This window comes from Oratosquilla oratoria, chromosome 42, assembly GCF_046742065.1.
Source record: "Oratosquilla oratoria isolate Oo_2021 chromosome 42, ASM4674206v1, whole genome shotgun sequence".
Lineage (NCBI taxonomy): Eukaryota > Metazoa > Arthropoda > Malacostraca > Stomatopoda > Squillidae > Oratosquilla > Oratosquilla oratoria.
Window position 1 is genome coordinate 5,579,676 of NC_134818.1, and position 144,179 is coordinate 5,723,854.

Genomic DNA, 144,179 nt, shown 5'->3' on the forward strand with positions numbered 1-144,179 from the left:
ATAGATCCACGTCACATACGTTTTTCTAAGCGGAAATCAATAACAGAAAAGGTTGCTACACTTACATGCGTAGCCTCTGGGGCTGCTTGCGACGCCATCTTTGTTTTGATAGATGCGGTGGTTGAAGAAATGAAAGTATGATAAATTCGTCTATTCTAACCTAACCTAACCTACCATGCATATAGTATTGCGATACCTGTAATTCTATTGGTCATCAGGATCGCCGTTGCCGTCGTCGTTGTCGTCAGGGATGTTGACGGCCGGTTTTGGTATCCGGTCGGACTGCGAGATATTCAGAACTTCAACTTGCACAGCTTTAAGAAATGCATGAATTTCAGCTCAGGAACACTGTTTTAAAATTATATACCGTGCGAGGTACTGACCGAAGCACTGAGGGCGTATTCCAGATCCTATAGTCACAGCTTCGTTCGGTAGTGTATTTGTTTGTAGTGGGACTGGAAATACATGGTGTCTCGTTCTTATGGTCGCAGCTTCGTTCGATACTGTATTTGCTTTTAGTATTTTTGTTGATTTCCTCCAAGATAAACGTATATTACCTTAATGTATTTACAAAATCAATATTCAATTTTCTAATGCTATTTCGCCTAGATATGCACTTCCAAAAAAAGACCACACTTTGTACATCCTGTTTATATATGCATAAGCTAAACACAAACGTTAATTGTATTATTTAATTTTCTCAATTATTTCATTCCAAAGATATCTAAAATTTTACTTAGGTTATAAGAATATTTGAAAACATTTTGTATACAGTAGAACAAACAAGAGGTGACGGCACGCTAGTCATTTCTCGCTAGCATGCTACTCGCGTTTGGTACTTGCTTTGCTAGCAAACTCTTGTGTATCTGTCACACAGGGAATGCTTAGTTGATGACTTTTTGGCTAGCGGCTAACGAAAACAAAAACAAAGCTTCCCGCCAAGTATTCTCCTGCTAATGATTAAAAACGAGTCTTCTACTACCGTACTACGGTAGTCAAATAAAAAAATAATCTCCGATTTCATATTAAAGTATACAGTGACAATTAAAGATAGTGAATAAAAAACTCACGGGATCAATTGAAGATTCCCCCCCCACACACACACACATATAAATTATACGACTCGTTGGCGCAGTTAGTAGTGGTCCGGGTTCGAATTCCGCCTAGGGCTGAAATAATATCAGTATCTGCGATGCGAGCCGTTACTCTAACTCATGGGAGGGGAGCTGTGTGTGTGTGTGCGTGTAAAGTCACAGCATTAGCCAGATCGGTCATATAGAAGCTCTGAGCTCTCTTCTGGAAGGGAAATAGCTGTCGATCACGAGTCCAACACGTGATCCAAGACAATGGTGAATTACACCGATCAACGACGGTCCGAAGCGCTTCGCCGTCGCTCCGCGCCGTCACTCAGGTCATGGTAACGTTTCTTATTACTCACTATACAATTTGGGAGCATTAATGGTTACGATACGTTACGGTAAGTTAGGTTAGGTTAGGTTAGGTTAAGTAATAAAAAAAACCGTTACCATGACCTGAGCGACAGCGTATGACTGAGTGACGGTGGAGCACACCAGACCCCTGCCGATCAGTGCAAGTGGGGAGGGGTAATTCTACAATTAAATTGATCCAACTCACGTAAAAAAAATAACATGCATGTCCAGTTCTACGTGTATGTTATATGAAAAAATGAATGGTGGCTCATTTGAGCACTGAAGTGAGTAGCAACACTTGCCATTGGATCTTTCCAGCAAGTTGTCCACTTTTCCCAGTAGAAAAAGTGAGTAGCATGCTACTCACTTTAAATGGTAAAAATCAAAGTGAGTAGCAAAAGCAAGTAGCATGCATCGCATACAGGGCGAGGCTCAATGAGTAATGATGGTTGAGTCCCCTGCGGGGTCAACAGGTTGACCGAACAGGATGTAGGAATCTCCTCGCTGTGGTCAGGTACGATACCATAGATCAAGTGTACGCCTGGGGACCGCATAAGATCTACTTTGTCCACAGTAGTTGTTCCATACAAGAAACGTCCGGTGAAAGCCGCTCCTGTTAATAGTTTAATATTATCCACTAGATCAGAGTGTATATCCTTATCTAACAGTTGAATGCCCAATTGCTCTGATTCATTGGCAGTTGCCAGTAATGCCGGAGTGGTTATCTATTTGCGCATCTCCTACCCCACTACAGCCGTTGTGGCTTTCTTCTTGCATCAGTGCTAAGACAATACCGAGTTTCCCCATTTCATAGTTCTTCTGTCTTCTTTGCTTATCAAAGCTATAAAGTCATGCCCATGCTGGTGACAGATTTCAGCTCGAAATGATTAGCCCAATTTCTGAGTATAAAGGATCTTTGAGAACCTTGGTAATGAAAAAAAAAAAATTCGTGTTCATTCTACCTTTCCACCTCTTGAACACACTTTTGGCATCTATTCATTTCCTTGAGTTTATCCACTCTGGCTGGTAGTGTGTTGTATCTTGTACAATCATAATTTCTATGATCTTGCTTACAAAAGAAACATGACCTCCAGCCTACTGTGGTTGAATAAGTTCATATTGATGCTGCTGGGTTATTGCATTTTGGAACTTGGTTATTACCATCAGGATGTGCGACTTTCTTTAGGCTTACTTCCTGATGAGTTGTTCTTAGAGTTATGTCTGCACACACATAATTCACCAACATACTTAAGTCTGTTTTTAATCTGGCTTACAATGTAGTACATTCACTTGTAAAATTCGAAGAACCACCTACTTCATTCACCTGGAAATTTCAATAGCAGTAATTCCTCAGTCAACCAGCTGCCACCAGGTATGTCTACATATGGATTATGTTCCAGCTGCATTAGGGTATTTTCTATTCCCAACTGGAAGTGCAGCATATCTTGTTTGTTACAATTTGGGTTTTCAAGCTATACAAGCTACTTTATCAGGGTTTTAGTAACTTTCCTCTCATCCCCATATTGTTGCTTAAGGGATGTGACCGTGCTTTGATAATCAGAGGCTTGTCCTTTAAATCCTAAGAGATATTTCCTAGCTGAACCCCTTGTACATTGTGAATTTGGTGATATCATCAATGTTGGACCTTTCGTGTACCATCAAATTGAACAGGTTCCAAAATTGGGTCCCTTCCAAATGATTTCCATGGAATTTTGCCAATTTGATATCCAGGAGTTTTACTCCAATACCTAGATGGTTGGGATTTGTGGGTGAAGAGTGATTTGGTGGTGCCCTCTGGCATGTAACAGGCGAATTGTGTTGGAGTGAAGGGGGAACTGAGCAAGAGTAGAATGTCTGTTGGGGAATGGAGAAGGCAGGACATAGGGAGGGGAGAGTGGCTGCATATAAATGATACAATTATGCAAGGGAGTGGTGGAGGATGGGGGTGCTTATACGTGAACCACATTTTGATGCAGAACAAAAAGATTTCTCCCAGTCTCCTCTCTTTCTGCATGAGGTGACCGAGAGGGTGGGGGGGTCACTGATTAAGTGAAGTGGCCTTGCTGTGGATGTACAGTTTAGCTACATCACTTGACCCAGGGAAGTGGGCAAGATACAGGAATGACATGACATCCATGAGGAGCTAAGATGAGAGGAAAGGTTGGTGGATGGGGGTGAAATGTGTGGGAGCAGGTATGCACCTTTTACTTGGCTATCTCTCTTACGGAATGGAAGTGGAGACAAAATTCATACTCTTAACATGTTTTCTTTTTTATTAAAATAACAGTAAATTATAACTATGTCATACTATTAATGGGAAAAACATACATTCTTTACCATGTGATGCAGTTAAGTGGTGTAGGACAGCTGTCGTAATAAAGCATCTTTCCACCAGTTGAATTTTTACTTTAACATATATAAACGATATGTGGCTTTAATCAACCTGAGCATCCCAAAAAGTCCCTGAAGTATTGGCTGCATGTTACCTTGCACTCAACAACCCCATTACCAAGTACGAGAAACAAATTTTGTATATATCATGTACTGTTCTGTTACTGACCCAGGGCAGTGGACAAGGTGCAGGGATAACCCGTCATCCAGGAGGTGCTCAGATAAGAGGGAGGGTGGAGGGGTATGGAGTGTATTCAGGGATGGAATGGGTGGAAATGATTTTATGCCTTTCCCTTTTTGGCTACCTCCCTTGTAAGGGGGAAAAAGCCTTGGTATATGTATGTATGTACTGTTACTTTGTGGAATTGGAAACAAAATTCATCATCTAATTGCCTTTATTAAAACAATAGTAAATCATAATTTTATATAGGACTATTCTATTAATGGAAAAAATATACAATACATTTTTTACCATATGATGCAATTAAAGTCAAGTTAATTACAGTCATGGGTATACATTTTCAGATTAAAAAGTGTACAGTAACTACTGTTGTAATTTATTTTATACAAGTAAACTTCAACATCAAAGTAACAAAGGGTTTACAGATAAATCCCATTTTCTAAACAAACTAGTGCTTTCAGTGAATCAAGGCCAAACTTATTACCTTCTGCAAATGCAATAATCTACATGTAACATTGAAGATCTTTGTATGTAGCATTACCCTCAATTAACCAACAGTAACTCAAAATATATCACCTGAAGACAACTGAAAAAGGTTTTATGAATTCTTTTTTAGAGATTTAAGGGCTAAAACATTAGAATGACCCTTAAAGAGAATAAAAATTTCCCTCAAAGAATGGCAGGAATGAGTTTTCCAAGATTTTTTTTTTTTCTAATAGACCTTCCAGAAAGTGCTCACTTTTCAATTCTCAGAAAATTTAACTGAAGTACTGCCTCAAGAAACAAGAACAGTATTTAAATGGAAGACTGCAAATACCTCTTTACTTTTACAGCCTTACCCAAGAGCCCAAATGTTTACAGTACTCATCTCATATGCCCACCTTCATGTTGTACCCTATACCTTAACAGATAGTCTTCATGAAGTCTATCTTGTATACATAAATCAGATGTCACTGCACCAACACAAAAATAACGACATAAAAAAAATATATCTATATATATCCACTCTTGATTTCAGACAAACTCTGAAAACTATTTCTACATCCCTCCCCCATCCCAAATTACCAACTTCGTTGCTGGCAATTGCGAATTTAAATACTACATGACTCTGGGAAATTGAAAAAGGAGAAAACTTTAAATCAGGAGCAACAGATTCTTTACATCACACATTAACTCTTGATAACCTTTAATATAGCGGTTCTTAGTTCACAGTCAAATCCCTAATTCATACTGCTAAATGCTTAACAGGGGCAAAGTTGGTGTTGTTGCCTAGACTCTGGCCAAGCAGTCCCATCTGGGGCTTAGGTGCGGTGGCATGGGAGATGCATCTCATTTATTCTGGTTCTTGCTTCTTGGTCTTGTGTTCCTCCACAAGTTGTAACAAGCCTTCTGGTAATTTCCCTTCATCAAACTCCTTGCTCCACTGACGCAACTGAAAATATACAATAATAACTTGATCACATATCTAAAGCATTTTAGATTACTAGAACTGTTAAAGATCTGCAATACAATAAACAAATATGGTATGGGAGTGGCTAAAGCAATTTGTGGGTAAAATTGCATGGAGTTTAAATTTAATGGAAAAACAAACAGCCTTACTGGGGCTGGTAATGGTTATCAGGTCCTCCCACAGATGTCTCTCATAAGAAACTTTGGACAGTCTGTGTTATATTACCCCATCTGGGGTATTGGTCCCTGTCTGGGGCATTAGCCGTGTGTAAAGTAAAAGCTACTCAGTAGCATGCAGCTGATACTTTAGGGTCTATATGGGGCACCCCTACATATCAGAATCACACAATTTTGTCTGTGATAGAGAAATTATCTACTCAAGAGAAATTATACAACTTTATTGTACTGTGTCTGTTCCTCCATCATGCTGTCCCCCCATTCTTAACCACTTCCATACAGTTATGCCTACGTAGGCGGCATGAGGAGCAAGTGGGTACGCGATGATGCCGACGTAGGCATCTTGAATATATTTATTGTAGTTGTACCTACGTAACCTCCGTTCTCTCTAAACTGGCTTCATCATATTTTCTATGGTTATCAAAAGTCACAGGTGAAAGAGAACGAACGATTGAGCACTGACTTTATTTTTTATAATGCGATTACTATGACGCAACATCGCACGTCGGGCAGCTAATGCTGCCAGCTGCCAGACATGTGATATGCCCTGGAGTGAAGAGGTTAATACTGTCCTGTACCACTTCTCTGAATACATATTTCCATTTTTTGCCTACCCCCTTGTGGTGGTGGTGGTGGGGGGGGGGGGGAAGAATACTACCACCGAGTTTTCCCTCACAGGTTGTAAAAGGCAGCTAAAATGGGATGGAGTGATGGAAATAGGCATCCTGCTCTCTGTGACCCTAATGGGTACATTCCTACAAAAATCAAGGCATATGAGGGCCTGAGAGGAAATTTCCAAACAGAGTCCTAAAGTTTGGGTCTTTTAATGTGCGTGGGTGTGGTATAGGTGACAGTACAAGGGAAGAGATAGGCACTATTTTTGTGAGAAGGAAGATGGATATGTTGGCATTAACCCTTAGCATACAATGACACTGACATTGGCACCCTGAGGTGTGAGTAGTTACACAAGGATGGCCGTGTCAGCATCCTTATTATATTTTGTAGTTGTAGCTGAGTGAACCTTCAGTGATGAGGTACAGTGGACAGTACATGTAACAGTAGAGTACTTTGAAATGAAAGGATTTCTTTTTTGTGAATTCAACATGTGTAACAATATGTAAAAGAACATATATTGCTTAAAACTTTAAAGTACATTGAAATGGCATAGCACACGTTTGAATATATGAAGTATATGTATTCTTATGAACTAGATTTGAAGTAGACTACTTTTGTAACACCTCGGGGATTAGTGAAATATTCAGGAAGCTGTGGTACAATTCTGGAGGTCATAACGATGTTCAACAATGGATGTGGGAGGAGACTGGGAAGCAGAGGAAGACCGGGTCTTGAAAGGGGGAGGAGGGTCACCTGGCGAAACACCATTTAGGTCGAGACAACAGGGGACTTTCTTTATGTGATCAAGGTGCAATACAGTTTTCTGGAAGTCATGCAGATTTCATGTTCTGACTTTATTTCCCGATTCTTTTTTAATCATTCCGTAAGGACCAAGATACTTAGGAGAAAGTTTGGAAGTTGAAGTGTGGTTGAGTGAATAAACAATGTCTCCTATCTCGAAAAACAATCTCTCACAGATTTGTGCTGAAGCAGTGCCATGTTTTCCTTTGAGATAGAAGGTGAATCATGAATTCTCTTGAAGTTACAATTCTGACATTTTGACTTTAACATAGTCATCGAAATTGTAAACAGATCCTACATCTCAAGTAAGAATGTCATGTGGGAGCCTTTTGTCCGAGCCAGAAAGGGTTGATTGCTAATTAAGTAACCTGGCCTTGCTGTGGCCTGCTACATTGCTTCTGACCCAGGGCAGTGGGCAGGATACGGGGATGACCCGTCATCCATGAGGAGCTAAGATGAGAGGGGAAAAGGGTGGTGGATGGGAGTGGAGTGGAGTGGGTGAGAATGAAATAGGTGGGAGTGGGTACAAGCCTTCCGAGTTGGCTACCTCCTCCCTGGTAAGGGGACGAAAAAAACCTTGGTATTTAGATGGATAGTTCCAGCCAAATTTGCAATACCAAGTTTCCCATTCAGGAAGTGATGATTAAATAGCTGAAAGAATATTGGAACCAGCAACTTTTCCATAGAAATTTATATTATTCAAGAGTAGAATTTTTGAGGGGCAGTAATGGGGAGGGGTTGTTGTTGACATGTAGTTGGCAGTCCTTCCCTGTGCTTGTAGCGTGGCGTCGCGACCAACTGCGATTGGCCCCTTGCCCAACTGACCGTCACAGAGGTTGACCCTCACACTAACCAGAATAAAACCAACAAACCAAGCAGAACTTCATTCCCACTCCCTTGGCACCATAGGCCCACAGCAACACACTGCTTTGTTTTGCTGCCCACCTTTCAAAGCTTATAATTTGTTCTATCCCCCTTTTTTTTCCCATTTGATTTGGCTCCACAATTATTTTTCTTCAATTCATCCAGATGTCCTATTTTTCTGTTGTAGGACTGTCACTGGTCTTGTAGTAGTAGGAGGGGGACTGGGGGTGGGAGAAATGAAGGGAATACAATTGAAGCTAAGTGAGGGAGAGAGGGAGGGGGGTAAATGGAAGTGGAGTATTGGTATATGTAAGTGATCACTGGTCCCTAAAGGCTTGAGGATTTTAGTGGGGCTCAAAATGAGGGGTCTATGCAAGTACACACCCATTTCAATAATAAATTACCATTTTCCATTTTCTTTACCACCACTCCTTAAAAAAAAAAAATATATATATATATATATATATATATAATAATAATAATAAATATACATATATATACATGCATATATATATATTACATATATATATATATATATATATATATATATATATATATATATACACTGTATATATATATTATGTATATATATATATATATATATATATATATATATATATATATATATATATATATATATATATATATATATATATATGTGTGTGTATATATATATATATTAACTCACCTGCTCAAGTTCCCGGTGTAGGGAATAGACTGCTTTTTCTCTATTAGCTACCAATTCCTCTAGGTATTGATAACGCAATTTCTTACGAGCTCTGCATTCTCGAGCACTTTGTCGACTGCGTTCTGGAAACAAAGAGATAATTAGTCTCATCATATTATTCTGGCAAAACAGAATGCTCTCATGAATGGGTTTTTGCCCAGCAAAAGGTACAAATGCTATTCACTCCTTACACATTTCACGAATTTTTACCTACCCATGTGCAAAAATATGGTTCAACTTATAAAAAATAAATAAATAGAATAAGTAAATGAATAAATACATAAATAAAATAAATAAAATACATAAATACATACAGAGATCAATCAAAGGAACAATGGAAATCAAAGATATAGATTAAGTTGGAACTGTAAATGAATTTGTGGCTAGGTATGTATGCGAGAAAATTAAAGGATAGGAGACGAGACCCAATGAGCATTGCCCCTTTCCTGTATACTACAATTAGGTAAATATCTTGCCTCAATCAGGAGGTGGCGTCCACAGGGGCTGACACTTTGTTTCTATACTGGCCCCAAGATCTCCATCAACTGTATTTCTCAACACTTTTTCACACTTGGATGGCTGCCAACCAGCAACTCCTTCCTTCCTCCTATTACTTTCAGTCACTGACATAACCAGTCTCACACCAATACAATATGGAGAGGGACCTATGACAAGTAATCTGAATATGGTGGGCCTGCAAGATGGAGAGCAAAGCTGCTTCCCATTTTCAAAACCTGTCAATCCCCTCACCTCCATCAGGAGGTGCAGCCCTGAGTGGCTGGCACTTGGTCTTAAGGCTGGGCCCACAAAGTTTTCTCAACTTCAGCTATATTTATATTTTTTCACACTTGAAGATCAGAAAATGGTTCTCCACTTCCTACAACCTTCAGCCTGTGACACAGAAACAGTCTTACTTATTGGTATTAGTTAGCCTACATACAGTGGTGTATGTAGATACCAGTCACGGTGATGACGTGGTGGTGATATAACCACGATTTTTGGTTTTGGATGCATCACAAACTGACATACCGGGGTCATATTGTTGGAAAGGTTAGGTCATGCAAGGAGACACCGCCTAGTGACAGTTGTTTACATTCAGGTACATGGCTCAGACCTCTGTTGTTTTTTTGTATACTTAACAATGGTAGCAGAGCATAGTTTGGTGATGATGGATTGCTCGACAAAGTGGCCACCAAAGCTAGAGCATGAAGAACAATGAAAATTGGAAAAAAGATATACAGACCTCAGCCAACAAGTGTTAGATTCCTTAGCCCATCATGCAGGACAAAATTCATGTTGGGAAAATAACAGGTCTTATGGATTATATGATTTGACAGTGAAAGATGATTAGTGACGTCTGATGTTACTGAAGTAACTTACAACATGAAAGCTGCTTTGTCATATTTTTGGTGATAATATGAGCAGGCCTGATTTGACTATAATTAGTGTTCCAATTTCCACACAAGTCAACTGTGAGGTCATCAATAGCCTTCCCTAGGTTGAGGTACACAGTCCACCCACCCATTTCTCTATTCCAGCACATCAATTGTTCTCCAGTAAAAGCTAAAAGGTTTGACAAACATGACCTTCCAGATCTGAAACTAAACTGACTATCTACCAGAATGTTCACCTCTTCAAGATATTTGGTCCATCTATCTTTCACAATCCCATCACAAATTTCACTATTGTGCTAGTCACTAAGTCACACTAAGATTCGGGAAAGCCGTAGGCAGCAGGACAGCACAACAAGACGTCTTGTGTTGCCAACCGGCGACGTTGCCACCAACCTGACACGTCTTTTAAGAACCACCAACTTGGAAATAGTGTGCCAGACAAGCAGAACAATAAAAGACATCACGAAGACAGAAACACACAACAACCAGACACCGGGCACCAAAGCCGGTGTTTATCGTATTCCGTGTTCAGGATGTGATAAAGTTTACATCGGAGAAACATCACGCGACCTGAATACACGAATACGTGAACACCGTTACGACGTCAGGCATGATGTCACCACCAATGCATGTGTGACACATAGAAACAGGGAAAACCATCTTATGGACTGGAAGAATGCAGAGCTGCTGATACAGGAACCAGACAAAATCCGCAGGAAGTGTTTAGAAGCAGCAATCATTCAAGGAACGAACACTATTGAACAAAACAGGGGCATGTTTAACATATCTCCTCACATTATTCCCCTAATACCCATGGCCAGCAAAATATTAAATATTTAAACCACCCTTTGTGGACATTTCGCCCACGGACGTTTGGGCCAGCATTCTCATCCTTTCCCAGTGTCCAATCCCCCCCCCCTTCTCCTCCTCCTCTTCCTTCCCCCCCTTTTCTCTCCCCGTTCCCTCCTTTCCCCTTATTTAATCTCAAGCATTTGTATCTCAACTTGTACTTGAAAAAGCTGTAATAAGCGAAACGTCGTACAAATAAAGGCTCTGTCCTCATATGGTGTTTATCTCGTCAATCTATATATATACCCACACCCCCAGAAATACATATCTCTTTCTTCCACATATAACATTACAATTACATGCACATATCATAATGCAGACAGATTAGTCATCAACAAGTTAGTAATGGGTAGTGAAGTCATTGAGGAGGCCTCAGGTCGGGCAGGAATAATGAATGAAAGTTTCCAATAGGGTTTCATGACAGAGCAATTTTTTTCTGGAAAGTGAGAAGAATAAAAATTCTGGTTTAGAAGATATAAATGTACAAGTGAGAGAAGTGATCAATCTTTTGGGACTACTGGATGTGAGAAAAGCTTCAACCTGACGGGATCTCCAAATGGATACTCAAAGAATGTAGGGAACAACTAGCAGACAAGATTCCAAGTCTTATGTTCACTCAAAGATAGTATAATGCCAATCACAAAGGTAGTAAGGAGACACCAGTTAATGGTTAGTATCACTGGACAGCAGACAAGAGAAATTTTGTGAAAGGATTGTGAAAGCTCAATGGACTAAATACCTTGAAGAAATGAACATAGTTTGGGTTCAGATCTGGAAGATCGTGTGTCAAACCTTTTAAGCTTTTACTCAAGAATGATTGATGTGCTGCAAGAGAGAAGGGCGAGTGGACTGCGTGTACCTTGGCCTGGAGAAGGCTTTTAATGAAGTACCTCACAGTCAACTTATGTGAAATTGGAAGACTGAGAGGCAAACTACTTGAATGAATGAAAGATTCTTTGAAGGAAAGATACATGAGGACAGTAGTAAAAGATAAGATGTCAAGATGGAGTGCAGTAACAATTGGAGTTCCACAATGTTTAATGCTTGTACCAATATTGTTCCTTGTCTATGTCAATGCCATGTTGGATGGTACAACAAAATATGCTAACATGTTTGCAGATGAACCAAAAGCCATGAGAATAATGAAAAACAAGGAGGACTGTAAATTATTTAAAAAAGATCTAGACACTATTTTTGAATGGAGCAAAGACTGGGAAATCAATTTCAATACCAAAAAATGTTAAGTACAGTGATCCCTGGTATTTGCAAGTGTTAGGGACCAAGACCCCTCACAAATAGCAAAAAACCACATGTAATGGACACAACCCTTAAAAATTTCTTTGAATACCTTTTAATCATTCACCGATTTGTGGAACTTCCTGGATTAGAATAGCCATATCAAAAATATAAATCTATAAAGCCAAGTTTGACTGATGCAGACACTGTGACAGGACTGCCAAGGCATAGTTCTATTCCTGAATATTAGAATTAGGTAAATATATACATAAATGACCTCATCACTTACCAAGTTTGGCCTTCATGTCGGATTTGCTGGCCTTCCTTCCTGGCTTCCTACCCCGCTTGTTGGCCTCCCGCTTTCCACCCTGGAACAAAAACATCCATTTATTACTTCAAATGGTAGAAAATGGTAAATTACATTGATGTTAAACCAAAATTAATTAATTTTTTCCTCCAGCATCACATGTGAGGGGAGGGTCCCCATGTAAGGGAAGAAGTGGCCCCTCCCTCCTGTGGAAGTACAGTCAACTCTCAATTAACACATTTTCGATTTAACATGAGTTAATTTTTAAGAAAAATTGTTTAAATAACAGGACAATTTCGATTTAACACGATCTGAATTTGGTGATAAGAGCACTGAGAGAGAGGGCCTCTGTGCAGTCAGTCTCTCATGCTCTGTTTTGATCTCAGTCTGAAGCTAGCCCACACTGTGAGTGGAAGTGTCTGTGTACAAGTTACAGAGAAATGAATAATTTGGTTAGAGACTGTAAACTCTCGTTTTCTGTTCTACACCAAAACAAAAAAGAAAATGATGTCACCAACCCACATTTAATGAGAAACTAATTTTTAAATGTATGGAAAGCGATTATAAGTCATAAAAGCCTGAAATATTGTTACAGAGAAATAAATATTTTAGAGATTGTAAACTCTCATTTTCTGTTCTACACCAAAACAAAAAAGACAAATGTGTCACCAACCCACAATTAATGGTAAACTAATTTTTAAATGTATGACTGTGATTATAAGTCATAAAAGCTTGAAAATTGTTACAGAGAAATGAATGATTTAGTTAGAGATTGTAAACTCTCGTTTTCTGTTCTACAAGTGCCTGGGAGTCGGAGGAAGAGGCGAGTGAGGCGGAGAGTGGCTGGTGATGAGTGCACACATAGAATAAATAACTGTGTACTACAAATGAATACAAAGAATGTGTGTTTTTGTTGTTTCTGTAACCTACAAATGTATTAATAATGTGTAACAAAATCCCAATATAGACAAGACTTTCCCAGTGTCCAGATACCTAATCCCCCCCCTATTACCATTATTTCCTATGGGAAAAATATATTTAACTAATGCAGTTTTGATTAACACAACATCTCCAGGAACGTAACCCTCATGTTAATTGAGAGTTAACTGTACTTTACTTTGTTGCATTGCCTCTGACTGAGGGCAGTGGGCAGGAGACAGGGATGTCCCTTCATCCACAAGGAGCCAAGTTGAGAGGGAGGTAAGGTTGGAGTGTAATGGTGGGAGTAGGTGTGTGCCTAGAATGTCTACCTCCTTTATATGAGGAAAGAAGCCCTTGTACAGATTAACCCTTGGCACATATTTGTCAACTTGTAGTTACATTTGAACATTTTTTTCTTTTCTTCTTAGCTCTGTTAGCATTTATGAATTCCTCCAATGTTTCTTAAAAAAAAAAAAAAAAAATATCTGCCTTCTCAGTGCGAGTCATTTCTGGACTATCTTCTGTGCACTGGAATTCAAGTTCTATGTCATAACTATTTCCTATGGGGCACGTGTACTTCAAAGATTCAATAATGTCCTCCTCCTCTCCCTCTCTCACTTATTTTTCCCTTCTTTTCTTTGAAATATACGTGTCCCATATGATTTTTTTTTTTTTTTTTAATAACGTGTGTCCAGCCTGCAAAAGGCTGCACTGTTGGATTCTTTCAAGCATCAAGAAGCAGATATCCATATCATGAAGGGCCCTTGTGCACAGAAGATGTCAAGAGGTGTCCACAAGTGGACATGATCACCCCCAACCCTCCCAAGGGCTGCAGCCACGAAGGACACCTGGTCTCCAGACCAGGCCAGAGAAATCGCTTTTACACTCTCCCTTCCATTTCTCCTATTAGCCAGCAACATAGAAACTTACCCAGGCCACTAGACATGCCCCATCTGCACTAAGCACATTAACTACACACACACACACATCCATCAAGTGCAACATATGCCAAAAATGGTTACATTTAAAATACACAACTTACAAATAAAACACAAAAATCTGGAGCTGTAGCCAGCACAAGACAACCTTCTCATCCTCAAATACATCAAAATATAAACACACCCTGCACAGATAAGCATAAATGGACTTGCAAACTAAATAGAAAGGATAGAATCCAACACTCAGTGTTGCTCAATCATCCAGGTATTGCTGGGACATACTAGAATTAAGTCTACTTTACATGTGCAGCAGTTTTCCGATAAAAAAAAAAAAGAGAACCGTAAACACCAGACTCAAAGTGAGAGGTTTTATACCAAGGGCTTTTCCCTCCTTACAAGGGAGTAGCCAAGTCAAGGGGCATGTACCTATTCCCACCCATTTCATTCCCATCCACTCCTCCCATGTCAGCTCCTCATGGATGATGGGTCATCCCTGCATCCACCAACTGCCCTGGTTCAAACATAAAGCAGCAAGACACAGTGCATTCATAGTAAGGCCACTTCATTTAATTGGTGATCCTCCCTTTCCATATCTTCATACAGAAAAAGAGAAGACAAAGAAATTCCTTCAGGCCGCTTCAAAATATCCTTCACACATGAGCAACCCTTACCTCCCATCCCTCCCTTGCTTGCATAACAGTATTATCCATACACAGTCATTCTCCACTCATCCCTATCTCCTGCCTTCTCCCTTCCTTGCTCAACAGACATTCCCCTATTGCTCAGTGTCCCCTTCACCCCATCCATCCATCTCATCCTCAGTTGTCCCTCAAGTTCACTTCCTCCACCTTTGCCTTCCACACCTCTTTTACCAATGTTCCATCACTCATTCTTTCCACATGTCCAAACCATCCAAATAATCTTTCACCACCTCACTCTGTCATCTTTTCCACTCCCACTCTCCTCCTCTTTTCTCACTTTATCCAACCTAGTAACTCCTACCATACTTCTGACATTTCATCTCAAACATATTTAAACTTTTCCTCTCTGCCTCTCAAATTCCAAGTCTCTGCCCCATACAATCACCCCTTCATACAATCTCTTCTCTGCATCCATTCCAGTTGCCTAGTTCTCATAAAAGATTTCAATCCCTCAAAGCATTTACTTGCTTCTCTCAATCTACAATTTACCTCCACCTCTAACCCTCCCTTTCCTGCCACATGTGACCCCAATACCTAAAGCTATCCACTTCCTCCAGCCTCTCTCCTTTGAGACTTTTCCAACTCACTGCCACTCTGTATATATTATATATCTTTTTACTTTGCTTAAAGGACACCGAGCTTACACTATAGACAACACAAGACATCTTCCTTGAGTGAACTATGGGCTCACCTGGTGGCCATTGCTAGTTACCTGTGAGATGTGGGTCTCCTGCAAGAGAGACCAGGGGCAATGGATTAATTGGGAGCTGTGGGTCTCCTAGAAAAGAGATCTGGTGCACTGGGTATCGATTGATTTCGAGTTTTTGGAAGTTGTGTGTAGATGTGTGTTAACTGCAGTTTCAATCTTTCATGGAGTGGTTGTGTTCACAATATTGGTACATGTGGAGATTGGTATATTATAACACATTTATAAAAGTTCACTGTAAACCCACTATCGGAGAAATAATAACAGAAATAAAGAGAAACTGTATATTTCGACTACTATCTGTAGTCCTCTTCAGCAGAATGCTTACAAAAAGTTAAGATACTAGTTTATATAGGGTGGTGAGGTGGTACATAAAGGGGGGATGGGGCAAAGTGGGGGGACTCAGGTTACATGCCCTTGAAATGGCCGGGTCACGGAAGGACATTTAGGGCTCTTTTGTCCAACCGCTTTTGACAATAATTTGTTTACCGCTATCTTCGTAATACAATCTGGGGGCCACTGTCCTTTAATACCTCAAAAGGACAGTGGCCTCCAGATTGTATTACGAAGATAGCGGTAAACAAATTATTGTCAAAAGCGGTCGGACAAAATAGCCCTAAATGTCCTTCCGTGACCCGGCCATTTCAAGGGCATGTAACCTGAGTCCCCCACTTTGCCCCATCCCCCCCTTTTATGTACCACCTCACCACCCTATATAAACTTGTATCTTAACTTTCTGTAAGCATTCTGCTGAAGAGGACTACAGATAGTAGTCGAAATACACAGTTTCTCTTTATTTCCGTTATTATTTCTCCGATAGTGGGTTTACAGTGAATTGGTACATGTGATATAAACCCATGTGCAGTATGTGTTCCTCGGGTAGATATGTGTGATTAATCTATGGGTTCTGTGTATGTACAACATGTGTATAGGCCTTTGATGATTTTGATGTCTTAGTCAACAAGGTATGGGAGGGCTAGTGCCAATGACCCCCTTGTGTGGAGAAACAAATGAAAGAAGATGGGTTGGAAGGAAATGTGAAAGAGAAATGAGCGAGTACCTGGACCTGATCCAGAGACCAGGTACTGGTACTCCACCTGTAAGTAGAGGTGGGGAATTTGCAATGTCTTATGTGGGCTATCCTATGGTGAAAATTCTTCATGTGAGCCATCTTGGGTTAACGATTCTTCAGTTGTAGAGTTGATGACAACAAGCCTAACCCTCATTCAACCTAACCTAATCTTAATTCCACTGTTGATATTTGGCATACTGGGGTGACAATTCTTCTGGTGTGATCTTATGGGGTGACAATCCTTCAAGTGGGCATTCTGGGGTGACAATTCTTCATGCGATCCTGTCATCTGGGAGAGATCTCAGTACTCACTGGAAGTTTTGGGTCATCCAGTGGTTTGGTCTTCTGGATGGCAGTACTGCCTCTTGCTGGCATCAAAACTGCACATTACAACACGTATCCACTTAGAAATCAAAATTTTCTTCAGGGAGCAGTGTAGTGACACTGATGTCATATGTAAATCATTATGTTTAATCTATAATTACATAAATTTATTTTTGGTTTGTTTGGTTTCTTTAATGTATAACATTTACACATTTTGTTCCCTGGACAGTTTATGTTGGTAAACCTATAGGTAGGTTTCAGTATCAAAGGGGTCATTTAGATGTGTGAAGTCAATGTCAAGAAGAAAAAGGAGTAAAGAAGGGAAGAGATGTGACAAAGAAAATAGAGAAAAGGAAGAATGGAAGAAATTGAAGAGAAGAAAAAAAGATAAAGGTGCAGGGGTCATGCAAAAGAGGGGTAGGCAATGAAATTTGGGGTCATGCAAAAGAGGGGTAGGCAATGAAATTTGAAAAGTGAAGATGTAATGATGGAGGAGGAGGAGGAGGAGGAGGAGGAAGGAGGAGGGAAGAGAAAGGAAGGAGAAAGGAGGAGGGAAGAGAAAGGAAGGAGGAAGGTGGGAGGGAAGAGGTGGCGGCGTCGTTAAAGAGAGCCAGAGGAAGAGGCGAGGTGGCGGAGGAGGAAGGGAGGCCGAGGTAATTGAAGGGCGAAAAAGATGAGACGAAGGAGGTGGCGGTGGCCGCTTCGCCACCACCCGTTGCGTCTCCTAGCAGGAGGAAGGCATCGCCAGGCACGCGGCAACTGTCAGGTCTTGTTACTGTCAATGACAGTTTTGTGCCCACGTTGGTCATATCCCTATCATTGTAGATGAAAACGTTAACCACGTTCATGTACGAGATGTCACAAACTACATCATGTATGAAATGTTTGCTACTAAAATTATGTCCGATTTTCTTGGGCTGCCTTCCCTACTACACCGTCCTGTACATATCTTTCATCCTATCAACTACCTAACGACCTGACTTTTCGCGAAATACATTCTTTCACTCATCTCAGCCAACTTCCTTCTCTCCTCCTGTACCCCCATCTCCTCCCTCTCCCTCTCAACAAGATGCAAGCAATGTAACTATGGGTACCAGGCGTCACTTCGCCTACATGGAGACACCGTCTGTTCTTGGCCTCGGAATGGGTTATACGTGATGAGGTATGCGTCGTAACAGGTTGTGTTTTCACAAGTATCCTGTTTGGCACCAAATTCACACCTCTGCTATCACTACGCACATACACATGCCTACATCTGCACTCGATTCTACGGCACCGGCTTCAATATATTTGAACAAGGACAAACAATACATTCCATGGCGATAAATCACACCTTGGCAGCACCAACAAGGCAAGATGATGAACAAAACATGTTAAATTTCACAATTACCACACAATAAGTAAAGCAACCTAGGAGAGCGGTCGAAACACCTTACCTCTCCCACGGCTACGTGCCGACAGACGAGGTGCTGGGCTACTACGCACTACACCCGTCTCCCAGAGCCATGCAACATACGACCTTAAGACCATCCCGTACGTTCATTGTGTCGTTGCCTCCTTAAACACTTCCTATACTTAAAACGTTAACAGTTAAAACACTGTTTAATAACAGTGAATACACCCTGGGAATGACAAACATCATGCGAAAGTAAAGTCCTTGAGGAGCATTACATGAAGTAATAATAATAATAATATTAATAATTCCGTTCCGAGTAGCAAACTAACACGGTAAGATCGATAATAGCGTGCTCTCGCCGGCATCCTAGAGTTGTGCTTGGAGTCCACATGTGTCCGAAACATATGCTATGATTTTTTTTCCATAGAAACTTGACAGAACAAACCCCTAAACCTGCCACCATTTAGAAAACGCAACTCATGTTACTGTTTACAAAATTATAATGACATACCGACTCATAACGAATGATCTACAATAGTATTTAAAATTATTGAAATACGCACCGTACCCGAACAACTACACTGATGATACGCAGTTATCCTAGTCCTTCATCTACGCTTACTATACAACATAAAAAATATGCATTTTAAACTACATGGTTTAGTTGCACCAAACTCCTGTCAAGTGTAATCATATTCACTTTCCTGGCGAGGTTGATGCGTAAACTCCTAAATTAAACATTTAATTTATAGCCAATGCTAAACCCATCGCGAAATTCAAATTACGTAGACAACTGGAGAAAACTACACGATGAACGTAATTTCTTCCCTATATCAAGATTTGTCGAGAGCAATATGGTATAACCTGCACATGTATCTATACTGTAAGTACAATCTGTACCCATATGCAATAAACACGGTTTGATTCAATTTGAACGCTTCTCAAACGGATGTTTTCCATATAGACGCTTCCAAACCTATTCTAAGCCCTATTAATCAAAATTTGTGTTTTAGCATTTTTTTAAATCCAAATGGGAAACTTCCATCTGAGCCTACACGCAACAGAAGTTATGCTCTTGAGATATCGCCTCCGCTCACAATTATATTCTACACTGTTCCTTCTTATTTATTCCACAAATGCATCTTTACAGAAAACTATATATCTTATGTCTTTCAAACAACCCGTCTTCTTGAGTTTCTTGCTATATCATATTACTCCGCTGTCCCTGGTCAACGGCGGATCCAGGGGGAGGAGGGGGGGGTGGCTGAAGCCCACCAAATTTGTTCTTCCATGACCTCATTGTAGAGGTCGAGAAACCTTCCACGTGTACACCAATACATGGCAGAAAACAGTATTGCAGTGGCAGAAGTATACTCAACACATCACTGAGGGTAAATCTCTAAAATGTAAGTATTACTTTTGCGGCTTTTGCCCAATATTCTAAAAAAAAATCTAAAGTGAGAACACATACTTCAATTTAAATTCAAAACCATTGTATTCGTGCTACAGAGTACATCTCTTTAAAAGCGTCATCTATATTTATAAAATTCAAGTTAGCCCGCCCCCAAAGCGTCATTTACATTTTGATCCTGGATCCGCCACTGCCCTGGTCTCTCTTGCTGGAGACACGCGGCCTTCGGGTAACCGTCAGTAGTCTCCAGGCGGGTTACCAGGTTACATGGAATTACATGGAGGTCAAACGAACAGCAACAGAACTACTGGTCCTTACATGGCTGTTTCGATACCTAATCTTTCATTAATATTATTATTACAACTAGCAACACATCAAATCAAGGACCCTCACGACCCTTGAAATAGGGATACCGGTGTCTCTTCTACAGTTACGAAAAAAAAAATTGCGTGACCGTTAATGTTCCGAGCGCGTTCCAATGTTCTCCGATTTTTTGGTCCAACGAAGAAGCAAAGATACCACATTTCAACCCGCATAGCGCTCACGTCACAATGCTCGTGAACGCGCGAAACCCAAAGTTCGTGTGTGATTGTTAATGTTCAAAGTGCGCTCCTAATGATCTCCGATTTTTTTCCAACTAAGAACGAAGAAGAGTTTAGAAGAGACAAAACTCCCTGAAAATGTTTAGTTACTGTTGAGAAGCAATATTGCTGGAGAGAGGGTAGAGTACCGGAGGACTGGAGAAGTGCCTGTATAGTTCCTCTTTACAAGGGAAAAGGGGACAAGTGTGAATGTAGTAGTTTCAGAGGGATTAGCCTGTTAAGTGTAGTAGGGAAGGCTTATGGGAGGATCTTAATTGAGAGGATTAGGAGAGGAACAGAAGGAGTAATTGGTGAGGAACAGTGTGGATTTAGGACAGGTAGAGGTTGTGTAGATCAGATCTTTGTGGTAAGACAGATATGTGATAAAGCTATAGGAAAGGGGAAGGATGTTTTTTGGGCTTTTATGGATCTGGAAAAGGCTTATGATAGGGTAGACAGAAAGGCACTGTGGGAGGTTATGCAGATTTATGGGATAGGAGGAAAGCTTTTGGGAGCTGTCAAGAGTTTTTATGAGAGTAGTAGAGCTTGTGTCAGGATTAGAAATGGAGAGAGTGAGTGGTTTGAAGTAAAGGTGGGACTTCGTCAAGGATGCGTTATGTCGCCCTGGCTCTTCAACTTATACATGGATGGGGTGGTGCGAGAGGTGAATGCTAGGGTAGTGGGTCAGGGATTGGAGATGGTTAAAGAAAATGGAGAAAAGTGGGAGGTGAGCCAGCTGTTGTTTGCGGACAACACTGCGCTTGTGGCAGGGTCAGAGGAGGGATTGAGGAAGTTGGTGGCAGAGTTTGGGATAGTATGTGATAGAAGAAAGCTAAAGATAAATGTGGGTAAATGTAAGGTGATGAGATGTACAAGGGGTGAAAGTGGCAGTAGACTGGAAGTGAACATTAAGGGAGAGCGACTGGAGGAAGTGGATAGTTTTAGATACTTGGGTGCAAATGTGGCAGGAAAAGGTGGAGTGAAGGTGGAGGTAGAATGTAGATTGAGAGAAGCAAGTAAATGCCTTGGTGGATTAAAGAGTGTAATGAGGAATAGACATTTGGGAATGGATGCGAAGAGGAGACTGTATGAAGGAGTGATTGTGCCAACAGCACTGTATGGGGCAGAAACGTGGAACATAAGAGAAGAAGAGAGAAGGAGTTTGAATGTGTTTGAGATGAGGTGTCTGAGAAGTATGGTGGGGGTTACTAGGCTGGATAGAGTGAGAAATGAGGAGGTGAGGAGGAGAACAGGGGTGAAAAAGGATTTGGGAGATAGGGTTGATGAAAGAATATTAGGATGGTTTGGACACATGGAAAGAATGAGTGAAGAAAGACTAGTAAAAGAGGTATGGAAGGCAGATGTGGAGGGAGTGAACATGAGGGGACGTCCTAGGATGAGGTGGATGGATGGGGTGAAGGGGGCTTTGGGGAAGAGGGGAATGTCTGTTGAGGAAGGAAGGGAGAGGACGGAAGACAGAGGTGAGTGGAGAAGGGTTGTATATGGATGATGTTGTGATTGCATGAGGAGGAATGGGCGGGGGGGTGGGGGGTGGGGTAGTATGTGTGAGTAAATTTTGACGCAGCCCGAGGGGATTTCTCCCCGTCCTCTCCTTATATGCAAGGGGGGACGGAGAGGGGGGGTCGCCGATTAAATGAAGCGGCCTTGCTGTGGATGTGCTGTGTCTTGCGACACTGTTTCTGACCCAGGGCGGTGGGCAGGGTGCAGGGATGACCCGTCATCCAGGAGGTGCTCAGATGAGAGGGAGGGTGGGAGGGGTGTGGAGTGTATTTAGGGATGAAATGGGTGGGAGTGTTTTTATGCCTTTCCCTTTTTGGCTACCTCCCTTGGAAGGGGGAAAAAGCCTTGGTATATGTATGTATGTATGAGAAGCAATAGATACACCTCCAGGAGAAGAGGTGGAGAATATAATATGGGTGGATGAGGGGTAATGTTTGTTGTGAAAAGTGACATAAAGGTGGAAGAAGTAAATCTGAGTGAAGGCAAAGCTGAAGCAGTCCACTTGAAAATTAGAGCTAAGGGCAGAATAGAAGACTTCATGGTGGCAATATCCCCCCTATGACAAGAGCTTGGAATGAAACTGAATATCAAGACATCTTACTAGACACTAATCTTCTCCTAAAGAAAACTATTGAACAAAGTAGCAATTTAGTCCTTACTGGAGATTTTAATTACAGTGAGGTCAGCTGGAAAGCAAGCGGCAAGGTAGATTCCTGGGGAAATACCCTAATACATATAGCAATGGAGAACACGATGACTTGTACCAGAAGAGGCTGGATGATCCCATCACAGATAATTGTCCAGGATGTAACACTTCAACCAGTACTATGCAACACATGGAAAACTGCATTGTGCACAATCATGCATGCTAACAACACAATATACACACTATAAAGGATTTGTGGGAAAAACCCTGTTCCAGCTGTGGTCCTCAGGGGGGCAGGACTGCTCAGTCAAACAGTCTAAGGAACAACAACAACAGCAACACAATGACTCTCCTCCTGTAAGGTAAGAAGAAATTACATTCCTACAAGATTTGATCTCCTACTAACCAAAGAGCCAGACATCATCAGCTCATTGAGCTACCACAAAATACACATGCCCAACATGCTCTAAACCCAGTACTTCAAGCAGACAGACAAAGGGCTCAGTTCAGTGCAATATGTGCAAAAACTGGGCCCACCTCACTTGTACAACACTTGCTGACACAAACCAATACACAAACACTTGGACATGTTCTACCTGCCCTCCAGTAACCCCACTCCCACCTCCCCAACCACAGCCAGCACCCTTACCCATTCCCAATTTCCCTTTGCCCTTATCCCCAATCAGTACTCCCCTTCCGTTGTCCCCAATCTCTCCTTTCCCCCCCCTCTAACCCAGATCCTATACCTTCCCCATTAACACCCCAACCTCAATCCCAAATGGCAACATACAACACATACAGAACACACAACATCAACATATTACAACACAACATTGATGGTATTAACACAATAAAACATGAACTCGAACACTTTCTTAAACAACACAACATACACATTGCAATTAAACAAGAAACAAAACTAAGATACTCACACAAAACACCATCATTTCATAATTACACCACCATCAGACAAGACCGGACCAACGGCAATGGCGGTGGACTCATCACCCTGATCCACCACTCCATCTGTTTTGTGGACACAAGTGCCACAACCAAAATTCTCCTCCCTACCACAGATAACACTACAGAAATCCAATCCATTCGAATCTGCACAGGCAACAAATCAACACTGACAATAGTTAACATGTACATTCCCCCCAATCATCCCCCACAGTTCCAAACACCTTCAGGCCTCAATTTAGCCAACTAGCCTCAATCCCCAACCTGATCATGGGTGGTGACTTCAACGTTAAGTCGTCTGCCTGGTATGTCGACAACCCTGACACAGACAGAGGGCTTGATATACAGACTCAGTTTGACTCATTGACTATCATGAACAACACACATAATCATACACATATCCCACACCAAGCCCTCTACACTCCCTCCTCTCCTGATATCACCTTTTGCTCTCCCTGCCTAACCCCAACAACATCATGGAGAGTGGTCAGAACCCTTGGTTCTGACCACCTTCCAATCATCATCACCACCAAAACAAGATGCACCCCAGTTGGCCACAGACACACATACACCAATTACAAGAGAGCTAACTGGGAAGCTTTTACTGAAGAGACAGAACAACATTTTGAAACACTTAACAGTACACCAATCAAACATAAACAATGCTGTGCACACTTTTAATACAATCATACAAAATGCAGACAAGAGATACATCCCTAGAGGCAACAGAAAATCACACAACCCCAACTTCACACCAGAAATCCAAGGCCTCATCAGACGAGACACGCTTAAACACAATACCCCCACACCTATCCCTCAAAACATAGCAGACCAAATACAAACACTAAACACTGTGATTGCCAATAAAATACACGAACAAAAAACACAAAATTGGCAAAACTTTATCAATACACTTGATCACAAAACAAACACCAGCAAATTGTACAAAACACTCAACAGCATTACACTATCCAACAGTAACACAACACGCTCTCATGCAGCAATAATCACAACAACAAACAATCTACCCTCAAACAGACAACAAGCAAACACACTCATAAATCACTTTGCACAGACAAGCCATCTCACTTCTCACCCTGACGACCGACGCACTATTCAACGTAAGAAAGACTTTCCCACAGACTCAGACTATACACCCTTCATACAGTCAGACAAAACACATAATACATAATCTCAAGCATTCATCTGCCTGTGGCCCTCATAACATAAGTAACATCCACCTAAAACACATTGGACAAGGTATACATGCACTCACAAACATTGCAAACTATAGCTATTCACACAACACTATACCCGACATCTGGAAGCATGGTAAAATAATCACCATTCCAAAACCGAACAAAGACCCAACAATCCCAACATCGCACCGCCCAATCACACTTCTCTGCACCCCCTCTAAAGTCATTGAATGCCTAATACTTCAACTTGTCACACCACATATTCCCCTTGCTGACACGGTTTTAGGCCACTACACTCCACAAACACTCTTCTGATAAACCTCACACAAAGAATTTTAGATGGCATCAATTCAGATAGGCCCCACCACAGAACACTTCTTATAACATTAGACATTAGTAAAGCTTTTGATGCTATCCCCCACCACAACCTAACAAGTAAAATATATAACACAAACATGCACAATAACACCAAAAGATGGCTGGCCAATTATCTGGCAGGTAGGAATGCTTACATGTCATATAATGGCCAATCATCGCACATCAGAAACATTAAGAATAGAGTACCACAGGGCTCTGTTCTATCCCCCATGCTCTTTAATCTATACATGCATGACTTACCCACACCAGACACCTCAGAAATACAAATCTCTTCCTACGCAGACAACATAACAATCACATGCACACATCGTAACACAGACAAAGCTGCAGAAATAATCCAGTCATACCTTGATACACTCAACACATGGTTCATCACAAACAGACTCAAAATAGCTCCAACCAAATCTACAGCAACACTTCTCACCAATTGGACAAAAGAACACAAATACATACCTCATCTCTACATCAACAACACTCTAATACCACACACAAACACACCAAAAATTCTTGGTGTAACATACGATACATCCATGTCTTTCAAATAACACATCACAAACATAAAAAACAAATGCCAAATGCACACCTAGACTTAACGCACTTAAGTAAATCGCTGGAACAACATTTGGACAAAACAAAGAAACTAATACAACAATATACAAACAATGCATACGCTCAGTGATGAATTATGCGAGTCCTGCATGGGCTCCTAATCTCAGTGAGACACACCACAACACCCTTCAAATCATACAAAACAAAGCCCTAAAAACAATTACAGGCTGCACAAATACAACACCTACAGACCATTTACACCATGAAACAAAAGTCCTCAAAGTCAAGGACCACCTCAACATGAGAGGCACACAAACACTTGCTGCAGCCACCACAAACACATCACACCCGCTACACTACATAGCAGAACACCCACACACACCAAGAAACATCAAAACAACACCCAAAGACCTGTATCACACACAGATACTCTCTTCTCTTCCTCCACAACCACCAAATACCAGCCTCTGGAAACATATTCATAATCATATCACTCACCGCTCCATTAACACACTGAAAGACAACACACTGCTGCATGCCAGACCCCCTGATATCCACCTTCTGAATCCTCTCTCCCACGAAAGGACAGAGTCCACCTGGCCAGACTGCGGTGCGGCCACCACCCAGCACTTCTAAGCTACCAGAAGAGGCTGGATGACCGCATTGTGAACAGCTGCCCAGGATGTAACACTTCACCCCATACCATACAACACATAATGGAAGACTGCATTATACACAATCATGCATGCAAACAACACAACATACACTCTATAAAGGATTTGTGGGAAAACCCACAGTGAACAAACATGTGCCAAAGAGTGGAAGGAAGAAGCAGAAACAGGACTGGTTAAACAAAAAGTGCAAGATCACAAAAAAAAGGCCAGGGATGTGTGTGGGGAAAAGGTAGAAAGAGAACCAGCAGTCCAAAAGAAGCTTACAAACAAGCTAGAAATGACTACGCAAGACTTTGCAGGGAAGAAAGTAATTTTGAAAGAGGTGCAACAGATAAATGCAAAGATGAACCAAAACTGTTTTATACATACATATACCTAGGGCTTTTTTTTCCCTTATAAGGGAGGTACCCAGACAAAGGCATAAATCCACTCCCACCCATTTTATCTCCACATATTCCACTCCCATTCACCACCCCTCCTTCCCTCTTTTTGTGGCTCCTATTGGATGATGGATCATTCCTGCATCCCACCTACTGCCCTGGGTCAGAAGCAATGCAGCAAGACACAGCACATCCACAACAAGGCCACTTCATTTAATCAGTGATCCCCTCTCTTTCCCTTCATGCAGAAAAGGAGAAGACATGGAGAAATCCCTTTGGGCTGCGTCAAAATATCTTTCACACATACTCCCTCACCCCCCATCCCCCACCCACTCCCTTCCATGCATCACATCATCATCCATACACAACCATTCTCCATTCACCCATCTTCTGTCTTCTCCCTTCCTTCCCCAACAAAGATTCCCCTCTTTCCCAATGCCCCTTTTACCCCATCCATCCATCTCATCCTTGGTCGGCCTCTGCCTTCCACACCTCTTTTATTAATCTGTCTTTACTCATTCTTTTCATGTGTCCAAATCATCCCAATCCTCTTTCATCAACCCTATCTCCCAACTCCCTTTCCACCCCTGCTCTCCCCCTGACCTCCTCATTTCTTACTCTATCCAGCCTAGTAACCCCTACCATAATTTTGAGGCATTTCATCACTAATACATTTAAACATTTTCTCTCTTATGTTCCATGTTTCTGTCCCATATAGTGCTGTTGGCACAATCACTCCTTCATACCATCTCCTCAGCATCCATTCCCAAATGTCTATTTCTCAATACACCTTTTAATCCACCATTTACTTGCTTCTCTCATCTACATTCTACCTCCACTCCTCCCTTTCCTGCCACATTTCCCCACAAGTATCTAAAGCTATCCACTTCCTCCAGTCTCTCTCCCTTAATACTCATTTCCAATTTGTTGCCATCCTCTCCCCTTGTACATCTCATCACCTTACTTTTACCCACATTGATATTCAACTTCCTTCTTTTGCACACTTTCCCAAACTGTCATTAAATACCTGTTTTACAGATTTATGTATGACAAACTGAGACACAAGAAGTTAACCAACAAGTTAATAAAGGGTGGTGAGATCACTGTATGTAAGCTTTTACTCAGGAGTGATTGATGTGCTACAAGAGAGAGGTGGGTGGACCGTGTGTGCCTAGACCTAATGAAAGCTCATGACACAGTAATTCACAGTTGACATATGTAGAAATTGGAGCATATTGGAGGACTAAGAGTCAAACTACTTGCATGGATGAAAGACTTTTGAAGGAAAGATACATGAGGACAGTAGTAAAGGATAAGATGTTAATGACAATGAAGACCCTGAACAACTGTGGGACAGCTTTAAATGTAAAACTCTGCTGAGGAGTACATTGGACCATGTTCAAAGTTGAGGAGTGGTGAGGCATCATGGGGGACACTGGAGAGTACAGAGTTGGGATGTGCCACAGAATATCTGTGGACCTGGACCAATACAGGTCTTAGAAATGGCAGAGCACAATTCTCTGAATGAGGATGGGTAAGGAGAGATAAATCTGGGGAATAGCTGAGGATGCCAAGGACAATTTTAATGCAAATGATCTCTGGTCTTCTTACCAAGCCCTGCAGAAACTCTGCTCCAAATTTGTGACCCACAGGAGCACAGTCCAAACAGGTGATGGCAAGCTAGTATCAGGTATGGAGGGATGCAGCCCCTTTGCCAAGTATATTGAGTAGTTCCTCATGGGTGACCCTCCAAGAGGACAGCTTCCACATGATGGTGTTCAGGTGGGGATTGCCGATCCACCTAAAGATGAATTTCCGCCCTCTCTGACAGAGGTCGAAGAGGTTGCAAGTAAATTGAGGGTGGAAAGGGAGTTCACATCTGCAACATCATATTACCTCCAATTTTCTCCTATTGCATACCTTCCCAAACTCCATCACTAACTGCCTTAATCCCCCTCTGACCCTGCCACAAGTGCAGCATTGTCAGCAAACAACAATTAGCTCGCCTCTTACTTTTCTCCATTTTCTTTAACCATATCTAGTCCCTTGCCCATTACCCTCACATTTACCTCCCACACCACCCCATCCATATACACATTGAACAGCCAAGGTGACATGACATATTCTTGCAGCCCCATCTCTACCTAAAACCATTAGCTCTCTCCATTTCCAATTCTATTACAGGCTCTACTAATCTCATAAAAACTCTGGACTGCCCTTAACGGCTTCTCCCAATACCACATATCTGCAAAATCTCCCACAGTGCCTTCCTGTCTACCATGCCATAAGCATTTTCCAAATCCATAAAGGCCCAAAAAAAACATCCTTACCTTTTCCTAAAGCTTTCTCACATACCAGGAGGTGCCAAGATTGGAGGAAGGGAGGGAGGAGGGTGGAGGGGAGTGGAATATATGGGAAATGAAATGGGTGGGAGTGATTTCTATGCCTTTTTCTTTTTGGCTACCTCCCATGTAAGGGGGAGGAAGCCTTTGGTATATGTATGTATGTATGTTTCTCACATATCTGCCTTACCACAAAAATCTGATCCATGCAACCCCTACCCTAAACTCATATTGTTCCTCTCCTAATCCTCTCAATTAAACCCTTCCCAATTACACTCAAATTGATTCCTCTGAAACTACTACAATCACATTTGTCCACTTTTCCCCTTGTAAAGTGGAATTATACAGGCACTCCTCCAATCCTCCAGCACTCTACCCTCCCTTAGACACACACCAACTTCTTCAATATGAGTCAAATTTTTGTGCACAGCACTGACTACCTGATGTATGATGATTTGATGATGCATCATAATATGCATGTTATAAAGTATGAAGCTCAGCTATCTTATTCATTCTTTTTCACCCTGAATGTTGATAACCACAGAAAACACAATCAAGCCAGTTCACAGAATACAGGGGTCGCTCAGCTACAACTACAAAATGAATATAATCAAGATACCAATGCTGGCATCCTTGTATACCCACTTGTGCCTCATGATGTCAATGTCAGTGTCATCGTATGGAAGGGATTAAACAATGTCACTAGCCAATCCACTATTACTGTGCCTCCCTTCTTCAGACATGTCTGAGAAGTATGGCAGAGGTTACAAGGTTGGATAGAATTAGAAATGAAGAAGTGAGGAGGAGAGTGGGGGTGGAAAAAGGTGATGGCAGATAGGGCTGATGAAAGAGTATTGAGATGGTTTGGATACATAGAAAGAATGAGTGAAGAAAGAATAGCAAAAGAGGCTTGGATGGAGTGAACTTGAGGAGATGACCAAGGATGAGATGGATGGATGGGGTGAAAAGGGCTCTGAGCAAGAGGGGAATGTCTGTTCAACAGGGAAGGGAGAAGGCAGGAGATACGGGTGAGTGGAGTATGGCTGTGTATAGGTGATACTGGGATGCAAGGAAGGGACGGGGTGAGGAAGAGGGTGTAGGGACTGTTTGTGTGTGAATGATGTTTTGACGCAGCCCAAAGGAATTTCTCCCCATCTTCTCTATTTTCCTTATGTGGGGACAGAGGGGGGGGGGGGGTTGCCGGTTAAGTGAAGTGGCCTTGTTGTGAATGTATTGTGTATTGCTGCATTGCTTCTGACCCAGGGCAGTGGGCGGGATACAGGCATGACCCATCATCCATGAGAAGCTAAGATGAGAGGGAGGAAAGGGTGGTGGATGGGAGTGGAATGGATGGGAGTGGGTATATGCCTTTTGGGCTACCTCCCTTATAATGGGGAAAAAGCCCTTGGTATATAGATAGATAGATAGACCAATTTCATTCTGATAGCTGCTGTTAGAAGTAATTGCACAGAAGTTTGCTGTACTTCTGGCCATGAAAATTCAGTGTATGGCTGCTGTACCTCAAAAAAAAAAAAAAAAAAAATTAATTCATTCCCAGCACAACAATGATCAAGTACTTTCCTGAAAAGGGCTATAGCTATTAACCAAAATACAGAAGTTATACTTTCTTCTAAGTTTCCTTTTATTACAAATGTGGGTCTTTGTAATTATATTATATATATATATATATATATATATATATATATATATATATATATATATATATATTTACACATTAAAATTGTATTCTCTCAATCTTGCTTACATCCTTCACTCTGTGGGAGACCATACAACTGCCACATATTCCAGTCTTGGACAGATGAGGGTTTCAATGAGGTTTTTCATAATTTCTTCATCCTTATGGTGAAATACCATTTTAATCTTCTACAGTAGTCTTTGAGTCTCTCCCACAATCCTGCTGATATGTCTATATTTACCTAGTTGTAGCATTCAGGAAAGGAGCAACTCCTTGGGTCCTGTCTCCTATTCTCTCTTTTTTGTTTTATCCTACCTAGCCTCAGATTCATGAACAGTTCCAACTTTATCTATATCCTTGATTTCCAATTATATTTAGAGCTGAACTCATGTATTGCTTGAGCTCGTGCTAAAGCACTTCCTAAACTATTCCAAGTATTTATATCATTTCTATGGAAAACTGTATTTCTTCATATCCTTTATACCTGTGGTCTTTCTTAATTTGCTCCCATGACCTCTTAAAGCCCTCCCCTATCTTTAATCAGGAGATCTCTTCTGTCAATGCAATCTATCCCCTTTGGTGACCTAAATACTATAATCATATCTAACACAGTATTTAACACTGTGCGAAGACACTTGCCAGCCAGCTCGGCCCATCGCCAACTTGGCCCATCAGCTGCTTGGGATGCCATCTTTGTTTTGACAGATGTGGAGGTCTAAGCAATAATAGTATGATACATTCGTCTTCTCTAACCTAAACTACCTGACCTAACCGTGCACTTAAAAAAAAGGAGGGAAAAAAAAAAAAAAAAGTAGTTAGTCAAGGCAGGCTGACTTGGTCAAGTTGGCGATGATCTGAGTTGACCCTACACCATGAAAGCAGTCTGGTAAAATTTTAGAAATGCACACCTACACACTAAAGCAACAGAAAATTAATTAATAATTTTGTAAATTATAATACATCAATGTAATATACATTATTCTTGGTGGAAATCAATAATAGAAATAGCTGCTAAAAGCTATAAACACACAAACGTAGCTGCTTCGGTATTATTTACAAAATTAATAATTAATTTTCTAATTACAGGTACCACATTACTAAATGGTTAGGTTAAGTTGGACTAAGCAAATTTATCATACTTTGATTTCTTTGACCTCCACGTCTATCAAAACAAAGATGGTGTCTCAGGCACTCGCCATGGCTCCGTTTGTTAATGAATTGCATTTAGCAGTTTTTCCTGTTATTGATTTCTTCAGTATTATTTTAGTTGTGCAAACCTACACAATATAGCATTAAAAAATTATATATTAAATTTGGAAATTATAGTACATGAGCTCTTACAAAGACAATGGGACTTCCTTGACTTTATGAGAGAACATGGGGTTTTTCCGCCATCTGTTAATTACCCGAGGTACAACAATAATTAGGCCGTCAGCATCTGTGACGACAACAACCCAGATGGTCTTTAGAATTTGAGGCACTGAATTACTAAACATTAGTTAGGTAAAGTAGGTTAGTTAGGTTAGATAGGTCAGGTTAGGTTTGAATACACCAATTTATCATTCTTTCATTTCTTTGACCTCGGCATCTATCAAAATAAACATGGGGTATCATTCAACTGCCGCGATCTGTTTGTTAGAATATAGGTTTTAGCAACTTTTTTGTTATTGATTTCTGCCAAAAATATTGCATACTACATTGATCTATTACAATTTCCAAAATAATTAATTTTTTGTTGCTATATCATGTAGATGTGTACAACTAAAATTGTACCATTTCCTCCATGTAAAATGTATAGTAACAGTTAGTACATTGATGTATATTGTATAACTAAGTTACTATGATTTACAAAATGAATAATTAATTTTATAGTGCCACCAAATTGTGTGGGAAAGAAAATAAAATCCTAGAAATTTGTCCTTTAGTTAAGTAAATTCGTCCACTTATTTATCACTGATGAGTCATCTGGACTACTGACTGTCTATGACTGTCTGTATGTACAATAATACCTGACAGAGCTAAGAAACAAAACATTTACCGTGCATATGTAAAAATCAATCAATTCAACTTAACCTGATGATCATGAAGGCCCATTTCCGGATGTCAGTCTCGCTGAACTACCTAAGTACTTATGAACATTCTAATAAGGAGTGAATAGCTTATCTATACACTTCAATAACCACTACAGGAAAAGCCTTGAATTTTTGCCAGTCATGGTCAACCTTATTTCCCACGACAGGGAACCAACCCCTAACTTACTTCTTCTTCCAAGTCAGGCTCCTGCAACTGAAGGTCGTCGATTTCCATCATTATGAAGGCTTAATTTATTTTTACAGGACAAATTTACCCATAATCTTCGAAATTCTTTCAACGTGTGTATGTTTACAAACACTAGAGTATGGAACTGACGTCATAATGACGACAAATGAGAGTCAAATGTTGATTGGTCCAAAATCGTTCCCCGCAAATATAGACCAATCAGAGGAATAAGAGCTTTAGTATTGTAAGAAATCTTAGTATTGTTTTAAAGATATATAAATAAACAATATCAAGGTACATGATTTAGATATAAGAAAATAAAATATACTGTGTCTTGTTTTGTAATATTCTATACAGGAAAAATTATTCTTTTTGGTAAACATAAGTAATATTTTCAATCAATAATATTCAAGGAACAATCAGCTGAGATTGCATCACAAAAGCAAGAAGTGTTCTTATTGGCGTATGGAATGAACACGACGTCCAATCACGAGCATGGACGTGTGTACATATACAATACCCTTTAGTCGCTAGAGGGAGTTACAGGAGTAGCGTGGCAGGTGAATGTTTTGTCGACAAAAACAATGCTTGTGATGATGAGTATATATAAAGCTATAGTAATCTTCTCATTGATATCAGCGCCAGTTGTCCTTGGTAAGTTTGTTTATCAAATAGTTACTGTACCAGTTTGTTTGATATGGTTTTAAAATCTTATTTGAAGTACGTTAACTTTGAAAAAAGTTGATGTACTATTTACCGGGAATGTGGCCGAACATTGAACTAGGAAAGCTAAATATCATCAATTGCATACAAATATGACTTCAGGCAAACGTAATGGTAATTACTTATTTTTAAGGAAGCTTACATTTAAGTAAGTCCGGTGGAAACGTTCCACGTAAGAACGTCCTTGCATGGTCTGGACTCCACCGTATTGCTGTCAAAACGTCTACGCCTACGGGTCAGAACATTTGATTTGATTAAATTTTAGTATAAAATAATTGTACTAGCAATTCAAGTCATAACATATACAAATGAAGTAATCAAAAAATGTAAAGAATATAAACTGAGTTGCATGTAAGATTATGATATACAAGGGATAACCAATAACTGGTTAGAGGTACAGCAGCTGTACTCAGTTTCAGTACTCAGTTTGCATAGGAGCGAACTGAGTTCCACTTCCGCGGCTCCACCCACCTCAAGTTCAAAATTCATAATGGTTGAAGCTGATGAGCCACTCTAGGTGAATTTTGAAGTTAATTCCAAATATATTTTGATTAAAGAGATGCATAATGCAGTTCAAACAAGAACATTAAGCTGTATGGTAGGTTAGATTTGGTTAGGGAGTGTAGGTTAAGTTGGTTAGGTAAGGTAGTAGCCAATCATAATACCAAATACGGCACAGTTGATACAGTGCGGTATTTGCCATTATGTTATGATCAGCTATGAATATTAGTGACATAAGCTGTGAAGTTGCATTTATGCATGCTCAGAATAGTATTGTACTCCTAGCCATAAAAAATTGGAGTACAGCTGCTGTACCTATGTCCAGCAGAAAAAAAAATAGGGGCTTATTTCTATTGAGGTCCCACAGTAGTATTCTAATCAGGCTTTCAACTTCTACATGTTTATACTTTGTCATGAACACTATTAAGTGAAAACAAGTTAAGTTTTGTTATACAATTTGGTAAAATTGCACTTTCGTACAACATAATTCACAACCTCCAGAAATATTTTTTCCTGTTGATTTTCATGCATTTAAAAAAAAATTCAAACATTTGTTATTGCTAGAAATGCCTCATTTTTTATGTAGCTTTTATCTTTTAAAAAACAAAAAAAAATACACAAAAACGAGTATTTTCCAAAAACTAAGCAAATCAGAATTGTTGAAAATGTATAAAATCAACAAGAAAAAATATTTCTGGAAATCGTTTATTCTCGTGTCTACCAACCAGTTGATCACTGATGTTGCTACTTGCTGAAAGACTGCTATTTTAGATCAAGTGGTATTAACCTAACCTATTTTTGATAAAGCACCATTAACCTAACCTGACCACCTGCTGGAGTGGGTCCCTTCCAAATTTTCTTAATGGAATTAAATTCATTACCTTGTGTTTGGATTATATTATGTAACATTTCAAATAGATTGTAGTGATGGGCTCTGTCAGCTGATATAGTTGAAGATGTGCTATCACATTGTACAGACATGCAATTAAACACTATTTTGCATTTTTGTAATTTCAAGCTAATAATTTCCATAATGTGTCATGGTTTGAATGAAGTATCCGAATGGAATCTCACTTAACCATATTTTTTATGCTTTATTGACTAAGTGAATGAGACTAATGTAATTTTGGTAAATTTTTAGAGGTGCAGAGCTATGTAATATAACAATAGAAAATTAAATATTCATTTAGTAAATTACAATACATTAATGTAATATACATTTTTCTTGGTGGAAATCAACAGCAGAAAAAGTTGCTAAAAGTGGTATACAGACGCTCCTCAACTTACGTTTTAGTTACGTTCCGAACGGCCGAACGTAAGTTGAAAATGGACGTAAGTTGTTACTGTACTATACATCCGTAAATTCTATTACTGTATCTTATAAAACACCCCTAAATCATTAATTATACACATAACATTGTAAAATAATAACATTAATTTCAAATAAAATTCAAGCAACATAAATTGAGATGGTGGAGGAGGATGAGGCAAGGCACGTTCAGTCTGTCATTTGTACCATGTAAACAATAGATGCAGCGTCATGCGTAAGTATCATTTGAACTATGGAGAGCATGCTAAACTAAAAAATTCACTCAACAAATTTTTTTTTACAGTCAGTTCAAACGTAAAATCGAAAAAACAGAAAACGAATGAACGTAAGTAGAGGAGCGTCTGTACTAATGAATGGAGCTTTGAGGCACCATCATTATTTTGATAGATGCAGAGGTCAAAGAAATTAAAGTATGGTAAATTCATCTAACCATACCTACCTAACCTAAACAGCATTTAGTAATGTGGTACCTGTGATTCTAGAGGTCATCAGGGATGTTGACAGCTGGTTTTGGCATCTGATTGGAATGTGGGATGTTGAGGAATTTCAGTTTGAAGAAAATTATGAAACTTAGTTCCATAACTTAGAGTGGGGGAACACCCAGTATACAATGTTAGTGCCACTGTCAAACTGACATTGATGAGACAGGATAGAGGACAAAATGGTGTCTCAAACCTATTGTTGCAGTTCCATTTTTTCTCTCTCTCTCTCTCTCTCTCTCTCTCTCTCTCTCTCTCTCTCTCTCTCTCTCTCTCTCTCTCTCTCTCTCTCTCTCTCTCTCTCTCTCCTAACACCACAATTTCATCACAATTTTACTTAAAATGCAATGTAAGGATTGGCGGTGTTAATCCTACTATTATTTTGACCAGGATAATTTTCTCTCTGGTGTATATATTTAAGTTTTGGGTTAGGGACACTTGGCAACTTGTATGGGAAAGCATCTGGAAGTTCAAAAGTGGGGAGCACAAGTAATAACTAACCCGTATGGGAAAGTGTCCAGCTCAGAATGATGTTTTATGTCTCCACCAGCTCAAATTCTACCAGGCTCCCATTGCATTACTCCCCCTGACTACGGCTTCACCCATCTAATCCCCTGTACTTTGTCAGCCATTCCAATCGAGTTACTCACATTGAGCATTCCCAAACGTCCACATTTCCCGCATTATGGGACTACCCCATTCCTCCCAGTTGTTCAATCAAAAATAACCCTCAGATACACCCAGGAGGTCTCTTAGTCCAACACTTCCCAGCTGCCACTTGTGCAGACATTTGGGCCCAGGAGATAAGCCCACTTCCACTTCGGGAATTAGCCCTGGACATAAAACGGCACTAATTCCTGAAGTGAGTTTGGCCTCCTGTGCCCAAATGTCTGAACTGGTGGTGGTTGGCGAGTGTTGGATTAAGAGACCTCCTGCAGTGGCGATTCTAGTGGGGGGGAGAGTCTGGGAGGGCCATGCCCCCCCCCCCCAGTTTTTTTTGCATATCCTTTTATGCATGGGGGACGGAGAGGGGGGTCACCAATTTAATGAAGCGGCCTTGCTGTGGATGTGCTGTGTCTTGCGACACTGCTTCTGACCCAGGGCAGTGGACAAGGTGCAGGGATGACCCGTCATCCAGGAGGTGCTAAGATAAGAGGGAGGGTGGAGGGGTGTGGAGTGTATTCAGGGATGGAATGGGTGGGAATGATTTTATGCCTTTTCCTTTTTGGCTACCTCCCTTGTAAGGGGGAAAAAGCCTTGGTATATGTATGTGTACAAAGATTACAAAGGGGAGCATGCCGACAGGAGACCTTTTGATCCATATCTAGGTCGGATGCGAAAAAAAATCATATTAATAATAAATAAAAACTATAATAATGTAAATAACAAATAAAATACATAAATAAATGCATAGGTATAGTTAAATAATAAACAAACAAGTAAATAGTAAATAATAATAAATTGACATATACATACATACATATACCAAGGCTTTTTTTCCCCTTACCAGGGGGGTAGCCAAAAAGGACAAGGCACAAAAACATTTATAGTCACATCCTTCTGCAGTTACGCAAAATTGGCAATGATGCGATTGTTCATCGTGGAACATTTTAATTCAAATTGTGGGTTCGAGTCACACACTCTTCTCTGATTCCGCAGTGACTCTTACCAGCCCCAATAGTCCCATAAGCGAAATGGGCAAAAGTGACGGTTTGGACCGCAGCTACGCGCCTCCTGGCGTAGGCTCCTCACCTTCTTAGTACCTGGCGATTTCATTCAACCGATGAGCCTAGTAATTTTGTCCTCTCGATCCAGCCAAATTAGATAAAATCGTCTGGCACCATCCCGAATAAAAGTCTAAAATATAAAACACCTGGCTGAAAGGTTAGTGATGTTAAGTCATTGAAGTCAACTGATCTCTTATCTCGTTTGATTAAACCCTGATACGTGGAGGCGCACTCGAGGTTTTGTTCTGGTTAACGTTGGAAGACTACGTGTAGGCGTGAAGATACCTAACTCAGGGGGCGGGGTCTAAAAGAATCGAATCAAAACCTCTTTCGGGGGTGAGGTGAAGTGTTGTCTTCACTCCTTCCTGAGGATCAAAACCGCCTGATGTTTGCCATTTACCGATGTCACTGTTGTGAATGGACCGAAAACTTGATAAATACTACATTTTATATTCTAAATACCAACCATAAACAGCTCTCCGTCTCCCCCCCCCCTCTCTCTCTCTCTCTCTCTCTCTCTCTCTCTCTCTATATATATATACATATATACACATACATATATATATATGCTAATAAGAACACGGGTACATGTGTTCGCTTATGGAAAGCAGACCACCTGGAAAAAGAAACCAACGAAGCAGAACGCTTCCGCACACCACATCTATAGTGCAAAAAGTACTTCTTGCACTGAAGATGCAACACACGAAAGCGCTTGGTAAATACTACTGTGATACCGGCCGCGTCATGGCGTCACACGCAGTGGCGATTCTAGGGGGGAGCCTGGGAGGACCATGCACCCCCCAGTTTTTCAGCTGGCCCTCCCACTTTCGTAGTCCTAGAATTGCCACTGACCTCCTGGGTGTACAAGCCCCACCGAGAACTTTCCCACAACAGAATAGAACCACATTGTGTATGCATTTGGCAGTTGCTTACAAGTCTATCAAAAGAAATGCCATGTGAGGATGGAGCCACTATTAGTATAATATTTTGCTTGCTAGAGCATTATTAAGGCTCTGTCCTCTCATTGTATTTCATTTGAAGAACCACACTAGCACACCTGCACTCAGGACCATGCATCATTAAAACAGTACTAACACAGAATAGGCCAGGCCTCTGATTCAAACTGCCCCACACTAATAATCCCCCGACAACAACACAATAACTCTTGTTTAAGTGACGTATGGTCCCACCCATAGGCTGTTGTTGGTTTCCTGGAGGCCACAAGGCCTCTGTGAGAGAAAGAGACCAGGAGTGACTGATTTATTATTAGAGCACTTGTCTTGGAGAATTTACACCAGTCTTGTATGAATCTCCCAATGTGAAATCCCTCACATGCAATGGACCTACATCAATGAAGTCCCAATTTTATGAGTGAAATCAAAATCATAGTTATGCAGATTATGTGTGGTGGAACATGCAGCATGGCACACTTGTTTTTTATAAGTAAATGGCCGAACTCTTAGCTGAGTCAGCTGGGTTAGCCATCCAGTAAACAGCCACTACCCCCTCTGCTACTTAGTACAGGTCTTCAGTTGCGCTGCATTTATTCTTCTTATTTGTTTAATCTATATATATTCTTTTAACAGGGCGAGGAACACAGCATGTCTCCTGTGGGTCAGTGGTCAAGATGTATAACACATACTACAAGGTACGACTCCATTCCCATGATGTGAAATATGGATCTGGATCAGGTCAGCAGTCAGTCACAGGATCACAATCACAGGATGACCATAACTCCAACTGGATTATTAAAGGGACCAGTAAACAACTTTGCAAAAGGGGGTAAGTATCTGGGACATGATAATGGTTAGACCAACAAACTTGTTCAATGTGGTGAGCTTAGATTACTGTATAACCTTGTATAATGTCTTATGTAAAGGTTGATTAGTGGTTTAAAAATAATACTCATTTTTGTACAACTTTGAAAAATGCTTACCTTAGTTTTTCAGGCCTAGTGAAACTTGTGTGGTGTTGTAGTTATATCCTCTATTAGATACTTACCCTTGTTTTCTTTTACAAGCAGTTATAATGTACAAGCACAAACAGCTTCAAACTACAGTGTATTATTTCATTTTTCAGTTCTTGTCATTCCTTAGACTGTCTGGCTGAGCAGTCCCGTCTTTCTGAGGAACACCATGTAGTTGGCATGCGATAATATACAGTGCAGTCTTCCATAATGTGTAGTGTAGTGTGGGGTGAAGTGTTGCATCCTGACCAGTTGTCTGCAATGCAGTCATTCACATTTACATATATAGATTTTTTCAGGATCAACAAGTGGAGTACTAATGGTATTATTTTCTTCTGGAATCAATAATCATTTTGGTCACATTTTCTTCTTATAGTGATTTTTTTTTTTTTTTTTTTTTTTTTTTTTTTATCCTGACTGATATTCAGAGGAAGCATTCTGAGTGAAAGTGCCAAAATCTTAAGGTCACCACAGATATTCCATTGACATTCCTTATACTTAATTTTTTGCAACAGAAGCTTCATACTCTTGTAAGTTTCCTTGAGGGTAGCTGCATGAGCCAGAGGAACAGAAGGAAACATGTTTCCATTATGGAGTAGGACTGCTTTCAGTCTTACTTTGGAAGAGTCGGTAAACAAATGCCTCTCATTTGTGTTATATTTGTGACCAAGTTCCTCCATAGCAGGCTGAACATTGCAGAATAGCAGGCCATCCTCAAATGAGAAAAAAAAATCTCAAACATAATTGCAGTTGGCTCATTTCTGTAACAAACTGTACATAATGTCAAATAACAGGAGTGTACTGGAGCACAGAACCTATGGTTAATAAATTTTTTATTTATTTGTTGTTTATTTACCAGGGCAGTGGGCGAGATGTGGGGATGACCTGTTATCCAGGAGGAGCCAAGAAAAGAGGGAGGGAGGGGTAATGAATGGGAGTGGAGATGAAATGGGTGGGAGTGGATTTATGACTTTGGCTACTTCCCTTGTAAAGGGGGAAAAGTCCTTGGGATATGTATTCATTTGTTAATTTATTTTTTAGGATATTTTTGGATTTAGAATGCAAAAATACATAAAAACAAAACAATTCTTTGTTGACCATTGTCATTGGTTACACTAAAAGAACTCCACTAGGAAACCAAAACTTTCCTGTAAGCACATGAGAATAAGTACAGTTCTACACTTGAGAACCCTCCCACTCTTGATATATTGGCATAAAGAAAGCCCTAACAGTATTCCACATGAACACCTACAATAACCTGCCTCCACAACTTCACAATATAGGAGCCCATGCAGGGCTCCTATATTGTGAAGTTGTGGAGTGACACACCACAACACCCTTCAAATCATACAAAACAAAGCCCTAAAAACAATTACAGGCTGCACAAATACAACACCTACAGACCATTTACACCATGAAACAAAAGTCCTCAAAGTCAAGGACCACCTCGACATGAGAGGCACACAAACACTTGCCGCAGCCACCACAAACACATCACACCCGCTACACTACATAGCAGAACACCCACACGCACCCAGAAACATTAAAACAACACCCAAAGACCTGTATCACACACAGATACTCTCTTCTCTTCCTCCACAACCACCAAATACCAGCCTCCAGAAACATATTCATAATCATATCACTCACCGCTCCATTAACACACTGAAAGACAACACACTGCTGCATGCCAGACCCCCTGATATCCACCCTTCTGAATCCTCTCCCCCACGAAAGGACAGAGTCCACCTGGCCAGACTGCGGTGCGGCCACCACCCAGCACTTCTAAGCTACCAGAAGAGGCTGGATGACCGCATTGTGAACAGCTGCCCAGGATGTAACACTTCACCCCATACCATACAACACATAATGGAAGACTGCATTATACACAATCATGCACGCAAACAACACAACATACACTCTATAAAGGATTTGTGGGAAAACCCAGTTTTGGCTGTGGCATTCCTTGGGGAGACGGGACTGCTCAGACAGACAGTCTAGGGAACGACAACAACAACTTCACAATATATCCATACAAAAAGACACTCAAAACAGTCTACAACAGTGCCAAATTCAATACTTCAAACAAACCAAACCCAATCCCAAGAAATCAACCCAGTAGAGAAATCACTCTAAAACATGCCTCTGTTCAGGTCACCGCCTTACATTAAAGGATCAACACAAAACTGACCAGGCAACAGACTCCAGTTACCCCACATGTAATCACCATACAGAAGACACAATTCATCTCAGACTGCAATGCCCTACACTCACCCATGTTAGACAGCAAGATATAACCTCATCATTAAATTACTTAGGAAGGAGCTGAGCTGGTGGCCAGGATTGCTTTCCTGGGGACTGCAGGTCTCGTGCAAGAGATAAATGGAGCAGTGTATTGATTGATAAAGATTTTGTAATTGACTTGACAAAATTAGCCTCGTTATACATAGCTCTTCATGTTTCAGAGAGTCCATATCATGTGGACAAAACATTCGTCTGCAGCACTTAGCTACTTCAAGAAACCTCCACTCCCACCACTTCTCATCACCCCTGTCTGACCAGCAAGAAATATCTGCATTTGGAGAAGGAGGTGAAGGAGACTCGGGAGATAATTGGGTTGTGATTTGTGATGGTGACTACTGGGAGCGGGATGAAGCCATCATGTTACGCCACGTGGACACTGACGTGTATGTATAAGTTGTATTAGCAGTCCCGTGTATAAATCAATTTTCTGTATTTGGTAAGTATACACGTGAGAAAAAGAAGGTATTATATGTGGTTTATAGATCTAGAGAAGGTATATAGTAGGAGATGTAGGACAGGAGTACTGTCAAACGAAATCATAAAGACAGGCATCCACAACAATGACAGGAAATGGCTGACAATTTTTTTAGCAGGATGACAATGCAAAGTAACCCTATTCTATCTGTATACCAATAGGCTTCTTCCAACTTACAAGGGAATTAGCTTTTATCTTAGCTCCTGGAGGGTCATACCTGTCTTCTGTCCACTGTCTGGGTCAGAAGCATTGCAGCAAGACATCACATCCACAGCAGGGCCAGCAGCTTCAGTGACATGGCAACCCTTCCTCCTTCTCCTCGTATGCTAAAATAGAGAGGCTGAGGAGAAATCCCTTTAGGCCATGTCAATGTATATTTCATTTATGACCACTCTCCACTCACACCTATCTATTGCCTTCTCCCTTCTCTGCTCAACATAAATTTTTCTTTTACTCAAAGTCCCATTCGCCACATCCATCTCATTTTTGGTCTATCCCTCAGGTTCACTTCATCCACCTCTGCCTTCCACACTTTTTGCTAGTCTTTCCTCATTCTCTCTTACCATGTGCCCAAACCATCCTAGTATTCTTTCATCTGCCTTATCTGCCAGCTCCTCCCCTTTAGGACCACCTGGGAAGTGAGGCTAGAGGGGACTTCAGCCCCTGCTCCATGCCCTGCTTAGGGGGGTTGAGGGTTGCCCATGCTAGCAAGGTTGCCATTGAGGGACCAGACTAAAAGGCTCTCGGTGCTAGGCTAAAAAAATTTCATACTCTTCCCCCATTTTACATCTGCTCTTCTTTTTGCCTCCTTTATCTTTTGCTTCTTTTCTTTTTTCTTTGTACATACATATACCAAGGCTTTTTTCCCCCTTACTAGGTAGGTAGCCAAAAAGGAAAAGGCATAAAATCATTCCCACCCATTCCATCCCTGAAAACACTCCACACCCCTCCACCCTCCCTCCCATCTTAGCACCTCCTAGATGACGGGTCATCCCTGCACCCTGTCCACTGCCTTGGGTCAGAAGCAGTGTCGCAAGACACACCACATCCATAGCAAGGCCTTTTTTCTTTGTACCTGTCATATGTTTCTCATCCTACTTTGCAACCAAACCCTGAATCCTCGCTTCTCTTCTACTATCTTCTTTATTTTATCATCCCACCACTCACTATTCTTCTTTTTGTTACCTCCCATTCTCCCCAAGGAGTGACATTGCCTTCATCTAATGGAGGTGAGGTACCCTAGTCGGGCAGCTGTCAAACATTAGTCCCAGGAACTGTTTCCTCGGGAGACACAAGAGATTCTTCTTTCGTAGAAATATAGGTTTGGATTAGGGTGAACACCATGGGGGTGGCAAAAGTGTATGGCCAGTCTTTATCCCTGAGGTGTAGCCCACTGTGAGATCTTATTAGATGCTAACTTCATTTTCCTCTCGATTAATGGCATTCGCAACACATAAGCTACCATAAACTCCTTCTGGAAGCACACCGATGACACTATTTATGACCACATTGGAAAGCGTGACACTAAGTATACTTCCTTATGGCAGGCTGTCTTCAAGTGGACAAGCTTCAGACTGAATGCTCCCATTTTGCACGCTTCTTCAATGCTTTGCCAAAGTCCAGGTCATCATAATTGTTATCTGATGCTGTGTGGACACTAGTGTAAAAGGATAAAAGATTATACATGACTTACCCATGCTGTGAGTCATGAATCAGATTATGCCTCTGTATGTTCCTTGAGTTTGAAGTAGTTTGAATGTGTTTGAGATGAGGTGTCTGAGAAGTATGATGGGGGTTACTAGGCTGGATAGTGAGAAATGAAGAGGTAAAGAGGAGAACAGGTGGTAAGGGAGTTGGGAGATAGGGTTGATGAAAGAATATTAGGATGTATAGACACGGTAAAGGAAACATGGACTGGAGGTGAAGCTTTTATTCCTGACATTTCGTCTAACGACTTTCTCAAAGGAATGAGCATACTAGATACATACAGAGTTTATAAACACGTCATATGGCTCAAGGGGGTGTGCGAGCGTATAGCGCTGTGTTCTGATTGGCCCGCTGAGACAACCAATCAGAAAGCGCTATATTAGCTGAAGATTTGGCCCAGGTGAAGCTCCCAGCCTTATTGTTGATATTCGGACGAGTGGTGATGTACGCAGCTTCTATAGATTTTCTGGTCTTTTTATCCATACCTTCGTGTAGAATCTCGGCTCGGTTCCATTGTGGGAGGTGCCCAGATTCGTCAACATGCACCACCATTGCGTTGGTGAGTCTATGGTGACGGAGGTCGGCCTTATGCTCCCTGATTCTAGTGTCAAGGCCCCTCTTAGTCTCTCCATAGTATGCTTTATCGCATGATGTGCATGGGATCTTATATACAACGCTGTCTTTTCTCCCCCTCATCTTAGTCCCGCTTTTTATTATGTCACCAATCTTCGTTCCCGATGTTACGGCTGCTTTTACTTCCGTGCTCCTGAGCATTCTAAAATAAAAGCTTCACCTCCAGTCCATGTTTCCTTTACCGTGTCTATACAACTTGTTCACATGGATTTTCAGTATTAGGATGGTTTGGACACATGGAAAGAATGAGTGAAGAAAGACTAGTAAAAGAGGTATGGAAGGCAGATGTTGTAAAGGGGGGGGTCGCTGATTTAATGAAGCGGCCTTGCTGTGGATATGCTGTGTCTTGCGACACTACCTCTGACCCAGGGCAGTGGGCAAGGTACAGGGATGAACTGTCATCCAGGAAGTGCTAAGATAAGAGGGAGGGGTGTGGGGTGTGTTTAGGGATGGAATGGGTGGAAATGGTTTTATGCCTTTTCCTTTTTTGGCTACCTCCCTTGTACATACATATACCAAGGCTTTTTTCCCCCTTACCAGGGGGGTAGCCAAAAAGGACAAGGCACAAAAACATTCCCACCCATTTCATCCCCAAAAACACTCCACACCCCTCCACCCTCCCTCCCATCTTAGCACCTCCTAGATGACGGGTCATCCCTGCACCCTGTCCACTGCCCTGGGTCAGAAGCAGTGTCGCAGGACACAGCACATCCACAGCAAGGCCGCTTCATTAAATCGGTGACCCCCCCTCTCCGTCCCCCCATATAAAGGAGAGGATGGGGAGAAATCCCTTCGGGCTACGTCAAAAATTTTTGCTCACACACACTACCTCACCCCCATTCCCCTGTCCAATCCACCTCATGCATCACAACATTCTCCATTCACCCCTGTCTTCTGTCCTCTCCCGTCCTTCCTCAACCGACATTCCCCTCTTCCCCAAAGCCCCCTTCACCCCATCCATCCATCTCATTCTAGGACGTCCCCTCATGTTCACTCCCTACACATCTGCCTTCCATACCTCCTTTACTAGTCTTTCTTCACTCATTCTTTCCATGTGTCCAAACCATCCTAATACTCTTTCATCCACCCTATCTCCCAGCTCCCTTTCCACCCCTGTTCTCCTCCTCACTTCCTCATTTCTCACTCTATCTAGCCTAGTAACCCCCATCATACTTCTCAGACACTTCATCTCAAACACATTCAAGTTCCTTCTCTCTTCCTCTCTCATGTTCCATGTTTCTGCTCCATACAGTGCTGTTGGCACAATCACTCCTTCATACAGTCTCCTCTTAGCATCCATTCCCAGATTCCTATTCCTCATTACACTTTTTAAACCACCAAGGCATTTACTCGCTTCTCTCAATCTACATTCTACCTCCACCTTCACCCTTTCCTGCCACATTTGCACCCAAATATCTAAAACTATCCACATCCTCCAGTTGCTCTCCCTTAATGCTCACTTCCAGATTACTGCCACTTTCACCCCTTGTACATCTCATCACCTTACTTTTACCCACATTTATCTTCAGCTTTCTTCTATCACACACTCTCCCAAACTCTGTCACCAACTTCCTCAATCCCTCCTCCGATCCTGCCACAAGCGCAGTGTCGTCCGCAAACAACAGTTGGCTCACCTCCCACTTTTCTCCATTTTCCTTAACCATCTCCAATCCCTGACCCACTACCCTTGCATTCACCTCTCGCACCACCCCATCCATGTATAAGTTGAACAGCCAGGGTGACATAACGCATCCCTGACGAAGTCCCACCTTTACCTCAAACCACTCACTCTCTCCATTTCTAATCCTGACACAAGCTCTACTACTCTCATAAAAACTCTTGACAGCTCCCAGAAGCTTTCCTCCTATCCCGTATATCCGCATAACCTCCCACAGTGCCTTTCTGTCTACCCTGTCATAAGCCTTTTCCAGATCCATAAAGGCCCAGAAAACATCCTTCCCCTTACCTATAGCTTTCTCACATATCTGTCTTACCACAAAAATCTGATCTACACAACCTCTACCTGTCCTAAACCCACACTGTTCCTCACCAATTACTCCCTCTGTTCCTCTCCTAATCCTCTCAATCAAGATCCTCCCATAAGCCTTCCCAACTACACTTAACAAGCTAATCCCTCTGAAACTACTACATTCACACTTGTCCCCCTTTCCCTTGTAAAGTGGAACTATACACGCACTCCTCCAGTCCTCTGGCACTCTACCTTCTCTCCAGCAAACATTAAATAACCTCGCCAACCAGTCCACCATCACTATACCCCCTGTTTTAAGACATTCTGCATGGCATCCATCCAGACCAGGTGCCTTACCTGCTTTCATCATCTTAACTGCTGCCTTCACTTCATCCTTCCTTATTTCTCCTCCATTTTCCTCACTCATCACTCTCATTTTCTTAGCATTTCCCACTGCAGCTATCTTTCCCTCCCTATCCTCCTTCACATGAAGCAACTCCCTAAAATATTCTGCCCATCTTCCCCTTACTGCCTTCTCCTCCATTATCATCTCTCCATCTGCACCATTTACCTTTTCTTCTCTACTTGATTCGCCTCCTCTTCCTCTCTTAATTTCTTTCCAAAACATCTTTTTATTACTTTCAAAATTTTCTGTCATACTCTTACCCCATTTTACATCTGCTATCCTCTTTGCCTCCGTTACCTTTTTCTTTACTTCTCTTTTCTTTTCCCTGTACATCTCGTATGACTCCCTCGTCCTACTTTGTAACCAATCTGTGAAAGCTCGCTTCTTCTCTTCTACAACCTTCTTCATTTCCTCATCCCACCATTCACTACCCTTCCTTCTATTTCCTCCTGACCTTCTTGTTCCACACACCATCCTTGCACACTTTGTGACTCCCTCCTTGAACCATCCCCATTCCTCCCCCACACCTACCTCCACTCCCTCCCACTCCTCCTTCAGCTTCCTCTTCGTTTAGAGAGTTCACTCTAAGCACCTTCCTACCTTTTGTCCCTTTCCTCTTCCTCCATCTGTCCTCCACTCTCAACTTACCTTCCACCAGAAAATGATCTGATATTCCCCCACCCTCTCCCCTTAGCACATGTACATCCCTAACTCTTCCTATCATAATCCTATTTACCACTACATAGTCCATTAAAGCTCTATCTACCACCTTTCCCTCCACCACCCTCTCCCATGTGTACTTATGCTTGACTTTCTTCCAAAACACTGTATTTGCTATCATCAACTCTCTTGTAAGGGGGGAAAAGCCTTGGTATGTGTATATATATGTATGTTCCTTGATAATATTTGCTATTAATAATTCCAGGATTTTATCTATTGATGTCATACTGATTGGACTGTGCTTGTACATACATATACCAAGGCTTTTTCCCCCGTACAAGGGATGTAGCCAAAAAGAAAAAGGCATAAAATCATTCCCACCCATTCCATACTGAATACAGGAACAATGTTTGCCCGCCCCCAAGAAATAGGCAGAAATCCAGTGTCATACATACATACATATACCAGGGCTTTTTCCCCCTTACAAGGGAGGTAGCCAAAAAGGAAAAGGCATAAAATCATTCCCACCCATTCCATCCCTGAATACACTCCACACCCCTCCACCCTCCCTCTTATCTTAGCACCTCCTGGATGACGGGTCATCCCTGCACCTTGTTCACTGCCCTGGGTCAGAAGCAGTGTCACAAGACACAGCACATCCACAGCAAGGCCGCTTCATTAAATCGGCGACCCCCCCTCTCCATCTCCCCATTGCATAGAAGGAGAAGACGGGGAGAAATCCCTTCGTGCTGCGTCAAATTTTGCTCACACATACTACCTCACCCCCCCCCCCATTCCACCTCATGCATCACAACATCCTCCATATACAACCATTCTCCATTCACCCGTCTTCTGTCCTCTCCCGTCCTTCCTCAACAGACATTCCCCTCTTCCCTAAAGCCCCCTTCACCCCATCCATCCACCTCATCCTAGGACGTCCCCTCATGTTCACTCCCTCCACATCTGCCTTCCATACCTCCTTTACTAGTCTTTCTTCACTCATTCTTTCCATGTGTCCAAACCATCCTAATACTCTTTCATCAACCCTATCTCCCAACTCCCTTTCCAGCCCTGTTCTCCTCCTCACCTCCTCATTTCTCACTCTATCTAGCCTAGTAACCCCCATCATACTTCTCAGACACCTCATCTCAAACACATTCAAACTCCTTCTCTCTTACGTTCCATGTTTCTGCCCCAAACAGTGCTGTTGGCACAATCACTCCTTCATACAGTCTCCTCTTAGCATCCATTTCCAAATGTCTATTCCTCATTACACTCTTTAATCCACCAAGGCATTTACTCATTTCTCTCAATCTACATTCTACCTCCACTCCACCTTTTCCTGCCACATTTGCAACCAAGTATCTAAAACTATCCACTTCCTCCAGTCGCTCTCCCTTAATGCTCACTTCCAGTCTACTGCCACTTTCACCCCTTGTCCATCTCATCACCTTACTTTTACCCACATTTATCTTTAGCTTTCTTCTATCACATACTCTCCCAAACTCTGCCACAAGCGCAGTGTCGTCCGCAAACAACAGCTGGCTCACCTCCCGCTCTTCTCCATTTTCTTTAACATCTCCAATCCCTGATCCACTACCCTTGCATTTACCTTTTGCACCATGTATAAGTTGAACACCCAGGGCGACATAACGCATCCTTGGCGAAGTCCCACCTTTACCTCAAACCACTCTCTCCATTGTCCGGTGTCAACTTACGAAATACTCACAGATTTCAATTTTGCACTCTTGGGATGATTTTACCTGGACCTGGGGATTTTGTAGCTTTAAGGGGACGGAGATGGGGGGTCGCTGAATTTATGAAGTGGCCTTGCTGTGGATGTGCTGTGTCTTGTGACACTGATTCTGACCCAGGGCAGTGGACAGGATGCAGGGATGACCCGTCATCCAGGAGGTGCCAAGATAGGAGGGTGGGAGTGATTTCTATGCCTTTTTCTTTTTGGATACCCCCTGTGTAAGGGAGAAAAAGCCTTTGGTATATGTATGTATGTATATAAGTTTGTTTGGTTGCATCTTTCATGCTAATGTTGATACTACTAAGTCAGTTTCTTCCCCACTGAAGATCAGGTTGCAATCAGATACTATATCCATCCTGTCTTTTGTAAGTACCAAGAGAAAATGTTTAACAACTTTCCTCATTTTTTCCTCTGTATTTATCAAGACATCACTTGTCTGGCACCATTAATTTCATTGTTATGTTTTACTCTGCACACATTCTTTTTAATCCATCTAGTCATTTCATTATACATACATATACCAAAGGCTATTTCCCCCCTCATAAGGGAGATAGCCAGAAAACAAAGGCATAAAACCACTCCCACCCATTTCATCACTAACCTACTCCACTCCCCTCCACCCTCCCTCTCATCTTGGCACCTCCTGGATGACAGATCATCCCTGCATCTCGCCCACTGCCTTGGGTCAGAAGCAATGTTGTAAGATACAGCACATCCACAGCAGTCGCTTCATTAAACTGGTGACACCCTCCCTCCCCTCCATCTCTCATGCAGAAAAGTAGATGCGGAGAATTCCCTTCGGGATTTGTCAATTTACTTCTCGCACATACTCCCTCATGCATCATATCATCCATACACAACCATTCTCCATTCACCCTTATCTTCTGTCCTCTCCCATTCTTCCTCAACAGACATTCCCTCTTTCCCAAAGCCTCTTTTACCCCATCCATCTCATCTTAGGTCGACCCTGCATGATTACTTTTTCCACCGCAGCCTTCCACACCTCTTTTACTCATTCTTTCCGTGTCCAAACCAGTGTCCAAACCATCTCAATACTCTTTCATCAACCCTATCTCCCGACTCTTTCCAACCCCGTTCTCCTCCTCATTTCTCATGCTATCCAGCCTAGTAACCCCCATCATACATCTCAGGCACCTCATCTCAAACACATTCAAACTCCTCCTCTTATGTTCCATATTTCTGCCCCATACACTTTTTAAACACCCCCCGGCATTTACTCGCATCTCTCAATCTACATTCTTTCTCCTTCATTATACCTAGTCTTAGTGTTTCTACCCTTTTCATTCTAACATAAAGCCCTTTTTTTATTCCAATCTATCCATCATCCGTTTAATTGTATTAGGCTCCGATCTAATTTTCCTGCAGGGTATAAATTTTGAGGGAAGATCTATTCTTTGATTGTGTATAGGGGATTGAGGGAATCATCTGATACCACCCAAGGCTGGCATGTTAACAAGTACAGAGGAGGGATGAAGGAGATATGTTTACAAGATTTCTCACCCCAATACCTTGTATTATATTGGAAGCAGTTTACTGATTGGGTATTTTTCTTTAACAGATACCTTGGGGTCACAAGTCAGCAGTATGGCCGTCCAATTCACGGGCAGAATGAGGTTATTGGAATAGCAAGACCAGGAATACAAGCTAAATGGCAGACGAAGGAAGGTATTTTCATCAAACCAGCATCCATGGAATCTCAACATCTGTTTCATGACCCATCTGAGCTTTAGTTTCTTCTGTATTGTGCTAACTTTTTCAACTTATCATAAGACAATATTTTCCAAGTACTATGTATGTGTATTCACATGTGGCATTACAAATGAAAGTCAAATTATATTGTTTAGTCAGCCTCTTCTTTGGAAAAGTCTAAAGTTGCATATATTTGTTGAAAATAGTATGCTGTACAGTCACTTTTTTCCTTCTTAATAAACTTATTAAACCTTTTTACACATGTATTTGGCTCTAGTATCCTTATTAAACACTCATCAGGTATTATATTTTATTGGTCAGGATTTCTATTCTGTGATATACAAAAATAAGTGTTTTTAACTTTGTGAAAAAATACAGGCTTGCTATGTCAAATGCACCTCTACTACAATTCTGCAAATTATTTCAACATTTTGCTCAAATCGTGGATAAAAAAAGGACTATTCAACATTAGAGGGAAATCCTTTTACCTGGATTGGAAGGTGTGTGTGTGTGTGTGAGGGGGGAGAGGAATTGCATAAATGCATTCAACTTGCAACTTGTACACTCAACATGGAACTAAGTATTGTGGCTTTCAACTAAAAAGGAAAACCACCCTAGAATTATAATTCACTTAATATCACAACAGTTCAATTAGATGTGAAAATCCTGTGTTTGACTCTAGTATATATATATACATGTATTTTATATATAGATTTTTTTCTTTCTTTTTCTTTTTTTAGGAATATTCAGAAGTGGATCCTACATATTTACATTGTTAATTTTAAGAGTTAACACACAATAAATAAACACATGCTCACTTAAAAACAAGGCTAGAGGTACTGTGCTTGTGATTCATACACTTAACACTGCAATACAGACTAAGCTGTCAGCATCTGATACAATTTACAAAAAAAATGTAATACAGATATAAGAAAATTACAGAAATGTTTCCTCACATGAATGAATAAATGGAACTTTATTGGGAAGGATGATGATATCCCATAGTTTAAGAATTTCTACATCCTACTATATTATTGTAAAATAATTTTTTTCTGAACTTTATAATAGTGTGAAAGACGAAGTATTTCCATCTCATCCTGAGCTCTGATGTGAAGCTATCTAAAAATCAATAGAACAAATGAAAACGAATACCTAAGTATGTCAGTCATTTTTTCACTGAGAATGCAAGACCAGTAGCCATCCTTATTTGCACATTAGTGCAGTAATAAAACGTGCCATTTCAATTATCACTGGTGATTAATTTGGATTACTAAATCCTCAACCCTTCTTTCACTTGCTGCCTTCGGCTCTGGCACTGTCTCCCCCCTTCTGCTTCTCCCCGTGGTCCTTATGATCCCCATCCTTGTTCTCTTCATCCTTATCCTTATCTTTCTTGTTCTTGATGAGTTCCATGAGGGAGTCAATACGAGTTGGCTGTGCAATCTGCAGGACCATATGTGCCTCCTCTAGAATCAACAGGCCATTCCTTGCATCACCCATCGATAGGTTGTGCGTGCGAGTTACATGTTCCTGTAGGGGAAGAGTCCAGAGAAGGCAATAATTAGATTCAAGGTTTCTAAATTTTAACCCATTTGCTATGTAGAGGGCCTTTCTTGGCTCTACAAAATTCAAAAGTGTTGGTAGATACCGGAATACATGTACATAAATAGCTTGTAAAGTGTTATTCAACAGTTTTAAGGGATATTCCACGATAAGTTGGCTGGTTAAGTTACTACTATTCATAGAGGGTACAGGGGGAGCTACCATGTCATGCCCATAAGAGACTGTTATATCGAATGGAGGACACCCCCATCCCATGCACCATGATTGTGATGCCACTCATATATGAGGTGACATGATCCCATCTCTGGATGCAGGCATGACCTTAAGATGTTGATCTTTGGTTTGGGCCCAGAAATTCACTTGTACTTTTCATATCACTTCTCACCAATCTTATTTCCCCACTCTTATTTCTGACTTTTTACATACGGAGGTCAGTACCATGGTGCCTCCCCTCCCACACCATCTCCCTCTAGTCAGAGATGTACGAGTACCCAATCTGGTTCCAGACACATCCTATATGCACAAAACCTATAAATTTCTAGCACCTCCTGAGTGCAAAACATGTTACATGTGGGTTCTACCTCACATATACCACACTCTCCAACACAAACCAGTACACCAAAACCTCTCCAGCATAAAAAAAATACACAAAATAAACATCAACAGTATCAGATGTCCCTCCACTGGTTCGATGTAGTACTGGATTTAAAGAGTACAGGAATACCTTGATAACCAACAGGATTGTGTACCTATAACATCTGTCGGTTACTGAATTGTCAGATTATGAAACTTATTTTATGTTGTACAGGTGGGATGCATTCCAGGCCCCCAGCAGACCCCCTAATTTCTTTTCTAAGGGGGTCTCTGGCCCAAACAAACGGTTTTTAGTTTGATTTCAGCCATTTCTGAACACTAGACAACAAACAGAGGCAAGAAAAAAATGCTAACACTAATTTTATTTAATTTCCCAAAAACACGAGAGTAGTAGAGCCTGTGTTAGAATCGGAAATGGAAAGAGTGAGTGGTCTGAGGTAGAGGTGGGACTTTGCCAGGGATGTGTTATATTGCCTTGGCTGTTCAATTTTTACATGGATGGAATGGTGTGAGAGGTTAATGCAAGGGCATCCAATGCTGTGTGCGAGAATCTTACTTGTATTAAAGAGTTGAATTTACTTCCAAAACACCAAAACATCTTTTTAATGATGGTTTGGTTTAACGTCACAAACTGCCCCCCCCCCCCCCATTGAAAGGCTAGGATGGTGCCCCTAACACTCGCCCTGAGCAGGATTCAAATCATCATCGTTTTGACCTTCACTGCAAGTAACAATCATTTTATTACTTTCAAAATTTTCTGTCACACTCCTCCATTTTACATCTGCTCTCCTTTATCTTTTGTTTTGCTTCTCTTTTTTTCTTCGTACCTCTCATGTTTCTCTCATCCTACTTTGCAACCCATCCCTGGATGCTCACTTCTTCTCCTACAACCTTCTTCACTTCATCATCCCACCACTCACTACCCTTCCTTCTATTCTCTCACATCTTCCTTGTTCCACATACCATCTTTGCACATCTTGTCACTCCTTCCTTGGAACACACCCATTCCTCCTCCACTCCTACCTCTACTCCATCTTGCACCACTTCCCACACTTATCTCAGCTTCTCTTGGTATTCATGCATATATATATATTCGTGTAAAGGAGAATCAGGTAAGTTCCTCAATAAAGTTGTGAATGGGTATGTTCAATATCTGATTATTATGAGCAACAGGCAAATATAGAATGGACAAGATATTTTATACTCATACCACTTTCTTAAAAGCAATCATTCTAAATACTGAACTAATTAATATCAACAGTCATGATCCTCATTAAGAGTAACATCCACAATGTCCTTAGGACACCAAAAAATGAAAACATGAATCTTACCTCCCAGTCTTGATGGGAAGGAAGGACAGAATAGCACCACTTGCATGGCAACTCAGGGGAAGACGTGTGGTAACCTTTGATGTGACGTCTGCGGAAACCCCAAGATGTGTAGGCTTTTTCACAGAAGGGGCATGGATATGGGAGGCTTTGACCTGAAAATATAGAATATGATACATTAAAGGAAATCTTGGAATACCATGTCTCTATATGCCTGTTGAAATTTTATCCTATGAGTATCATGACTTATACAGACGCTCCTCTACTTACGTTCATCCGTTTTACGTTTTTTCGATTTTACGTTTGAACTGACTGTAAAAAAAAAAAAAAAATTGAGTGAATTTTTTAGTTTAGCGCGCTCTCCGTAGTTCAAACGATACTTGCGCATGACGCTGCGTCCATTGTTTACATTGCACAAACGACAAACTGAACATGCCTTGCCTCCTCCTCCACCATCTCAAATTATGTTGCTTGAATTTAATTTATTTGAAATTAATGTTATTATTTTACAATGTTATGTGTATAATTAATGATTTAGGGGTGTTTTATAAGATACGGTAATAGAATTTACGGATGTATAGTACAGTAACAACTTACGTTCATTTTCAACTTACGTTCGGCCGTTCGGACCGTAACTAAAACGTAAGTTGAGGAGCGTCTGTAGTGTAGTGTAAGTTTGTCCCCTAAGCCTCCACTCTTTAAAATGGTATATAATTACAAAAACTTTAAATTAGAGGCATGATCCAACTCATCAAGCCTTCACTCTTCAAAGGATTTGTAATTATAAAAACTCCTAATCAAAAACATGATCCAATAAATCAATTATTGCCTCAAGTTCCACCGAGTGGAAAACCCACAATGGCTGACAACAGTCTTTGGAATCTCCCACAGATCTCTATGGAAAGAAACTGTGAACTATTGTCTGTGGTGCATCAGTGATGAACTGTTTCTATGTTACTAGCTCAAAGCTGTAGGGAGAGGAGACCAGTCACCAGTTGTTAGTTCTCCACAAGTGAAAAAAATGCAAGAAATACAGCTGAAGTTGAAAGAGAGAGTACTTGGACCCAGTCTGGGAACCAAGAGCCAGCCCCTCAGGGCTGCACCTTCCGATGGAGCTGAAGGGTTGATGAGTTTTGTAAATGAGCAGCTTTCCTGTCTTGCAAGACCACCACAAGCAAGTACAGTGCCCATCATTGGTCCCAAGCATGATTCCACTTACCAAAACCTAATTAGTACAAGTTGGGAATTTAGGCATCACCAAAATATTTACACAGCTGTATAGTTATGTCTGCTGAGACATTGTTTCTATTATACTATTTCATATCTAGAACTGAAAACATACAAATTATTTGACAAAATTCCCATTGAATGAAAAGGATGTATTCCAATACAATGCTTTCATTATATGAATCTTTGTTCAACAGAACCCTTTTCCCTATTCAAAATAAATCAATGTGATAAGTTAGGGTCATGATACCACAAACATCACCTTGTATTACAATATAATGCCAATTTAGTATCAATCTTTTTTTTAATTATTGATTTAAGATGGTACCTACATTTCAAACCATAAATCAATTTAAAGCAAATCATTCCAATTTTAAGTAAAGTGAAATTGGCATATATTACTTCCCATGTGATCTGTATGCATTGTTCCATCCCAAATGTTTGGGCTTCCTGCTCATTTAAGAAATGGTTGTTTCAGCATCCACATTATCACAACAGGTTTTATTTTGTCTATTCTAGATTGGGGAAGTGGGGGGTGGGGTAGTATGTGTGAGTAAATTTTGACGCAGCCCGAAGGGATTTCTCCCCATCCTCGCCTTATATGCAAAGGGGGACGGAGAGGGGGGTCGCCGATTAAATGAAGCGGCCTCGCTGTGGATGTACTGTGTCTTGCGACACTGCTTCTGACCCAGGGCGGTGGGCAGGGTTCGGGGATGACCCGTCATCCAGGAGGTGCTCAGATGAGAGGAAGGGTGGGAGGGGTGTGGAGTGTATTTAGGGATGAAATGGGTGGGAGTGTTTTTATGCCTTTCCCTTTTTGGCTACCTCCCTTGGAAGGGGGAAAAAGCCTTGGTATATGTATGTATGTATGTATTCTAGATTGGTTGGGGATGAAGACACTGAACATTTCATACTGCTGTTGCCCACACTAACAATGCATTCAGTACTGAAAAGTGCTGAAATACTCCAATCTTTCTCTTTCAATTGTGTGTCATTGCTGCCATTTTCATTTGTATGTCATGTTATGAAATGCACAACAGTGTATGCAGTCACATATTGGGGAGATTAACTGCATGCTATCATGCAGTAGTAATTGCATAATAGCATGCAGCCAATACTTTGAGGAAGTTTTGGGGCACATTTATGGACTATAGTCACATGGCATTTGTCTATGTTAGAGTAAAATCTTTATTCCTAGAGTAATAGTGTTACTTTTTGTACAACTACTATTCCTCCTTTATGCTGTTCACTTGAAACTGTCCTCCTTTACCACTTCTATGAATATACCTTTTCATAGGGATGACCCTTCATCCACGAGGAACTAAGATTAATGGGAAACAGATGGGAGTCGGATGGGTGGATGCCTTGGCTGGCTACTTCTCTTATATGGGGGAATATGTTGAGCAAGCCAATGGTACACAGATAGCAATCTATACCTAAACAACTGGAGAATGCAATGAAACATAGATTAAGTACTAGTTTTAGAGAATGTGAGTCAATACTAGTAAAATTATGTGAGGTTTTGTGTTCACCATAAATCTATATACCAAAGCCTTTTTCACCCTTACCAGGGAGGTATCCAAAGTCAAAAGGCATATACCCACCATAAATACTGCATGTAAATATTTATTTTGTGGCCATTCTTTACTAGTATGCATGAAGAATCAATAATCTGCACTCACATGTAGAATCCTGAGGAAATTCTGGATGCAAATTGGCTGCAGGAGTTGCCTTTTCCTGTGAGTTTCTTCTTTGCAGAACAAACACAGGGTGTGTGGATGTGACAGCAATTGTCGATGCCATACCACCTCCACCTCCTCCACCACCACCACCTCCTCCTCCAGTACCACCTGATGCTGCTACAGCCATCTCAAGTGCCTTTATACTTTGTGCCTGCTCCTCCTCGGCTGTTCTTCGAGCCTCATCAGCTTCAGACTCGTCTCCACTTGCATAGTCAACAGGTTCAAGCTTTACTTCCAGCATATTCTTAAAAAAGAAAGAAAAAAAAATGTATTATATATCCTCCAATGCAAACTCAACAAGTTCAAGTTTCACTCACTTCCAGCATATTCTAAAACATTTAAAAATTATATATCACATATTCTCTATTGCAGTCTCATAATTACACTGGTAATGAGGTCAAAAGCAAGGTCATAAAAATAATTGTCGTCTCAAGTTTCACTAAGTGGAAATCCTGCAGTTCCACGGCTCCTGGCAACAGTCCTCAGACCCTCCACCCCGACAGATCTTTCTCAGAAGAAATTTATTTTTTTCTGTGTTGTATTAGTGTGAGACAATTTCTGTCACTAGCTGAAAGCAGTATAAGAAGGGAAGCCATTTCTAGTTCTCAGTTCTCCATGTGAAAATGAGTAAGAAATATAGTTGAAGTTGACAGAGATGGATTTTGATTTATCCTTCACTCCCTCCCACTCCTCTCTCAGCTTCTTGTACTCCTCCTTTTCTTTCTCATTTAAGCAGCTCACTCTAAGCACTTCCCAACCTTTTGTCCTTTTCCTCTTTCTCCAACTATCCTCCACTCTCAACTTATCTTCCACCAAAAAATTATCTGATATTCTCCCACTCTCCCTTTAGAACATCCTTGACTCTTCCTACTATACTCCTGGTTACCACTATATAGTACATTAATGCTCTACCACCCTTCTATCCACCACCCTCTCCCATGTGTACTTATACTTGACTTTGTTCCTAAACACTGTATCATCAACTCTCTTTCTAGACACATCTCCACCATCAACTCTCCTGTACAATTTTTTCCTGGAACTCCACACTTCCCAATCACTCCATCTATTGGTTCATTGCCTACCCTAGCATTAAGATCTCCCAATACCACTACATTGACATTTCTCCCTAATCCCTATATGCACTCATTCAGATCCATCCAAAAAGCCTCCCTTTCCTCTACACTCTTCTCATTACCAGGTCCATATGTACTTACAAAAACCCACATTTCCTTTCCCACTTTCACCTTCATCCACATTAACCTTGAAGAAACCTCCTTCCACTCTACTACACATTTACCTATCTCTTCATTAACTAGTATAGCCACCCCTTCTCTCCCTCATCCTCTCTTCACTCCTGAGAACCTCCCAACCACACTCCCAAACTCACACTCGCCCCTCCCTCTCAACTTAGTTTCACTCAATGCCAACATATCCATCTTTCTTCTCACAAACATACTGCCTATCTCTTCCCCATTACTCTCATCTGTACCACATCCATGCACATTAAAAGACCCAAACCTTTGGGTACTGGTTGGAAAACTAGACCCTCTCGTGCCTTTACGTTTTTCAGGAATCTCCCCTTTGGGGCTACAGGGAGAAGGATAACTAGTCTTAATCCCCGTCCCATTTTTGTTGTCTCTTGCAACCCAAGTGGGAAGGCTTGGTGGCAGTATTCTTCCCCCTCACCACTGCTGGATTTTCCGGTAGCTTCCCTGCATCATTACATATACCTTGTGCCATGTTGGGTTTACCAGAGACACATTAATTGGCTTTACCCATGTCTTGTGCTGTGAATATTGTGAGACACATGATTCACATCAAAATTATGTTCATTCTTGTCCAGATCAGTACTGTACAGCAATGGAAACAAAAAAGAAGCTTGCAGAAATCATTACAAAGGCATAATACAGTATGGATGGGTGATAGTTATTATCTAAGTGATCATACAATCATAGCCAGCAGGTGTCAATAACACTCCTGCCCTGGGCAGCATTTCAGCACACTAAGCCACTGAATACTGTACATATTGTCACTGTTTTTCAATGACAACAAATATATTTCCAATACACACGGTGAAATAAGCTGCACATTATAATATATATGAAACAACATACATAACAAATACTGAAATTAACTGACACTATGCAAAAATTGGTATTGACTTTTTGGGTGTCAACTGATGCTGAACCCCTGTCGATAATGAGGGACTACTGTATAGATATACTGTATACATACATATAAAAGTGCCCTTACCCTGATGTCCCGTTTGGAATCCTCTGCATCGTCACTGTTTTCTGCCTCTCCATCATCTTTAGTTGCACTTGGTGTGACAGGTGCTGTAGGGGACATCTTTCTCCGAGATGGGGAACTTTTTCTTCTTTTGGGACCAGGAAGAGGTGACTCACACGACCGTGTTCGGACGAGAGCTGGTACATCTTTGGGCTTTGTTGGGGGAGGAAAATATATATATATTACTAATTTGCTCTCTACTCTTATTGCTGGGTTACCCTTGATATCAATGGAATATTACATTAGAAATATGGAAAAAACCAAAATGCTCTCTTGAGCTCCCAGCATACATCTTCCACCTTGGATATATTGTATTTACCTAATTACAATGTACAGGAAAGGAGCAATGCTCATTGGGTCCCATCTCCTATTTGTCAATTTCTATCATCCTTGCCTCCAATTCATGTTCAGTTCCAACTTAATCTATATCCTTGATTTCCAATTATCATATTTAGATTTGAACTCGTGTATTGTTTGAGCTTGGGCTCACCTTCTAAACTATTCCATGTATTTATGCACATATAAGCACTTGCACCTTGCAGTGATGACACTATGTAATCGGTGAAGTCAGTGAAGATGTATGTGATTGTATGTGAAATAGCATGGCCTAGTAAACAAATCATCTGTAGCTACCTAATTGTAGTATATAGGAAAGGAGCAATGCATCTTGGGTAAAAGTAAGGTGATGAGGTGTACAAGGGGAGAATGTGGCAGCAAATTGGAAGTAAATATTAATGGAGACTGGAGAAAGCGGATAGCTTTAGATACCTGGGTGCAAATGTAGCAGGAAAGGGATGAGTGGAGAGTGGAGGTAGACTGTAGATTGAGAGATGCAAGTAAATGCCTTGGGGGGACTAAAAAGTGTAATGAGAAATAGACATTTTGGAATGGATGCTAAGAGGAGATTATATGAAACATGAAACGTAAAAGAGGAAGAGAGTAGGAGTTTGAATGTGTCTGAGATGAGGTGACAGAGAGGTATGATACGGGTTGTTACTAAGCTGGATAGATTGAGAAACAAAGAGGTGAGGAGGACAGCAGGGGTGGAAAGGGAGTTGGGAGGTAGGGTTGATGAAAGAGTATTGGGATGGTTTGGACACATGGAAAGAATGAGTGAAGAAAGATTTGTAAAAGAGGTGTGGAAGGAGTGAATATGCGGGGGACCAAGGATGAGATAGATGGATGGGGTAAAAGGGGCACTGGGAAAGAGGGGAATGTCTGTTGAGGAAGGATGGGAGAAGACAGAAGATGGGGTGAATAGATAATGGTTATCTATGGATGATGCTGTGATGCATGGCAGGGAGTGGGTGGAGAATGGGGGGGGGGAGTAAATGTGAATGATATTTTGACACAGCCCAAAGGGATTTCTCACTGTCTTCTCCTTTTCTGCACAAGGGGATGGAGAGAGGAGGTCACTGATTTAATGAAACAGCCTTGCTGTGGATGTGCTGTGTTTTACGACACTGCTTCTGACCCAGGGCGGTGGATGAGATGCAAGGATGACCCGTCATTCAGGAGGAGCCAAGATAAGAGGGAGGGAGGGGGGTGAATAGGAGTAGAGTATGTGGAGATGGAATGGGTGGGAGTGGATTTTATGCCTTTGACTTTGGCTACCTCCCTTGTAAGAGGGGAAAAACCCTTGGTACATGTGTGTAAATGTAAAATGAATTAATTAATTCTTGGACCCTTAGGGATTGGCTATTTAAACTTTTAAAACCAGAGTTTGTGTGTGAGTTCATACACAAAACCAATGAAAATAATTAAATCTAAATCATAAATATGAATCACACAAAATATTGACAAAAAGTTAACTTTATTGTACTGTACCTGAATGGAGAAGAGTTGATGGCATAACTGGAAGGGGAACAGGAGAAACATTAGTGTTTGAAAAGGTAGGGCCCTTACAAAAAATAAATAAATAAATAAATAAAAATAAATAAATGAATGAAATAAAATAAATAAAAATAATAATAATACAAACGGCTTTTTTCACCCATTTACAAGGGAGGTAGCCAAAAAACAAAGGCATAGAATCCACTCCCACCAATTCTATCCCCACATAATCCACGCCCATTCTCCCCCTCCCTCCCTCTTATCTTGGCTCCTCCTGGATGATGGGTCATCCCTGCATCTCACCCACTGTCCTCAGAAGCAGTGTTGCAAGACACAGCATATCCACAGCAAGGCTGCTTCATTTAACCAACAACCATCTATACACAACCATTCTCCACTCACCCCTATCCTCTCCTTTCCTCAACAGACATTCCCCTCTTTCCCAATGTCCCTTTTACCCCATCCATCCATCTCATCCTTGGTCACTCCCTTATGGTCACTACTTCCACATCTCTTTTACTAATTTTTTTTTTCACTCATTCTTTCCAAGTGTCCAAATCATCCCAAAACTCCTTCATCAATCCTATCTCCCAACTCCCTTACCACCTCCATTCTCCTCCTCACCTCGTTTCTCACTCTATCTAACCTAGTAACCCCTACCATACTTCTAAGTCATTTCATCTGAAACACATTCAAACTCCTCCTCTCTTCGTCTCTTATGTTCCATGTTTCTGCCCCATACAGTGCTGTTCACAACAACTTCCTCTTAGCATCCATTCCCGAATGTCTATTTCTAATTACACTTTTTAATCCCCCAAGGCATTTACTTGCTTCTCTCAATCTAATACACACTTTCCATTTGCTGCCACTTTCTTCCCTTGTACATCTCACCACCAAACTTTTACCCACATTTATCTTCAACTTCCTTCTTTCGCACACCTTCCCAAACTCTGCCATTAACTTCCTTAATCCCTCCTCTAATTCTGCCACAAGTGCAGTGTTGTCAGCAAACAACAACTGGCTTTTCTCCATTTTCTTTAACCATCTCCAATCCCTGGCCCACCACCCTTGCACTTACCTCTCGCACCACCCCATCCATATATAGATAGAACAGCCAGGGCAACATAACACATCCCTGATGAAGTCCCACCTTTACCTCAAACCACTCACTCTCTCCATTTCTAATCCTAACACACACTCTACTACTCTTGTAAAAACTCTTGACTGCTCTTCAAAGCTTTCCTCTAATCCCATGTACCTGCAATACCTCCCAGGATGCAGGGATGACTCGTCATCCAGGAGGTGCCAAGATAGGAGGGAGGGAGGAGTGTGGAAGGGAGTGGAATATATGGGAAATGAAATGGGTGGGAGTGATTTCTATGCCTTTTTCTTTTTGGCTACCCCCCATGTAAAGGGGAAAAGCCTTTGGTATATGTATGTATGTACCTCCCAGTGCCTTCCTGTCTACCCTGTCATAAGCCTTTTCCAAATCCATAAAGGCCCAAAAAATATCCTTACCTTTTAAAGATTTCTCACATACCTGCCTTACCACAAAAATCTGATCCACACAACCCCTACCTGTCCTAAACCCACATTGCTCCTCACCAATTAATCTGTTCCTCTCCTAATCCTCTTAATCAAAACCTTCCCACAAGCCTTCCAAACTACACTCAACAAAGTGATACCTCTGAAACTACTACACCCAAACACGTTATCTTTTCCCTTGTAAAGTGGAACTATACAGGCACTCCTCCAGTCGTCAGGCACTCTACCCTCTTTTAAACAAACATTAAACAACCTCACCAGCCACTCCACCATCACTGTACCTTTCTTTTTTAGACAATCTGCATGCCACCCTTCCAACCCAGGTGCCTTACCTGCTCTCATCATTTTAATAACTGCTTTCACTTCATCTTTTCTTATTTCTCCTCCATTTTCCTCATTCATCACTGTCATTTTCTTAGCACTTCCCACTGCAACTAACTTTCCCTCCCTATCCTCCTTCACATTTAGCAACTCCCTAAAATATTCTGCCCATCTTCCTTTACTGCTGTCTCTTCTATTATCATCTCTCCATTTGCACCTTTTACCTTTTCTTCTCTATTTGATTCACTTCCTCTTCTCTTAATTTCCTTCCAAAACATCTTTTTATTACTTTAAAAAATTTCTGTCATACTCTTACCCCATTTCACATCTGCTCTCCTCTTTGCCTCCTTTATCTTATGCTTTACTTCTTTTTTTTCTGTATCTCTCATATGATTTTCTTGCTACTCTTCTCCTGGGTACCACTACATTGTCCATTAAAGCCCTATCTACAACCCTTCCATCCACCACCCTCTCCTATGTGTACTTATGCTTGACTTTCTTCCTAAACACTTTATTTGCTATCATCACCTCTCATTCTAGACACATCTCCACCATGATTTTTTCCTAGAACTCCACACTTCTCAACCATTCCATCTATTGGTTCATTTCCTACCCTAGCATTAAGATCTCCCAATATCTACATTGACATTTCTCCCTAAACCCTCAATGCATTAATTTAAATCTATCCAAAAAACCTCCTTTCCTCTACAATTTTCTCACTACCACACCTATATGCACTTACAAGAACTCACATCTCCTTTCCCAGTTTCATCTTCATTAACATTAACCTTGGAGAAAGCTCCTTTCATTCCACCACATGTTTACCTATCTCTTCACTTATTAGTATAGCCACCTCTTCTCTCACTAATCCTCTCTTCACTCCTAACACCCTCTCAACTACACTTCCAAACTCAAACTTGCCCCTCCCTTTCAACTTAGTTTCACTCAATGCCAACACATCCATCTTTCTACTCACAAACATACTGCCTATTTCTTCCCTTTTACTTTCATCTGTACCACATACATGCACATTAAAAGACCCAAACCTTAGGGTCCTTGTTGGAAAACTCCTCCCAGACCCTCTTATGCCCTTTTTTTAGAAATATCCCCTTTGGGGCTTCATAGAGTAGGATGCCTTGTCCTATCCCCATCCCATTTTTGTCACATTTTATGACTCAAGTGGGAACACCCGGTGGCTGTATTCTTCTCCCCTGAGTATGGAAATGGTAATAATGGAGGAATTGAGCTGATGCATGATTTGCTGGCATGTGAAATAAACAAAACTTATGGTAGTTGCTAAGTCCTCTGTATGTATCACTGTAATATGGACTGTTGCATTCATTACAAGGAATTTTGTACATGATTCTATCACAGTTCATCTTGGTTGTTTTTTGTGATTAAGTATCACCTCCAATTTGCTGCCCTCCTCTCCCCTTGTACATCTCATCACCTTACTTTTACCCACATTTATCTTCAACATCCTTCTTTCACATACACCTTCCCAAACTCTGTCAATAACTTCCTAAGTCCCTTCTCTGATCCTGCTACAAGCACAGTGTCAAAATATATATACACCATATACAAATATAAGGCAAGCTTTGATGAGTAGAGACACAGATGGGACCCCATGAGGATGGCTCCAAACCTGTATAATACCTCTAGGTAAATATATACACATTAAAGGCCTTTTCCCCTTACATGAGGAGACAGCCTAATATATACACAGACACACTCAACTTATACAAAATAAAACTCATCTAATCCTTCAGAAAGTATGAGGATTAACCTATTACTATCAACTAATTCCATAATCAAGTACACTTCTCCTTTTATTCTGGCTTTAGACAACTTCAGAAATCTTTTCATTGAGTAACTTGTGGGCTAAACCAGTGGCATTGACCAGTTTGCTAAGGGCCACAGGTCTCCTGCAAAAGAGAACCAGGTCAATGCAATGAACTGATTAATTCTGGCTCTCATCACACTAATCAAGTAAGTGGCATGCTCTCAGTAAGGAAAGGGTTTATGCCATACAACTGTATCCAAAGCCAATCTAGTTCTTGATGCTGTGTGCCTAGTCAAACCACTTATACATTTCAAGAACATTCCCATCAAACTACCGATTGTTAACCTTTCTGACTGGCACTGGTAAGCACACCTGTGGAGTGACTGTCTTGGTGAAGACTGGAGAAGTGGATGAGGCTATGCAGGCAGAACTAGAAGTTGCTCCTACATTAGCACTTAACTCTAATGCACCTGGGATAAAGTTCTGCAACATTTCCTGCAAAAGAGAAAAATGCATAATAAGGAAAGTAATGCTTGATAACTACAAACACTAGATTATTTTCAATGGTATGCAATACATAAGGTTTGTACTTAAAAGTTAACAATGCCAGGTTTCAGTTCTGATATCAGTCTCAAAGACTCTTCAGAACATCAGACAAGGCAAGCCTCAACCCCTTTCCCATTGTGATGCCCAGCCATGGCAGTAACCTCCCCAATAAACTGCTTAACCCCTTCCATACGGTGCCGCACACGTAGGCGTCATGAGGAGCAAGTGGATTCGCGACGCTGCCATATCGGCGTCTTGATTATATTTATTGTAGTCGCCCCTGTGTTTTTACATTCTCCCAAATGCGCCCTGAATCCCATTCTCTGTGGTTTTCAAAATTCGCGGGTGTAAGAGAGAACGATCGATATAAGCGGTGACTATATCTTATAATGCGAATATTATTACGACACGTCATACGGCTGACATTGGCTGCTGCCCGCGAGATTTAAGTTCCGTACTGAAGTGGTTAAGCTCATGGGCCCAGGTGAGGCTTGATCTTCCAACCCTGTGGTTATGTGGTACTAGCCAGGATTTTTTTTTTTATCACACCTCAGAATTTTTTTGTAAATCTGCAAGATAGAATAAAATCATGTGTATTTATTTACCTAGTTGTATCTTACGGGGTGGGGAGCTATGCTCAGGGTGTCCTGTCTTTGTATCTTGCAGTGTCTATTTCGCTCTTAAATATGTGTATGGTTTTTGCACACACTATTATTTTGTCCAGTTTGTTCCAGATGTCTACCGCTCTGTATGGAAAACTGTTTTTTTCAGGTCTCTTCTATAACTATCCTTTTTTATTTTTTTTTAATGTCCTCTTCTGTTTCTCTTGTCCCAACTTAGTATGCCCTCTCTATCAAGGACTTCTGTGCCTTTCATGATTCTGTAGATGGTCAGTAGGTCGCCTCTTCCTTTGTTCCAAAGCTGGTAATTTCAATTTAGCCAGTCTCTCCTCATATGACAGGTTTAAAAGTGCTGGGGCCATTTTTGTGGTTGCTCTCTAAATTCTTTCAACTTTATTTATATTCTTTGTGGTACTGGGTGACCAGTGTTGCAGCATACTCCAGTCTAGGCCTTATTAGTGTGATTAATATTCTTTTAACTATTTCTTTGTCTAGATAGGTAAAAACCACTTCTATTGATATAAGCAAGTTGTTGGATTCTGCGACAATTTTTTTCATTTGTTTATAAGGGGACAAGTCATTTGAGATAATTACTCCCAGGTCTTTTTCAGATCCTTTGTTCCAATTGTATGTTGTCCTGATATTCTTTTTCTACTTTTTCCAAATTCTATTAGGCTATATTTCTTTATGTTGAAGTCTACTTCCCACTTCCGACTCCATTTCCAAACCTTGATTAGGTCTTTCTGTAATGATTCACAATCCGTTTTAGTTTTCACTTTCCTCAATAATTTAGCATGTCATTCACATAAATAGTGAACATTATTGGAGTCAATACTGATCCCTGTGGAACTCCACTAATCACCTCCTCCCAACCTGAACACTTTTCTCTGAGCACTACTTTCATTTTTCTACCATGCAGGAAATCCTCCATCCAGTTTAGTAGGTTACTTTGTATCCTTCCTATGCCTAAGAAGCATGGTAGGGGTTACAAGGTTGGATAGAGTGAAAAATGAGGTGAGGAGGAGACTGGGAGTGGAAAAGGAAATGACAAAAAGGGGTGATGAAAGAGTATTGGGATGATTTGGACATTGGAAAGAATGAATGAAAAAAGATTAGTAAAATAGGTGTAGAGGGCAAAGGAGGACGGAATGAATTTGAGGGAATGACCGGAGATGAGATGAATGGATGGATAGGGTGAAAGGGGCACTTAGCAAGAGGAGAATGTCTGCTGAGGAAAGGAGAAGGTAGGAGATAGGAATGAGTGGAGAGTGGTTGTGTATAGATGATATTGTTATGGAAGGAAGGGAGGGGGGGGATCAGGGGTAGGGGGTACTTATATGAGAATGATATTTTGATGCAGCCCAAAGGAATTTCTCCCAGTCTTCTCTTTTTTCTGCATGAGGGAACAGAGGGGGGGATCACCAATCAACTGAAGCAGCCTTGCTATAGATGTACTGTGTCTTGCTACATTCCTTCTGACCACCCAGGGGGGCAGTGGGTGGGATACAAGCATGACTCATCATCCATGAGGAGCTAAGATAAGAACCATAATCTATCATATCTGCTAGTTTGAAAGCATGTGGCCACATCAATATTGAGATATAAATTAAGATTTCCAATATGCCCTGGATATGTTGGCTTGACTGACAACTCTAGCTACAAGGCAATTTACGGTGTTTCAAAGCTCTCATCGAGTTCTGAATTGTCAATAGTGTATCACATCTTGATTATCTTGATAATTCTGACAAATGCTTTAAAAGTTACAGAAACTATATGCTACAGCACAACTAATTTATTGATACCAATATTATCTAAAAATAATTAATATCAGAGTTGTCAGTACTTCTCAGCAATTGTCATATTTCTACATGAATTTTCATATTTTGGTTGAAATCTTTACTCTACAGAATTTGTCTGTAGTTACCCAAATCTGTTGATTCAGTGTCCATAGTTTCAAGGTTCTTCTGTAAGTATGCATGTACAGGACATCATATACTTCCTATAGTAAATCCTCCATGTAAGCAAATGATTGAATTGCTAGGCTGCAGAAAGTCATGAGGATATTTCTTAGAAGTTTTACTGAAGCTACATCAGCAATTCTCACATCCAAAGGCTGAGGATTTAATATGACTGAGCAGAGAGTCCAGGATACTTAATAAAATGTGGAAACCAGAAATAAATGACACAAGCAAGAGTTGTAAAATATGCTGAAGATTTACCATAAATCCTCAATCAATAATAAAATTTCATTACATCTTTTAACCTGAAATTAGGGGGATGGCTCATATGTTATTTTCAAAGGGATGAAATTCATTATTGAAATGAGTAAAATATAAAATTAAGAGTCAGATTGCTATAAAAGAATAATGAATATATATATAATATCTTTTTCAACCACAAATAACTTTTAATTCCATGCCATCGCAGTCAAGACTGAGAGTAGCTCGAAGGAGGCATACATTGGAAATTGAAACGTGGTCGAGCCAAGAACTCGAACTCAGCTCGCCCATGACAAACTGGCTGTGACTTAGCCCAATATGCTATCAAGAGAGATATATTTTTATAGGGAGAGTATTTTAGGGAGTTGCTAAATGTGGAGAAGGATAGGGAGGGAGGGAATGGTGGCTGCAGTGGGTGGTGCTAAAGAAAATGACGGTGATAGATAAGGAAAATACGAGTGAAATAAGAAAAGATGAGGTTAAAGCAGTTATTAAAATGATGAGGCACCTGGATTAAATAAATGTCATGCAGTGTCTAAAAAATGAAGGTAAAGTGATGGTGGACTGGCTGGTGAGGTTGTTTAATGTTTGTCTCAAGGAAGGTAGAGTGTCAAAGGACTGGAGAAGTGCCTGTATAGTTTTGCTTTACATGGGAAAGGGGAGAAATGTGACTGCAGTAATTTCAGTGGAATCACTTTTGTTGAGTGTAGTCGAGAAGGCTTTGGTTGAGAGGATTAGGAGAAAAACAGAGGGAGTAATTGGTGAGGAACAGAGTGGATTTAAGACAGGTAGGGGTTGTGGTTCAGGTTTTTGTGGCAAGACAGATATGTGAGAAAGCTATGATAGGGTAGACAGAAGGCACTGTGGGAGGTTTTGCAGATATATGGGATGGGATTGGAGGAAAGTTGTTACGGGCAGTCAAGAGTTTTAATGAAAGTAGAAGAGCCTATAAGACACATGGAAAGAATGGGGGAAGAAAGATTAGTAAAAAAAAATATGGAGGGTAGAAGAGAATGGAGTGAACAGGATTATATGCTGTGCTTGGTGTTAACATGGGAAAAATGGTGTTGGATACAAAATGTGATGTATCCACAGCACTGGCATGGACTGTGCAAACCTGAAATGCTTCAAGATAACAATGGTTTTCCCACAAATTAGCTTGTACGTGGACTCAATCCAAGTATGCCTAGTTTGATAAGATTCCTGTACTCAAAAACAGGACATCATTAGAAATTATGACAAACCCTTAATGCTATGCATAGTCAAGAGACGTATTAATCAAAAATCAGTTAAATGAATGATTGTGAAGGACACTACTGCATGATGTGAGAGTAGACATGAAGAGTTTGCAAAATGGAAACAAGGTATATTATAAACAAAACTGTGAAAAACAATATAAAGGATGGCAAGCATGTATCAACAACAGAAAGAGCAGAAATCAAGAACTGGACTCATAATGATATGTTTGAAGAAGCTGAGGACCAAGAGCAGAAAGTTATTTCAAGTAGGTTGATGATTAGTGTAACATTAAAGACCTTGCTTAAAATTATTTCTGTTATTCAGTGATATGATGGAACACTGTTTCTGGATCATCTTTAATTACAAATGAGTACCCAGCTATGAAAAAATATCATAGGGAGAAAGACAGAAATAAGAAGAATAAGAAGTGAAGAGGATGAAAATAAATAAAATTAAAATGGAACCCCTTTCCCCCCTCTATCTCACCTTTTCCAATCTTGCCCGTTCATTCTGTGTGTCTGTCAAACCTCGAATTTGCAATGATTCTGCCAAACGCATAAAGGTGTGCAGATGTTGCTGTGAGATGTTGACTTGACCTTCATACATGAATGTTAAGACAGCCTTCAGGTCTTCCATGGAAACTTCACGAAGAATGATGACTGGGTGTTGGCATGGATTGTTCTAAAAATTCAAATACATTCATTTATTCCAATATACAGTAAACATAAATAAAAACTACACATAAATAAGAACTAAACTCAATACTAATGATTATAATGTCAATGACAAGGGAAAAATTCCTCATACATTTTGTTACAAAACTACGAGATCAAATATGAAGTTAAAAAAAATCAGGGGCATAGTCACTTCACTATCATTATATTTTTTTATTGCTGTACAACATACCATTCCATAATAAACTGGAATGTACTACAGCAATAAAAAGCATATTGATAGTAAAGTGATTATGCCCCTAGTTTAAAAAAAAGATAAGTTTGAATGCATTTTAGATTAAATGTCTGAGAAGTATGGAAGGGATTATAAGGGTGGATAAAGTGAGAAATGAAGAAGTGTGTAGGAGAGCAGGGGTGGAAATAAAGATGGCAGATAGGGCTGATGAAAGAGTATTAGAATGGTTTGGACACATGGAAAGAATGAGTAAAGAAAGATTACTAAAAGAGGTGTGAAAGGCAGAGGTGGATGGAGTGAACTTGAGGGGACAACTGAGAATGAGATGGATGGATAGGGTGAAAGGGGCTTTGGATAAGAGGAAAATGTCTGTTGAGCAAAGAAGAGAGAAGGCAAGAAATCGGGATGGGTGGAGAATGGCTGTGTATAGATGATGCTGTGATACAAGGAAGGGAGGGGGCAGGGGATGGGGGAGTAGGTAGTGGTTATGTCTCTATCTTCTATATTTTCCACATTATGGGACAGAGAGGGAGGTCACCAATTAAATGAAGCAGCCTTGCTATGGATGTACTGTCTCTTGCTGTATTGCTTCTGACCCAGGGCAGTGGGTAGAGGACAGCAATTACCCTTCATCCATGAGGAGCTAAGATGAGAGGGAGGAAAGGGTAGTGGATGGGAGTGGAATGAGTGGGAGCAAAATGGGCGGGAACGGTTACATGCCTTTTGAATTGCCTACCTCCCTGATAAGGTGGAAAAAGTCTTGGTATGTAGATTGATATAGCATTCCATTCTATTATATTTAGCTGAATTTATTTAAAGACTATCCAACCAAAAGAATACTCTTCAAGTGAATATAATTTTCTGGTTTTTGCTCAAACAAAATACATACATTAACAATGAATGGTTAAGTTTTTCAGAATATACACTTTTTAAGTAATGAAACCCAAAAGGATTTCCTAAATGAAACAGCAATTTTAACAACTCCCTTTACCTCCTAGTCTTTTATATATTGTATATATAATTACAATATATTGCAGCATATGGGACAAATTGGTGTACATGACAACCTCCAGGATTTCCATTCAAAAAGTAGATTTTGAGCTTTACTTGCTGTAATGTTGTGAGCTGTAGCTTCCTCAATGGCCCCTAATGCCTCTGCTAGTGTTTCCATAGCATTTTAATTATATTTCAATCAGTAAACCTCTTGTATGCAACAATTCTACAGACTTGGTTGTTTAAGATTTAACCAGTTATTTTCAAATAGGGCCAAATATTACAAACTGCATACTATAATACACATCAAAAGTACCTGGCTGGTGTAAACACTACCATATTACGTCACAAAGGCATCATTTATTTTACAGGAACTGACATGGTGTCAAGTATACCATAGTAACACCATTTACTTGAAATGGATTTACAGATTTACTTACAGTATGTATGATATTATATTGTATTATTTCAGAAATGTTGTTATAAAGTACACTACTAGTATTTTCTTTCCCAGGCCACCCATGATGCCCTGGGTGATCTGACACCACACCCACTAACCAGAACCAGTCTAACTTGTTCTTATTTTCAGGGAAATGTTGCAGCCACATCACTGAAGCCACCATACTATGTGATCCTAGGATACATTCCAAGTATGAGTCCCTTTGAGCAGCCTCCTGAGATGAACAACCTCTTCCACATTGTCCAATATGTACAGGACAAATATGGTCCCACAGGAATAGCTGAGTACCCTGAGGCTTACTATTCTGTAACAAACAGACCACCACCTGCTACTGCCCCTACAATCTGCTGGCCAGCTCTGTCTCTGCTTCCAAGTTTCAGCCCTGCCATGTTTGGAATGAGGGCAACTACTTTGATATTTGTTGTTGAAGCCCCACACAGCTTCACCTCCAGCCTTGACTTTCGTGGGGTCATGTGAGGAAGTTGCCCTTGTTGGTGACATATGCATTGGCGCCTCCTAGGGTCCCCAGGGACTGAACACCTGGCAGTCACTAGCTGCCCTGAGGTCCCGGCCACAAACAAAGTGGTCCCCTGAGGGCTGACTAGCCACATCGAGTTGGACAAAATGATTCTCCCAGAACACCTGCAGTCCCCAACTGTGCTGAGTATCTCCCAGTGACAGTTAACACAAGAGTCATGACCTGATCCCAGTAAATGTAAGGGTTACCAGGAGTTTACCAGAGACAGACAGCCTCAAGAACTAAGGAAGCTATCTCCCACCACTTCCACATTACCCATTGAGGACCCAGGCCATGCATCATCCATTAAGGACAGACCACCTTGGAGGATCACTGAATGAAGAGGTTAACAGCTTTCCCCCAATCCCATATATATGCAATACTTTCCATAGTGCCTTTCAATCTACCCTATCATAAGCCTTCTCCAAATCCATAAAGGCCCCAAAAAAATAGTGAAGTGTGAGCAAGGGTATAATTCAACATGCAAAATGAGAATTCTTGGTTTATACTTAACTATAAAATGCTAGTCTAATTTCTATTTCAATAATTATACCTTGAGAATGTCCCTGAAGTATGGGCTACAAGCAGATAACACCAGCTTATGTGCTTGCATTTGGATTCCCTCAACAGCAAGTGTTACATCCACAAAGTCACCACCTTGATGAAGGGAATGCAGAGCCGACGTCATAGTGCTGCCAAAATTGTTCCAGCGAAGACAGAACTGAAGGTCGCTCCCCCCCATGGCTGGACACCACACAAACTTTTCTACCTAAAACACAAGAAGGAAAACAATGATCATAAAAACATGAGTTTGGTTATTGGTGATGATTACTGAAGTTGGTGCACTCCAAGGTTCAGGGCAGAGCACAACTGGGAATCCCACCAGAGTGCAACACTGCCAACATGACCACCAATTATCAGATCGTGGCTGTCCCCCGACCCACCCCCATCCCACCTGTCTCACCTGTGACACCTTGATGTGTTAACACAGGGGAAAAGCACCATTGCCACTTGTCACAGAATTTATTCAAATCATTGCTATAATCCAAAAAAGTGATACCGATTGTACTACACAGCTTTGTTTACCATATACAGAAAAAAGTACATAAATGGGAAATAAGAGGGAGAGAGGCATGTATTAAGTTGATTTGGGAGAATGACTAGTGGTAAATCACAGCATATGCCACACCTTGAACAGACTCCTTGGAGCACACAGACAGCACCCAATTTATAGCCAGCAGTCAATTACATCAATCAATCTGTTGCCACAAGTCTCTCTTGTTGAAGACCTATAACTGTCAAGTAAATGCCAACATCTACCAGATTGCCTCAATAATATTGCTGTCTGGGTAAGGCTAGAATGGAGCAATGTAGGATGAGGTATAGAAATTACCTAGTTGAAGTATTTGGCTTGGAGCATTCATGAGGTCCTATTTCTCCTCTATTTGTCAAAATTTGCCCTGAATTCTTTAATAGTGTCAGTTCAGTTATATTTTTATCTAATTTATTCCCTTCAAATAATCTTTTTGCATCCATTCCCAGATGCCTATTTCTCATGACACTTCAATTCCCCAAGACAACTCCTCTCAAACAACAGTGTACCTCCACCCCATTCCTCCCTTTCCTGCCACATGCAGCCCCAAATATCATGTAACTTCCTCCAGCCTCTCTCCTTTAAGACTTACTTCCAGCTCACTGCTGTCCTCTCCCCTTGTACATCTCATCACCTTAATTTTACCCACATTTACCTTCAACTTTCTCCCATTGCATACCTTCCCAAATTCCATCAATAACTACCTTAATCCCTCCTCTGACCCTGTCATGAATGCAGTATCATCTGCAAACAACAACTGGCTCACCTCCCACTTCTGTGCCCATTACCCTCACATATACCTACCACACCACCCCATCCACGTACACATTGAACAGCCATAGTGACAAGACGTATCCCTGATGTAGCCTCGTTGTTACATCAAACCACTCAATTTCAAATTCTAACACAGGCTCTACTACTTTTGTAAAAAAAAAAATCTTGACTCCCTTTAACAGCTTTCCCCCAATCTATACATCTACAATGCTTCCCACAATGCCTTCCTGTCTACCTTGTCAAGCCTTTTCTAAATCCATAAAAGCCCAAAAAGCATCTTTACCTATTGCCAAAACCTTACAAATCTGCCTTACCACAAAAATCTGATCCATGCATTCTCTACTTTTCTTAATCCCACACTGCTCCTTACCAACTATTCCCAGTTCCCTTCCTAATCCTCTCAATCAAAACCCTCCCATAAGCCTTCAAAGCTACACTCAACAAACTGATCCCTCTAAAATTACTACAATCACATTTGTCCCCTTTTCCTTTGTAAAGCACAACTATACGGGCACTCCTCCAGCACTCTACCCTCCCTTAGACACACATTAAACAACCTCACCAGTCAATCCACTTTATGCAGAAAGGCGAAGTTTAAATGTATTCAAGATGAAGTGTCTCAGAAGTATGGAAAGGGGTTACAAGACTGGAAAGAATGAGAAGCAAGATGAGGAGAGTGGGGCTTGACAGAGAGCCTGCAGATACAGCTAATGAAAGATTATTGGGATGGTTTGGACATATGCAAAGAATGAGTGAAGAAAGATTAGCAAAAGAGATGTGGAAGGCAGAGGTGGATGTAGTGAACTTGAGTGGATGACCAAAGATGAGATGGATGGGTGGGGTGAATGGGAATTTGAACAAGATGGGAATGTCTGTTGAGCAAGGGAATAGGCAGAGAATAGGAGTGAGTGGAGAAAGGTTGTGTATGGGTGATATTTTAACACAGCCAAAAGGGATTTCTCCCTGTCTTCTCTATTTTCCACATGAGGGAACTGGAGAGGGGGTCACTGTGTATGTGAAGTGGCCTTGCTGTGGATGTACTGTGTCTTGCTGCATTGCTTCTGACCCTTCTGGGCAGTGGGCAGGAGACAGGAATGACCCTTCATCCATGAGGAGCTATGGCAAGAGGAAATCAAAGGTGTTGGATGGTAGTGGGTGCTTCATGCCTTTAACTTGGCTACTTCCCTTGTAAGGGGGAAGAAACCATTGGTACTATATAGATGGAATTTATTCCACAAGTCTAATTTTCTTTCTTTTTTTTACTAGGATCTCTTGCTGATCTTTCTTCTTGTATCAGTAATTCCTTTCTGTCCACTTTCTCTAATCCCGTTTCCAGTTCAAATATCATTATTATGTTATGTCTCTTCATTCTTCCAAGGTGGGAACTCCCAGTTTCTTCAGTTTTTCCTCATATATCATGTTATTTAGACCAAGCATCATTCAGATTGCCACATTTTGTACTCTGTTTTTCTTATATCTTTCCTCTAGTATGGTAACCACATCACAATTGCATATTCCAGTCTGGGCTACATTCAGCTTTGAAGAATTTTTTTCTATCATGCCCTTGTCCATGTAGTGAAATACCACTCTTAAATTTTTAACAGATTATAGGTTTCTAACACTATACAAGATTTTAAGATAAAACTTGATGCGGAGAGATACAAAGACGGGTCACCACGAGCATAGCTCCCCTCCCGTATATTACAACTAGGTAAATACTGTTATTCTCTTTATGTGTGCTTGAGGCGATAGGACATCTTTGATTATGATACCTAGATACTTTTCCTTCTTTGTTTTTGCTATTATTTAATTTTCCATTTTATAATCCATCTATATTTTCTCACTCTGACCCATTTCTAGTATTTTCTATTCTTTGTGTTAAAATTAATCTTCCACTCCTGACTCCACTCATATATTCTATCCTGGTCCCTTTGCAACATTATACAATCCTCCTCACTTCTCAAGCCCTTCATGATCTTTACAATGTCAACATATAGATTTGCATTGCTATTTCTTTAGCCATGTCATTAACATATACAAGGAATATCATAGGAGCCAAAACTGAGCCCTGTGGCACACTGCCGGTTACTTTTCTCTATTCTAACTTTTCACCCCTCACTACAGTTCTCATAGATCTGTCCCTTAAGAAATCTTTTATCCATTCTTGTATGTTTCTGCCGAGGCATCCTATTTTTCAAATTTCTATAATAATTCCTTGTGACACATTTTCAAAGACTTTCTCAAGTCCACATATGCACAGTCTATCCATCTCTCATACAGCACATCAAACTTGAGTAAAAATTTAGTAGGTTTGTAATACAGGACTTTCTCTGAATTCAAATTCATTATTTATTAATAATATTTGCTTTTCTAGAACTTTCATCCATCTTTCTTTTACTATTTTCTCACACATTTTTGCTATTGTACTGAGGATATTGGTCTATAATTTAGAACTACTGCTTTGTTACCTGCTTTATAAATTAATATTACATTTGCTGATTTCCAATCTAATGGTACCTTACCCTCTTGTCAACTAATTATCAATTATGTATTTTGTTCACCAATTGTTCTCTACATTCTTATAGCATCCAATCTGATATTTCATCCAATTTAAGCACTTCTTCCATTCTGTCATGTCATTCACAATGTTCATTTTTTCCACTCTTTTTTTTCTTTCAAATTCTTCGTCCTTGTTGAGTACTGATTGAGAGTTTTTATACTGCCAGTATGCAGTGAGAATGGATGGAAGTTGTCACATATCACTGTGCAACTGTGGACATTTAAAGGAGGCCACATCACCATGGGGCCACCCAGGTCCTGGGGTCTCACCTAAGCTACACCCACTGAGCTGGTTTAACACAAAAACAGGGAAGTTGACTAGTGTGATGGAATTTGGTGGCAGAGGCAGAGATGTAAGCCAGAACAAACTGGGACTCAAGTAGCTGGAACCACAACACTGGAGAAGTTCTGTCAAATTGTGGAGGTTGCACGATATGGTAACATATAGGTCACATTTGTTTATGTGCTGGTATAGTGTAAATTAACCTTAAGGTATCAGTTAGCTATGGGTACTTAGTGCTGCTGGTCATAGTACAAGTGTAAAGTGATCGCATTTATAATTACCTAAATATGTACCACAAATCCCATCACTGTATTATCTTTATCCATGTCCATGTACAATACCATAACTGGTGACTGTCCAGAGCAACTAGTTTACATGGATAAAAGTAACGAGTGGACATGTTCAAGAATTTCAGTGTTACAGACTTGGCAGTGATGGCCCTCATTTTGGAAGAGAAAGAGGAGGCTCACAGAATCAAAAGAAACAAAGGCAACCCTTGTTGCACAAATCAGTGAAAAAAGGAAAACAGTAGGACAGTAGTTCACACTTTATATAGAACTGCTTAATGATGAACTAAAATTTCATCAGTACTTTTGAATGGTGAAGTATCAGTTTAATGAATTACTAATTTTGCTTGAGGAAACTATCATTGAAAGGAACACTACCTTTAGGGAAGGAATAACACCAAGTGAAAAGCTAGCCATTTGTTTAAGGTAACTTTATTAATAATATATAAAAATTACAAAGTTTAAGGGTGAAACTACACTTGTCAATTTTGTACTTTTGGATAATTGAATATCTTCTTGTAATTCTATTAATTATAATGGTATGTATTCATGCAGTTAGATTTGTTCTTAATAAAACATCATACATCAGGATGAAAGAGAGCTTGCGATAATTTATTTTGAAATAGCCTTTACAGTCTTGTGATAAATCAAAGCTGCCCATCCTCACATTGAAGTTAATATTCATTTTATATTTCACATCAGAACTACACAAATTTACAAAATGTTAAAACTGAATTTGCAATTCTGGTTGATTTTTGCCAGATTCACTACCATAGAAATGTGATAACGGTAACGGAATTAAGTTGTTAAAATTTTGACTTGTTTCTGGAACTGGATCAACTTAAGACAACTGTGTTCTCATTAGCACTTTAAGTTCCATTTCAGAAACCACATTACAATTGTAGATTTACCCTGGTCTCGAGAAAAAGTGGGAAAGAGTTCATGGTTGCAACTATCCTAGAGAGAAAATTATTGAACCCCCCCCCCCTCCTAAAGAAGAGTCTTTCATCCAGTACTTCATTAGAACAGATGATGGTGTTCCTGTTGTTGGAACTTGTGTGTGTCCTGCTGTTGAAAGTCTTGAGGCATCTGCAGAATTTATAATGATTGCATGTCATTGTTTCTCATCGTCAAATCATCTCTACAATTACATTCTTTCATGACTTGCTGTTTCTGCTTCATCCTGAGGAACTTCTGAAAGTACACTGATCTCACTATTATCTGCAATGTTGTATCCTGGTAAATTGTCCAGTGGTGTGTCAGGATTATCTGGTCTATTTGACATTATGCTGTTCTTGCAGGAAAGGTTTTAAAAATGACATCTGGTCCTGATATTTCCACTTCTTACCAGCAGCTTGCCCACTTGCATTATTTTTGTTCTTTAGTGGCAATCAATGTTGGTTTCTGATAAAACCACCTTGTTTGGTATGTTTTCCCTGAAATAAATGAGAAAAAATATAGATATGAATATGTTTCATGAAACTCAAAAACTACCAATTTAGTTTGAACTGTGAAAAGAATTTTTAGAATATAAAAAAAAAATTAGTTCAACATCTGTTATTCAGTGTAATAATTTCCTTTGGTTCAAAATATATTTTTTTTACTGTATAGACTACTATGCAAGTAGATGCACTGTAGCATGATAGTTTCAAACGACTTCCAATTCCGCTTTTTTTTAGTTTCTGTATTGATACAGTATATCTATATATGCATGATGTTAAAAATATTATGGAAGATATTTCCATCAATGTGGAAAATGCATATATTTTTACTTTACACATTTTAAACTATGCTTTATTAAAACCAAATAGTAATGTCATTTACCTGATTGTTGTAATTCTTCACTTGTATCTGTCCAAGTGCTATCCTTTTTGCTGTTGCTGTAGTGTCAATGGAACATATCATAAAGGCACTCATGGTGATGTATCAGAGTAATTAACTTTTCCTGATCCATCTTGGTTGAGAGTGAGATGTCAATTGACAACTCGGTTTTTGGTTATGGTAAATATTGGTGCCGGTCCCCTGTCAACATGTACAGGTTCCAAACAAGAACCTTTCCTGTCAGACATGGCAAAATATTTTTGCTGAGAAAGGTGACTGACAATTGCTGGTGCCAGCCTGTGCTAGTGAGGTGCAGGTCTGGTGTATTGTGAATGCAGCAATAAGTATACCATTTAACCATATTTCGTTGGTCCGGTACAGTATGTTATGTGTCAGTCACATTATAGTGTGAAACAGCCTTTAGGCATAGGATCTGGGTATGTCCTCCTGGGTACAAAGCACTGTCAGATCTAACTTGACATCATAGAACATACCTATACAATATATATATACTAGTTATTTTCTGGACATGAATACATATATATGGAGCATCTGCATGCTATGATGCGTACAAAAAAATATAGGAATTGTATACAGATGGACATACAAGCATATGTGATATTACATTGTGCTACATGGCACTGATGCATTTGTTTAAATGTGTACTTGTTTCATTGATGCACAAAAATGCATATAACTACCCAGATTCTAACTACACACTGAAATTACATTACAATCACAACAGAAGGGAATAGAGAGGGGGGCGGGTCACTGATTAAGTGAAGCAGCCTTGTTGTGTATGTGCTCTTGATGGATTGCTTCTGACCCAGGGCAGTGGGTGGGATACAGGGATGACCAGTCATCCATGAGGAGCGACGATGAGAGGGAGGTAAGGGTGGTGGATGGGAGTGGAGTGGGTATATGCCTTCTGACTTAGGCTACCTACAAGAGAGAGAGAGATAGAGATAGAGATAGAGACAGAGATAGAGAGAGAGAGAGAGAGAGAGAGAGAGAGAGAGAGAGAGAGAGAGAGAGAGAGAGAGAGAGAGAGAGAGAGAGAGAGAGAGAGAGAGAGAGAGAGAGAGAGAGAGAGAGAGAGAGAGAGAGAGAGAGAGAGAGAGAGAGAGAGAGAGAGAGAGAGAGAGAGAGAGAGAGAGAGAGAGAGAGAGAGAGAGAGAGAGAGAGAGGGAGAGAGAGAGAGAGAGAGAGAGAGAGAGAGAGATAGAGATAGAGATAGAGACAGAGATAGAGAGAGAGAGAGAGAAGTCTCAGCTGAAATGGCTGGACAAGTACATAACAGTAATTTAAGTGTATTTTATGTTACAAGTACTATCTTTGATTTGTCACTTTTTTATGTTTGTTTAATTAAAGATTGTCGGGACGTTCAGTTCCTTATCCCCTCTCTATCTTGAGGGGGGAGTTATACAATCAATATATTGTAAAAGCTGGCAACTGCAACCCATGCTCAGTAGCCCAACTATCTAAGGAGCAACAGCAGTGTGGTGCTGGCCTTCATACTGTACAGAAGTCAATAAAGTGAGAGAATGGCCAACATCTTATGGTCATCCTAACTACCAGCTTTCCTGTGACATTTAACATACTAAACTTCTTTCTTACTTTCTTGGATATAAATTTAGTTAATTTTTGGAAATATACATTGTTTGTAGTGCAAGGGTAGTGGGTCAGGGGTTGGAGATGGTTAAAGAAAATGGAGAAAAGTGGGAAATAAGCCAGTTGTTGTTTGCTGAAGACACTGCATTTGTAGTGGGATCAGAGGAGGGATTGAGGAAGTTAGTGACAGAGTTTGAGAAGGTTGTGTGAAAGAAGGAAGCTGAAGATAAATCTGGGCAAAAGTAAGGTGATGGGACGTACAAAGGGAGAGAGTGGCAGCAGGCGGGAAGTGAGCATTAAGGGAAAGAGACTGGAGGAAGTGGATAGTTTTAGATACTTGAGAGTGAATGTGGCAGGAAAGGGAGGAGTGGGGGTGGAGGTAGAATGTAGATTGAGAGAAGCGAGTAAATGAGAAATAGACATTTGGGAATGGATGCTAAGAGAAGGTTATATGAAGGAGTGATTGTGCTGACAGCACTGTATGGGGCAGAAACATAGAACATAAGAGAGGAAGAGAGGAGTTTGAATGTGTTTGAGATGAAATATCTGAGAAGTATGATAGGGGTTACTAAGCTAGATAGAGTGAGAAATGAAGAGGTGAGGAGGAGAAAGGGAGTTGTTGTTGTTGTTGTTGTCGTTCCCTAGACTGTCTGTCCGAGCAGTCCCGTCTCCCCAAGGAAGGCCACAGCCGAAACTGGGTTTTCCCACAAATCCTTTATAGAGTGTATGTTGTGTTGTTTGCGTGCATGATTGTGTATAATGCAGTCTTCCATTATGTGTTGTATGGTATGGGGTGAAGTGTTACATCCTGGGCAGCTGTTCACAACACGGTCGTCCAGCCTCTTCTGGTAGCTTAGAAGTGCTGGGTGGTGACCGCATCGCAGTCTGGCCAAGTGGACTCTGTCCTTACGTGGGAGAGAGGATTCAGAAGGGTGGATATCAGGGGGTCTGGCATGCAGCAGTGTGTTGTCTTTCAGTGTGTTAATGGAGCGGTGAGTGATATGATTATGAATATGTTTCCGGAGGCTGGTATTTGGTGGTTGTGGAGGAAGAGAAGAGAGTATCTGTGTGTAATAAAGGTCTTTGGGTGTAGTTTTAATGTTTCTTGGTGTGTGTGGGTGTTCTGCTATGTAGTGTAGCGGGTGTGATGTGTTTGTGGTGGCTGCAGCAAGTGTTTGTGTGCCTCTCATGTCGAGGTGGTCCTTGACTTTGAGGACTTTTGTTTCATGGTGTAAATGGTCTGTAGGTGATGTATTTGTGCAGCCTGTAATTGTTTTTAGGGCTTTGTTTTGTATGATTTGAAGGGTGTTGTGGTGTGTCTCACTGAGATTAGGAGCCCATGCAGGACTCGCATAATTCATCACTGAGCGTATGCATTGTTTGTATATTGTTATATTAGTTTCTTTGTTTTGTCCAAATGTTGTTCCAGTGATTGACTTAAGTGCATTAAGTCTAGGTGTGCATTTGTTTTTTATGTTTGTGAGGTGTTGTTTGAAAGACATGGATGTATCGTATGTTACACCAAGAATTTTCGGTGTGTTTGTGTGTGGTATTAGAGTGTTGTTGATGTAGAGATGAGGTATGTATTTGTGTTCTTTTGTCCAGTTGGTGAGAAGTGTTGCCGTAGATTTGGTTGGAGCTATTTTGAGTCTGTTTGTGATGAACCATGTGTTGAGTGTGTCAAGGTAAGGCTGGATTATTTCTGCAGTTTTGTCTGTGTTACGATGTGCGCATGTGATTGTTATGTCGTCTGCGTAGGAAGAGATTTGTATTTCTGAGGTGTCTGGCGTGGGTAAGTCATGCATGTATAGATTAAATAATGTGGGGGATAGAACCGAGCCCTGTGGTACTCCGTTCTTAATGTTTCTGATGTGCGATGATTGGCCATTATATGACACATGAGCATTCCTGCCTGCCAGATAATTGGCCAGCCATCTTTTGGTGTTATTGTGCATGTCTGTGTTATATATTTTATTTGTTAGGTTGTGGCGGGGGATAGCATCAAAAGCTTTACTAATGTCCAATGTTATAAGAAGTGTTCTGTGGTGGGGCCTATCTGAATTGATGCCATCTAAAATTCTTTGTGTGAGGTTTGTCAGAAGAGTGTTTGTGGAGTGTAGTGGCCTAAAACCGTGTTGTGAGTCAGCAAGGGGAATATATGGTGTGACAAGTTTAAGTATTAGGCGTTCAATGACTTTAGAGGGGGTGCAGAGAAGTGTGATTGGGCGGTGCGATGTTGGGATTGTTGGGTCTTTGTTCGGTTTTGGAATGGTGATTATTTTACCATGTTTCCAGATGTCGGGTATTGTGTTGTGTGAATAGCTGTAGTTTGCAATGTTTGTGAGTGCGTGTATACCTTGTGGTCCAATGTGTTTTAGGTGTATGTTGCTTATGTTATCAGGGCCACAGGCAGATGAGTGCTTGAGACTATGTAATATGAGTTTTGTCTGACTGTCTATGAAGGGTGTATAGTCTGAGTCTGTGGGAAAGTCTTTCTTACGTCGAATGGTGCGTCGGTCGTCAGGGTGAGATGTAAGATGGCTCGTCTGTGCAAAATGACGTATGAGTGCGTTTGCTTGTTGTCTGTTTGAGGGTAGATTATCTGTTGTTGTGATTATTGCTGCGTGAGAGCGTGTAGTGTTAGTGTTGGATAGTGTGATGCTGTTGAGTGTTTTGTACAATTTGCTGGTGTTTGTTTTGTGATCAAGTGTATTGATAAAGTTTTGCCAATTTTGTGTTTTTTGTTCATGTATTTTATTGGCAATCACAGTGTTTAGTGTGTGTATTTGGTCTGCTATGTTTTGAGGGATAGGTGTGGGGGTATCGTGTTTAAGTGTGTCACGTTGTCTGATGAGGCCTTGGATTTCTGGTGTGAAGTTGGGGTTGTGTGATTTTCTGTTGCCTCTAGGGATGTATCTCTTGTCTGCGTTTTGTATGATTGTATTAAAAGCGTGCACAGCATTGTTTATGTTTGTGATTGGTGTACTGTTAAGTGTTTCAAAATGTTGTTCTGTCTCTTCATTAAAGGCTTCCCAGTTAGCTCTCTTGTAATTGGTGTAAGTGTGTCTGTGGCCAGCTGGGGTGCATCTTGTTTTGGTGGTGATGATGATTGGAAGGTGGTCAGAACCAAGGGCTCCGACCACTCTCCATGATGTTGTTGGGGTTAGGCAGGGGGAGCAAAAGGTGATATCAGGAGAGGAGGGAGTGTAGAGGGCTTGGTATGGGATATGTGTATGATTATGCGTGTTGTTCATGATAGTCAATGAGTCGAATTGAGTCTGTATATCAAGCCCTCTGTCTGTGTCAGGGTTGTCGACAAACCAGGCAGACGACTTGGCGTTGAAGTCACCACCCATGATCAGGTTGGGGATTGAGGTTAGTTGGCTGAGTTGAGGTCTGAAGGTGTTTGGAACTGTGGGGGATGATTGGGGGGGAATGTACATGTTAACTATTGTTAGTGTTGAATTGTTGCCTGTGCGGATACGAATGGATTGGGTTTCTGTTGTGTTATCTGTGGTAGGGAGGAGAATTTTGGTTGTGGCACTTGTGTCCACAAAACAGATGGAATGGTGGATCAGGGTGATGAGTCCACCGCCATTGCCGTCAGTCCGGTCTTGTCTGATGGTGGTGTAATTATGAAATTTGGGGGCCAAACGGCAGCATCTACCCCTGGCCACCGGCTCTACGCAGGTGGCACCGATCCCCAAGAGGTGTGGAAAGGGAGATGGGAGATAGGGTTGATGAAAGAGTATTAGGATGGTTTGGACACATGGAAAGAATGAGTGAAGAAAGATTAGTAAAAGAGGTGTGGAAGGCAGAGGTGGAAGGAAGGAATATGAGGGGGTGTCCTAGGATGAGATGGATGGATGGGGTGAAAGGGGCATTATGAAAGAGAGGAATGTCTGTTGAGGAAGGACGGAAGAGGACAGAATATAGGGGTGAATGGAGAAGGGTTGTGTATGGATGATGCTGTGATGCATGAGGGGGTGGGGGATGGGGGGTGAGGGAGCATGTATGAGAAATAAATTGACACAGCCCAAAGGGATTTCTTCCCGTCTTCTCCTTTTCTACATGAGGGAACGGAGAGGGGTTTGAATGTGTTTGAGATGAAATATCTGAGAAGTATGATAGGGGTGAGGGAGTATGTATGAGAAATAAATTGACACAGCCCAAAGGGATTTCTTCCCGTCTTCTCCTTTTCTGCATGAGGGGACAGAAAGGGGTTTGAATGTGTTTGAGATGAAATATCTGAGAAGTATAATAAGGGTTACTAAGCTAGATAAGAGTGAGAAATGAGGAGGTGAGGAGGAGAACAGGGGTGGAAAGGGAGTTGGGAGATAGGGTTGATGAAAGAGTATTAGGATGGTTTGGACACATGGAAGAAATGAGTGAAGAAAGATTAGTAAAAGAGGTGGAAGGAAGGAATATGAGGGGGTGTCCTAGGATGAGAAGGATGGATAGGGTGAAAGGGGCATTACAAAAGAGAGGAATGTCTGTTGAGGAAGGACGGAAGAGGACAGAAAATAGGGGGAATGGAGAAGGGTTGTGTATGGATGATACTGTGATGCATGAGGTGGAATGGGCGGGGGGATTGGGGGGTGAGGGAGTATGTATAAATAAATTGACACAGCCCAAAAGGATTTCTTCCTGTCTTCTCCTTTTCTGCATGAGGGGACGGAGAGGGGTGGTTGCCAAATTAATGAAGCGGCCTTGCTGTGGATGTGCTGTGTCTTGCAACACTGCTTCTGAACCAGGGCAGTAGACAGGATGCAGGGATGACCCGTCATCCAGGAGGTGCCAAGATGTGAGGGAGGGAAGAGGGTGGAGGGGAGTGGAGTATGTAGGGGATGGAATGGGTGGGAGTGGTTTCTATGCCTTTTTCTTTTTGGCTACCTCCCATGTAAGGGGGAAAAAAGCCTTTGGTATATGTATGTATATAATATACATTAGTTTGTGCTTCTACTATTCATTGAAGAAAATGTGATATAGTTTTATTTTCAATTACCACCAAATCATAGGTACCTTTATACAATGTTAAACAAAAATTTTTGCAAGTTTTTCAGTGAATAGAGAAAATATCCCTTTACTTTTGAAAAAGGCGATATGTTTAATAAAGTAAAATGTAATAAAATTTTTGCATTTGAATTTTTTAGAGAATACCATTTACATTTTACTTTCTTAGGTGTAACTTTAGATAATTATTGGAAATATTCACTGTTGTATGTATGAATTAACATATACCTCTATTCTATCATTCATTAAAAGATGTGACATAATTGCCGCCTATAGTATAGGTGTTTTAATTTGAGCCTTTGGGCACGGCTGGGTGGAACCCCAGGGATCTGTATTGTTGCCAGCACCTCATTAAATAACAGGGGCTTGCTAAGGCAAATACTGAATGACCCGACCAGCCAACTGTGTCCAGGTCAAGAACACCTCGTGTGGCAATGTCACATTAGCTACATTGCCCAATGAAACAGAAACTTTACTGTCACTATTTTTCCCTCAAATCCCAAGCCATTCCAAACACCACACAGTTGTGTTATGAATATATATATATATTCTATAAGCAGATAATGTACAGAATGACAGTGAGACAGATCGCCATGTGGAGGTCATTGCTAGACGTGTCAACAACGGAGTTTCCCCATGCCATGCCAAAGGGCTCAAGTTAGATCACGTTTACTATACCATATATATATTTTTAAGATTTTCTTTATTTTTTATTAAAACAGTGTTTAAAATATATGATGTGAAAAAGTTGTCAAAATTTCAGTTATTTGGCAACTATAATACCAAACTGTCAAAATGTTATTCTCAAGATATTTGATCCATCAGTCTTTATTGATCCTTTTCACATTGTTTCACTATTGTGCTGGTCAATGATAGCTTGAAGTTTAGTAGGGGGCATCCTTACTTTCACCTTTGTAAATTGGCACAACCCCATCTTTTAATTAATGAACATGCAATAAAACTGTGAACCTTGTCCACCAGTTCCCTACGTTCTTCAATATCCAGTTTGAGATCCTGTTGGATCCTGAAGCTTTTTTCATATACAAGAATTTTTACTCACCTCGGCTTCCTCTAATATAGTGCTCTCCTTTGTGAAGACAGAGTGGAAACTTTCATTCATTATTTCTCCCTGAGCTGCAGCCTCCTCAAACCACACCACCCACTATTAGCTAGGTGATTGCTTCAATGTCTCAATTTTCCATAGATGAACCTGTAAAACAGTTTCGGTTCATCTCTGCTTTTATCTATAACATCCCTTTTGAAATTCGTTTCTTCTTCCCCATGGATCCTTGTTTGTAAACTTCCTTTGTTCTATTATTTCTTCTTTCTCCATTTTCCCCAAACTACATTCCTGGCTTTTTGTTGAACCAGTCTTGTTTCCAATTGTTCCTGCCACTAATGTTTGTTACATGTTTGTTCATTTCCAGGTTGTAAGTGTAAAGAAAGATTTCCCAGTTCCTCATAGTTATAGTGATATTTGTGAATTCCTCCCAGTCTGCCTTCCTTGTGTGATTCATTCCCTGGCTTTATTTCTTCCTCTGCCAGCAGCTGAATATTGTTCCATGGTCACTTTTGGGACAAAAGTATTTTAAAAACCAAGTGACGTCTGGTTCTTTGGTAAGTAGCAGATCCAACCTAGTGGAATGCCATCTCCTCTTACTCAAGTCACCTCCTTGACCCACCGGGTCATTGTTTTCTCCATTACTATACTTAACATGGTGTTTCCCTAGGAATCTGCCTTGCTATTGCTTCTTGCACCTCTAAGTTGACCTCACTGCAATTAAAATCTCCAACATCCAACAAGGATTACATTGTTAGATTTTACATTCCAAGTTCTTGTCTTGGGTGGAAGTATGACATCATGAGCTCTCTATTATCCAGCCCTCTAGTTCTATTTTTCAGATGGATTGCTTGAGCCCTGCTTGACTCAGATTTTATTCTTCCACCACGGTTATTTCTCACAACCATCACTCTACTACCTACTTCATTTTCTATGCCTCTTCTCCAGGTGGCATAATTATTATTCTACATCTGTAGATCAACACTGTACCAGACTACATCTCTTTCTGATGCAGTCTGACGGACCCAGGATTGAAGTTTCACAATGGAGTGGTTTATTTGTAAGACTTCAGTGTCATGAGTGATTTATTCCATAACAGTTATAACGGCAAATTTAATGAAAGCCTAGGTCAAATGTTACTCTACCTTGCTGGTGACATCAGGAGCTGCGTAGTACAAAATCTATTGGATGGCAGCTGGCAGTCAGTTCCAACCCATGGTATAAGATTATACCTGGTTATAGCCTTTTTGATGTTTTGCCAGCACATCAGTAGCACATGGGACTTGCAGTCTGGGGGAACCTGGACTGAAGCTTTGAGATCGGTTTAATTTGAAAGACCTCACTGTCACAAGTGATTTGTTTCATTATATGAATATCTACATACACATATATATATATATATATATATATATACATATATATATATATATACATGTGTGTGTGTGCATGTATGTATAAAATGTATACATGACTCTTCTCCTAAAGAAAATTATTGAAAAAGGTAACAAATTTAGTCCTTATTAGAGATTTTAATAACAGTGAAGTTAACTGGGAGGAATGGGAAGTAAGTGGCAATGCAGATTCCTGGGGTAATACCCTGTTACATACAGCAATGGAGAATACAATGACCCAGTGAGTAAAGGAAATGACCCTGGTAAGAGATGACATTCCCAAATGATCAGAGCTGGTACTAATCAAAGAGCCAGACATCATCAGCTTCTTGAACCACCTGTGCCCCATAGGAAAAAAAAATTATCTTGTAACAATTGAATTTCAGATAGAGGATGAGGATATAGAGCCAATGAATGAATCATACCAGCAAGAAAGACTCAGTTTTGGGAAAACAGATTACTTAGGATTGAAAAAAAATCTTAAAAGAATCAAACTGGGAAGAATTCATGAACGGGAATAAGGAGGAAATGGGAATTTTTTCTTGACAATTATAATTGAGAAGTGAATGAAGATGTGCTAAAGACTAGTGGGAGGAAGAAGCAGAAAAATGACAGGTCTAACAAAAAGTGAGATTGCAGAAAAGGCCAAGGACATGGCTTGGGAAAAATGGAGGAAGCGAAGAACAATAACACAAAAGAAGCCTACAAACACATAGAAATGACTACACAATAATTTGCAGGGAAGAAGGCAATTTTGTAAGTGTTGTAGTAGATAAATGCAAAGATGAACTGAAATTGGTTTACAGATGTATAAAGTGAGACACAGGAAATCACAAAGTTAATAGTGAGTGGTGGTCTTTGAGGAGGCCTCAGCTCAAGCAGTCTTTACAAAAGAGCAATTTTTTGGGAGAAAAGCGAGGGGAAGCAAAAATCCAGGCTTGGAAGATATAAATGTAGATGTGAGGGAAGTTCTCAATCTTTTGGGATCATTGGATGTGGCAAAAGCTTCAGGACCTGATGAGATCTCAAACTGGGTAAGTAACTATGTAAGGAACAACAGGTGGACAAGATTTAGTCTTATTATGTTTGCTGAAAGATGGCATAAAGCTGTTTGATTGAAAAACAGCAAATGTGGTACCAATCCACAACGGTTAAGGGGACACCACTAAATAGTGAAATTATGGGAAAGGATTGTAAAATTGATAGACCAAATATCTTGAAGAGATGAACATTCTGACAGACAGTCTGGAAGGTCATATGTGTTTTAAACCTTTCAAATTGTAGCCACCAAGCCCAGGTACATTTGTTTTTTTGTAATGTTATCTATTTTCATGAGAACCATGCTTAAAACAAATATCTTAAAAGTACTATTTGAAAGACTTTTTGATGAAAATATGACTGTCAATTTACATTCTAAAACACAGCTTACAATGCCATCTCTTGGTATTAGTTCTGATGATGTCATGACTTTTGTACAAACCCAAGTGTCCTGTGGTGATACAGACAATTCCTTCAACGACATTGAGAGTTTTCCATGGTCTTTTGGGAGTAGTCTCAACTCCCTAAATATCTCTGACAACAGCCAAGATGAGGGGATAGACGACATAGTTGTGGACTATCAATATGAACTGGAATATCTCTGAAGAAGTTTTCCTATTAGTGCATCATTGGTGTTTACCTGTGTGCACATTGGCTCTCCAATGCTGTCTTTGGGCATTCAAAAAAAGTAAGGGTAGTATACATGACACATTCAATAATTTTGGAGTGTGCTCCTCCTACAAAAATACTGCAGCACATTCACACTACTCCTCCTGGATGTTACAAACTTTGTAAACAATGATTACAACATATTCTGTTCACCTCACCAAATGTACCAGTTAAATGGTTAATTATGGTGATTTGTTACTAAATACAACTAATTATTCTGTACATGACAAGTTAGATACATTATTTTAGTTTGCCTACACACTGTATAAAAGCAAAGCTTCACTACAAGCATTGCTCAGAACATATCAATCCATTCCAGCAAATGACACATGTTTTTTGCATTATTCCTATACTGCATGCCCTTATTTAGCCAGCTATTCTCTTTCTATATACTAAGGGATTTTTCCCCCCTTACAAGGGAGGTAGCCAAGTCAAAAGGCAAGTGCCCACTCCCATTCACCCCCCTTTCCTCCCTCTCCTCTTAGCTCCTTGTGGATGAAGGCTCATCCCTGTCTCCCAATCACTGCTCTGGTTCTGAGGCAATGCAGTGAGACACAGTACATTCACAGCAAGGCCACTTCACTTCATCAGTGACCCCCCACCCTCTGTCCCCTAATGCAGAAAAAAAGAAAATGGGGAGGAATCCCTTCATGCTGCATCAAAATATCCCTATCCCACCATCCCCCTCCCCTCCCTTGCATCACAGCATTATATATTCACAGCCATTCTCCACTCACCCCACCCTATCTCCTGCCTTCTCCCTTCCTTGCTCAACAGACATTCCTCTCTTGATCATAGCCCCTTTCACCCCATCCATCCATTTCATCCTCAGTCATCCCCTCAAGTTCACTCCCTCCACCTGTCTTCCACACCCTTTTACTAATCTTTTTTTCACCCCTTTCCACGTGTCCAAACCATCCTAATACTTTTTCATTATCCCTATCTTTCAGCTCCTTCTCCACCCCAGCTCTCTTCCTCACCACCTTGTTCCTGACTATCCAACCTTGTGACCCCTACCAAACTTCTCAGACATTTCATCTCAAACACATTTAAGGGAAGCAGAAAGAAATTTAAATGTGCTTGAGGTGAAGTGTTGAGAAGCATGGTGGGGGTTATGAGGATGGATAGTGAAAAATGAGGAGGTCTGGAGGAGAGCAGAGGGGTGGAATGGGAGCTGGCAGATGGGCTTGATGAAAGAATGCTGGGATAGTTTGAACACATGAAAATAGAAAGACTAGAAAAAAAAGTGTGGCAGGGGTGAAAGAGGCCTTTGGGAAAATGGGAGTGTGTTGAGCAGGGAAGGGAGAAAGTAATACACAGGTGTGAGTGAAGAACTGTGAATAGATGATAAAATAAATAAAAAATAAGTAGAGGTAAATAAATAGGATACTCGCATGATATTCAACCCACACATTAAGGGCCTGTTAGTGAAAATAAACAAGACAATAAGCATATTTAAATCAATAGTAAGCACATGGACTCTGGTCAGCAGGAAACTATTCACAGTCTACAATCATTTCAATAAATTTGTCTTTCAACTACTGTTCCACAGCTTGGTTCCCAATAATCAGGAAAACAAGCATAGACACTTAGCAAATAATACAATATAAAGCAATGACAACAATAATAGGATGCACAAAAAACCATCCCAACAGAACATCAGCTTATAGGGAAAAAATAATAATAAATAAATAAAACACTGCATGAAAATGATAGACGCACAGTTCTGTATATGATCTCTTGACCCTCCTAACCCAATTCATTACATCACACTAACATGATCAACTGAATGCAATACAAAAACATATTCACACTAAGACTTAGTGTTATATGTATGTTGCATTCATGTAAGAGGTACGGCAGTCCTGAATTTGTTATTGAGACCATTTATATTAATCTGTAATATGTTTAGAGTGTATCTAATTGTATTTACCAAATGATTGTACACAGGAAGGGAGCAATGCTTCTGGGCGCCTGTCTCTTCCTGTGCAATTCATCATATCCAGCTTCAGTCATCAAAGGTTCCAACTTGGGCTATATCTTCATTTTCCATTTATCATACTTAAATTGTGATGCATAGTGTCCTAGCTTGTGCTATATCACCTTCCAAGCTATTCCAGGTATTTATGCATCTATATGGAAAACTATTTCTTCACATCCTTTACATAAGAACATGAGAATGAAGGAAACTGCAAGAGACCATAAGGCCCACACTAGGCAGTTCCATGTCCATGACCACCTGTCATCTCCATCCATAAAGTTATTTAACATTTTCTTAAAACAGCAAATAATTTCAGTACTCAATATGTGGTTACTAAGTCTATGCCATTAGTTGACCACTCTATCAGTAAACCAGTTCTTACCTATTTTCTTCTTAAATCTAAATTTGTCAACATTAAATCCATTACTGTGAGTCCTGCCCTGTTGTTTTAATATTATCTTGTTTTTATCATCCTTGCTAAAGCATTTAATCCAATTGAACACCTCTATCACATCAACCCACGCTCTGCATCTTTCCAGAGAGTGTAAGTTAAGGTAAATTTCTTGGTCATTCTCCTCTGTACTGATTCTAGTGAACTGATATCCATTCAATAGGATGGAGACCAAAACTGTACCTCATAGTCAAGGATGGGTCTAAGACCAGATAGTTTGATAATCACCTCTGTACTTTTATTCATTACCATCCTAGCAATGAAACATTATGCTCTGGTGCTATTGCACTGCTTCCTAGATTTCAAGTCAGAACTCACTAGAACTCCCATGTCTCACTTCCACTCAGTTTTCTCTAAAAAAAGTATTATCTAAACAATACCTGCTTTCTGGGATGTGTAAACCTTTGTTTAATGTGCTGTACTTTGAGATATTGAAGTCTATTTACCATTTCACTGACCCTTTGAACAATTTGCTATGATCCTCCTACAGAATATCAGCATCTGACCTAACTAGGCAACCCATTTCAGTGTCATCTTCAAACTTACTAACATCACTATAAATCCCATTGTCCAAGTGATTTATATACATAATGAGCAATAAAGGACCCAAAAACAAGCCCTGGGGAACTCCACTAGAAACACTCCCCAATTTAGATTTTACACTGTTTAAGGTGATCTGATGTTTTCTGTCACTGATCCAAGCTCTAATCCATTCAAACACTTTTCCTCCTATGCTATGGGCTTTGACTTTATTTATTAATCTCTGGTAGGGCACTTTGTCAAATACTTTGCTAAAGTCAAGGTAAATAACATCGTAACTATCATTGTTATCTGACGCCTTGAAGACACCAGTGTAAAAATATACAAGATTAGTTACACATGACTTACCCTTGGGGAACTCAAATTATGTCTCTCAATGTGATCTCTGATTCTATTGCTATTATTGATTCAAACATTTTACCTATAGCATTATACATTTTGTCTTTTTCAATCTGTTCTCATAACCTCTTACTGCCCTCCTAATCAAGAAATCTTGTCCCCTGTGGTGGGGGTAGGAAAGAATTCTGCCACCATAATTCATGTGTGAGTCATAAAAGGCGACAAAATAGGACAGTGTGAGGGAACTAAGCATCCTCCTCTCTGTACATTCATCCTACAAAAAGTCAAGGCATAAGAGGGTCTGGGTGAACTCCAAACAGACCCTTAAATTTTGGGTCATTAAATATGTGTGATTGTGACATAGATGAGAGTAAAATGGAAGAGACTGCCAATAAGTTTGAGAGAAGGAAGATGTATATGTTAGCATTAAGTGAAACAAAGTTGAAAGGGAGGGGTGATTTTGAGTTTGGGAGTACGGAGGGAGAGTATCAGGAGTTATGAGGGGATGAGGGTGGGAAGAAGTGGCTCTGCTGGTAAGTGCATGGTGGAGTGAATAGTGTATCCAAAGTTAATGAGGGTGAAGGTGAAATTGGGATGGGAGATGTGGGTTTTATGGAGTCCATGAGGACCTGGTAGTGAGAAGGGTGATATATATATACATATATATATATATATATATATATATATATATATATATATATATATATATATATATATATATATACACAGTGATTGTCATGACTTTATGCCCACCATCCCACACACACTTACCAAAACACAAATACATACCATAAAAATATATTTGCACACTTGCCAAGGTACTAATACTTGGTGCTGCCTTACTTACATTTCACTACATCCCTCAGCCATTTAGGAAGATTCTCACACAAATTCCTGAGGAACTTGGGAGGTATAATAATCCATACCTCACATACAGCCGACTCGAGCCATGGAATTGAACTAATATCCTTGCCCATCAAACTTTGCTTCATTATTGACCACAGGTTTTCAATGGGGTTCAGGTTAGGGGAATTGTCTGGCCAGTCGTTATAAAAGCTCACATCACAGTCCTTAAGCCACCCATCTACACACCTGATGGTATGACATGGTGTGCTATCCTGAATAAATACCATAGCCTCACACTTGTCAAATGTGTCAGGTAAATTGTCATACAACTCCAGATAATTATATTGGTTCATATACTGTTTTTTGGGGGAGCATTATGAGTTCACAAAGACTCTGAGCAGTGAAACACCCCCAAACCATGAGCGAGTCTGGGTGTTTGATGGTCCCACAGGTGCACTATGTGTATAATGGGTTGCTACTTCCGACTCAGTACACATGTCCACCATGGTTACAGGTGACTGTGAAGGTGGCTTCATCACTCCAAGGTACTTTGGACCACTGTTGAGGAGTTCAATTACAATATTTAAGTGCAAAATCCAGCCTACATTTCTTCTGCTGCTTGGTAATGATGGGCTTCTTAACATGCCGGTGGCTACTGTACCCAGCTTGGCAACCCATCTGTTGATTGTTCTTATAGGCACCTCAGAAAGTAGACATGAGTTTTTTTTTAATTCAATTCTCTAGCAGTTATGGTAGGTGTACTCTCTAGCTGCTTTTTTAGCACAGTCAAAATACGTAAAGGGGTCTTCTTCGAGGGGCCAGGCCAAGGTTTAGCAGATGGTAACTTGACACCACCATTGGCCTTGAAACGCTTCACCCAGTTTCTCACAGATCGCTCACTCACACCAACATTCACCACTATTTCTCTTGTCTGGAGCCCAGCTTTGTGAAGCCCTATGATCCGAACTATAGTTACAGGTGTTAAAAACTTCTTTTTACCCATAGTTACCAAGGTATAGCACAGAAACCAAGAGAAACCCAGACAAAAGATGGGGTGAATGAGAGAACAAAAGTGCAACACTTCCTCTCACCAAGGCAGCCATGTGAGCACTGAGTCGGTATGTGGTGTTTATTGGGAGGCAGTGACATCATGCTATGGTTGGTACCCAGCATAATGTTGTGACAGAAAGACCCCCCACTGTACAGTAGACCATTGTTTTTCATCACAGCATTATGCCAGGGCATTCACCCTGCATAATGCCATGACAAGCACTGTACATATATATATGCAATAAGAACACTAGGAACGTGTGTTTTACAAATGCAAGGTAACCACTTAAGAAAATAAACAAACGGAGCAGAGCGCTTTCGTATATTACATCTTCAGTGTAAATTTACACTGAAGATGTAATATACGAAAGCACTCTGCTCTGTTTGTTTATTTTCTTAAGTGGTTACCTTGCATATATATATATATATATATATTTTAATGTGAGCTTTGAGAGGAAGGTCAATACAGTGATGTTGGGGGATCTCAATGCTAGATTAGGGGATGAGGCAATAAATGTAGTATGGAAGTTTGGGGTGCCAGGTGTGAATCATAGTAGAAAGATGATGTTAGAGATGTGTTTAAAAAGGGATTTGTTGACAGCAAACCCTGTGTTTAAGAAGAGAGCCAAGCATAAGTATACATGAGAAAGGGTGGTGGATGGAGGGGTGGTTGATAGGGCATTAATATATTATGTATTGATACCAACAGGATGACCCATCATCCAAGAGAAGCCAAGATAAGAGGAGGGGGTGAATGGGAGTGGAGTATGTGGGGATGGAATGGTTGGGAGTGGATTTTATGCCTTTGTTTTTTGGCTACCTCTCTTGTAAGGGGGAAAAAGCCTTTGGTATATGTATGTATGTATGTATATACTAATAGGAAAGATAGGAAAAGTTCTGAATGTTCATGTGTTCAGGGAAGAGTGGGGGAGTGTCAGATAATTTTCAGGTAGAAGGAAAATTGCGACTAGATGAAAAGTGGAGGAGGAAAAGGGAATTAAAGGAAATAAAGAGGTGCTGAGAGTAAACAAATTGAATGAAAAGTAAAGGGAGAAGGGATACCAGAAGCTGAGACAGGTATGGGAGGTGGTGTGCAAAGATGGTATGTGGGACAAGAATGGGAAGGAATAGAAGGAAGAGTAGTGAATTGTGGGATGAAAAGATGAAGGTGGTAGTCAAAGAGAAGAAGGAAGCATATGTGCATTGGTTGTAAGGTAAGACTTGGGAAAGACATCAGAAATACAAGAAGAAAAACTTTATCTTTTCAATACGAGTCAAATTCTTGTGGGCAGCATCAGTTACCTGATGTACGATGATTTGATGATGCATTACAATACTCGTGTTATAAAATATGAAGCCACAGCTGCATTACTCATTCCCTTTCACTCTGAATATCAATAACCACAGAAAATATGGTCAAGCCAGTTCACAGAACATGGGGATCACTCAGCTACAAAATAAATATAATCAAGACCCCAACGTCAGCATCCTTATTTACCCACTCGCGCCTCATAACACCTACGTAGGTGTCATCATATGAAAGGGGTTGAGGTGAAGGAGGCAAAGAGGAGATTAGATGTAAAATGGAGTATACAACATTAAATTTTGATAATAATAAAAAGATATTTTGGAGGGATGTGAAATGAGTGAGGGGAAGGGACTTAGGTAAAGAAGAAAAGGAAAGTGGTTCAGATGGACAGATATTAATGGAAGTGAATGGTTAGGGGAAGATGCCAGATGATTTCAAAGTTGTTGAATATAGAGGAGGTTAGGGAGGGGTTGACTGTAACAATGGGAGGAACTAAGAAAATGACTGTGATGGGAGAAGTGACAGGGATATACAGAGGAATACAAGGAACACTGGAAATTATGAGATTTATTAAGGTACCTGGTTTAGATGAGTATCATGCAGTGTTTGACAAAGGAAAGCAAGGTTATAATGGATTGGCTAATGAGATTGTATAATATGTATCTAAGGGAGTAGAGTGTGCTAGAGGACTAGAAGAATGTGTGTACAGTTTTGCTTTACAAAAAAAAGAAAAAAAAAGCACATGTGTTTGTAGTAGTTTTAGAGAGTTCAGTCTGTTAAATGTAAATGGAAAGGCATATGGAATGGTGTTAATTGAGATGATTAGGAGAGGAACAGGCGGAGTAATTGGTGAGGAGGAGTGTGGGTTTGGGAAAGGTAGAGGGTGTGTGGACTTTTTTCTTTTTTGTAAGGCAGATTTGTGAGAAAGTTTTGGCAAAAAGTAAGGATGTTATTTGGGCCTTTAACCCCTTCCATACGGTGCCGCACACGTAGGCGTCATGGGGAGCGAGTGTATTCGCGAGGCTGCCATATCGGCGTCTTGATTATATTTATTGTAGTCGCCCCTCCATAATGACATTCTTTCTAATTCTTTTGTAATCGCATTTTCTATGGTTATCAAAATTCACGGGTGAAGAGAGAACGATCGATATAAGCGGTGACTATATTTTATGATGCGAGTATTATTACGACACGTCGTACGGCTGGCATTGGCTGCTGCCACCGAGATCTAAGTCCATGACGCCTACGTGTGCGGCACCGTATGGAAGGGGTTAAGGATTTACATAAGCTTTATGAGAGGGTAGACAGGAAGTCATTGTGGTAAGTATTGCAGATAGAGGTATTCGTCTACTAATGCAATATATGTGTTCTTTTGGCCGTCACACAATTAGAATGTCATGCAAATAGAAAACGAATTGGATTTCCCTAGAGTTGCACCTACCATGGGTATGGGAAGGGGATGAGACACCACCTATCATGTCACAAAATTAATTTATTTTGCAAATAAACACATACTGCATTATGAATGACGTTTAGGCACCATGGAGAGCGAAGGAAGATGCTGCGGTGTGACTGTGCTGGTACAAACACTCGAAGAAAATGGCAGGAGCAGTTGTGTACAGGGAGTGGGAGCGGTTAGTGTGCCAGGTGGCCACTTGGTGGCGAGCGGGTCACTGGCGCGCGATTTGAAAATGCGGTTGGCCTGGAACGTGTAAAAGTGACTTGAAAAATGTAATTTGAAACAAATTTCTTGTATTACATGGCGCGCTAAAGCAAAAACATGTTACTAGAACATGTGTAAATAGACGAATACCTGTATATGGGACAAGAAGAAAGCTGCCAAGGGCAGTCAAGAGCTTTTACATAAGTAGTAGAGGTTGTGTAAGGCCAGATGGTGAGAGTGGTTTAAGATGAAGGTGGTGTTTGTACCAGGGATGTGTTAAGTTGCCATGGTTGTTCAACATATGCATGGATGGGGTGGCATGGGAGGTATATGCAAGGCTGATGCAGAGGATTGGAGATGGTTAGAGAGACGGGATGGAAGTGAGAGGTGAGCCAGATGTTGTTTGTTGGTTGTTGCACTTTCTACTCTCTTGATCTTGTTCATATCCTTCATTCTATGAGGACCATACCTCTTATGCATATTCTAGTCTTGGATGGATTAGGGATTCTACAAGTTTTTTCATTATCTCTTCACTGACATAGTCAAAAGCTACTTGATGCTCTGCAGCAGCCTATACAGTATGTATTTTCCACAGTCCGACTATGTCTGTTATGTGACAGATTGTCTTCTATCAAGACTAATTTTTACTTTTGCTTTACTCATGGAATAGTTTAAGGAAGGTCTTTTAGAGATATTGCCCATTTCCAATAATTTGCATTTTTTCATATTAAATTTTATTTTTCCTTCTTGGCTCCATGTAAATATGGTGTCTAGATTTTTTGCAGCAGCTACAGTCCTCATTTTTCACAACTGTCATGATTCTTACATCATCTACAAACATGTGGGTAGTTTCTTGTATCTTCCATCATGTCGTTAACATGGAAAAGAAACATTATGGGTGCTGGCACTGAACCTTGTTGAACTATGCTGGTCACTGCTCTCCACCTTATCTTTTACTACTGTTCTTGTGTACCTTCCCTTCAAAAAATATTTCATCCACTTTAGTAGTTTGCCTCTTAGTCCCCTAAATATGCTCCAGTTTCCCCATAAGGTGATTGTGAGGTTTACCTAATTGATCTATACACCAATCACCTCTTCCCCTTTACAAGGGAAGTAGCCAGCCAAAGCATGAGCCTGCCCCACCCCCCTCCATCATCCAGTGTTTCCCTCTCATCTTAGCCCCTTGTGGATGAAGGGTCATCCCTGTCTCCTGCCCACTGCCCTCTTGGGTCAGAACCAATGCAGCAAGACCCCATACTGGGGTAATGGCTGGATGATAGTGAACAGAATTAACTGGATAGTAGCAGGCACCCAATGAATGCTTTTGGGAATGTTTTGGGGCACCCCTATGGACTAGAGCCACACATCATTTGTCTATGATACATTAAAAACTCTACTCCTAGAGGAATGGTGCTACTTTTCTCCCTCACTTTACATCTGCTCTCCTTTATCTTATGTTTAGTTCTCTTCTTTTCTCTGTGTACCTTTTATATGTTTCTATCATCCTATTTTGCAACCAGTATGTGAATCCTTCTTTTCTGCAACAACTTTCTTCATTTCATCATCCCACCACTCACTACCCTTCTTTCTATTCCCTCCCATCCTCCTTGTTCCACACACTATCTTTGCACACCTTGTTACTCCCTCCTTGAAACACATCTATTCCTTCTCTACTCCTACCTCTACTCTATCCTTCACCACCTCCCACACTTCTTTCAGCTTCTCCTTGTACTCTTGGTCCTTTTCCATCTCATTTAAATAGTTTATTCTAAGCACTTCATTTACTTCTATTGTTTTCCTCTTTCTCCATCTATCCTCCACTCTCAGTTTACCTTCTACCAAAAAACAAAACAAAAAAAACTATCTGATATTCCCCAAATCTCTCCCTTAAGAACATGGACATACAAAAAAAATTCTACTCTTCTCCTGGATACATACCACTACAAAGTCCATTAAAGCCTTATCAACCACCCTTCCTTCCACCACCCTCTTCCATTTGTACTTATGTTTAACCCTTTTCCTAAACATTGTGTTAGCTATCATCAACTCTGGGTCGGTCAAAACACTGGTGTTTTGGGTGCTATTACCCAAAAACACATAGAAAACATTGCAGAACTATAAACAATAACATTTAATAGTATTAATTTGTTAAGAAAAGCTATGTCAATGTATTTACCAGACATTATTTACTGAAATCAAAGAGAAATTGGAATGTTTTGTGTGACAGTCTCCTCTTACTCTTTGAGTGTTTTGTGTGACAAACACAAGGTGGCAGTCCTATAAGTTAACTACTAAAGTGAGGGAAAGGAACACTTCTTATTGCTCATAAATTTTAGAAATGCATCACTGATGTAATTGAGAAGGGGCATGGGGTATCCTTTGGGAATGCATGACATAATCCCTGCAGGCAAAATTCCAGCCACTCAAATAGGACTGTTTTTTTGTATCAAAATAAACAAAATGAGCAGAGTGTCATCCAAAACATTCTGATTTCTCTTTGATTTCAATAAATAAAGTCTGGTCATTAACATAACTTCTCTTATTGATAGAATACCACTAAGTTATTATTTACACTTCTGTAATACTTTCTTGATGTTTGGGTTACAAATTAGGTGTTTTGGATATTTTGACCAACTGTCAACTCTCTTTCTAAGCATATCTCCACCACAATCTTTACCTTGCACTCCACACTTCCCAACCACTCTGTCTATGGTTTCATTCCCTACTCAAGCACTGAGATCTCCTAATACCACCACAGTGATATTTCTCCCACAACTCTCTATTTATTCATTTAAATCTATCCAAAAAGCCTCCCTTTCCTATACACTCTTCTCACTACTATGCCCATATGCACTTGCAGACCCACATTCTCCCTTCCCAGTTTCACCTTTATCCACATTAACCTTGAACAAACCTCCTTCCATACCACCACACACCTACCTCCCACTTACTAGTATTGCCACCCCTACCCTCCCTTGTCCTCTCCTCACTCGCTACACCCTCCCCACTAGATTTTCAAACTCAAACTCATTACTGGTACTCCTTTTTAACTTTTAGTTTCACTCCTTGCTAACATATCCATCTTCCTCCTCACATACTGCCTATCTCATCCCTTTTACTCTCATCTGTACAACACCCACGCACATTAAAAGACCCAAACCTTAGGATTATGGGGAGAAAACTCCTCTCACACCCTCTTATGCCTTGACTTCTAATAGGAATTTATTCTTTAGGCCTACAAAAAGCTAGATACCTTCCATCCCATTTTTGTCACCTTTTATGACCCAAGTGGGAAACTCAGAGGCAGTATTCTTTCCTCCCCTACCACAAGGGTAGGCAAAAATGGGAATATATATTCAGAGAAGTGGTACAGGACAGTATTAAGAGGGGGGGGGGCAGCATAACGGAGGGACAGTCACAGTACGATAAATTAAGTAACATCATTTCTCTATGAGTACATATTTCCTCAAACAGATAAAATGATGTGTGGCTCTGGTCCGTAGGGATGCTCCATCTGGTGTAGAGTCAACTTGGCCATCTACTCAACTCAGTTGACTCACCATGGTTAGGTTAGGTAAGAGATTACGAATTTATCATACTTCAATTTCTTGAACCTCCGCACCTATCAAAGCAAAGATGGCATCTCAAGCAGCAGATGGGCCCAGTTGGTGATGGCCTGAGTTGGTGATGGGGCAAGCTGGCTGGCAAGTCACTATACAGTCAGACCCTAAAGTATCAACTGCATACTACTGAGCAGATTTTTACCATACAATAACATGAAAATTAGAAAGCAATTATATATATGAAGTTGCAACAGTGCATGAATTTGAGGCTAAGCATGATAAAAATTGGGGTATCGGGGATGGAACCAAACGAACGTTCCTACTTTCCTGTATACTACAATTAAATTAGGTAAATAAACAGCCATTGCTTAATACATAACCAGCGTGTTTGTCTCAAGACATTTCAATATGAATTTGTGTCAGAAATGTATTATCTAAGTCTACCGTAATACATATCCAAATCTGAAGTGGATGGAAGAGTGCTACAACAGTAGGATAGTTGATTATGAGTGGTTCGTAGAGGTAATTGAGCCTGCTGACTTCACTTTGTTTACCAACCTTGAAGGGACACTCCTCCCTTTTTCATTCTACACACCCTATCACAGGCAACTTCATCTGGCCCATAAACACTTAGAACTACTTAGGCGGTCATTCATTTAGTATTATAAGACAACATGGTTAAATACCTTGCAATCGTCCTTTCGTGTGCAATAATTACCAGTGAATACTGCTCCGTCAAAGCGAGGTGTTTACAAAAAAAAAGTGTTTTTGTATTCGTATGCGTTACGAAAATTGTGCAAGTCACTTAATTTTTCTTAAAAATTATATGTTGTCTATCTTTTTTAGAAGGTTAATATTTCAATCTTATCTTTCTATTTACGTCAAGCATCGCTCACGCTCTCACAAGTCTAAAATAAAGTAATAAGCCTGCTAGTTTCAATACGACGGAAACGAACAGTCAGTAATGAAGAGTTGAAGATGCGCCCAACAGATGGCAGGAATTGAACAGATGAAAATCTGTATGCGATGCAAAACATAGACAACTTTGTATCATTTTACGTTCGCGGCTGACATTGAACCTACTAAAATAGTAACAATAGCCGGTTCATTGTCCTATTTATACAAAAAAACATATGATGTCTTTTTTCGCGTAATTTTCATCTTGTACGTATTGACATGATTTTTATATTACTAATGATTATATAAAACGTTGTTGGGTTCATAGTTAATATTTACAAGTTGTACAAATATAGTTTTAAACTTGGGTTTAATACATCTTGGCCTTTGCTATGGTATTGACATTGGCTAGCTTACACGTACACTGGATGCGGACTCCGCCCAGGGGCGTGGGGCAAATTTACGCTTTGTTCATTCCCGACTCCGCCCAATTGGATGTATGGCCCGTATTCATATAAAACATTGAAAATCTCACTGATGTAATATCAACAGGTCAAAAATGTTGACTCGTTAAAACAAACCAAAGTAGTAAAAAGGTAAACAATGAAATATATTCTGTAGGCGTGGGCACTATTGTGCCCGCCCACGTACAAATTATTTGCACATTCCTGATTCAGAAGAAGCAACGCCTAAGTGGTATTTACATTATCACTCTGTCAGTAATCTTTCATTATTAAAATGACACAGTAGCTGTTTGTAGTGTCAGAGGAGTTTTCCTAGATTGTTAACTTATAAAGAGTGACTTTGTTTTGTATGAAAATGTACCTTGTGTCAAGTTTGTCTTGACGGCTAGTCAGAAAACCATATTTCATCCAACTTTGCAGGAAGTGGTAATATCCAATTTTCTCTTGAGTGTGCAACACATTAATAATGAAAATTTTTATGAGAGGTTTAAATTGAAATAAACCGTATATGATGAGGAAATCAAATGTATTGGAGTTATAAGATATTAAGGGCATGGCCAAAATATTAATGATAGTTTAGACAATATTTCTCGTTTTTCCCCATTCAGAACCCTTGAAATTATTCCGGTGTCTCAGATAACCCTTGCTCTTTCTAATACTAACATTTTTCTTCCTGTGAAGGCAATCACAAATTGTCTGATCTCATTTAATATGCCGTATAAGATAGGGATCAGTTTAGTTGTTGCCCTTTTTATTCTATTTTTCTTGTATCTTTTCATTTGTGCGGAGACCACACCCTTAATGCGTATTTCAATATGAACCGGATAAGATTTAATTGTTGTGCCTTTTCGTCATTTTTTCGTCGGTCTTGTGAAGTGGATCTAGAGGACTTATCAGGGATGGGGGGAAAGCAATTTCATACAGCTGGTGGAAATCATGCAGCTGTACGTTTGTTTTTTTCTCCACCTCGTTACCACCACAGGCTAGAGTTGCCAGAATGTGACAATTTTTTTTTTTTTTTTTTGCCATGAACTCCGTTTTATACAGTTTCTTTAGGCACAATTTATTTGGTGCTATGAATTTCCCTGAATTTCCCAATCTGTCTCATAGTTGCCGTACGCTGAGGGTCTCGGTTCAATAATTAATCAGTGACAAACAATAAACCTCATTTTCCCTTATCATATAATTAAGTCGACTGATGCCTCAGTTAGTATAGAACAGAACAATCGCTGGGACGAAACACACCCGAAAGAAGGGCGAAAGACACCCTAGACATAAAATTCCATATGCTTAACCAACTTGTTTACTATTGAAAGCATAACATGAATGTAGATGAAGAAATAACACGTACTAACTACGTAACAATTGCCACCTGGAACTAAACATATTGATATTTTCATCATCATCATTATTAACATCATCGTCGTCGACGTCGTCGTCATCATCACCATTATCATCATCATCTTCGTCTTCATCATCATTATCATCATCTTTCATCAGCAGCAGCATCACCACCACCACTATCAGTCATCACCATTATTATCATCATCACCATCACCACCACCATTATCACCATCATCGTCATTACCATCACCACCATCATCATTATCACTTTACCCACCATTTCCATCATCATCAACACAACCATCATTATCACCACCACTATCGCCATCATCATTATCATTATCACTACCACCACCAGCATTATCACGAAGACGACCACAATCATCACCATTATCACCACCATCGTCATCATTATAACCACAGCACTCATGATCATTATCACCAACACCACCATCATCATCATTATCACCACCACCACATCAATCATGATCACCATCATCACCATTACCACCACCACCGTCACAATCATCGTTATCACCACCACCATTATTATCAATATCATCATAATCATCACCACTACCATCATCATCATCACCATAATCATTATAACCATCATTATTATCATCACCACCATCATTATCACCACAATCATCATTATCACCACCACCATCATCGTCGCCATCATCATCATTATCACCACCATCATTATCACTATCACCACAACCATCATCACCAAAGGTAAAAATAGCAATAGGTACGATTACAAGTTATTTGGAAATTCATTAACAAAAGTAGAAAGTGAAAAAATATATGGACGTAATTATATATCAGTAATGATTTCAAATCATCCAAGCAGTGCATTTCCGCCCTCAGGGAAAGCAAATAAGATTCTAGGACTGATTGCTCGATCTTTTGACTTCAAAAGTCCATCTCTTATCAACAAACTATATAAATCGTTAGTTCGTCCACATTTGCAATATGCTGTATCCGTATGGTCACCGAATCTCGTTAAAGATATTGACAGGTTAGAAAAAGTACAACGGCGAGCCACAAAATTGATTCCAAATACCAGAAATAAAACATACGAAAATCGACTAGAACATATGCATCTATTTTCCCTAAAAAATGTTGACTCTAAAGGGAATTGACAACATCATATGTTACAATTTTTTCACGATGAATGCGAATCAGACAAGAAATAGTAGTATTAAACTGTCAGGAAGTAGATTAAATTTGGAAATGGGTAGAAAGGCCCGAGTTTCGTATGGAATCCAGTATTCGGACTGTGGGGGAGGGTGAAGAATGGGCTTGGCATCCATAATCCAATTTGATCTGTTATGAAAGTTTGATACAGGTTCCAGAGGGAGCGTCTGTCTGCTCCCAACTTTGTGTGTGATAATGTCTTGAGGACATCACATAGTAGTAGACATGAGGCTTTGAAGTAGTTCATGTGTGGAATCCACGTAAAGTGGGAGTTGTAAAACCTCTGCACGGGCCCACCCGCACTGCAACCAGCCAATCCTCTCTCAGCACGGGCTCGCAATGCAGTCAGCCAACCAGTTCCCAACTCAAGCTCAGCAGAGATCAGGCGTCGCTCCAGCCCTCGCCGACCGGTCGTGGCGTAGGAGGTTCTTTTCTCCTCTGCTGCTGACCGGTCCGGCACACACAAGAACTCTTCGTTGACGCTGTCAAGCGGGCTCACATTTTATATAAATCCACATAATGTACCTCCCGCTTTTTACAGTGGTGCACATTTGACACATTTTCCGAGTCACGCAATTCTCTGTTTTCAGAGTCGTGCTCGGAGGAAAAGATATTTACACAAGTCCACACTCGTCCGCTTTGCCCACCGTACTGCATACCACATCTACTTTCAATATTACGTTCCAAGTATCGCCGACTGACTTATGTCAGTAATGCTCTGCCCCTTTAGGAGCCAATTCTCCTCTCCCTCTTAAGGAAGTCGCTCGCCGCTACTTGTCAGCATCACTCTGCTCCGTCAGGGGGCACCTCTCTTTGTCCTCTACTTCCTTTGTGGGAGCCGAGCACTGTTTGACTACGTTCAATTACGCTCTGCCTCGCTAGGGGCCAACTCTTTTCTCCCTTTATGGAGCCACCCGTCGTTGACTTGTCAGCACCGCCATGTCCCGGTAAGGGCCACATGTGGGAAGTGAATCCTACTCCCTTCCCACGAACATAACCACGCCCCACGCGCAAACATCTACACGTACTTTTTCTTCGACTAAAAGTCGCTTCTTCCTTTCTCTCATACTACATTTTCTCGTTTCAGTTTATTTCCCACTTTTTCAGTTTTTCTACCTTTCTCTACTACTATATCTCCTACCATCTCTGCTTTTGGTTGCTTAAGATGCAGGTGTCACCCCCCAAAAAAAAAAAAAAAAAATCCTGCCCATTCCTCCTGCGCCACGATCATCGACCCAAGAGGGGCTTATAGGCAATAACCGACTTTTATACACTACAATCTTTTTATTTTCTTACAGACATCTCTTTCCTTCCCACACACACCGATTCCGTGCGAGCGGGTCATCCTTCCTAGGTAATCCATAATCCTTCCCGACTTGGTTCTTCTTTCGATGCACGCCTCACCCGCCACAGTGGTGACCTCGGCAATGACACAGCCAGGCTTCACCACCGCCACCATGATCCCGCCAGAAAAATCGTCATCAAACAACGCCGATGCCGCCAGCGACACCTTCAACCCAGAGGACACCCCCTCCCGTCGCCGCAGCCCAGGTCAAACTACCCACCTTTAACCCCATCAACGCTGTCACATGGTTCCGCCGCGTCGATATACAGTTCAGATTGAAGAGGGTGACACGAGTGACATCACAAGCCGACCAAGTCCTCACCGCCCCACCTAACGAAACTTTCGATCTCATCGCCGAATGGCTCGAAGCCAAAGGCAGCGTCCCAATCCAGTACGAGGAACTGAAGAAACTCCTCCAGCGTTTCAGGCCTTCAGCCACCGCAAAACTGAACAGGATCCCACAATAGACCAGACAGTCGTTCGGAGACCAACGCTCGTCAGACACCCTCCTGGAAATGTTGGCGCTAGCCTGCATGCCCCCCACTGACGGTCTTGGTGATGTCGTTGGGATGTATCGGTACTTGGTAGTACCCCTTCAGCAGGTCTAACTTGGTAAAGAATTTGGTTTCATCCAGGAATGACGTGATGTCGATATTTGGAAGGGGGTAGTGGTCGGGTTCCATGATCGCGTTCAAGTGCTTGTAGTCTCCACAGGGCCTGAGTGATCCGTCCTTCTTGGTGACGAAGCGTAGAGGGGAGGCCCAGCAGGGGCTTGCCGCAAATGCCTAGACGCTGGATCTCGGCGAACGTCTGCCATCGCAGAGTTCAACTACTCCTTGCGTCACCTCCCCGGCAGGCGCAATCCCGTAGCCGTCGCCCTTTCTCGAGTCGTCATAGGCTCATTGCACGTGGGTCTCGACTATACCAAGCTCGCCGCAGAACAAGAAGAAGACACATAAGTGACGGTCTGCAGGACCTCCATCACCGCCCTCCAATGGGAAGACATCGCACTCGGTCCCAACGGAACCACTATCCTCTGCGATGTCAGCACCGGACGCCCCCGCCCCTGGATACCCACCACCATGCGCCGACAGGTCTTCAACCTCATTCACGATCTATCACATCCTTCACGTCGCACCAGGGCTCGCCTTCCCAAGGAAATTTTTGTGTGGCACGGCATCACAAAAGACGTGAAAAGCTGGGCCCGCGCATGCATCGCCTGCCAGAAATCAAAGACCCATCGACACACCACTGGCCGCAATGTCGATTCGCCCATATTCACGCGGACATGGTGGGCCCCCTCCCTACTTCCAAGGGCCACCGCTACCTGTTCACGGCGATCGACCCTTCAATGTGTTGGCCTGAAGATCCCTATGGCTAATGCTACCGCACCTTCTTGTACCGTCGCCTTTGTGTCAGGTTGGATCGCCAAACTCGGTTTGCCGGATCACATCACCTTAGGCCGCGGCACCGCATTCACGTAATAACTGTGGATGTTCCTAGGGCAGCTGCTAGGTACCCCCATCCACCACACAACAGCTTACAACCCCGAAGTCAACGGTATGGTAGAGCGGCTGCATAGAACACTGAAAGCCACCCTCATGTCCCGATGCACTGACGCAGCATGGTACAACCAGACTCCCTTGGTCCTCCTCGGCCTATGGACCGCACCAAAGGACGGCCTTAACGCCTCACCTGTCGAATTGGCATACGTCGACCCTCTCGTCATTCCAGGTGAATTTTTCCCCGACACGCCCTCCCGAGTAGACCTTATACGGATCAGGCTCATTATCGGGAAGCTCGCCCCCCTTGCCGACAGACGTCCGAGCCAGCAAACCGCCTGTACGTAACCAAGGACCCGCACTCGTCAAGGTACGCCTTCCTCAGGAGCGACACCAACGCTCCACCGCTTACTCAGGCCCATTTGAAGTGATTCAAAGGAAGGACAAGGCTTTCCTCTTGAGAATTAAGGGCTTGGACGACTGAGTGTCGACAGATCGCCTGAAGCCAGCACACTTCCAAGACGACGATCCTCCTCCAGTTGAGCTCTCAAGGGCAGATTGCCCTCTCGCTCGACCACGTCGACACCTCTTTTTGCGGAGGGAGTACTGCAGCCAGCCAATCATCCCACAGCACGGGCCCACACAGTCAACCAGCTCCCTGCTCGCGTTCAAACTCCTTGCGTACGTGTAAGTAGTGATCGCCTTCGCGAGACACTAATCGCTAAAAACTCGCTCAACCCACGAGTGAGCTTTGTCTGGTCGACCGCGCTCCCACCCCCGGGCGAGCTTCTGATTGGTCGACCGCGCTCCCGGCTGAGCTTCACGATTTGTATACAATTCCTGTGTAAACCTAATAAAATCGATTCCGACTTGGTTCGTCGTTTGTCTCACGCCTCACCCGCCAGTCACGAATCAGGCCCAGAGATCGTGTTTGTTCCACTACTAGGAGTCTTGTCTAAATAAATTGAGAAGGGTCTCTTTGCAGCTGCCTCGTTTGCAGAAATGCATGGCAACCGATTTTGACGTAGAAATTTTGAAAACATGGTCTTCGGTTCTGCCCAGTGGGCTACTGAGGTTATGGTTCATTGGAGAAGACGGTTTATGTGGGCTGGATGGGTTCCTTGTGCTGAAAAGAGCCAGATCGTCAACATATAATCTGTCTGTAATTTAAGGTGTGTGTGTTTTGTTATGTCGTTGATTGCTACAGTGAAAAGTAGGACAATGAGACTTCCTTGTGAGATTTCTTCTGGTGGAGTGTGTTGCCAAGCTGTCGTATACTCTTTCCAGATATGTATGTGTACATATATACATATATATATATATATATATATATATATATATATATAATATATATATATATATATATATAACGGCAAAGATATGGTGGGTGTTGGCAAACAGGTTGCGGATTATTGTTTCGGTTTGTGTCATTACGTCCGTTGTGGCGTCTTCTGAAACCTGTCTGAGGGGTCGATGGGAGGGAATGGTTGCCATGAAAGGCAAAAGGAGACCAATTTCTCCATGAGTTTGCAAAGGCAATTTGCGAGGACTATCGAGTGGTAGTTGTAAGGTACTATCTTTACCTGGTTTAGGGAAAGGGAGGATGGCGGCTTCTCTCCAAGCTGTGGGGGGGAAGTACCTTCTGTCCATATTCTATTGGAAAAGGTTAATGTGAAGAGTTTTGCTGTTAGGTGTAGGTATCTAAGCATGTCACAATTGATGTTATCTGGGCTGGTGGATGTTGCTCTGCATTTAGAAATGAAGGAAAGGAGCTGTTTCTGTATTTACCTAATTGTAGTATACAGGGAAGTAGCAACGCTCGTTGGTCCCGCCTCCTCTCTCCAATTTCCTAACATACCTAGGCTAATTCATGTACAGTTCTTAATTCATACCCTTGGTTCCTAAGTATATTTAGATTTTTAACTCGTGTATTGTTTGAACTTGGGCTGTGTTGGCTGTGGTCCAATAAGAAGTGGGGTGTAAGATCTGGGGTTAGGGAGGACGCAAGAGTAGCTTTTCTAGAAAGGAATTTGTTTTTATGACTGGTATGGCTCGATGTCGATCGTGCTGTTGTAGCTAGCGTTTTTGCTACTTTGGGGGGTAGGGGGTAGGTGTTGAATGGATAGTATGTTGGTCGACTTTGAGGATAGGGAGGGAGTACGTTCTGAGTTTGTGAGCTTTCAGATTCCTTTCCATATTTTAGATGTGGAGGTCCGAGAGGTTATTGATGAGAGGGTAGGCCTAACTTGTATGCTTGGCGCATTACTTGGCGGGCACGTGCTTGGGCTCTCTTGAAGAAAATGGTATTTTCTGGGGTGCATGTCGTTGTAGGCGGCAGAAAGCAGTCTTTTTTTCCCCTGTGGATGATAGCAGTGTTCCACCAGGGAACTGATTTCTGGGATGTGGATGTACAGTAGAGGTTATTGGGATTGAGTGGAAAGATGCTGCTGCTGTTTTGTAGTCAGTGATGTAAGTGAGGGTTGAGGCAACTGATTGAAAGTTTACTATGTTTTCCATTGTGTTTTGGTTTCGAATGTCTTCCAGTTTGCTTGGGAGAGTGACCATCTAGGTGCTGGGGGCGAAGCAGGGGTCATGTAACAGGCAAGGAGGATTGGAGGTCAGGTGACAGGGAGCACTAAATCAAGGTCATGAGAACATAGGGATAAATCTATAGGTTTGGTTTTGTACATGGAAAACTGTGGGTTGGGTTGTGTTTAGCAGTGATACAGTGGTCAGTAAGAAGGGTTGTGATCACACTCCCTTGTGGGGTTGTCGTGGTGTCGCCCCAGAGGGGATGTCTGGCATTGAAATATCCTAGCAGGAGGTAGCGGGGGGGAGGGTAATTCTGTTATGATTAGACAGCATGTCTGTAGTGATTTCGTCTGAAAAGGGGAGATAAAGAGAGCAGATGGTGATTGGGCAGTGCAGGAAGAACTTGGTTGCAACTGCTTACAGGGGAGTATGGAGAGTCGCTGGAAGGGAGGAGATTCCAGGGCCTGTCATTATGGCTGCCCATCCCTCTTTAGCTTGAGAAGGGAGGGGGGTGGGCCAGTAGGAAGTATATCCCCTTAGATGGGGGATTTCACGAGGACCTAGTTGGGTTTCCTGTAAGGACACACATTCAGGTTTGTATTCTTGGAGAAGGTCTTTTGGTTGGAAGCTTTTGCTGGGAGGTTGGTGGTCTTTGTTTGGATGGTTCTTTTGAGAGGAGGGGTCCTTATTTCGTCGAGTTTGTGGGGAACGTCTTGTGGGTCTATTTCATTGTTTGCAGCCATGTATGGGAGTATTGTTGGGGAGTCAAACTGGATTTACAGATTGTAGTGTTTCAGCATAGGTTGTTCCGGGGTTGGCCATCATAGATCTAACTCTTGATTCAAGCTTCCCAGAAACAGATTCATTCTTTGTCCCAGAGGCAAAGTACTTTGCAACATACAGTGCAGTGTGAAGAGGGAGACGCATGGTCTCCTTCACAGTTAGTACATTTGAGGGGGTTGTTGGATGGGGATTCACATTTGTGGGCGGAGCAGTGAACACACACTCCCTCTTGGTGACATTGTTTGGTATGGCCAAAGCATTGGCAATTAAAGCAGTGACAGGGGTGAGGGTAGTATTTGCATGTTTCATAACGCACATATCCTGCACAGAGGCAAGTTGGAAGTTGAGAACAAGCTAAAGTTAGTATCAATGTATATGTAGGAATAACTTGCTCCATTTACCATTCATTGTGGATAGACTGATGATTTTCTGGCTTACTAGTTTGTCAAGTTGTGACCCCGTGTTGCGCAACAGGGTGGGACACTTACTACTTTAACATGTGTTGAAGGTTTCATGGGGTTCACTTGATTAGGGTCTGGGCAAGATTTGATAGAACTTGAGGTATGGCTTAGTATAAACAGTCTATGGTACCCAGGCCACTCCTTGCTTTAATTTCCCATATGGAAAAGCAAGCCCCTTGTGTGTGTGCATGAGTGAGCATACACAACCTGGCACCAGAGCACAACATTTACTAGAATAACTGATGCTACTCCAGCACAAGGTAGGGTATATGCCATGCACCCCATTTGGGGAGAGAAGAGAGAAGACAAAGGAGATATGGGAGAGGAGAGAGAACAAGAAGACAAAAGATATATAGGTATATAGGAGAGAGGAGGGAGGGAGAGAGCTAGGAGTGGAGAGGAGAAACACAGAAGCAAGATTGAGAAACAGAAGGAAAAGGGGAAAAGGAAAAAAGGGAGTGAGGAGACAGCGGGAGAGAAAGCGTGGGGAGAAAAAAAAAAAAAATATATATATACAATATAAAGGAGCAGTGGGTCAAGCATGACCTGACGAACTTGAAGTTTGTTTGATGTTCAGATCTAGAACAATCCATCCCCAGTGATTATATACTACATGGGAACACTGCAAGTTCTTAAGGTTATTTATAAACCTGCATTAATTCATCAATTTTATTTGGTTTATATAAAGAACCAGTACCAATTTACAAGTTGTCGAAAACCAAGCCTGAATCCATTACAAGGTTCGATCTACATTATTGTAAATAATACAATGATTCAGTCTTGGCTTTGAGAATGTATTTATTCAAAATGGAAATTTGTGAATCATGATAAAGCAAACAAAAAATACAAAATAAAAGATTATTTCTAATCTAATGACTCATGAACTCTTCAGTTATTCCAAAACAAAAGGAAAAAACTGAATCTGAAATTAGGATTTATGTAATTTTACCAAGCACAATTCGATCATCAAGCAACACTCTAGGCTGCTAATCTAAACACTTTCAAAACTTCTATCCTCCCTACCTCCTATCCCTCCTCCGGTCACGGCTCCTGTCCCTCCGCCTGTCCCTACTTCTACTGCGACTCCTGCTGTTGCCTCGCCTGTTGCCTTTCTCTCTACTTCTGTCTCTTCTATCACGGTCCCGGCCACCTTTCGACCTCCCATCTTCCTTATCCCTCAATACCTTACTACTACTACTGCTACTACCACCCCCTCTCTCACGACGGGACAGAGAGTCTCGCTCTGGTTCCTTGTGTTTCTTTACTTCCTCCACTGACTTTTTAGGATCTGGGTCCTTTTTAGATTTCTCCTCATCACTAACGGGTTCCTCCTTCACCTTCACCTCCACAGCTTGCACCTTTGACTTCACACTACTCTTATCTGTGTGATCACTTCGTGACTTCCTCCTTGCGTTCTTACTTCTTTCCCTGTCCTCGCTCTCACTATCCGAAGCCCTTCGACGTTTTTTCACCTGGTGCTTCTTCTTTCTTTCTTTTCCAGAGTCTGAATCTGACCCAGAGCTTGTGCTTGTAGTGGAGTCAGAGTCAGAGTCTGAGTCACTTGAAGAAGAGTCAGTGGAGGAATCAGAATCAGAATCTTCTGTTGAGGAACTCTCAGAATCTGAACTGCCCGAACCACTAGTGCCCTCGCTGTCTGAGGAGTCGGTGCCTTTGCCTTTTTGCTTATCTTCTCTCCCTTTTCTCCGTGAACCATCTCCACTCTTGTCTGTTTTCTTCTTGTCTGGGCTCTTTCTCTTATGCTTATCTTTATCCTTATCTCTTTCTCTGTCTCTATCCCTGTCCCTCTCCCCATCTACTTTACCTTCTTTGTGAACCAAACCCTCAACCTTCTCCACCTTAATCGTTGGCATATGTGCCTTCAGTTGAACACTTGCTACTGAATCATTGTCCTTGTCTTGTTTGTGATCCTCCTTTTCCGTACCTTCCTCCTCCTGTGGCTGTTCAACTTCCATCTCATCGCTATCTTTGCTTTCTTCCCCCTCCTCACTTTCACTTTGAACATCCATTGCCATTTCTATATCTTGCACTTCTGGCAAATCAATTAAGTTTTCAGCACCCATACCTTCACCTTTATCCTTATGCTCTGGCTTATCCTTAAATGCATCCCTTTCTTTCAATTCCTCGTTATTTCTACCAATCTCTTTTGAATTAAAGCCACCCCGAAAATTATCCTTACTGCTGCTACACTCCCTGTTAGTAACCTTCAATTCATCCCTGCTGATACTACCCTTTCCTAAAGGATCCTTACTACTATCCTTGTCCTTATCCTTGTTGGTACTACTTCGGCTCCCACTGTCCCTATTACTGTCTTTACTATGCCTTTCCTTCCTCCGCTCCCTCTCCTTGTCTCTATCCCTGGTCCTCTCCTTATCCTTCTCCCTGGAGTCTCTAGTCCTGCCACCATCATGCTCTCGATCACTTCTTGGTTTTCCAGACCTATCCTCTTTGTCCCTCACATTTTCTTTATCCAGTTCCTCATCCCTTGACCTCTCCCTTTCTTTCTCTAAAACAGATACCCTTCTCTTATTCTCTTTCTCACTGTCATCATCTTCCCCTTCTTCAAGCTGGTCATCCACCTGAGTAATTACTACCTGCCTAACACACTCTATTGTTCTCCTCAACCTACCTGACCTGTCACCAGAGTCTTCCCCAACACACTCAAGGTTACCTTGATCGTTTGTAGCAGAATCAAAGTCCTTACCTGGCAATTCAGGCTCAAATACTAGTTCTCCCTCTTCTGCCTCGTAATCTAACATGTCTGCAACCAAAGAGGGGGGGGGAGGTTAATAAATTCTAAGCTTAAACTCAGAAATTCAAGCATCATGGTAGCATTTGCACATGATAAGTTCTGAAAGCAATGTCAATGCCATTCAATCATTTTAATAGGAAGGTTGTATTCATCTAAAACTTTAGTATTCAGAAACCCTAGAAAATATACAAATATGACATTTAGCAGTTACAAACTGATTTGTACAGTAGAAAATATTCCACTTCAAGACTAAGCCAAGTTTAATACATGGTATAAAAAAAGTGACAACAGGGGAAAAAAGGCCACAAAAATACTCACCCGCACTACTATCTATAGAATCCATGACTCCCCCCTCCCCATGCCCTGCTGCACTCCCCCCTGGTTGGACAATGGCCACAGCACTCCGAGGCTCCATCCCTCCTCCCCCTCCAACGCCTTCATCGTCCATCCCTTCACCCTCGTCCTCATGCTTCATGCCAAGAATTTCTTCCAGCTCTTTCTTCAGATGTTCCCGGTCATCCTCCAGTTCCTCTGTCAAGTGAGAGATAGTTGAGCTATTACTAAATCAGACACAAAATATTGAATTTTTATGCAAGATGTCAACCCCGTGGGTTGACCTCTTGCTTTTACTGTTACAATCTCATAAAACTAATAAACACCAAATGGAGTGACACCTTACAAAAAGGTATGTTCAATGATCTATACAAGTCAATTAGCCCTGTGCCTATGTTGTCTCTTTTTGCAAGAGACCCACAATTCCAAGGTGGCTACAGCCACTAGACAGGACCACAAGTCACTCAAGGAAGAAATATGGTCTTGGGACTGTTGGTGTAGGACATTGCATACTGTGGTGTTCTTTGTCTTCTGTGTGGTGGTCACCTTTGGGTAGTTTGATTAAGTGGGGGGGGGGGGGGCAGCAGTGTCATTTTACAAAGGTGCACCTAAATATAATCAGGAAACTGACGCCAGCATCCTTGTATCCACTTGCAGCTCATGACACATACGTAGGCATCATTGTATTAAAGAGATTAATAAAAATATGCCAGCACAAAAGATTGTAGCTACCTGCAGACAACAGATCTTGATGCTTTCCCTGGTCCCAGCAAAATCAACATATTTGTAAGAGTACATTATGTGAGGTTAAGTACAGTTGTGCCAGTCTCCACTGCAGCCTGTGTGAAAAACATCACTGACATTGCTATTAAATTGCAGTAGTGGGAGGTTTTGCAGATTTACAGGATAGGAGGAAAGCTTCTGCGAGCTGTCAAGAGTTTTTACAATAGTAGAGCATGTGTAAGGATTAGAAACGGAGAGAGTGAGTGGTTCAAGGTAAAGGTGGGACTTCATCAGGGATGTGTTATGTCGCCCTGGCTTTTCAACTTATACATGGATGGGGTGGTGCGAGAGGTAAATGCAAGGTTGGTGGATCAGGGATTGGAGATGTTTAAAGAAAATGGAGAAAAGTGGGAGGTGAGCCAGCTGTTGTTTGCGGACAACACTGCGCTTGTAGCAGGATCAGAGGAGGGATTGAGGAAGTTGGTGACAGAGTTTGGGAGAGAGTGTGAAAGAAGAAAGTTGAAGATAAATGTAGGTAAAAGTAAGGTGACGAGATGTACAAGGGGTGAAAGTGGCAGCAGACTGGAAGTGAGCATCAAGGGAGAGTGACTGGAGGAAGTGGATAGTTTTAGATACTTGGGTGCAAATGTGGCAGGAAAAGGTGGAGTGGTGGTGGAGGTAGAATGTAGATTGAGAAAAGAGAGTAAATGCCTTGGTGGATTAAAAAGTGTAATGAGGAATAGACATTTGGGAATGGAGGCTAAGAGGAGATTGTATGAAGGATTGATCGTGCCAACAGCACTGTATGGGGGCAGAAACATGGAACATAAGAGGAAGAGAGAGAAGGAATTTGAATGTGTTTGAGATGAGGTGTCTGAGAAGTATGATGGGGGTTATTATGCTGGATAGTGAGAAATGAGGAGGCGAGGAGAACAGGGGTGGTAAGGGAGCTGGGAGATAGGGTGGATGAAGGAGTACTGGGATGGTTTGGACACATGGAAAGAATGAGTGAAGAAAGGTAAAAGAGGTATGGAAGGCAGATGTGGAGGGAGTGAACATGAGGGGGCAACCTAGGATGAGATGGATGGATGGGGTGAAAGGGACTTTGGGGAGGAGGGGAATGTCTGTTGAGGAAGGACGGGAGAGGACAGAAGACGGGTGAATGGAGAAGGGTTGTATATGGATGATGTGATGCATGAGGTGGAATGGGGGGGGGGGGGGGTGAGGTAGTATGTGTGAGAAAATTTGACGCAGCCCGAAGGGGTTTCTCCCAGTCTTCTCCTTTTCTGCATGAGGGGACGGATCGCCAATTTAATGAAGCAGCCTTGCTGTGGATGTGCTGTGTCTTGCAACACTGTCTCTGACCCAGGGCAGTGGACAAGATGCAGGGATGACCCATCATCCAGGAGGTGCCAAGATAAGAGGGAGGGTAGAGGGTGGAGGGGAGTGGAGTGTATTTAGGGATGGAATGGGTGGGAATGTTTTTTATGCCTTTTTCTTTTTGGCTACCTCCCTTGTAAGGGGGGAAAAGTCTTTGGTATATGTATGCATGTACTTATTTATGGGGGTTAAAAATTCTAAGAATGACAGGAGCTATCCAATAATAATAGATAAGAGCGGAAAAAGTGGTAAGGAAACACAGGTTGAACCAGGAACACTGATGTAATCTAATGTTTTGACTAGTGTCTTTTCAGAGTACCAGACTAGTACTGCTATTTCTCTACTTTGTCTAAGATGGCTTGGGTGTTCTTAACTGCTATTTTATAGTTTCTATGTTGGGATGTAATTGTCTGGTCATCTGTGTGAGTATATTATTATGTTTATTTTTAGTTTAGTTTTGGATCAGGGGTTGGGAGATCACTTGTGAAGAGACCAAATGGCATAGGTGAGTGATGCACCCTAGGGGACTCAATTGTACATTTTTTTTTTGTCCCACCAATTTGGTCGCTTGGGTCTGCACTGTCTCCCTGCTAAGAAATTAGTACAACACAACACCCTTGTAAATGTACACAATGCCTCTGTACTTACCCTTAATCCTAGCTTCTGTGTCTCGGAGGCGACGAGAAGATGCACCATTGGCAATCTTAGGTATCCAGAAAATACGTGGAGAGCACTTGGTACGAATAAACTTTGTAAGCTTTAACTGATGCTCTTCCCAGGCTTCATGCTGTTGAATAAAAGGTAAGCTCTCATTAACAACACTGTATTTGCAAATGTTACATGCCATTAACAATGATCACCGACCTTTTGCAAGTATATCATTTTTCATGTACACAAACTAGTTCCACTGTGGAGTTGTAGCTACTCCTTCATCCATTCACAAATTTTGCAGAGATGAAAACATATACACATCAGAAGTAAATAGACATAAAATATATACATTTTACTTTGAAAAATTTACATTTGGTACCAATTCACATTTTTATATTTCAGGTTTCCAGATATTGATCACTGATATTCAATGATGCCATACACCAAAGAAGCTTTAGAACTGTCAAGTGAAGAGTCTATTTCAGGTCAATCTGAGTGGACTTTGTGTAAAATTGCTGAAAACCTTGTAATTCCATTTTCTACAGTTAATAGTGATTGTTCAATTCATTTGAAAGGTTAAAATGAACACAATTTTGCCCAGGACAACCAGGACCCCCCCAACAAGAGCTTTCATGTTGCCAAGAGAGATGTGGAAAACAATTCACATTGCAAAGCTGTTGACATCACAGAACAACTTAATGTTAGCTCTACAACAGCTGCAAGATATTTGCATCAACTTGGCTACTATGGGAGAGCAGCAAGAAAGAAGACACTTCATTGACCATCTAATATAAGGAAAGATTGGACCAATGAGATGTTTGAAGCTATTAACCCCTTCCATACGGTGACGCCTACGTAGGCGTCATGAGGAGCAAGTGGGTATGCGAGGATGCCGACGTCGGCGTCTTGATTATATTTATGGTAGTCGTACCTGCGTGACCCCCCATACTCTGTAAACTGGCTTCATCATATTTTCTATGGTTATCAAAATTCACGGGTGAAAGAGAACGGGCGTTAGAGCAGCGACTTTATTTTTTATAATGCGAGTATTATGACGCAACATCGCACGTCTGGCACCTAATGCTGCCAGACATGTGATGTGGCCAACACTCAAAAGTCTTTCCCCTCTTTTACCTTTGTTATGAACCCTACATATTGAAAAATATCTATGAATGACATACAAACATGCTGACTAACAAACGATTAGTCAATGTATCCCAGTCAATGACTACCTGTATGCAACTTTAGTTGATAAAAGCTCATGTCTAGTCTGGAGACCAAATGTCAACCCATGGCATTTCTGGGAGTTAAAATTCTAAGATTATTCTCCTTGATACATATCACTTAGGTCAAGAGCAATGCAACAAAGTACAGCAAATTACTTTCACAGCTAGAGCAGGTATTCTCCACATATCACATGGGAACCCCTTTTCCTCCTCATCCCTTTGACCTGAATGACACTTTTATCCATTTATAATCTCCCTCCATTCCCTCCTATTTTTTCAACAGACAAAACTTCTACTTTGTATACAAATACACATTATGTTGCAAGACATGAATTAGCTTTAATAGTTACCTCCTTGACTCTGGCCATCTTCAGTGTGAGTCTCCGGATCTGAGCCTGGCGTTCCTTTCGTTGATTAAAAAGATTCAAGCGTTCCTTACGCATTTCCTCTTTCTCTGCTCTACCTTTCTCTTCAAGCTTACGTTCTATAGCAGCCCGTTGTTCCTCCTGTTAAAAATAGAGAGACCAAACTTCAATACATTTTCTCCAATAATCAACATTAACCAAATATAAATACGTGATATCTGGTTAAAGGATAAAAAAAAATTCTGGCACACACACAAATTAGAATTATTCGAAACCTAAATTTGCAAATAATATGCATGGACTACATACTATCAAAAGCCATTTCCACCCAAATAATGTGGGGTGGCAGAGTAAGCACCTACAACCACTCTATGCCCATTCACAACTTGTATGTCATCTCTACCATCTTAGCACCTTGCCACAATGCACAAGTTTTATCCCCCACTGTTTCATCATTTGGCAACCTCCTCACCTCCACCCAAAATTTTTTACTAGGCAAACAAGGAGACCTATTTAGTTTGTTAGTTTCCCCCCACTTTATTTTTTGTTTGTTATCATTTTGTAATGCTACTGTTTAACTGCTTTAGTAGTTCTTTTGCTTGTTCTGTCAGGTCTTTCTTTAAGGCTATTCCCTTCTTTTTTTTTTCGTGAAGCAATCTTGTGTGAGAAGTTGAGGTTAAATCTCTTTCTGTAGCCTTTTCAGGATGGTTGTTACTGTTTTGTTTATAGCTTTATCCAGGGATGGGAACTGCATGGGCTCCTAATCTCAGTGAGACACACCACAACACCCTTCAAATCATACAAAACAAAGCCCTAAAAACAATTACAGGCTGCACAAATACAACACCTACAGACCATTTACACCATGAAACAAAAGTCCTCAAAATCAAGGACCACCTCGACATGAGAGGCACACAAACACTTGCCGCAGCCACCACAAACACATCACACCCGCTACACTACATAGCAGAACACCTACACACACCAAGAAACATTAAAACAACACCCAAAGATCTGTATCACACACAGATACTCTCTTCTCTTCCTTCACAACCACCAAATACCAGCCTCCGGAAACATTCCTAATCATATCACTCACCGCTCCATTAACACACTGCTGCATGCCAGACCCCCTGATATCCACCCTTCTGAATCCTCTCTCCCACGAAAGGATAGAGTCCACTTGGCCAGACTGCGGTGCAGCCACCACCAGCACTTCTAAGCTACCAGAAGAGGCTGGATGACTGCATTGTGAACAGCTGCCCAGGATGTAACACTTCACCCCATACCATACAACACATAATGGAAGACTGCATTATACACAATCATGCACGCAAACAACACAACATACACTCTATAAAGGATTTGTGGGAAAACCCAGTTTTGGCTGTGGCATTCCTTGGGGAGACGGGACTGCTCGGACAGACAGTCTAGGGAATGACAACAACAACTGGTCTATTTCAAAGTGATCTAGTGCTTTCTCAACATCTTCGAAGTACTTTTGCCAGTTTGATTTTTTGATAATCTATGAAAGTCCTCTTAGTCCCTGGTTGTAATTTTCTTCCAGTTCTATTGAGAAAATTACAAAAGGAACATAGAATGTAATTGGTGAGGAACAGTGTGTGTTCAGGAAAGGATGTTGGTACATGGATCAAACAAAAGGCTAGCGATTGCACTCCCACTCACTATGTGGGGACACTGGTATGCATCCTGGCAGACAACACACACCAAATTAGAGTACACAACACTTATATAATATTATTAGTTTCACCTATTCACCAACTCCAAATCATGGGTCTTTTCATTGTATTCTTTATTATAGCATCTTTTCAACATAACACACTTCCAGCCTACAAACCCTAAGTATTCCCTTTACAGGAACCCAACTGTACCTTGCAAGCTGGAGTTGGTACCACCAAGATCTGTATATCTACTGGAGATCCTTGACTTAGTATGGGGTCTGTATGTCACCCAAATAGGCTGCAACACCATCAAGAGAGGAGGAGAGGTAGGTAGCCTACTTAGTCTTAATCCATTCCATACGGTGACGCCTACGTAGGCATCATGAGGAGCAAGTGGGTACACTAAGCTGCCATATCGGCGTCTTGATTATATTTATTGTAGTTGTAGTTGTACTTGCGTGGCCCCTATACTCTGTAAACTGGCATCATCATATTTTCTATGGTTATCAAAATTCACGGGTGAAAGAGAACAAGCATTACAGGGGTTACTTTATTTTTCATAATGCGAGTATTATGACGCAACATCGCATGTCTGGCACCTAATGCTGCCCGCCAGATTTTGGCCCAGAGTGAAGGGGTTAAGGAGAGATGACTTCATCGTTGGCACTGCATGCATGAACTTCCAGCTACCAGAACCCATAAACTCAACCAAAGAAAAAAGCACCAGCAATAATAACTAACCTTATCCCTCTGTTTTGCTTCTTCACTCTTAAATCGTTGCAATGTGCCCAGCAAAGCTCCAAACATCCTTCGGTTCCTAAAAGGCAATTACAATTTATCTTATCAAAATGAAGTAATGGTAGTTAACTGTAACAAATTGACTAAAAATCCAACTTCATATACTGCAAAAGCAAATTTGTACATAGTCCATGGCTTGGGGTGAATGTGGTGGGAAAGGGAGTGGAGGTAGAATGTAGATTAAGAGAAGCAAGTAAATGCCTTAGGAAATTAAAAGTGCAACGATAAGTAGACATTTGGGAATGGATACTAAGAGGAGATTGCATAAAGGGGTGACTGTGCTGACAGCACTGTATGGGGTAGAAACATGGAACACAAGAGAAGAGAGGAAGTGTTTTAATGTGTTTGAGATGAATGTCTGAAGTACAGTAGAGATTACTAGGCTGGATAGTGAGTAATAAGGTGAGAGGAGAGCAGGGGTAGAAAAGGAGTTAGGAGATAGGGTGGATGAAAGAATATTAGGATGGTTTGGACACATGGAAAGAATGAGTGAAGAAAGATTAGTAAAAGAAGTGTGGAGGGCAGAGGTGGAGTGAACAGGAGGGGGCAGCCGAGGACAAGATGGATGGATGGGGTAAAAGGGACATGGAGAGAGAGAGGGTGTCTGGTGAAGAAGAAAGAAGGTAGAGGATAGGAGTGAGTGGAGAATGATTGTGTAAGGATGATGCTGTGATGCATAGAAGGGAGTGGGTGCAGGATGGATTGGAGGTTAGGGAGTAGTTTTGTGTGAATGATATTTTCACACAGCCTGAAGGGATTTCTTTTCATCTTCTCTTTTTCTGCAGGAAGGGATGGTGAGATGCAGGAATGCCCCATCATCCAGGAGCCGAGAAAAGAGGGAGGGAGGGAGGGGTGGTGAATGAAATGAGTGGGAGTGGATTACCCTTTGACTTTGGCTACCTTCCTTGTCATGGGAAAAGCCCTTGGCACATGTGTACGTGTGTGTGTGTGTGTGTGTGTGTGTGTGTGTGTGTGTGTATATATATATATATATATGCATATGGGATAGGAGGAAAGCTACGAGCTGTCAAGAGTTTTTATGAGAGTAGTAGAGCTTGTGTCAGGATTAGAAATGGAGAGTGAGTGGTTCGAGGTAAAGGAGGGACTTCGTCAAGGATGCGTTGTGTCGCCCTGGCTGTTCAACTTATACATGGATGGGGTGGTGCGAGAGGTAAATGCAAGGGTAGATCGGTCAGGGATTGGAGATGGTTAAAGAAAATGGAGAAAAGTGGGAGGTGAGCCAGCTGTTGTTTGCTGACGACACTGTGCTTGTGGCAGGATCGGAGGAGGGATTGAGGAAGTTGGTGACAGAGTTTGGGAGAGTATGTGATAGAAGAAAGCTAAAGATAAATGTGGGTAAATGTAAGGTGATGAGATGTACGAGGGGTGAAAGTGGCGGTAGACTGGAAGTGAGCATTAAGGGAGAGCGACTGGAGGAAGTGGATAGTTTTAGATACTTGGGTGCAAATGTGGCAGGAAAAGGTGGAATGAAGGTGGAGGTAGAATGTAGGTTGAGAGAAGCGCGTAAATGCCTTGGTGGATTGAAGAGTGTTATGTGGAATAGACATTTGGGAATGGATGCTAAGATGAGACTGTATGAAGGAGTGATTGTGCCAACAGCACTGTATGGGGCAGAAACATGGAACATAAAAGAGGATGAGAGAAGGAGTTTGAATGTGTTTGATATGAGGTGTCCGAGAAGTATGATGGGGGTTACTAGGCTAGATAGAGTGAGAAATGAGGAGGTGAGGAGGAGAACGGGGGTGGAAAGGGAGTTGGGAGATTGGGTTGATGAAAGAATATTAGGATGGTTTGGACACATGGAAAGAATGAGTGAAGAAAGACTAGTAAAAGAGGTATGGAAGGCAGATGTAGAGGGAGTGAACATGAGGGGACGTCCTAGGATGAGATGGATAAGGGGTGATGGTGGCTTTGGGGAAAAGGGGAATGTCTGTTGAGGAAGGACAGGAGAGGACAGAAGACAGGGGTAAATGGAGAATGGTTGTATATGGATGATGTGATGCATGAGGTGGAATGGGATTTCTCCCCGTCTTCTCCTTTTATGCATGGGGGGAAGGAGAGGGGGGGTCGCCGATTTAATGCTGTGGATGTGCTGTGTCTTGCGACACTGCTTCTGACCCAGGGCAGTAGACAAGATGCAGGGATGACCCGTCATCCAGGAGGTGCTAAGATAAGAGGGAGGGTGGAGGGGTGTGGAGTGTATTCAGGGATGGAATAGGTGGGAATGATTTATGCCTTTTCCTTTTTTGGCTACCTCCCTTGTAAGGGGGAAAAAGCCTTGGTATATGTATATATGTATGTATGTATATATATGTATATATATTCAAGTACATTCCCACACAAGCACATTGCCTCCCTTATAAGGGTTAAAAAGCCTTTCTGTATATAGATAAACCTCAAGCATATATATCCTGCATCAACTAAATCACACTTACCGCTCACGGGAAGCCTTGTCTTTGCTAAGCTGTGCAGCAACTTCTGTCCTGGATTTCACATCTCCTACAGGTCGTGCTACTGAGGAGGCTATGGAGGGCTGAAAGAGAATTAATTCAAAGTTGACATTCTGAAGTGTCTGACCAATATCCTCATTATACCGAGAAGAAAGGAGAGAAAAATAAGTAAATGGCAATCCATGAGAATTTCTACCTACATTACAATATGATAGAAACATAGATGAGGAACCTTGCAGTAACTTTTAGGAAGCACTACAGTATATTAAACCAATCACACAATCTTGCAAGAAAATTTGCATTGGTGAGGCATAGTTGGCATTGAGGCATAGTTGCCCTGTCCACACAATGTAACTTAGTACAACCTGTTGCATGGTTGAGATGTTGGCAACCAAACCAGTTCACCCACTGGTCTCCCATCAACACAGTGTGTTTGACAGCCTGATGAACAAAACAACCATCCAAAGGGCAAATGAACTTTCAAGTCAGTGGCCATCCAACCCCATATGCATCACATCAGATTGACAACCAATGTCAGACATGCATGGCATCCCTGAAGGGATGTTCCAGTGCTGAAATACTTGCCCAGAGCTACCAACATGCCTTTGTTCCTCTATTCAGACCAGGATGGGTGGACCCCCTGGCTTGGAAAGGCAAACCAGTTGGGATGCCTGCCTTAAACCACTGCACAGTCCACAGCTGTCTCCCCAAAGTCTCCCAATAGTGGGTGCATATCCCACAACCTAAACAAGGACACAACATGCTCAGTTCACTAGTCAAGCCATTCAAGGCCAACGCTTTCCTACCCTATCACTTACCAGCAGAGCTACTGCTTCCCTACCTCGACCCCTTGTCACTCCCAATACTCTACCCACCACATTTACAAACTCAAAATTAGCCCTTTCAATATAGTTTCACTTAATGCTAACACATCTCTTCATTCTCACAAACACACTGCCTACCTATTCTCATTTACTTTCAACTGTACCACAAACATGTAAACTCAAAATTAGCCCTTTCAATATACATACATTCCAAGGCTTTTTCCCCCCTTACAAGGGAGGCAGCCAAAAAGAAAAAGGCATAAAATCATTCCCACCCATTCCATCCCTAAATACACTCCACTCCACCCTCCCTCCCATCTTAGCACTCCTGGATGACAGGTCATCCCTGCACCTTGTCCACTGCCCTTGGTCAGAGGCGGTGTCTTAAGTCACAGCACATCCACAGTAAGGCCGCTTCGTTAAATCGGCAACCCCCCCCTCTCTGTCCCCCCATGCATAAAAGGAGATGGAGAGAAATCCCTTCGGGCAGCATCAAATTTTGCTCACACATACTCCCTCACCCCCATCCCCCTACCCATTTCACCTCATGCATCACATCATCCATATTCAACCATTCTCCATTCACCCCTGTCTTTTGTCCTCTCCCTTCCTTCCTCAACAGACATTCCCTCTTCCCCAAAGCCCCCTTCACCCCATCCATCTCATCCTAGGACGTCCCCTCATGTTCACTCCCTCCACATCTGCCTTCCATACCTCTTTTACCTGTCTTTCTTCACTCATTCTTACCATGTATCCAAACCATCCTAATACTCTTTCATCAACCCTATCTCATAGCTTCCTTTCCACCCGTTCTCCTTCTCACCTCCTCATTTCTCACTATCTAGCCTAGTAACCCCCCATCATACTTCTCAGACACCTCATCTCAAACACATTCAAACTCCTCTCATATGTACCATGTTCCTGCTCCATACAGTGCTGTTGGCACAATCACTCCTTCATGCAGTCTCCTCTTAGCCTCCATTCCCAATGTCTATTCCTCATTACACTATTCAATCCACCAAGGCATTTACTCGCTTCTCTCAATCTACATTCTACCTCCACCTCCACTGCACCTTTGCCCCCAAGTATCTAAAACTATCCACTTCCTCCAGTCACTCTCCCTTAATGCTCACTTTCACCCCTTGTACATCTCATCACCTTACTTTACCCACATTTATCTTTAGCTTTCTTCTTTCACACACTCTCCCAAACTCTGTCACCAACTTCCTCAATCCCTCCTCCGATCCTGCCACAAGCGCAGTGTCGTCCGCAAACAACAGCTGGCTCACCTCCCACTTTTCTCAATTTTTTTTTACCAGCTCCATTCCCTGACCCACCACCCTTGCATCTACCTCCCACACCACCCCATTCATGTACAAGTTGAACAGCCAAGGCAACATAATGCATCCCTGACCAAGTCCCACCTTTACCTTTACCCATTCTCATTTACTTTCAACTGTACCACAAACATGTACATTTAATGATCCAAATGTTAAGGTTCTGGTCGGAGTTCTCCTAGATGTTCTTAGGCCTCCAACTTCTCATAGGTCGAACATACAGAGAACAGGATCCCTAGTCCTATCCAAAGTCCCATTTTGTTGCCTTTTAAGACTCATACAGGAACACAGTGGCAGAGTTCTTTTCTCCCCTACCACAAGGAATAAGAAAATGTATGGTCATAGAAATGGTAAAGGGCAGTTTCAAGGGAACAGCATAAAGGAGGAACAGTTGTAGAATAGAAGTAGCAGTCCTTTAAAAATAGAATTTACTTCAACATAGATATATAATGTGTGACTCCAATGCATAAGGGTGCCTCAAAACAGTCCCCAAAGCATTGACTACATGCTGCCATGCAATCATACTGCATGATGGCATGCAGTTAATACCTTAATATAGGGAATTTACAGATATCCTGGGAAAATCAAGCACAAACCCAGCTTTTAACTCCAGCACAAAAAAGGGAATATATGCTGCAGAGAAGCTGCAAAAGAAACCTAATACAGGAATACCTCACTATACAACCAAGTTGTGTTCCCAGCTGACTGGTTGCAATGTGAAAAAATTCGTACATCAAGGTGGGTTTTACATGTAAATAATAGGGGGGTTGTGTTCATGGACCCTGTCAACTCCATCTTCAATTTTTGCCTACTGGGGCTTTCACATACACCCAACATTTGTTTTACCTACTTTATAGCACTCGGTCGTATAGTGAGGTATTCCTGTATGGTACTTCATAATCGTCCCCTTACCTTGACGAGTTGTCCATCTTCCTCCTCCTCCTCCATATCCTCCGCTGGCACTTCCTGGATGTGACGGGCTCTGTGCTCTCCACGAGCATCAAACTGAACTTCCACCCTGGTTTCTTTTGGTGCACGTTCAGTAACAACAGCCCCAAGTCTGCATCAATGAAATTTATCAGTTCCCTTTACCATAAAGCACTGATATGTATTTATATGTATATGTGTAGGGATGATACTGTGATACATGGAAGGGAGTGGGTGGGGGATGGTTATGTGTGAATGATATTTTGACACGAGGGGATGGCACTTCCTGGATGCGACAGGCTCTACTGTGCTCTCCATAAGCATCAAAATAAACTAACCTGGTTTCCTTTGGTGCATGTTCAGTAACTACAGCCCCATGAATCTTTAATACATATATATATATGTATGTATGTATATACAGGTGGTTTTGAGTTAAAGTCACTTTCAAAGATACATCGGTTTTCCTTAACCCCCTTCACTCCAGATATTTCAAAGGTTGTGCGCAGCTCGTATCCTGGGTGCTTGGCAGTGTGTGGTAACTTTGAGGTCTTTTTTAATATAATTTGGGCCACAATGACCAACTCAAACAGTCTGCATTATACACTGTGTAACAGCTGAATAAATTCTGTATAATAGTGTACTGTATTCACATGACCATCATAAAGATTATGGGAGAAGAATGCATATTAATCACTAAATTTCTGAGAACTTGAGGCAAACAACAAAAGTTTTTCTTTGCTCAATTTTCTTCCTTGAACAAGTATGCTTTGTTTAGGGTAAGACAAATTAAGGAAATGCAAAAAATTATAAAACAGAAAAAAGTGAGGTTTCTATTTCATTTGATTGTAGGCTATGCTAAGAGAAAAAAAAAATGCAAAAGAATTATACATACATGTATAATTAAAAAAAAAAAAAAAGTCTTGCGTGATTTCTTTTTCATTAAAATGGTTCATTTGTTTGTAGGCTCGTTTGGAAAAACAAGACAGGTTCCAAGGCATTTGTTGATTAACACTTTTATATAATGTAGTTTGTTATGCTTATTTGTTATTTGCAAAGTTAGGAAATTAAATGGGTTTTATGCTTTTTTAAAGATTATGACCTGAGATGGTACAACATAATAAGCAGCAATGGAAAAGTCCTGTGATAGCCAGACAATCAGAACTGTGTGTGTGTGTGTGCATATATACACAGAGAATGTAATTACTCACCTAGCAAATACCCCCCCTGGGGGTCTACGCTTTGCCTGGGGCTCATTGTCTCGTCCACTAGATAGGCGGACTCTGCGTTCTTGTCGACTGAAAAAGTAAAAGTTACATTATATAACTATATGATTTTTCAAATACTAAACATGTGGCATATATGTATTCATTATCTAAGGAAACCAAATTCTTTTTGCTAGAACATCACAGATATATATTCACTGCCAGACACTCAAACTTAAAAAAAAAAAAAAACATACAAGTCCCACAGAGAAACCCCTCCTACAACAGACAAGAATCACACTAGCACAACAGTGCTCAGGACACCATCAATATGGGCATCAGTTCGCTTTATAAAGGTACAAAATGAAGAATTATGAAAAAAAGTTGAAAACCTGCTGGCTACCAGTGATGGTGACACCACGGCCTCCTCTGCCTCTCTCCTTGGCTGGCCTGGGACCCAAAGTTAAGTTACTCTTCAGACACAATGAAGGAAAGTTTTTAGCACATTATCCCAATGCCCACATCCGCTCCCCCCTCTCTCTCTTTATAATGTCGGGAAGTAGAAGATACCCTGATATGATACAGTTGAATAGTTGTACTTTAACTTGATGTGTGTCATTAGCATGTAGTAAAAGCAGAAACTTGTGAAAAACATCAATGAAAACGGGTGATCATTTTTGAATAAGCACATGGTAGCCTATAGTTTTTTAAATAGTCAATTGATTAAATACGATCACTTTGTCTGGCAAGGGATAAAACTGGTATATTATTTCCATAGACCTTTTAAAATTTAAAGGTCCATGTAACCAATAACTTTGATTATAGACATTGTTCATGGTGAACACATGTCAATTTTTTTTCATTGTTCATGGTAAACCTATTGTCATATATTTCCCAGGCCCCAGTGACAAGAATAATAGTTTGGTGCAATTGGAGGAGGGTGTCTATTAATGCCGCAAGGGGGATATGAGTCAACTCTAAGGAGCGACACCATACAAGTAGCCCAAGCTGGCAATCAAATCCTTCCCAGGAAATAAGTTTTGGTAAATATTTAGAAGTGCATGCAGGCATGATACGACAATAGACAATTAAATGTTCATTTTGTAAATTATAATACATCAACATGATATACGTTTTTCTTGGTTGGCAGAAATCAACAGCTGAAAAGTTGCCAAAAGCAATACACTAATGAACAGTGAAAAGTATAACATTAAGTATACTTCCTTGTGGCACTTGGATTTTTTAAAAACCATATCGAGAGGGTGCCAAGCCTAACATTTATTGTTCCCAGCAATTTGTAAATGCAAGAAGCTAAGGAAAATGGGCGTTATTTAGTTGCCAACTGATGGTCTTCTCTAGGGTTTGGGATTGCGATTACAGCAAAACCCAAAACATGGTAGGTCACTGGTATTCCATACTAAGTTGTGGAGGTCTAATGAAAGTATAGACTGGAATCAGGAAGAATCAGTAGAATTCCAGAACCACAAAAGCAGGTATTGAACATGAAACTAATGTTGTCCAACAGCTTATAACCTAATAACCATTCCATGGATTTTTTTTTCAAATGAAAGAAAAAAAGGTTCTATGCCAGTTTCACATATTTTCCTTTTTTTCCAAGGTCTATTTTCTAAATGGAATCGTTACCTTAGGTTAAGTTACGTTAGGTCAGATTATATTAGATCAGAATCTATTGAATAACCTAAGTTTCATCTTAAAACTCCGTGCTTGCGTGAGTCCGGAATTTTATCCCCAAAGAGAAGTGATAATGTGTTAGCGTGACGAGAACAATTATAGATGCCCTTGTACACACCAAGGCACTACGAGTCCGAATCAATAAATGATCGAGATCTAGACATAGAGGGTCTAATTCGACCTGCATCCAGAAACTTCGTGGGGTGAGGTAACGTAAGATTATGTGCGGTAACATTCCATGATGTCTTCGCATGCCAGCGTTCATTTCAGTCTTTGCCTACACAACTCGTTTAAAGAGTATTAATTTCAAGGTACATATCCACTCACACCTTAAAAATCACATATAAAACTCCATTACCAAGTGATATCAATATGATGCATAACTTGAAATGTCATTTAACAAAATTGGTTAGTACAAACTGAATTTTCGTGAAGAATTCCAAAGACCGCCGACTTGGCAAGACATGCCATACTTATTTCATGCCCTGAAATTTTCTCAATAAATTAACAAGTACATACCCTGGTTCGCTGAAGTCTCTACCAGTTAGCCGACGCAAGTTTTCATCAACTCCTTTCAAATCTTCCTTTGCCTTCTGAATTTCTGATTCAATAGTACTCACTAATGAGAAACCAAGAGCGGCCGCCATCTTTCCTACGTTGACTCCAAGTACAAATGTTTGTGAATTATGATACAAACTAAATTTTATAACCATTGTAAAACATCAGTAGAAAAAGATAAATTTAATTTATAATTTATATTTCGCAAAATAACATAAATTGTTACACCAGTTCATGAGATTTAGTTAAATAGTTATTGAGATTAACATGAAATCAAAATTTAAGCGCTAGATTATAGCACTAACGTTTAGACTTTTTCCTGATTCGTAGTATGCGTCCTGCCTGGACCGTAACATTAAAAAGAATACAAAGAAGATGCGAACATGACCTATTGGTCTTTACAAGGCTCTTAATCTAAGTGTATGTGTTCACAATACTGATTAATAAGTTAGATTGGGGATGGGCTCCATGAATATCTGGGCGTTTTTAGTATTATACTCACGACATGAACAAGTAGTAAATCCCAAAAAATTCACATTGCGGTTAAAGAAAATATTTTTGGTTCATTGGTGTTTGATCTCTTACAGAATATTATGTAATAATTATTTCTTGTGATATTACTACGGTCCGCAATAAAATAATCATCGATGCTCATATTAACGTACCCATGGAACTTTTTACATAATCAAATCACCCCGCGTTTTACGTTTGGATAAGCATAAATTAAGTTCACTTAAATCAGTGGCTCTCAACATTTTTTTTTTATTATATTTCCTTGTACAAATCACGACAACCAAGTGGTGTGGAACGCACGTTGTCTTGCTCACGCGACTAGACCTGACGCGCTAGCCAGGCACTCCTGCCTATGACAATGCGACCCTACTTGACCCGACCTAACCTAATCCAGTACAATTATGTAATTACGCACCACGGGTGACTACCCACGCGGTATACATATATTGCCTCCTATTCAGTTTCAATAAACTAATAAACGACGAATTATCCGCTAACACTCTTTTCGTCTCCCCGCAGCCCATAGCAGCTATACTAGTGACTCGAGTAAGGACCATGGACCTGTCTCCCATTGCTTCATACCCCTCCACCGCTCCAACTCTCCCAACAGCCACTGGAGAACATTAGAGCAAGCGCATCATACGTCAAGATGCTGTCCATCACCCGCCTCCTACCCACAGTCGACGGAACCAGCAGGAGCTTCGACACGCCTCGTCAGATGTGACTCTTGCGCCACCCAGCACCCGTCTGATCTGTCCTTGGCAACGTCAAGGACGAAATCACCGTAGCACCAGTGCAAGCCTACAGGCGCCAACAACAACAACAACGACGACGACGACGACGACGCCGGGCCACCTCCCCGACCACCGCGATCCGACGCACTACAGACCTGCATCTCACCTTCGGGAGTCGACTCCTGGAGCTTGGTCCTGGCAGACGTCAGGATGCTTCTCCTCGGTGCTGACTTTCCCATTCATTACAGGTTACTGGTCAACGTCGACATCAGCCACTGCCTCTTGCATAAAGTTAGGTTTCCGCAGGAGCAAGATCACGCACAGCCACTGTAGATTCATGTCCATGAGTATACCTATAGTACGTGAACGTGCTGAGGGTTTGCTTCTAACAATTGCACTTCATCAACAAGTGGTTCATGTTTACTGGAGCGGACATGTTGTCGGAGTAGAACAGGTCCTTGAACAGAGAACTAGGCAGGCAAAGAATGTCCACTGGGAGACCGTCGCTGAAATGAGAAGAGCTTTTCGTGTGGAGTAGTATTGGTAGTTGTGCAGAGTAGAGACCTAATTGAGTGTAGAGCCTGATGTAGCACTGTAAGAGGCTGGTAGACAAGTGAGTAGAAAGAAAGGTAGATATAGGGGTAGGTGACTGGAATTTATTTTTTAAAAGAGTTGGATGTTTGGTAAACAACTGTTCGTAGGCGAAGATATTGCACAAACTCGCTCCTCGCCTAAATGTTTACAAACAGCCGATGGGGACCCGATTTCATTGTTGTATAATGTTCATTTTTATGTTGATGTAACGATATGTAAATTAAGTCAGTGGTGAATTGATTCCGAGATTGCTTGAGTAAGCAGTATTACTTACGGGGTTTGTAACCGTCTTTCTGATTGGAGTAAGGGTGGAGGAGGAGAATATTTAATTGGTTCACGAAGGTAAAGTCACGCCCTTAGGGGAGGTACTTAGAGTGTAAAAAGAAAGATCATTGGGCTAAAGAAATCATGACGTCGTTGGGAACTGACCTAGTGAACAAACTGAGGACTCCAGATGGGAGTCCCTTGGTGTATCTTGACAAACCAATTGTAATAATATTTGGGAAGAAAAGAAAAGAAAGAAAATTAAGCTCCGTTTAATTTCCCACTCTTAGACAGAGTAATGCTACGGAAAATTCCTACATATGAAAACAGAAAGTGACTAATCATACGTAACAAGACAGTGGTGAATAGAAAGTAGAAAGTGAGAGACGTAATATAAAGTAAAAGTACAAAAGATAGTCGACGACAACAGAGTAATGAAAGGGGGCAGTGGACGGAGTAAGAAGTACAATTTCGCTTTGGGGTTCTCTCAGACCTTTGGTTACCAAGGCAACTGTGATATGGCAGAGACATATAATAAATGAATAGATAAATAAATAAATAAATGGATAAATAAATAAATTAAAATGAGTTTCCTAAATTTTGTATTGTCTTACAATGAGTAAAAGTGTAAAAATAGAATGAGAAAGCTGACGTGGTACGAAGGGCAACAGACTCCTGTAGAAGAAGGCAACACCTTTACCTTGTTCTATAGGGCCTACATGTCGAGCGCTTATAAGGAGGATGAGAAGGCACTTCTTCGTATCATCAAGGGCAAAACGACCCCCACCAATGAGGTGGACCGCATAAAACTTTCCATTTATTATAACAAGAGAACTAAATACCTCATTATGAAGGATAACAGCTCCCCATCCCCATCCGACATCGAGTGTGTGAGTCTGGTGTACCAGTTCAAGTGTCTTTTTGGGGACTGTAAACCCCAAGATTCCTACATCGGACTCACTACCACTCGCCTTTCCAGACGGTTGACATACCACCTCAACAATGGAAGCCCTAAGCGACACCTCCAGGAGACCCATAACATCCCAATCACCAGATCCATCTTAGTGGACAATACCATGATTTTAGACCGAGAAAGTGACAAGCGCCGCCTTGCCCTCCTTGAGGCCCTCCACATCAAATACAGCCAGCCCACATTGAATACCCAGCAGGAAGCCCCCACCATCCTTCCCAGCCTCAAACCGTTCAGAATCCGCCAAACCAGACGCCCCAGCTACGACACAAATCAGCCCTGTCATGAGCAGTCACTCCGGCCGCGACGGACGCTCATGCCACAGTGACGGTCACCTACAGTGTCATTTCCCAGTGGTTACAGTTCCCCCTCCCACGTATCCTTCCCCAGTATTTAAACGTGTCATTTCCCAGTTTTAGATCAGAGTAACGGTCAACCTCTTTGTGATCTTTCCCAGTGTTTACTTTCTGACTTTATAATCACCCATTTTTCTGTTCTTGTTACAATTGAAAATGCTAACTGCGATTAGCGAAACGTCTTGTATCCTGTTCCACCCATTAGATGGCTTCTATCGGCAACTTAGTTTTTTCTTTACCTCTCCATGCTAGAGAGATCTTCAGAAGACTTGAAAATCTTCATAGAAAACTCATTAGAGCTCAATTTGCTGTTGCATACAATTCAATATGCCTTAAAGAAAATATCTTGCCGCGTTACTCTACTACATTATATATATATATATATATATATATATATATATATATATATATATATATATGCATGAGAAATCACGTAAACTCGTGATTCTAAATATGCGGAAAAACCACAAAGGAAAAAGAAAAACTGATGACCAAGCGCTTTCGTCTATTCAGACATCCTCAGGGTACATAGACAAGAAAAAGTACACAAGAATATATACAAAGAGTATTCTTGTGTACTTTTTCTTTTCTATGTACCCTGAGGATGTCTGAATAGACGAAAGCGCTTGGTCATCAGTTTTTTTTCTTTTTCCTTTGTGGTTTTTCCGCATATATATATATATAAATATATATATATATATATATATATATATATATGTATATAGTCATGGGTTGCTTGCTGGGTTTGGCCTGAGTTAATGTAATGAGTGGAACTTCAGTCGAATCTAGGGGCAAGTCAATTCCAGTTGGGAAGCAAACCCACAACAATAACGTGGAACGTATAGGTAATTTAGGTAGATAAAAGTACGTTCCACGGAAAAGCTCTATTTGAGTCTGAATGTAAGAATTATAAGGATTACGGTTGAGGTAAGATAGACGTCTGCATTAAACTTAATTAACTATATTTACACATACAAAAAAATAAAGTTTTACTGATTAACATTTACGAACATACACTCACAGTATTCTGAGGAATAACAAAAATACACTTTCCTAATAAAGAAAACATACAATTCACAAATCACCGAGTCTTAACAAACATATATAAGTCACACAAAATAATTAATAACCCTATACAAGTCCAAAGAATTAGTAATACTATACTTGCGAACAAAACAGCAATGCACCAATGTATTCAGCGAGAAGTAGAGAGGCCTGGAAAAGAATGGAAGCTAGCTAACGTTACTCCCATATTCAAAAAAGGTGACAAAAAGAAACCAAATAACTATAGACCTATAAGTTTGACTTCAATCATAGGAAAAATAATGGAAACTATCATCAGAGATGCTATCGAACATCATTTAGAAAGTAACCGTTTGATAAATGATAGCCAGCATGGTTTCAGACGGAAACGTTCTTGCGTGACTAACTTACTCGAATTCTACAACACAGTTATCTCGAATTATGACAAAAGAAACAATATAGATTTAATATATCTAGACTTTGCAAAAGCTTTTGATACCGTCCCCCACGAAAGACTACTTACTAAATTAGCTTTGCATGAAATAAGTGGTAGCCTATTAGGTTGGACTAGTAATTGGTTGAATGGTCGAAAACAGAGAGTTGTTTTAAATGGAAAAACTTCTGGATGGAAAAGTGTTGCAAGTGGAGTTCCTCAGGGTTCCGTTCTTGGGCCACTTCTATTCATAGTATATATAAATGATATAGACCATGGACTAAAATCTACTGTTTCCAAATTTGCTGATGATACAAAACTGTGCGGAGTGGCAAATGGTCACTCAAACCAATTAGATATTCAAGAAGATTTAGATCAATTACAGCAATGGTCTGAAAAGTGGCTAATGAAATTTAACACAAGTAAATGCAAGGTAATGCACATAGGTAAAAATAACAGTAAATACGATTACAAGCTATTTGGAAATTCGTTAACAAAAGTGGATAGTGAAAAAGATCTCGGAGTAATTATCAGTAACGACTTCAAATCATCCAAGCAGTGTATTTCAGCCTCTGAGAAAGCAAATAAGATTCTAGGACTGATTGCGCGATCTTTTGATTTCAAAAGTCCATCACTCATTAACAAGCTATATAAATCGTTAGTTCGTCCACATTTGGAATATGCTGTTTCCGTATGGTCACCGAATCTCATTAAAGACATTGACAGACTGGAAAAAGTACAACGGCGAGCCACAAAACTGATTCCATATATCAAAAATAAATCATACAAAAATCGACTAAAACATATGAATCTGTTTTCCCTAAAAAAGCGTAAACTCAGAGGTGACTTGATACAGGTCTTTAAAATTCTAAAGGGAATTGACAACATCAAAAGTGACCAAAGTTTTACATTGAATGAGAATCAGACAAGAAACAATGGTCTCAAACTGTCCGGAAATAGATTCAATTTGGAAGTAGGTAGAAACAACTTTGCCAACCGTGTAGTTAATGAATGGAATAAACTTCCTGCACAGGTAGTGCAATGTAGTTCAGTTCGAAGCTTTAAGAATCATTTAGATAAATACCTAAGATGCTGTAATGATTATAATTTATTTTATATTATTTGTTTTTGTTTTGTTATCATTTGTCTGTCTGATTTTCATTTATTATTAGTTATATGTCAATTTATCATTATTTACTATTTACCTGTTTATTATTTAACTATACCTATGCATTTATTTATGTATTTTATTTGTTATTTACATTATCATAGTTTTTATTATTTCATTATTAGTAAGATTTTTTTTCTCATCCGACCTAGATATGGATCAAAAGGTCTCCTGTCGGCATGCTCCGCCTTTGTAATCCTTTGTTGAGGGGGGTGGACAGCCGGGGAGGCTCTTTTTATACCCGAGGAAGGCGGGGCCAATTGTTTCATGGCAAGGTTCGAACTCATACGTTGATACAACGTATGCTGGCCACGAATCATTTTCGAAACCGTAAGTAGTAGGCGGGCGATTTGAAAGTGGTTTGATTCACGGTTGGCTATAACTATATATATATATGTATATATATATATACATACATACACTGTCTAGATCTTTTTGCAACAACTTTGTCTTCCTCACCTTTAATTTTTCTCATGATGTCTGGGTCACCTGCAACCATGTTAGTGTTGCTTGTCGTGCGTTTCATCATGACATTTACATGAGGCGTAACGAGTGAACTGTGACTTAAACCACTGCGCTATCAAGAGAAATATAAGTTGAGCAGTTTCTTATATTTGTATACTTGAGTTACAAGATTTTTATGCTCAACCCATTCCCGCTATGATAGTGCAGTGGTAGTATGTACGCGTGGGAAAGTATTATACACACACACTGAATGGTCCCCGGTGCACGGATGTTGATCTTTTTCAACCACGTATCAGTTTCTGCGCATGCTTCCGTCGAGCTCCTTGTCGGTCTCGATCGTGATGGCGTGGAGTTGGGGTGAAGGGTTAATGTGGTTGAAGAATATTGGTATCTGTGCGCTGGGGACCATTCAGTGTAGTGTGTGTGTATACACGTACTTTTTTCTAAAATCTCAGCTGCTTCTCATCGTCCATTTGTATTTTCGTTCTCTTTACTTTTTTCAATACATTTATCTCTGCCAAGGCGTTTTCTAAGACTGCGTCGACATTATTAGTAACGCTACCTACAAACTCATCTTGAGCTGGCGCGGCACGGCTGACTGACATGTGTTTATCAGCCAGCTCCATCATACACACACATGTATAAAATAAAGAAAAGGAACGGTCTTACGAAATGTGGAGGTACCAAATAATTCTTCTTGGGGAAGAGATAGGTGTCCCACAAATTAGTGTTCAACTAATCCTGTGACCACTATTTGGCAACATTCGTATCATTTGGTAACAGTTGGGTTCGAAGCTTTATGATTAGTTTAGATAAATATCTAAACAAGATGCTGCAATGTTGACTGCCATTTGTTTTATATTACTTGTTTGATATTATGTTTATTATTTCCTTGATTATCATTTATCATTATTTATCTGTCAATTTATTATGTACTCTTTACCTGTTTATTATCTAACTTTACATGTTTATTTACTGATCTTATTTATCATATATATTATAATTTTATTTATTTATAATTATAATTTTTATGCATCCGACCTAGTTATGGACCAAAAGGTCTCCTGTCGGCATGCTCCTTTGTAAATCCTTGTTGTAAATCAAAGACAATACTGGTGCCAGTGCTTATACATGTAAGACTCCGCTAGTCACTGCCCTCTAAACTGACACCGTATGCTTTACCACTGTTCTCATGTACAATTCTTTCAGGAAATAATTCAGTTAGCTTACCTCCAAGTCCTCTGATATGCTATGTTTCCCATAGTAATCGCTTTGAGCTACCTTGTGGAATACTTGTAGTGACATCTCAACCGCCGACGCCGGCCACACCGGAGATATCTGCTTCCCTGGCCGGTCCAACCCAGGCTGATGACGTCACCAACGCAAGCGGAGGCGTACCCACTCGTCAAGGCTCAAAGCTTACTTACGCGGACCACAGCCGAAGCGAAGGCGGCATGTCAAAAGGCTAGACGTTCCAACGGGAGCCGTCCGTGATCCCGCCACGGGGTTTATAAGGACGGCCTCTTGCCAACCGAGATCAGGACAGCCTCACCAATCACGGCAGGAACAACTCGCCTCGAGCTCCAAGACCTTTTTCCTCCTAGCATCGATCGAGGACCTCCAGCTTCAGATTTCACAGTCTTACCATATTCTCGCCTGATTCGGTGATTAAGAGTTGATGGTTACTGTTTAGCCAGGAGTTTGATTTCTTCCTTGGTTGTCCATACCAGAACGCTACATGCTTTCCGTAGTACACACGATTCATCTAACCCCCCTCTTTTTTAGTACACCAACCGCTGTTGAGTATGGCACACACAATATTTTCAGTTCTGAACTTGATTGCCAAAATGTTACTCTGTTTAAGGAATGACACCCACGTACGTGAGCAGTAGCGGCGCCAGGGGGAGGCTTTAGCCCCCCCAAAAAAAGTGGCCAGCCCCCCCAACTGAAATGAGCAAATTGAAAATTTAAAACACTCATTGAAATAATTTTATTAAGTGGAATTTTTAATTGCCAGGGCTAAAGATTTGTCAGCCATCAGTGCTAGCCCTACCATTAACCCCCTCCCCTTCTGAAATGAGGATAATATATGTGTATTATCATATTACTATTAGCCCCCCAAAAAATTTGCTCAGCCCCCCCAACTAAAAATTCCTGGCGCCGCCGCTGTACGTGAGAAATTTTCTCACAAAATTTTGCTATTATACTGTTCAGGGACGCAGGACTCCAATTTATTTATTTATTTTCTTTTGTAATTCCTACTTTATAAAGTGACAGCATTAAAAATCTTACAATTCTGTAGCGCAATCCCTTCTTTGAAAACGACGAATATTGTCGATCAGCTGTTCCCTGCATTCCTTAATTACTCAATTTAAGATCCTATTTGCCCCTGGATTTAGATATCTTTTCACTTCTAATGTTTACTATTGTAATGGTGACATATTTCTTGTGTTTTGTATGTATATATTTCCAGTATTGTTTATTTATTAATTATATATATATATATATATATATATATATATATATATATTTATTATTGTATATTTCTGTGAGCATCTTTTTTGTAATCGCAAATGCGATTCATGCATGCTTTTTCGCCACAACTTAAGGTTTGGCGTGGCTCAGTATTTGTTACGGCCTCTAAAGGATCGCACGTCTGTCTGTGCTTTGATAAATTTAATTTGTAATTTACGGTATATCATTAACCGCCACCCTATACATTTTGGTGGCAGCGAAAAAACAATTAAGTAGTGTGAATTGTGTAAAGTGCTATGTACCTTATATTTCAATCGCACTTAGTCTTCCAAACTCAATTTGAGTTTTGCAATGTTGAGAACTCTGGGAGCCGGCCGGCATTTTGCGCGTGTATTTTTTTTTTGCCTTCCTTTCTAGTTTTCTAGGATTACAGGATTTAATAACTTTTAGGAAGTGATGGTGCTAAGGAACAGTGTGTTGCTAAGGAACAGTGTATTGGCAAGGTCCGCCACGTGATTTTATTGAGAGACGCATGCTTCGTGGTTCTTCGTGTTCTGGCCTCGTTTGAACTTTTGTTTATCGTCATCGTCTTCAGCATTGGTGGAACACTTGCCTATGGTTACTGTGTTTATGACGATTAACTTGGAGACTGGATGAGGACGGATTACTGTTCAGGCTTAGACTGAATGAAGAATTGCCTGCGTGATAGCCGATTTCCTTTGCCTCCGACTGGGTATTTTGTGCATATATATATATCCCTGTAGTAAGCATTTCGGTAATCTTCTTTTGAGATTTTGTGATAAAATTTTGTATAAATTTCATATATTCATAGCCGGGCGTGTTGTCTTGGCTGCCATGTTTGTTTCCTCCGTGACGTCATTTCATTGACGGTCACGTTTTCTTTGGTTGTTTGTAAGAAAACTGGTGTTATTGTTTACTTCTTTGTTTGTATTTCCTGTGTATTGGACATTGTTTGATGACCGTCAGCCTAGATCAGGGGTTCTTAACCTTTTTTCTCCAATTCCCCACATTTTAGTGAGCCGACTCTCCATTTCCCACCACAGCATCGGTCTTTGACAAATTCGATTTTAACCCATGCAGTGTTTAGTACGTAAATATACAGTGTTGTCACTTTTACCCAAACATGACTTACAATACCTCATATATTGGTTGTTTTTGTTATTAAAACAGTCTGTAAATTGTTGTGATTTGTAAAGTAAGTCAACATTTGGATGTAATGTATTAAATTTTGAAGCACTATCGATTATTTGTGGGTGGAAACAAATTCACGAAATGTGACAAGAAGACACCAGAAACAAACAAAAAGAAACAAAAACACATCGATGAAAAAAAAAGACAGTGGTTCTTCTGTCCAACCGGTCATTCCCCACTTGGCAACTCCGCCATTGCCCACCAGTGGGGATTTCCCCCCCACAGGTTAAGAACCACTGGCCTAGATGGATTCATTTTTCCTGTAAAGGGGCTTATGTTTTTGTAAAGTGGTCGCAATAATTAATGTAAAAATTTTGTTTTTCTCGTAAATGTTATTACGTAGTGGAGTGCAGTTACCTTGCCCCCCTTCTAATATGCCTGAGCCAAAGATGCCATCTTTTATTAGTCCCCAAATACCATATGAAACAATGACACATCACTTGACCTTGTTACACCAGGACCCCTCTCTTATTATTCAATTCTCAGGCCAAGATCCCCATTATAAGGCTATAGAATTTATTCGCCAATGCGAGGATGCTATAGTGAACTCCAATGTTTCGACTGGGTGTGATTATCATTAACCGCCACCCTATACACTATAATCTGTGTGCTCCCTTCATTTCCATATATTTTCCAAATCAACAGCAGTATTCACAACTTTGTTCATTATTTCAGCTTGAGCTGATACTTCTTCATGGTCCTTTCCCTTCGTTATTGGTTTAGATATGACTTCCCTGTTTCTCAGTTTACTGTTGATAACCTACAGAAGAATTTAGGTTCAGTTTTAAATAGTTATTTTTTCCTCTATACAATTCTGTACATGTTTTTTTTCTGATGTATTTTTCAACTTGTTCCTTTATAGCTCCATTTTCTCCCCACCACATCTCTGGCTTTTTAGCTGACTCACCTTTTTATTAAGCTATTCCCTTATTCGATTATTGTTTCTGCAAATACTAGACACTCTTTTACACTGATGATGTAGAGATTAAGAAATATTTCACTTTTTTTTTTATAAATTCCTCCAGCCTATAAATAACAAATATACAAGCAACCAAACAAGAAATATGTACTTCCACAATAGTATCTACTGTGTCTGTATGATTTGTTCTCGTCTCTAGATCTTATCTACCTATTAGGAGTCAAGTGCTACACGAGAACTCTTTCATATGGAGCGTATACATATTATACTTTTACGAATCAATGGTATCAGGTTCTTTGATATGCAGCAATCTCGATAGAGTGTCTTCTTATTTTGCTCGTGTTATTCCTTCTAACCATTTTGTTATTGTGCTATCCATTATATCTTATGATAAAATGTTACTGTTATAAAATATTTATTATTGACCAAAAAAGGCTTTATGTTAACATTATATGAATGTTGCCTTGAGGTTTTGTTTGTTTAAATTTGTTTGTTTACATTACATGGAAAGAATGAGTGAAGAAAGACTAGTAAAAGAGGTGTGGAAGGAGTGAACATGGGGGGGGGGGGGGCGACCTAGGATGAGGTGGATGGATGGGGTAAAAGGGGCTTTTGAAGAAGGACGGGAGTGGACAGAAGACAGGGGTGATTGGAGAATGGTTGTATATGGATGTTGTGATCCATGATGTGGAATGGGTGAGGGGATGCGAGGTGAGGGAGTATGCGTGAGAAAATTTGACGCAGCCCGAAGGGATTTCTCCCAGTCTTCTCCTTTTCTGCATGAGGGGACGGAGAGGGGGGGTCGCTGATTTAATGAAGCGGCCTTGCTGTGTCTTGCGACACTGCTTCTGACCCAGGGCAGTGGACAAGATGCAGAGATGACCCGTCAACCAGGTGCCAAGATAAGAAGGTGGAGGGGAGTGGAGTATGATAGGGATGGATTTTTTTTTTTTTTTTTTTGCTACCTCCCTTATAAGGGGGAAAAGCCTTTAGTATATGTATGTACATTTGATGGTACCCCGTCGGGCCAAATTAAACATGGCCGACCTACACAACATTCCTTTAATTTTGGTTTCCCAAATACGAAGGACAC

General features: G+C 41.0%; 4 protein-coding genes across 13 annotated transcripts; 1 reads left to right on the forward strand and 3 right to left on the reverse strand.

Moving 5' to 3' along the window:
* Positions 1–4,198: 4,198 nt before the first annotated feature.
* LOC143021794 (REPTOR-binding partner-like) lies at positions 4,199–33,293 on the reverse strand. 3 transcript variants are annotated; one of them, XM_076179530.1, is made up of 4 exons: positions 33,076–33,293; positions 12,404–12,482; positions 8,597–8,718; positions 4,199–5,434 (listed from the first exon to the last, which is right to left on the reverse strand). In XM_076179530.1, the coding sequence occupies exons 1-4, from the start codon at positions 33,124–33,126 to the stop codon at positions 5,336–5,338; spliced, it is 351 nt and encodes a 116-aa protein (XP_076035645.1). In that variant the 5' UTR covers positions 33,127–33,293; the 3' UTR covers positions 4,199–5,335. The 3 variants fall into 3 exon arrangements, with proteins under 3 accessions (XP_076035645.1, XP_076035647.1, XP_076035646.1); XM_076179532.1 differs by lacking the exon at positions 33,076–33,293 and adding an exon at positions 32,890–33,008; XM_076179531.1 differs by lacking the exon at positions 33,076–33,293 and adding an exon at positions 18,417–18,470.
* Positions 33,294–33,551: 258 nt separating this feature from the next.
* Positions 33,552–51,679, forward strand: LOC143021340 (stromal cell-derived factor 2). The gene is made up of 4 exons (XM_076178768.1): positions 33,552–33,729; positions 39,422–39,617; positions 42,267–42,488; positions 51,291–51,679. The coding sequence occupies exons 1-4, from the start codon at positions 33,660–33,662 to the stop codon at positions 51,460–51,462; spliced, it is 660 nt and encodes a 219-aa protein (XP_076034883.1). The 5' UTR covers positions 33,552–33,659; the 3' UTR covers positions 51,463–51,679.
* A 38-nt stretch (positions 51,680–51,717) lies between these two features.
* Positions 51,718–103,440, reverse strand: LOC143021338 (uncharacterized). Of its 8 annotated transcripts, none has more exons than XM_076178766.1 (11): positions 103,177–103,440; positions 88,796–88,961; positions 73,703–73,918; positions 70,757–70,951; positions 66,019–66,141; positions 61,992–62,018; positions 60,129–60,317; positions 57,816–58,119; positions 55,177–55,218; positions 54,910–55,061; positions 51,718–52,951 (listed from the first exon to the last, which is right to left on the reverse strand). In XM_076178766.1, exons 3-11 carry the CDS (start codon positions 73,889–73,891, stop codon positions 52,712–52,714), a joined length of 1,461 nt encoding a protein of 486 aa, XP_076034881.1. In that variant the 5' UTR covers positions 73,892–73,918; positions 88,796–88,961; positions 103,177–103,440; the 3' UTR covers positions 51,718–52,711. The 8 variants fall into 8 exon arrangements, with proteins under 8 accessions (XP_076034881.1, XP_076034880.1, XP_076034882.1 ...); XM_076178765.1 differs by lacking the exon at positions 88,796–88,961 and adding an exon at positions 98,780–98,966; XM_076178767.1 differs by lacking the exon at positions 88,796–88,961 and having other exon boundaries at positions 103,209–103,440.
* A 10,235-nt stretch (positions 103,441–113,675) lies between these two features.
* On the reverse strand, positions 113,676–132,082 carry Pnn (desmosome associated protein-like protein pinnin). Its single transcript, XM_076178878.1, has 9 exons — positions 131,922–132,082; positions 129,717–129,803; positions 128,494–128,641; positions 125,406–125,503; positions 122,893–122,968; positions 120,455–120,610; positions 118,876–119,014; positions 116,110–116,322; positions 113,676–115,800 (listed from the first exon to the last, which is right to left on the reverse strand). The coding sequence occupies exons 1-9, from the start codon at positions 132,047–132,049 to the stop codon at positions 114,041–114,043; spliced, it is 2,805 nt and encodes a 934-aa protein (XP_076034993.1). The 5' UTR covers positions 132,050–132,082; the 3' UTR covers positions 113,676–114,040.
* Between the last annotated feature and the right edge of the window lie 12,097 nt (positions 132,083–144,179).

Excerpts from the sequence above, each read along its gene's own strand:
- Pnn (XM_076178878.1), bottom strand. The coding sequence starts at position 132,049 with ATGGCGGCCGCTCTTGGTTTCTCATTAGTGAGTACTATTGAATCAGAA. Across the intron at positions 119,015-120,454 it reads AGATGGCCAGAGTCAAGGAG|CATGAAGCCTGGGAAGAGCA; the intron begins GTAACTATTAAA and ends TTTATTCAACAG. Across the intron at positions 115,801-116,109 it reads TTCTATAGATAGTAGTGCGG|ACATGTTAGATTACGAGGCA; the intron begins GTGAGTATTTTT and ends CTTTGGTTGCAG.
- LOC143021340 (XM_076178768.1), top strand. The coding sequence starts at position 33,660 with ATGCTTGTGATGATGAGTATATATAAAGCTATAGTAATCTTCTCATTG. Across the intron at positions 33,730-39,421 it reads ATCAGCGCCAGTTGTCCTTG|GGCGAGGAACACAGCATGTC; the intron begins GTAAGTTTGTTT and ends TTCTTTTAACAG. Across the intron at positions 42,489-51,290 it reads CGCCACGTGGACACTGACGT|ATACCTTGGGGTCACAAGTC; the intron begins GTATGTATAAGT and ends TTTCTTTAACAG.
- LOC143021338 (XM_076178760.1), bottom strand. The coding sequence starts at position 87,710 with ATGAATGAAAGTTTCCACTCTGTCTTCACAAAGGAGAGCACTATATTA. Across the intron at positions 66,142-70,756 it reads AACGGGCAAGATTGGAAAAG|GAAATGTTGCAGAACTTTAT; the intron begins GTGAGATAGAGG and ends TCTCTTTTGCAG. Across the intron at positions 52,952-54,909 it reads CTTCCCATCAAGACTGGGAG|GAACATGTAACTCGCACGCA; the intron begins GTAAGATTCATG and ends CTTCCCCTACAG.
- LOC143021794 (XM_076179530.1), bottom strand. The coding sequence starts at position 33,126 with ATGATGGAAATCGACGACCTTCAGTTGCAGGAGCCTGACTTGGAAGAA. Across the intron at positions 12,483-33,075 it reads AGCCTGACTTGGAAGAAGAA|GGTGGAAAGCGGGAGGCCAA; the intron begins GTAAGTTAGGGG and ends TTTTTGTTCCAG. Across the intron at positions 5,435-8,596 it reads TACACCGGGAACTTGAGCAG|TTGCGTCAGTGGAGCAAGGA; the intron begins GTGAGTTAATAT and ends GTATATTTTCAG.